The sequence below is a fragment of the Diabrotica undecimpunctata genome, chromosome 4 (assembly GCF_040954645.1).
Source record: "Diabrotica undecimpunctata isolate CICGRU chromosome 4, icDiaUnde3, whole genome shotgun sequence".
NCBI lineage: Eukaryota > Metazoa > Arthropoda > Insecta > Coleoptera > Chrysomelidae > Diabrotica > Diabrotica undecimpunctata.
This window is the reverse complement of record NC_092806.1, coordinates 142,025,612-142,169,790: the sequence shown is the minus strand read 5'-3', so window position 1 is coordinate 142,169,790 and position 144,179 is coordinate 142,025,612. Positions and strand designations below refer to the sequence as shown.

Below are 144,179 nucleotides of genomic sequence, written 5' to 3'. Positions count from 1 at the left end.
TACTACTTTAAATATTCTGTAATTTCTTATGAGGAAACGCAAATTGCAATCGAGAAAACAGACAGTTTTCGAGGGCCGCTGTGTACATTTAAATTTGAGGATATTCGGCGTTTAAACTATGATATCACTCTTCTGAATTGAGGGTTTCTACTATAAATAGCGAAATAGTTGATATTAATTGATAAGAATCACAGTGGAGTAAAGTTATTGTGTTGTGCACCTGCCAGTAATATTTTGGTGAGTAAAATTTAATTTTACTTGCATTTACTGGCATAAAAACATTCACAACACTTTATTTAGTAAACGACTTTTTGCTCCTGTTATCAATAATTAGTACGGTACAATAAACATAAACCTATTATTGGAACAACTACCTGTCGAATAGGCAGCCAGAATTACGATGAGTAATTACTGGTTGCTAAACGTAATATCCATCAATGGAAGACAAAACTAAAACAATTTTCAGGGTTGCTTTTAACTACGAGGGCATCCCAAATAATAATATGAGTTCACCGACTGAAAATAATCCCACAACGTCAAACATGTCACAGCAATCTACTTCAACAAACATCTCACATCCTTCCATCTCTTACACAGCTGCAGTTAAATCAGCGCCGAAATGCTCCTTTCCAAAGAAGGAGCAAGCCATAGTGATCCATTCAGAAGAAGACTTACAGTTATATGACTACGTTAAATCCATAGGAGATATTATCGGACCAAGGAATATATGCTTCGCCTCAAGGATCTCAAACAACAGAATATGCATTTATTTAACCAAAACAGATCTAGTTGAGCAGCTCATTTCCACAAACCCTACTATTACCATCGGAAACCATATCCTCTCAGTCAGAAGATTAATCACTCCAGCAAAACGATTGATCATGTCTAATATATGTCCTTCAATACCCAATGAAATAATAGAGGCCTCCCTGAAAAACATAGGACTTCAGCTAGTCTCTCCAATATCATTCCTACGAGCTGGCATCCCAGGAGATGAATACAACCATATCTTGTCCTTCCGCAGGCAAGTATATTTTATGCCATCCCATGATAATTCCGAGATTCAAACATCCCTGATTATTCCATTTGACAATAATGATCATAGAATATTTTTATCCACAGATAAAATGACTTGTTTCTACTGTAAAAAATCGGTCACATAGCATCAAATTGCACCTCCCCTGAATCCAATCAATCACAAAATTCGAACAAAACATCTTCATTTCCCTCTGATATTTCCCAAGCTGCAAGTCGAAATACACTACCGGTAGTTCCACAAGACGACAATTCGGAAACACCTAATGACACGCGCAAAATTAATATAACTTCAAAAGGTGAAAAGATACCAAAGTCAACTGACTCATCAAAAATAGAACACCCAACTGATTCAGAGTTTATCGTACCAGAGAAAGTCCCAAAAAAAGTGAATCAAGCCAAAAAGAAACTCAAAAGGGACTCTTCTATTCAAGATGACAGCAGAATATCGCTTGAATCTAAGAATACAATCATAAAAAACTATCAAAAAGACTCCTTTACGTTACCGGTCGATAACTTCATAGCTTTCTCAGAGAATTGCTACGGTAAAACCAGCCCACTGAGCGAAGCACTTCTGTTTACAAAAAATATAGAAGATCTTCTCTCCGAAATTTCCAGGATTTACAAATCAATAACTGAGAGATCTCTCAAAAATCGACTAACTAGAATTAGTAAGAAAATTAAAACCGAACTAGGCTCTAATAATTCTGACGCAGAAAGCATAATCTCGGTATCCTCACAAGACAATTTCGAAGAAGACCATCTCTCTGAAGGGGCAACCACTTCAGAAACATAACATACTCATTTTTAATTTAACCCAGTGGAACTGCGACGGGTTTTACCCCCGTCTAAAACGTATTCAACAACTAATCATGGACACGAATGCTGACATTATTTGCCTACAAGAAACAAACTTCAAGGAAACGGACAAGAAATATCTCAATGGTTTTCAAGCACATCACTTTTTAAGAACAAATTATATCAGAGCTAGTGGAGGCACATCTATATATACTTCTTAAGACTACTATTGTAAAGAAGTACACTTAACTACCACACTAGAAGCTATTGCTGTTACTATTTGGTGTCCAAATAAAATTACTATCTGCAGCATTTACATACCACCTTCCCACAGCCTTACTGAATTTGAGCTAATAAACTTAATTAATCAACTTCCAGCCCCCTTTATTTTAGTAGGCGATTTTAATGCCCATAATTCACTTTGGGGATCGGAAAAAACATTTGGTAGAGGAAAGGTCGTTGAAAATGTTTTAAACATCTGTATATTGAATACCGGATCCAAAACATACTTCAACATTTCTAGTGGCACTTTCTCCTCAATTCATCTTAGCTTATGTGACCCAAGGTTAACACCACTTGTTACCTGGACTACAATGGATTGCCTTTATGACAGTAATCACTTTCCTATCTTGATTTCAAATTCTATCAGCAAACCCAGAGCAAAAATTTCAAAATGGAAATTATCTCACGCTAACTGGAAGAACTTTTCAGACTTCATTGAAAACAAGATCAACCAGCTACAACTACCAGAAGATCCTGATATAGCACTAGACTCCCTAGTGAGTTTAATCACCATGGCTGCTCAAACGCACATTAGAACATGCACAATATCGTCTTCTCGTAAAACTGTACCCTGGTGGAATACTGAATGTAAGAAAGCTATCCGAGAAAGCAAAACAGCATTAAATAAATATCGTAAAATCAGAACTGAGTCAAACCTGATTAAATTCAAACAACTAAAAGCTATAGCGCGAAGAGTGATCAAACAAAGCAAATAAGACTGTTCAAATAAATACATATCTTCCATATCTATTGACGCCCCTTCCAGTCAAGTTTGGAAGAAAATTAAACAAATGCACAGAAAAACAACCCACTTGTCAAATTCGACGCTCAGTTATCATAATTCAATAGTAACTGAAGATGATCAAATTGCTAAAATTATGGCAACTCAATTTCATAATAAAAGCAAAAACGACAACTACACAAATACTCTGACTCAACATAAAGATCTTCCTTCTACTACAGATCTCTCACATGACCTTCTCGCTTTAAACGCACCTTTTACTTTTCAAGAGCTTTCCTTTGCTATATCTACCTTAAAAAATTCTGCAGCAGGAATTGACAATATACCCTCCATATTCCTCAAAAATTTAGCCCTCAATGGACTTACAAAATTACTTTCATTTTATAATCTTCTTTGGATCAATGAAAAGTTTCCCAACCTGTGGAGACAATCCATCATTCTTCAAATTAAAAAACCCGACAAACCTTCAATAGAACCATCCTCTTATAGACCGATTTCATTAACATGTTGCATGTGCAAATTAATGGAAAAACCAATCAATAATAGACTTAACTGGTTTTCTGAAAAGCACAATATAATTAGTTCCGTTCAATCGGGATTCAGACCACATCGAAGCGCTATGGACAATTTAGTATTGTTACAAAACCATATAACCGAGAATTTCAATAAGCAACATGATACAGTTGTGGCGACCTTCGATATTGAAAACGCCTTCGATACTATTCCAAAGAATGTAATATTACAGAAACTTATCGATAATACTATTACAGGCAATATTTACACGTTCATAAATAACTTCTTAAATCACCGTAAATTTAAAGTTGCAATAAACGGTAATGAGTCAAATGTTTTTGAACAGCTCAATGGTGTACCTCAAGGCTAGGTTTTATTTTTAATTCTGTTTAACATAGCAATTAATGATATCTCAAAAGAAGTTCGCCAAACGTTAAAAGCTCTGCTGTACGCTGATGATCTACTTATTAACTGTAGTGGAGCAAGCATATCCAGTACATCAAATCTTATTCAAAATGCTGTAAACAACGTATATTCTTGGTCCACACAACACGTCATCAAACTTTCCAGCTCAAAATCTAGGATACTAAGATTTACCAAAAAGCAAAGCGTTCAAAACCCGGAAATATATTTAAACGATGTTGAAAAGTTATCAGTGTGTCATTTTGTACTCTGGCAGTTGCTGTTGACGAGTCCATTGTTTTTGCGAGACTAGCTTTTGCTAGTCCAATGTATATCTGGGGGATGTTAAAGCTATGCAATATTTGATATATTTTTTGTCTATTAATAGACTCGTAGGCAGGGCCGCCGCTAAGGTATTGGCCGCCCGTGTGCAATTTAATATTTGCCGCCCCCTTCCAACACTTTAGATATACATACTATTATTTAAAGAAATGTGCAGAAGATGCATAATATAACAATATTAATTTGTAAATAGATAAATACCTACTTGAACATTTAGACTAATCTCCATGATCCAACGTCCATATATTATCCTAATGTATATCCTAATATCCTAATATCCCATCCTAATATCCTAATTTAAACGTCCATTATCCTAATTTAATAACCATGATCCAACGTCCAGAATATGTATATCCTAATATCCTAATGTAAACGTCCATTTAATTAAAATAAACCGTGAATAGAAACGTAAACACATAAAAAAAACTAAAAACGTACTTTTCGGGCTTTCGTCTCGGAAAACTTTTTGACAATATCTTTAATGTCCAATTTGCACACACTTCATGTTCTATAGATAACATTGCAGAAAGCAGAAACACATCTTACTACAATTGTTATTTGTTCTACGTGCGCCCCAATGTTTTTTCTCCATTTCATATAATTTTTGATGAGCAGAGTCAACTGTTAATCCTTTTTTTAATGTTGTAGATAGTTTGAACAGTTTTCATATTCTTCACTTCACTTGGATTCATATTGCAGGCCATTTTCCGGGATCATCTGAAACCAAGTATATGCTGGAGCTTCCTACACTACAATCCAGATTAACTGGAACATTAATTGTTCTGTCTTGGTTGGTGGTTTCAGGTTCAGGCGTTTCAGCATCATCACTAGCACTATCGCTATTATTGTCATCAAATCATCCGTCTCTATCCGCAGGAATATTCAATTGTTTGGTACTTTTTTCTATGGTTTGGACTTTGCTTGAAGTTGAAGGTCCTAAATTTATATCAGAGTCTTTTATATTTTCATGTATGTTTTTCATCAAAAATGATTCCAGTACACCGCTTTTTGTTTTTTTTTTTTCTCCTCAGTTTTTGCCTCTTTTATTTTTCTATATTAAAAACCTGAAAGTCGTTTTCTTTTTCTTTCGGACATTTTGAAATTATCACTTAAGAACGATGCCGGGCGAATTTAACAAAATAAATCCAAAAACACTGCAAATAAGTTGTCCAAATAATGTTTCTCCAAATAATATGTAGCCGTAACGCGTATACGAATAAAATTGCTCTGATCTCGACGTTACTTCGAAATACAGTACCTACTGTGCAAAAGAAACGGGTACACTACTATATTTTACAAACAAAATCGTTTATCAAAAGCGTGTCTAAATTCATCGAATTCTCAACTAAGACTGAACATAAGACATAATAACCCATCTATAAACATAACCATAGGAACAATATAATAACAGAAACTTTACAACCTCTTGCCTAAATTCTTGTAAAGTATCTACGTGTGAAATCTCAAATAACTGAAGTCCGAAAGCCGCCAGCCGCTTTGAATTACAAAGTATTCCCGAAACTGCTTACAATACAACTGCATACAATAAATAATATTTTCTGACATTTTTTTTTAGATAAGGATGAAAAAAAGAAGTATACATGATAAATGAAACGCATTTAAGTATTATCACGTACTGAATAATTATTATTGTTTGGGATATTAGAGTTCACCGAATTATCTGAATCATTACTATTTAATTATTTGAATTTATTTTCATTTTAAAAAAGTATTCCCACGATTTGTTTAGAATGTGTTTCACTGTGAATAGCTGGTCAGTTGTAGATCTTTCTTGTCGGAAACCGGTTTGATATTCCCCGACAATAATTTCAGTTAGGTGTTAAAGTCGTTTATTTAGTATATATTTCAGTTTATTCAATTTTTTATATATTGGACATATAATCCCGGTTTTCCAGTCTCTTGGGATCTTTTCCTCATTGCAAATCTTGTTCATAAGCATATGCATTTGTCTTACTAGATCTTCGCCACCTAGTATATATAGCTCAGAGGGGACGTTGTCAATATCTGGAGTCTTGTGATTCATTTGTGCTCGTATTGCTTGTTTTACCTCTTCCATCATCGTGGGTTCTATATTTTCTGTGTGTTCCTCAATCTGATGCATGTCAATATGCTCTTCATTTTCTTGCGTTCCTAGAAGAGTTTGAAAATAGGCTTTCCAGACTGATTTTATTTCTTTTGGATCACTGGTTATTTGCCCTTCTAAGTGTTCTCTCATAGTGTTCTATTTATTGTTGTTATTTATCGACTTCTAAGGGGCAGAATCTTTTTTTGTGCCATTCGATTATTTAATAACTTTACAAGCAAAATTTTGTATTTCATGTAAATCATTTTAAATTTGACTTATAAACTTTTACCATGATTGCTTCGGTATTTACCTTGAAATTTTTGACATGCGTAAAATTGTAATAAAATGTTTTTAAACACACACATGCGTCAAGGTCATTTCTGAAGATTATATTTATGGATTCTGATTATGTTAAAAAAATTAATTTGACATTTATTTGTATAGAATTAAAATATTTTAAAAATTTACGCATATTCGTCAAATATAGTAATATAGTTTTATTAATATTTGATTACTAACAAATAGTTATAAAACATAAAAAAACAGACCATTAAAAGGTTATTGATTTTTGTTTACCATCCTGAATTTCCACTTAGCAGGTATCGCTTAAAGCAGGTAGCAAGTATTACAGATAAATGAAAGATTTGTAAATTTTTTTGAGCTTTTCAGTTTCATCTTAACTACGGATTAATAACGAGCGTATTTTTTATATACATAAAATGTATTCTGTAGCAGGAGTTTGTGTAGCAACTATTTTAATTATTATAATATTATATGTGTTAGTGGAATTAATATTAGTTCCTCATTTTTGCAATAAAAGATGTAGAAGCAAAGTATGTCTTGTTGGGAAGACTGCTTTAGTCACGGGAGGAAGTTCTGGTAAGATATCCTTTTCTAATCTAGTTATATTATACAACGCTCCTGTTATCTTATTGTTATAACTAGAAGCTGGAAAAAATGTACTAAAAAATGTCTAAAATGTGCATGCAATATGCATTTTAAAACATTTTAATATGAATTTATAACAAATTGTAATATTATTTCTTGATATATTTTCTAAATTTCAGGATTTGTTACAAATAAAGCAGTAAAATATACAATACCTTAAAGTATTTTATTGTGACCACACAACACATACATAAAACAAATTTACGAATATTTATTGTTACAATAAATAATCATATCTTCATTCATATTTCTAATAAGTAATATTATATCTCCTATCTCTTATTATTTATTTATTCAAAGAAAGAGATCTCTCAAAGTTTCCAATATTGAATATATTATTTATTGAACGCAATAAAGTTAAACCCTCATTTTTGTTTAAAAACGCACATTAAAGTTTATCTTTAATTTTTTCTCCAATTTCCACATTCGCATTTGATATTTTCTGTAGAACTAAATCAACATTAGAAATACTATCGTAAAGACATACATTTTGAGCCTCTAATTTTGTAATTAAATTTAATAACATTGAACTATGATATCGAAATTTGATTTGATATATACTCCAGTTACTGAGGCTTAAAATATGGTAATACCTCCGAATTTTTTATAACTGCATCGATTTCTTTGAAACTTTCAAATTAAGCTTAAAGTTATATACGCTCTAGGTGCGCTTTTTGTTTTTAGGGGGTGAAAACTACCCCTTATTGAAGAAACTGGGAAAAACACATATTTAATTATTTTATGCACTTAAATCTTCTTTATTCGAATAAGGTAAATATTGTACTGTGTTCTCTAATATGAAAATTAATTATTCACAATTTTCAACCCTTAAAACCCTTTAAAAACCCTTAAAAGCTAATACTTTTTATAAAAATAATATGTGAAAACAGTCGTAGCAGCTTAAGACATTTCAATTATGTATTTAAAGTCAAATAAAAATTAATACCCTAGCTATACAATAATATTTTATTTATTGGAAATTTTCAACCCTTACAACCACCCTTATGACAAAAATGAATTAAAAATGAATTAAAAAATATTTTTATCGGTTTGAAATATTTCTTGAGTGGATTTTATTTAACGAAAATTAATTTTTCGCATTTAAAATAATATTTTATTATAATTTTAACATTTCAACCCTCACAACCAACCCCTTCTTTAAAAAATTAATTTAGTATATTTTTATTGGTCTGAAACATTTCTTGAGTGCATTTTATTAAACACAAATTAATTTCTTGCTTATAAAATAACATTTTATTATAATTTCAACTCTCACAACCACCCCATTTGTCAAAAATGAATAAAAAAATATTTTTAACGATTTGAAACATTTTTAGAGTGCATTGTTTGTAGACAAAAATTAATTTTTTACAAAAACTGGGTATTTTAAAGTGGCTAAACTTTTGGATCATATAAAAAACACTAAAATAAAGTGAATTCTATAAGGAAAACAATTTATTTCAATCCTAGTGAACATGACATTAGTTTTATTGCGTTTTTTTTACAAAAATTAGAGAAACCCATCGTTTTTTTGATCGTATCTCACGTACAGTTGGTGCAAAGGACTTTTACCACCACTCATTTTAAAGGTCTTTTTAAGCTCTTTTAAAAATATTATATGAGTTTTTGTCGAAGAATCTACCCGTTTTCCGTTATTTAACGTTAAATACTCGTATTGAAAGACAAAAACAAAAACAAACCTTCTTTGAACAGCCATAACTCAGTTACTATTGAACTGAAAATATTCGTTAAAAAGCCAATCTTTTTGCTTTTTTATGAGCTTTAATTTTAGTCGTTACACTTTTTTTGATAAAACTCTTAGTTTCAGAGCTATTCTTAAAAAACCTTTGAAAAACATGTTTTTTTTAACGAAAAATGACACTTTTTAACAGCAAATAACTCAAAAAGTATTGATCTAGCGAAAAAAATTTTCACTACATTTTTTGTTTAAAATTTGTCTTTCTATCGAATAGCGTGGTTATTTTGAGTGAAAAAATTTCCACCCTCGAAAAGGGGTGGCAAACACCCCCAGGGTGGAAGCGCACATCGGCACTATATAACTTTTGTTTCTTGAGTAATTATTTATCAACACACAAAATTTCAAATGAATCGATTTAGTTATAAAGAATTCGGAGGTAAAAACCCCCAGTAACTGATCTAATAACGCAATTGTTTTTTAAAAGACTTTTCTTTAAAAATATTTACATTTATTAATAGCTTTACAAATCGGATCAAAACTTCAAATAACCCCTTTGATGCCGTGGTAGTGTTCAGCTAAAAATATAGCACTTTTAATCCAAGTTCCGCATCTGGTTAATACTGGTTCTGGTGACACAGGAATATCGGGGAGCATCTTCCTATATACCTGTACACGTCGTGGGTTTTTTATACACTATTTAATAAGGTGTTTCTTCTTCTTCTAGTTCCACGACTGTTATTCATCGTCGGATATGATGTTGACTACTATATTCGCTATCGTCACTTTATTGACAGCAACTCTAAATATTCATTATCATTCTAGCTTTACAACCCTGCGTAGGTCCTAGCCTCTAAGAATTTCTCTCCAGTCTATCCGCCCTATCCACGGCATTTCTCCGCCAAGCACGTATTCCCATATTTCTCATGTCTTCATCGATGATATCAAGGAACCTTGTTCTGGCTCTTCCTCTCTGACCAATGGGTCTATCAAGGAGCGTTTTTCTAGCTGGGTCATTTTGTTTCATCCGCATTACATGTTCTTTCGAAACATCCTAACATGTTTTCATTATTTTGTTTAGAGTCCAGGTCTCTGAACTATATTATGGACGTATTATTGTTTTGTAGAGATATAATTTTGTATTTCTCGATATAATTGTGGATTTAAGGAGGAGATTGAGCCCAAAATAGCATCTATTGGCCGTGCAAATTCTGCGGTAGTATTATTTACAGGTTAAGAAGAGTTCCAAGATATACATATTCGTTTACTACTTCGATGACTTCGTTTTTTATAACGAGTAGTCGTAGGATTTGTGGTTGCGTGCTTATTTTCATATACTTCGTTTTGTTGGTGTTTATTATTAAACCCAGTTTTGTAGCTGATTTTTTAAATGCTCTTATACAGCGTTTTCCGTTCTCCCAACAATATTGATACCATCAGCATAGGCCAGGATTTGCACTGATTTATTATATATTGAACCAGTGATTGTGATTTGTGATATACGTATTACTTTTTTCAGAGCCAGATTGAACAATATACAGGAGAGAGGGTCTCCCTGGCGCATCCCATTATTTGTTTTAAAAGGTTCAGACAGTTCCCCCTGATTTCGTACTTTACACTAAACTTTTTGACGAGTTAGTTTTGTTAAATTTACCAATTGATTTGGTATTCCTAGATCTTTTATTGCTTTAAACATTTCTCTTTTATACACAGACTCGTAGGCTGCTTTGTAGTCTACAAAAATTTGTGATAAGTATTAATGCCATATTCCAGTGTTTTTTCCAAAATTTGTTTCAGGGTTGCAATCTGATGAATTGTAGATTTACTACCTCGGAAACCAGCCTGATATTTCTTACTATCCGTTCTGCATATGGTGCCATACGTTGACATAGTAGTGTATGGTGCACACATTTCAATATTGCAATCATTGGGGAGGGATTTCTGTATCCATATTTCTTTTATTCTTCTTCTTCTTCAGTGCCTTATCCGGTCCGGATGTTGGCGATCATCATGGCTATCATGGTTTTGTTGACTCCTCTGCGAAACAGTTCCGCGGAGATCATCCCAAACCATTGTCGGATGTTTTTAACCAAACGAGATACGACGGCGTCACGGTTCTCTCCTGCCAAATACATACTTTTATCAGCTGCTGTAATACCATAATGGTATCATGGCCACCTTCTTTATATAGTTCAGCTGTGGGATCATATATTCCAGGTGATTTGTTTCTGGCTAGTTTTTTAACTGCATCTTTAACTTCAAGAATCGTTGGTGGTTCCTCTTCCGTCTCGTCTGCTCCACTTACCTTATCTTTTCCGTCTTCCAGGTTTTCTTCTTCTTCGTTCATATTAAGTACCTGGTTACAGTATTCCACCCATCTACCCAATACATCTTTCCTTGTTGTTAATAGGTCACCATTCAGACTTCTGCATTATCTTGTGGTTGCCTTAAATTCTTTTTTGTTGATGTTTACTTTCTTATAGAATGCTCTGAATTCCTTCTTTCTGTTAAGGTTTTCTATATATTTAAGTTCCGTATATAGGTGGTTTGGTATTTTTTGTGTATCCTCTTTTCTTCATTTCTCTTTGCCTGGAAATTCTCTACAGTTCTTCTAGTTCGTCGGGTAAGCATCTTTCTGTAGGCTTCATTTTTTTCTTATGTTGCATTCTTGCATTTATCGTCAAACCAATGATTTTTACGGGCACAAATTTCTAGTCCTATTTCATCTTTCGCTGCTGCTTCAATGTCTTCCTTTATTCTGGTCCAGTAGAAGTCTATATCTGTCTGGCTTTCTTCATTTACATTTTGATTCCTTAGCCTATTGGTGATGTTTTTTGAGTATCGTTCTGCAATTGTCGCATCTCTCAGCTTGTGCACATTCCATTTTTTTGTATCCATTTTATTTTCTTTACTGGTGTTTCTCTAAATATTGATGTAGTCAATTTTCTTACCATTGTCTTATATTTTTTAGCCATGATGTTCTTCTTCTATCAGGACCACGTTTACCTTGGATCTTGCCCAGATGATCAGATGTAAAAGTTCATATTTTTCAGGGTGTCTCATAATGTGACCGAAAAATTCCAGCTGTCGTCTTTTTGTTGTATTGGCCAATTGTGTTGTTTGGCTCGGACATCTGAGGACATCTTAAGCATCGCCTTACTTAGGGTCTATGCTTCCATTCCATACAATAGCACTGGAAAAATATATCAGTATGCAATTCGAACTGCAGTGGCTGCAAAGTATGTTTCTTACTTTTACCAAACTGGCTCGGGCTTGTTTTATCATCATCATGACAACTGCACTACTAGCGGATGATTACCGCCCTCTTTGGGCTGTTCCAATTTATTTATCGCGGGGAATCAGTCCACATTAAGATTTTGGTTGTACCGTTGGTTATGTGGCTTGACATCTTCTACAATATTTCTGCATTCTTTTCTTTATGGTTTTCCAATATCTAACTCCGATCTTCTTAAAGTCCGCAATTATCTGGTTTTCCTATCTTGTCTTCGATCTTCCTCGTAGTCTGCTTGATTTTAGTCTCTATTTGGCGATTTTCTTGATAACTGTTTCTAGATGTCCCATTCATCTAAATCTGACGATGTCTTCTCTTTCAAGAGTTCCCTGACTTAGTAGTTTATCAGTTTTTTAAATTGATTAAAACCTAAGTTTAGTGAACCTGCTATTCTCCGAATGATTTTTCTCCTTAAGATCCTCAATTTTTCTTCATCTTTCTATGTCAGGTCCATTACTTCAGCACCATATATCGCACCCTCAGTGCAAGACTGCAGTAAGTCAGAATAAGTAAGTTTCGAGATAAAGACAATTTTGTTTATTTTCGTGATAATATCGGTAAAATAAGACATAATTTTTAAGAAAAATTAACATTTAATTATGATTTTGCATGCTTTTCAGCCTATATCACATTAACCAAAAATAGAAATTTAAATAAAATAATATTTATGCTAAAAAAAATAGGAATTTCAAAGTTACAACACTTTTGCACGGAGAAAATTGTTAATCACTACACATTTAGCATTAGAATTTTAAAGTTACAACACTTTTGCACGGAAAAAATTGTAAAAAGTGTAGACACATTTTATGTTAGTTGTTGTCCTTTTCTCGTATATAAGATACGTATATATACTTTAAGATAACTGTTTTCCTTTCATAAGAAAAAATACTTTTTGGCTGTAAATAATTAGTCTTAATGTATGTGTTTTTAATCCAATCTAATAAATAAATGGTCAAACGACATTGCACACATTTTATGGAAAATATACTGTCACACAAAGGACATAAAACTTACATGAATAGATTGGTCTCGTAAATCTTTGTTTATTGTCTCGGCCGTTAATGGATTACGTAGACACGCTGTATATTAAAATTAAACATCACAGATATAGATATTAAAATAACAAATATCTTACTTTTTTTGTGCCTTTCATTGCTTGTTATCAAAACCATTGCAATGTTCCGTGTAAAACTGTTATAACTCTGTTACATTAGAATTACAACAGTTTTGCACGGAACTTATGTACAAAAACGTAAAATAGTTAAACTGCTGTTGTTGTAATATTTAGCCGGTTAAGCATTTGAAAGTTACTAAAGTTTTACAGGGTATAAATATGCATGTTTACAATCGAATTCCATGATTACTTCATTTTCATAAAATTTTGAGTTACTACAGTCTTGCACTGAGGGTGCGAATGATTACTGGTCTAATTGTTGCTATGTAAATTTTCAGTTTAGTATTCTGAGTAAGCTTCTTGTCTTCTAAAAGTTGTTGGATTTCCAATAAGTTCTGTTTTCTGCCATAATTCTTTCATTGATTACTATTAGTTTTAATAACGGATACCGTAAGATATTTAAAGTGTTCTACTTTTCAAACTCATATTCGCCAATATTTACCTTGTCACATTAACTGTACTTTATCTTGAGCATATTAGGAATTTTGTTTTATTTTGATTTATTGCCAAACCCCTCTGGGATGCTTCCTTTTACAAGTTCTCAAATTCTTCCTTTAAACTCTTTAGGTTTCTGCTAATCAATACTATGTTGTCAGCGTATGCCACAAGTTACGATGTCGATGTTATATCTGTACCTTTCATTTCAGTAGCTCTTATTGCTCCTTCTATAGTGACGTTAAATTGTGTTGATAGAGAGTCGCTCTGTCGTACTCCGGGTACTATTTATATATTTTTGAAGATGTTGTCATCTGTTTTTTTTTCATGGTCTAGGTCTTTCATCTTCTTTTTGATGTCTTCTATTGGGTCGGGTCTTATTAGGCTGTCGATATGTAAGTCTGCTGTCGGGTGTGTAAGTCTATATTATATTCGTAACACTTCTCAATTGACCGTGTAATTATATGTATTGCGTCCATTGTTGACCTCCTCTATCAAAATCGGAGGATTTTGAGTCGGATGTGTAAGTTTAAGGTTAAATTGCAGAGAACTTTCTTCATCTGTTGGAAGGCACTCCTTGCTTTTTCGATCCTACATTTAATCTTGTATAAGTGATCCCAGCTGTATGTGATGTTGCATCCTAGGTATGTTATTTTTTCTGTTATATCCAGTTCCTCATTGTCAGCCATAAACTTTGCATCTGTATCTTGGTTTTTGCTTATGATCATAATTTTCGTCTTCTTATTATTAAGTTTCATTCCATATTTTCTACCGATGTTAACTACTTGATCTATCAGTCTTTGTAATCCTTCATCACTATCCGCAACATGGACAGTGTCGTCTGCATATCTTAGATTATTTATTACTTCACCGTTAACAATCACGCTATCAGTCGTTTCTCCCAAAGCTTCTCGAAATAGATGTTCAGAGTACGCATTAAACAGCAAAGTACTCCTCTTTGTATTGGAACTTCATCGGATAATTGATTGTCTACTCGAATCTTGGCTACTTGTTTCCTATAGAGATTGGCTATTATTCGTATATCCTTGTCATCGATGTTTGCGATTAAAATTTCAATAAGCCTCTCATGCTGTACTTTGTCAAATGTCTTTTTGAAATCAATGAAACAGGCAAAGACATCTGTATTAACATCTCTTGCTCGTTGTATTAATACTTGTATGCTAAAAAGTGCTTCTCTTGTGCCAAGACCGCTGCGAAATCCAAATTGTACATCAGCAATACCCTCCTCCAATTTCTTGTATATGCGAGCATGGATAATGGTTAAGAATATTTTGAGTGAGTGGTTCATGAGGCTAATGATTCGGACATTTAATATACGGCATCAGAATCTCAACAAACACAGATATGGTATCGGAATTATATTTAAACACGTTTTTCAAAGTTCCTCACGAATTTTTAAGATTTAAATAGTACTAAACACACTTTCAGACTAATTCATTCACGTGTAAGTGTTTATTATGTTCAGATCGTTAGGTTAATAGCGGATTGTTAGGAGCTTTAATTATATTTAAAATGTGGTATTAAAAAATACGATGAATTGACTGCTGACTGCAAATTAGGTGAATATCATTTTTTATTTTCTTTATTTGTTTTTAGAATTTAATAGGACTGTTACAGGCCTTTCGTTTTTTAATAAGTGATGGATTCGACCGTTATTAGATGGAAATTCATTTTATTATTTGCATAACAATAACACTCATTTATTATTAATATAAAATACTGAAAACTTTGTTTTCAAAACTTCCACAAAATTTATTATAATATCTTATCACTACAGCTGTTTCGGCAGAGTGCCTTTCTCAAGTAATCTATTTTTGGATGTGTTTACAATTTTAGTCTGTAACAAAATAGATTGAGGAGGGGAGAACTGTTTGTCTCAATTTGGTAATATAGAATTATGTCTGTTTTTTAATTTGTTAATTTCCATAGATTATAATAAAGATAGCTCAAAGCGTTTATTTTGGATGTGAAGAATTTGAAATTCGTCATTAAAAGAATGATTATGATCTAGCAGCTGAAGTGCGTATGCAGAATCTGTTTTCCTATTACTGAAAGCCCTTTTATGTACTGCTATACGTGTGTTAAAAGTTCTACCAGTTTGACCGATGTAAGTTTTTGGGCAGTCGCCACATTTAAGTTTGTATACACCACTGTGTAAGTGCTTTTTATTTTGGCTCTTGTTGTTTTAAATATATTTAAATTATTGCCTACGTTATTCGTTTCGTTTTTTTTTAACGAAATGTATGTGTTCGCGATTTAATTACGTCATATACAACAATATAACAATACAACAAAACTGCTCTTCTAGTTTATTACATTATTGCAGAAAAATATGATGTGATTTTTCATTTTTTTTTTTTTTTAGGAATGGGTTACGAAATTGTATTAGAACTTGCTCAAAGAGGATGTAGAGTGATTGTAGCCGACAAAATAGTGTCCAATAACCTTAGGAACAAGTTTATCGAAAAAACTAACAATTTTGACATTTCCCTCGATTATGTAGATTTGGGAAGCTTTCAATCGGTTAGGGCGTTGGCGGAGAAACTAAGTAATCGAGAGAAGAAAATTGATATTTTAATTCATAATGCTGGTATAGGTCCAATTATCAATGGACTTAGCACAGATGGTTTAAATCTAACCATGCAAGTTAATTTTTATAGTCCATTTTTATTGACACATTTGCTTTTGGGTAAGTAAACCATTCAAACATTAATTGTTTTATTCCTCTCATCAGTTATCTAATTAACTTAAAATTAAGCTCAGGTACATGTTATATCAATATGGAGACACACATGATATTTATTGTACATGATATTATTTTTTCATAAAAAAAGAGCCGATGAAAATGGACAAATAGAAAAAATGGCAAAAAATTTCAAAAACAAAAACAACGAAATTAGAGGGGCTTACGAATACCTAAAAAAGATAAAAAAAAGAGTATAAATCTCAAACAAGTCTATATAAAGATGAAAGTGGGCAAATAAGCAGTGACCAACAGATATATATATATATATATATATATATATATATATATATATATATATATATATATATATGTATATATATATATATATATATATATATATGTATATATATATATATATATATATATATATATATATATATATATATATATATATGTTCGGAAACATTTCCGCGGTTAGTACAATTAAACTTAGAGCTAAGATTAATATTATTATAAAAATTAATATTAAACTCACCAGTCTTCCGGGTTGAACCGCGTCGATATCCATTTTGCCGAGCTTTCGACATCCTCTCTGATATCTTCTTCAGGGCTTCCGAGGTCTCAGTCTCCCGAGCCCCCAGACACTACTACACTCACTAGGCACTTCTAGTTCACTCACTAGTAGTGCCTAGAACTTTGTATCATATAACGTCACTTACTATGAGGCAGATTGGTACACACATAGAAATCATTGCAAATACGATCGTGGAGAAACCACAGCTATAGGACTACGACTTTTCACTGTGGCTTGATAGATACAAAACGGTCGCAGATAAAACTACATTGTGTGTAGAGATTGCAATTGCTGGATACAGCATCTGCTCATTGCACCTTATTTTACAGACTTTTTTTCGTTCCAGATTTAATGCTGCTCCAATATTAATTAAAATGTCTCTTGAAGATGATAAAAAAAAAAGTGGGACTTTTTCACAAAACTGGATGAGGGGCGAAGTGCAAGCTGCTCTTTATGCTCAAAAAAATTGTTTATTAGCAACCGCTCAAGAACAGGCTTAAAAGGACATCTGAAAAAGATACACAACGTCTCTGCTTTAAGTTCCAGCACCAGCACCATTATACCAGCTCCCAATGCCCCCAAAGCAACCTCGTCAAAAAATAAAGATAATAAGGAAGTAGTTCCGAGCAAAAAGTCGAAGAAGACTATTGATTCCTACTTTGAAAGAGAAAATTCTATGGAAGATATGGTTACTAGGATGGTTTGCAAAGACGGTTTTAGCTTGAGTTCATTTTGTACTTCACCCGAGGCGGTTATTCTCAAAAAGTGGATTCCAATTACCAACTTCTCCGTACACTATAAGAGCGATAATTTACAGGTATGCAGAGAAAGTCCAAGCAAATCTTATAAAAGAATTTACTAATTTAAAACAAAAAGGACAAAGATTTTCGTTGAGCTTCGACGAGTGGATCTCCCAAAAAAATCACAGATACATAAATCTCAATTTGCACAATGCAGAACATTTTAATCTAGGTTTGATCAGAATTCACGGCTCGTGCACTGCCGAACACTGCATTGAATTAGTGGCAGAACGGTTGAAAATTTTTGGTTTATTGATTGAATCCGACACCATTGGTATCACAACCGACAGCGTATCCGTTATGGTGAAAGTCGGCAAGCTCATGCCTTGCTATCAACAGCTGTGCTATGCACATGGAATTCATTTGGCTGTAGTGGACGTGCTGTATAAAAAGAAACCTCAAAGAGAAGTAGAACAACCAGCAATAGACGACACTGATCAATATGAAGACGAAAATGAAGATATGGAGACAGAGATGAATGAAGGATTGGCAGTAACAATCGAACCAACATCGGCGAGTCTTGTTGAATTGATTCTCCGTTACAGCGATCTACTCATGAAAATACGAAAAGTTGTTAAAACGTTCAAAAAATCACCTACCAAGACGACATATTCTTGCAAAAATATGAAAAAAAAGGCAAGGAATTAATTCCTTGATGTCCCCATGTCTCCATTAACATCTTTATCAACGTCTGGCTATGCCTTGCAATTTATAGAAGGCTCAGATTAAAGCAGTAATCTGAATTGTGTTTCGAAACTATTTTACGGATTTAATATCAGATGTCGCTATTGCGTCCGTTTCGAAGCCATTTTATTGTTGCTTCTTAAGACAGGAAAGATCTATTTTTCACGTTGAGAACTCCTATGAATAACTGTTCTGATGAGCTTTATTAAAGCGAAATACGTATAAACAGATACATAGACGATTTTTACGTGAAAAGGAATCTTTACTGTCTTTTTCATTTTATTCGGATCTACTCTGTATAAGTACAATAAACCAATTCACTAACGATTTCTGCTTAGTTGAGGAGACATGTCGTGGAATGCAAATTTTAGATTCCCCATGTCTCTATTAACATCTTTATCAACGTCTGGCTATGCCTTGCAATTTATAGAAGGCTCAGATTAAGGCAGTTATCTGAATTGTGTCTCGAAACTATTTTACGAATTTAATATCAGATGTCGCTATTGCGTCCGTTTCGAAGCCATTTTATTGTTGCTTCTTAAGACAGGAAAGATCTATTTTTCACGTTGAGAACGCCTATGAATAACTGTTCTGATGAGCTTTATTAAAGCGAAATACGTATAAACAGATACATAGACGATTTGTACGTGAAAAGGAATCTTTACTGTCTTTTTCATTTTGCAAGGAATTAAGTTTGATTCTTGACTTCTGCACCAGGTGGAACAGTTTGCTCAGTATGCTGGAACGTTTCTACAGCCTAAAAGTTTGCATCGATAAAGCGTTGATAGACATTGATTCTGCGATAAAATTCTCTGCTAGCGAGTGGTCAATAATAAGTGAGTTGATCGCCACTCTTCAACCGGTGAAACTGGCTGTAGAAGCTCTTTGCACAAGAGAGTCCACTTTGATAACGGCCGACACAACCTTAAAATTTGTCTTAGACAAACTAAATAGCCAGGACTCTAGCCTTAGTGCCGAGCTATCGGAAGCACTACGCAACAAAATCGTGGAACGGCGCCTCTCTGAAATTACAGGTACATTAGTATACTTACAAAATCCAAAAAAGTATGACGAAGGACTAAACAATCCTGGTTATTTCCCCATGCCGAAAAAGAACACAATACGAGAAGAGATGAAAAATTTGTTAAGTCGTATAAATAAACAAGTGATTGTGGAAACAGTGCAAGAGGATATAATGGAAGTAGAAGATATGCCGAGAAAGGCGACAGAAAAGATTGTAAGAACTACCGAGGGCTTAGTGTAACTAACTCAATCTGTAGAGTCTATGGGAAGATAATTAAAAGCCGAATTGAAGATTGCTGGGAAGACGCTGAAGATCAGAGTGGCTTTCGTACTGGTCATTCTTGTATAGACAATGTGTTCTTTTTAAAACAAACAATAGAAAAGCGTTTGGAACATAATATGGAGACACACATGGTATTTATTGATCTTCAAAAAGCGTATGACAGTCTCCCATTAGCCAAGCTATGGCAGGTGCTAGAAGACAAGAATATTCCACCGATTTACATTAATGCTGTAAGGGAGTTGTACGATGATATGACGAATGTAATAAAGATTGGACAAAAAGTGACAAAAAAGATAAAAGTGACCAAAGGACTTCGCCAAGGCTGCTGTATTGCACCTACACCCTTTAAGATTTATTTGGAGGGGGATTTGGATATTTGGAAAAGAAAATGTGAACCTATGGGTGTTAAAATTGGAGACCATACACTGTACAGCTTGCATTTTGCTGATGACCAAGTAATACTTGCAGAAGATCAAGATGATATCCACTACATGTTACGAAAAATAGATGAAAAATATACTAAGTGGGGCTTATCAATTAATCCATCAAAAACAGAGTACGTAGTAGTGGGAGGTGAAGGAAAGCACTTAGAACTAGGAAGCAAACAAATTCAAAATACTGATAGCTATAAATATCTCGGTGTAAACATTACAAACAATGGTCGGAATACAAAAGAAATAGCTACTAGAATTGGTCAAGCAAATTCAGCAATACGTCAACTGAATAGTATACTTTGGAATATTCACATCACCCGAAACACAAAAATTATAATATACAAAAGTATCATAGAAAGCATTGCTACATATGGTTCAGAGCTTTGGGTAATAAATAAAAATGACGCATCCAAAATAAAAGCAATGGAAATGAATTATTGGAGAAGATGTTGCCAACTCACTAGAAGAGATAGAGTAAGGAATACTAAAATCAGAGAGCGTATGGGCATAGACATTGACGTCCTGGAAACTATAGAATGCAAAAGGCTGAAATGGTATGGCCATGTAGAAAGGATGAATGATCAACGATGGCCAAAGAGAATGTTACAGTGTATCCCCACCAACCGCAGGAAAAAGGAAAGACCAAGAAGATCGTGGAGACAAGAAGTAAAAGGTGCAATGGAAGATAGGGGTCTACAAGTAGATGACTGGAACGATCGCAAGCGTTGGAAGCTAGGTTGCGAGAAACGGCGGCAGCTGTAATAAACTCGTTATATATAGAAGATATGCCAGCTAATCCGGAGCCCGTGAATTTTACTTTAGAACAAGAATTTGAGATTAAACTGTACTGAAAGAGAGAAAACTTTTATAACCAAAAAAAAACTTGTTCTCAAAAAGATAACGAAAAGATTTTGAAAAAGGAAATGACCATTTATGAGACCGAAGGAGTGAAAGGCGAATTTGTCCATGGTTTATGACTATTTGATGAGTCTAAAAAAACTAAATAATTCATGTTTCTCTTATTTAGAAATTTAGAATACAGACTGATTTTTATCATGATATCCAAAAAAAACTCGTCCTCAGTGAGCCATGGAAAAAAAACATATTACTTAACTTGTGTCAGCTTAAAATTGCCATCAATGAAATTTGCTTCAAATGAACTACTCTTACAACAGATAAGTTCATTTTGGATAAAATTTCATTTGTGACAATTCTCAGCCGACACAAGCAAAGCCTTATGTTTCACATCCACGGCTTACTGAGTACGAGTTTTTTTTAATCTCATGATAATTGTGGTATTTGCTCTAGCCATAGAGAGGCAAGATTGATTACGAATTGCGACTGATTATACGTCCTTATTTGATTGGATATACCTAAGATAATTTTTATTTTGAGTTTTTATTTTATTAGTTTGTATTAAAAAGCTTAAGTAAGCTAGCTGGATTCAGGCCAATCTTGCAAAAATCCAACTGGACTGAAAATCCTGCTGGATTGCAATCCCTAATTGTGTGCCTCCGTGTAGTATGCACGCATATATACTTTTTGATTTAAATTATGTAAATCATCATCTATCTTTAAACTTATTTAAAATACGGCTGTTATTTTTAGATTTACTCAAAAATTCGCAATCAGCCCGATTAATCTTTTGTAGTTCTTCTATAATAAAGCAGTTACATAGCCTGATTTTATTGGAAAAATGTGTAATAAGAAAATTAGAACAATACAAGTTCTCTAAATTTTGTCTAGCTGCGACAGCTGATATTTTTGCTAAAAAACTAAGAAGATTCAACATTTCTTCAAACTGTTATGATCCAGGAGTAGTAAATACAAATATACATGCCCAGTTTATTACAAACAAATTCATCTATTCTTTGTGGTTTACAGCTTTCCGATCGTTGCTTAAGGTAAGTTTTATCATTATAATCGTTATCTATTTTTAATATTAAAACTTAATTGTAAGACGTGAACATAATCAAAATGCAGCATCTAAGTGAAGCAGAAGAATTTTTGATCGCACCTCTTCTGTTATTCAGCTTTTATGGAATCACTAATAATTTTCCCGTCGGATGCGACAAGCCGGGAGGTCCAATTAATTGCCTAACTCCTTAAATTTTTAAGAATAAACTTCCTCTAATTATTTTTTTTACTTTACTATATCTTGTGTATATATATATATATATATATATATATATATATATATATATATTAGGAAGGCCTATAGAAGGAACTAAAGGATCTTCTTCAAGTTTTATAGGCCTTCTTCAGATCAATAAAGCAAAAGATAACTTGTATATCGCTATACATTCATTAATAACAGATATGCTGTATAATGCCCTTTTGGTAGTCGCCTTGTTATATCCTCTCCTTTCATTTGCTTTGTCGCATGTTAGGATACGGTCAATTGTTTATTTTGTACTCAGCCAGATTTCTTTTTTAAGTCAATAAATCAAAATTTGTCTTATAGTAAATCTATTTTTATCCATAGTGGCCTATGACATCTCGTATGTCGCTATACGTTCATGAATAATGAAGATACCGTGTAGTGCCTTTTTGGTCATTGCTTGGTTTATTTTTTTATCTTAATAAATTCGATATTTCCTCCCCTTTCATTTAACACATTATACGCTCGAATCGGATCAATAATAACGGAGATATAACCCCGTTGTCAATGTCGCCATGTGTGTTTTTTCTATCTCAGCATATTTGCTGCCCACTCTCCTTTTTAATGATGTATCATGCATCACGATCCGACGAACTATTCTACACCTACCACAAAATACGAAAAAAATATTTAGTGGTGACATTTTTACAAACAGAACTTTTCAGATATAACTGAGAAAGTATTACTCAACCTTTTGTCACTCCAAACAAGGAAAAACTAAAACAAAGTGACCAAAAAATGTAGTGAGATTATAAGAAAAATTATTAAAACCAACAAAAACTGTATTTAAAGAAGAAACACTAAAATTAAGCTACCACCAAACTAGGTAGAGCACCTGGGCAACTAAAAGATCCCCCGGGTTTTCCCAGGTAAAAAATTTTTACTCATACACGTATGTGAGTTCTTTTAACTCTTACTGAAGTTAGTAATTAGTATGCTCAGATGAGGCACGGGAAATGGCCTTTGGACGTGTTGCCAGCTTCACATATATTGGCTCTCTAGTAACTAATATCAACAAAACAAGTAAAGAAATCAAAAAGCGAATAAACTTTACAAATGGGACATATTATGGACTCCAAAACCAATTCCACTTAAGGATCATCCAAAGAAAAACTTGAATTATTATATACACAACACTGCTAAGGCAGATCCTTACACATAAGGCAGAAAGATGGAATTAAATGCAGAAGGATAAAAGAATTTTGGGAAAGTTCGAGCGTAAAATACTCCACAGAATATTTGGAGCTATAAACGACCAAGTGCAGTGACAAAAAAGATATTACTTCGACTTGATACCAACTCTTTGATGAACTAGACGTCGTAAAGTATGTTAAAACACAGCAGCTTAGATGGGCTGAACACATAATACGAATGCCAAACAACACGATCTCTAATAAGCTGGCCACGGGAGCAGCTGTATGATGAAGAACCAAAGGCGGACTGAAAATTAGGTGGTTACATGGTCTTACAACTGACTTTAGGTTACTAAAAATCATCGACGGTAACAGAATGAATCTTGGAGTAGGCCAGAATCCACTAAGGATTGCTATGCTAACAAGCAAAATTTGAGTGGAATATTTTGTCATATCTTGGCAAAAATATTTTCGACAGAGTGCTCTTGGACTTAATTTAGCTTCTTTTAACTTATTTCTAACTATTTGATCCGAAATACTCCGAAATCGAATCAACTATTGAATGATACTAGGTATTCTACATAACAAGTATATAGTGCAGCGGTCGGGGAACCGGGGTAAATTACCCAAAATAGGGTAAAAATGCAATTTTTGGGGGTAAAAATGACACTTTTGTGAGTAAAAAGTATATATTTTTAATTTTCGGCTTTCGTAAAAAAAATAATCCAAATATTGAACTTACTCACTGTATGATCCATCGCCAGGCCCTTATGGTCAAATATTTAGAACCTACACTGGAATCCGTCATGCATAATGTCATCAAGATTGTAAATTTTATCAAGGAACATGCACTAAACACGCGGCTATTTCGTGAATTATGTCAGGACGGTGAAGCTGAAGCTGAATATAATGGACCTAGTTTATTATACAGGAGTAAGGTGGTTCTCTCACGGAAATGTACTAAATCGAGTATGGAATCTTAAAACTGAAGTCGAAATTTTTATGGTTGATCAAAAAAATATTCTCGCAGATAGGTTTAAAAACTCTTCCTGGGTTGCATAATTCGCATATTAAGCGAACATTTTTGAGAGTATAAATAAGTTTCAGATAGTTTCTTTTTCTTAGAACTTAGCGGGTCAACACAATTCGGTTTTAAGGGAGGACTAGGAACAAGAGAGGCAATTTTATGTTTGAACACCTTAATACAAAACTGTTTAGATCAACGAAAAGATGTCTACCTCACCTTCATCGACTACGAGAAGGCATTTGACAATGTTAAACATGATATCATGATGGAACTACTACATAGGGCCAACATGGACCAGAAGGAGATCAGAATTATTCAGAATCTATACTGGAACCAAATGGCAAAGGTGAGGATTGATCAAGACCAATATACGGATGAATTTGAAATCCGGAAAGGTGTCCGCCAAGGCTGCATACTCTCTCCGATGCTTTTTAATTTATATGTTGCAAATATATTTGCGGAAGCATTAGAAGACACGGAATTAGGCATTAAGGTGAACGGCATACCAATTAGCAACCTACGCTATGCGGACGACACAGTGATTATAACTGATAATTTGGAAGATCAGCAGTTAATACTTGATAGGGTGAATAGCATAGGTAAAAAATATGGCCTCAAAATCAACATTTTGAAAACGAAATATATGGTCATTAGCAGAAACCCTCCAGAAAACCCGATAATATGCATAGGTGACGATCGCATAAAACCCGTGAAAACTTTTAAATACCTTGGCACCACAATCAATGACCAATCGGATCCACAACAAGAGATAAAAACCCGAATACAAATGGCAAGACAAGCTTTTGTGAAATTCAGACCGCTCCTATGTAATCAAAACCTAAATTTCGAAATACGCTACAGAATGGTCAAGTGCTACATATGGTCCATCTTGCTTTATGGCATGGAAACGTGGACTTTGAAAAAAACATCTATCAACAAACTTGAAGCATTTGAAATGTGGTCATTGAGAAGAATGATGCGCATACCTTGGGTGGATAGAGTTCGAAACGATGACGTTCTTAAGAGAGCCGGCGTGGAAAGAGAACTCTTTGAATTAATTAAAAAACGCAAGATTGGTTACCTTGGGCACATATTGAGAGGAGCAAAATATGAAATACCACAGTTAATCCTACAAGGGAAGATCGAAGGTAGGAGAGGAGCCGGCCGCAAACAATTATCCTGGTTAAGGAATATTAAAGAATGGACAGGAATACACAATACAGGCGAGCTGTGTCACGCCGCCAAGAACAGAATTCTAGTAATGAGATAGTCGCCTACGCACTTTGGTGTATGGCATGTTAAGAAGAAGAGTTTCTTTTTCAAAGTTAGCTTTGTTTTTGGAAGATTGTGAAAATATTACTTTTGCTGACATCAAGCATACAATTGTAAGACATCTTATCAAACTCAGAAAGCGGTTTTCAGATTACTTTCCAGATCTTGATACACGTACTGTCAGTTGGATTGCAGATCCTTTTAAATGCCAAATTGCTATGACATCAGAATAACCTTCGGGTTTGGCAGAAGCAATTCTTGAACTTTGATCCAATTCTGAAGCACATATTCAATTTGACTAAACCAAATCTGTCGTCTTTTTGGATGTTAAAAGCTGCAAAGGCTTTCAAAATTGCACATGAAGAGGCGGTTAAAAAAATGTTGCCATTTGGAACAACATATTTGTGCGAACAAGGCTTTTTCACTCTAATAAACATAAAAAGGAAGAACAGAAATCGATTAAACGCCGAAGAATGTATTCAAATCGCCCTTACATCAAAAAGTCTCAATTTTGAAGCAATTGTATCGAACATGAAACAACATCATTTTTCCAAAACGTGAAGGAAGAATGTTAGCATCTATTCCAAATAACAGAGATAGAGCTAGAAACGCCGAAGAAAACTTCAGTATAGACCAATATAATTTTGAGGTAGTAAATAAGTTTACATATTTGGGTTCTCTCATAACAAACGATAATGACACATCTGAAGAAGTAAAACGGAGGGTACTGCTAGCAAACAAATGTTATTTTGGACTAAGCAAGCAGCTAAAAAACAGAAATTTAAGCCAGAAAACCAAACTAATAATATATAGAACACTCATCCTACCAGTACTGACATATGGGTCAGAAACATGGACCATCTCCAAAACAGACGCAAATCTTCTGCTCGTCTTCGAAAGGAAGATACTAAGAAGAATAATGGGCGCATTCTGTGAGAATGGTATTTGGAGAAGGCGATATAATTTCGAATTGTACGAGAAGTATAAAAAAATAGTAAATGGTAGAGATGTAATATCCTTCATAAAAATAGGTAGGCTTAGATGGGCTGGACATGTGTCAAGAGCAAATGAAAATTACCCACCCAGACGAACTCTATTATCGGTCCCAGTGGGAAATAGGAGTAGAGGCAGACCACGACTGAGATGGAGGGACGGTGTGGACGAGGACGCAAGGAAAATCGGCGCGGCAAATTGGCAACGGTTGGCGATGAACAGAAACGACTGGCGAAATAGACTGGGGAAGGTCAAGGCTCAACTAGAGCTGTAGCACCACTGATGATGATGATGAAGGAAGAATGTTTTCAATTATTTTTTTTTTTTTAATTTTTGTTTGTATCACCATTATTATTATTATAATTTGTTACAGTAACGCAAATTGTCAACCCTCAATTGTACCCCAATGGGTTTCAATTTGTTATATACAGTTGAGGAAAAAAAATTGTCCCCACAGAAAATATAAGTAAATGATAATTTCTTGTTATTTTTTAAATCATATGATATTTTTCTGGTATTATTAGACTCTAATATACATAAATATATTACTATTATTACCGTTATGTATTACTAGGTATTACATTGTTAAATTGAATAAATAATGTTTAACTTAAATTTTTATTTATTGTTTTCTTTTCAAAACTATCATGAGGGCTATAATACGAAATATGCTAAAAAGAGGCGATTTCGTTTTTTTTTTCTTCGCCATGGGGTAATAAAACGTAAACAAAAATATTTTGGGGTAATGATTAAAAAAGTTCCACGACCGCTGATATAGTGTATGTGAAAAGGCTAGGTTTTAATTAGACTACAAATAATGAGGTAGTTAAAAGTACGACAATAATTATTTATTATTATAAGTAGACAATTTATTTTTTAACCTGATAATATATTAGTTCAATCACTGTAAAATAAAAATTTGTTGTTGAGGATTACTTTGACCTCTGAAAAGTTGATTGGGGCCAGGTTCTTTTCGCGGTCTCTGTACCGATGTCACAACAAGAAACTCGAATCCACAATTAATTAAATTAAGGTCCAATATGACGCATATTGATGATTACATCTCGAAGGATTGTACAAGCCAAAAATAATGTTGAACAAACTAAAATATTCGGTAGAAGTAAAAAAATATATTATTTTGTATACCAGGCAAGAATGTGACACCAGATACTAGTAATTCATTGGGGTTTCGGAGATATGAGTTTGTAGAGTCTCAAAAAACGGTGTTTTTTATTCTCAAACATAAATAACAGCATGTAGCGGTATTAAAATTCAACGATGAATCGAAGTGTAAACACGCTATCAGTTATAGCAATTAGTGATAATTGAATTTTTAATTTTACCAAGTTTAAAATAATTATTCATAATTTTTATCTACTTATAGTTAATTTTCCTAATCAAATAAGTATGTAGTGATAAGTAGTAGTGAGTGCAGTCTCTTTGCATCTTTAAAACTAAAGTAAGCTGCACAATTATTATTTTATTTTGAAGTAAATAAACAATCTACTAAAGTAAGAAATAAAAACAAAGACAGGTTTCTTATTAATTAGTTTTCGTGCCTCTTATCAGTCTGATTTGCTTCAAGGCAGGTCCGGCCTGAGGGGGTACAAATAGTTATTTGGAAATAATGGAACTTCAAAATAATGCTGCAATTATTACTGTCAACAATACTAACAATCAACAACAAAGTTACTCAAGAGCTCTTACCCAACCGAAATTCCCTTTAAAAAATCAAGCTATAGTTTTCAACTCCCTTAATGGAATAAAACTAGAAGAATATCTTATATCCATCGGAACGAAAATTAGTCCGAAAAATATACTTTTCTCGTCTAGGATATCTAACAATAGAATATGTGTTTATCTATCCAGTGTGGCAAAGGTCGATGAATTCATGAACACTGACAATGGAATAATTACAGTAAATTCAGAACAAATTCAAACTCGCAGATTCATTACTCCAAGCCAACGCCTATTATTATCTAATGTGTGTCCATCTATCCCACATGATTGTATAGAACAAGAACTCCGAGAACAAGGCTATAACTTAGTATCTCCTTTAAATTTTCTCAGAATTGGGACAACCAACCCTGAGTATAAACACATTCTTAGTTTTCGTCGTTACATCTATATATCACCTCCCAACAATACGGTCCCAGACTCGATTTTATTATCTCATGATAACATATCATATCGTATTTTTTTGTCTCATGAAAGCCAGCTGTGTTCAAAGTGTAATCAAACAGGTCATTTCTCAAACAATTGCTTAACTGCAGTAAGTCAAGAGCCTACAAACAATACCAACATCCCTACCTCACCAAATGAAATCCCTATCATGACAACTGTACAAGTAAATGAAAAATCTTCACCTTCCCAACCTCTAACCCATAACATAGCACCAAATACACAAAATAATAATAACGATATAGATAAACAACCAACCACAGACATATCTACGCCTTCCCCAAAAATAAAGGAATCAGAAAATGTACAACAAACAGGTTCCAAACGCAGTATTACAGACGTAATAACACCTCCTCCGTCCTCACAAACTGAAGTTACATTTTTAGTACCAACTACGCAGAGAAAGAAGAAATCCAAAACTGATACTGAAGAAGAATCATGCTTGCCCAAAACACATGAACCAAAATCTAATGAAATACTGCCGTTACTGGAACCAACTAGGAAAATATTCGAAGAAGAATCGCTTAAACTCAGTTTTGATGAAATCGTCGATTTCTTTGTAAATGTGAAAGGAAACACCGATCCGTTAAGCTTAGTTAAAACATATACCGAGAATGTTCATGATTTTTTGAACCTATTAGCTAAAATTCATCCTTATTACAAAGACCGAAGAATGAAAAACAGAAGCACGAGAATAAGACGTAAGATTATGAAGCAACTAAAAATGGACCCAATAGCAATGAAGATATATCTAGAAGAAGAATCCGACACCTCTGTCGATTCAGCGTAAAGTACATAGTAAATAGAAGCAATGGCGTCCATAATACAATGGAACGTAAACGGTTTCTTCAGCCGTTACGAAATGCTAAAGCATATTATCTCTGAAATCAACCCAATGATACTTTGTTTACAAGAAACCAACTTTAAGGATTCCAGCCATGCATTCAAGTTTCAAAAATACTCAAACTTTTTCAAACACAGACAAAACGCTGATATAGCCAGTGGAGGGGTTGCTATTTACGTCGATAAACAATATGAAGCCCAGCAATTACAAATCAACACACATAGCTTTGAAGCAGTAGCGATTACAGTAAACATGGAACAAACAATCAATATTTGCAACATATATTTACCTCCTGATCAAATTATAGTCCAAGAAGATTTTGATAATCTACTGCAACAAATCCCCAGCCCCCGCATTATTTTAGGCGATTTTAATTCACACAATCCTATGTGGGGTTCAACAAAAACTAACGCTAGAGGCAAGATTGTGGAATTTTGTATGACCTCACAAAATCTTAATTTGTTAAACGATGGTAGACCCACCAGATTTAGCATTCAAACGGGTAGTCAGTCGGCCATCGACATATCTTTATGTGATCCAATGTTATCCCCAACACTAGAATGGGACGTTATCCCGTACCTATACGGAAGTGACCACTATCCCATTAAAATTACGTTTCCACAACAAAAAAATAACAATATCACCACAACCCCATCGAAATGGAATACAAAAAATGCAGACTGGGAGAACTTTACAAAATACATACAAAATGAAATAAACAACATAAAAGATATTACTCTTAATGACATAGATAAAGACCTAGATACCTTCATATCAATAATTAAAAAAGCAGCAGAAAATCATATTGGAAAAACAAAAACACTAAAATATCATAAACCTTTACCATGGTGGACCACAGAATGCAAAGAAGCAGTAAAAACGTATAAAAGAGCCTTCAATAGGTATAATCATCACAAAACTAGTGAAAATATGGTAGAATACAAAAAACGTCGAGCAGAAGCTAGATATATTCTCAAAAAATGCAGGAAAACATCATGGCAAAAATTCGTTGCAAGTATAAATAGTTCTACCCCAGCAAGTAAAGTGTGGCAAAATATAAGGAAAATATCTGGAAAAAAATGTTCAAATAAAATACCTTTCCTGGCAAAAGATAACAAAATTATAAGCGACAGAAAAGAAATTGCGGAGCTATTCGCCGGTGAATTTGAGTCAAATTCAAGTAACGATAACTATTCACCGGAATTTAAGCTCAAGAAACAAAGCATAGAAAAAACGAAGTTGGAATACTACTCTCAAGATGATAATATACTAAATGTGCCAATTACAATGCAAGAACTAAGGGATGCCCTATTGTCAACTAAAAACTCCGCTCCAGGTCCAGACGGCATACCATTAATTTTTTTGTTAAACCTACCAGAAAGTGGAATGTCTTGGCTACTAAAATTATACAATTTTATATGGACAAATCAGGTCTTTCCATCTGTATGGTCGGACAGCATTATAATTCCTCTGCTCAAGCCCAACAAAGACAGAACAAAGGTAGACTCGTACCGTCCTATATCACTCACTAATGTATCCTGCAAAGTTCTAGAAAAAATTATAAACAAAAGACTATTGTGGTACTTAGAACAAGAAAAACATTTAATTCCACAGCAAAGTGGCTTCCGTCAAAATAGATCATCTATTAGATAGATAATCGTAGATAATCTATTAGATTTAGAATCAGAGATACACGAGGGTTTTGCAACTAATCAGGAAACCATCGCAGTGTTTTTCGATATTACCAAGGCGTACGATACAGTTTGGAGGTTTAACATTATATCAAAATTACACAAATGGGGAATCAGGGGTAATATGCTAAGATTCATAGAAAACTTTCTTCAGTCAAGAGCTTTCTCTGTGCGCGCCGATAATTCCACTTCAACAAAAAGAATTCAGGAAAACGGAACACCTCAGGGATCAGTTATGAGCCCAACTCTCTTTCTTGTCGCTATCAACGATATACTGGATCATTGCTCCCCGCTAGTTAAGGGAAGACTATATGCCGATGATCTGGTTCTATTTGCAAAGGGCAAGAATATAAAAATGGTTCAAAAACACAAGAATCCATTTATAAACTAGAGATATGGTCTACATCAGTAGGTGTACAATTCTCCACACTAAAAACAAGATGCATGATTTTCTCAAGAAGGCACCGGATGCAAAGAACTACACTAAAGCTGTGTGGCAAGCCGCTGGCATTCTCAGACAAAATTAATTTTCTCGGAATGGTATTCGACCAAAAACTAACATGGAAACATCATATTTCAGAAATAAAAAAGTCTTGCCAAAGTGGATTAAACGTAATGAAAACATTATCAAATAAAAAATGGGGAACCGACGAAACCACATTATTAAATATTTATAAGTCACTTGTTAGATCAAAAATAGATTATGGGGCTATTGTATATGACTCGGCTAAAAAACACGTTACCAATCAACTTGAAATCATTCAAAACACAGCACTTCGGATCGCCACAGGTGCATTTAGAACCACACCCGTTAAGAATCTCCAATGTCTTACAGGAGAACCACCTCTTACCCTACGAAGGAAGTATCTAAGCCTTTCGTATGCATCTTCAGTTGCCAGTAACAAATTCCACCCAGTGTTTCGAAATACATTTACGGACCGGTATCTAGAAGCTTATAAAAAAAGTAAGTTCGATCCACCTTTCTATGAAAGAGTCCGAAGAAATTTAAAAGATCTGCAACTGCAAATTCCTGACCTCTATCCTTCAAATCTAAAAACTCCCCCTCCCTGGTTAATCATGATCCCCGAGATTAATACGACACTACTCCAATATCACAAATCAGAGACATCACCAAATGTAATCAGACAGTCATTTTTAAAAGAACTCGAGACTTGCGGGGAAAGTTTTTGCATTTATACAGATGCCTCCAAATCTGCAAACGACGTAGGAGCAGCATTTGTCACTCCACATGCATCCTTCCAATTTAAATTAAGGTCGGCCACCTCTATATACTCAGCAGAGTTATATGCAATATTACAAGCCCTCATTCATATCAAAAGTACAAAACAGTCTTCCTCCGTCATTATCTCAGATTCTCTAAACTCGTTAACAACAATTGATCAACTATTCACTAAGAACCCTATAGCCTTACTTATCAAGAAAGAACTTGCAGCCTTACAAGAAACTGGTTCCGAAGTCAAATTTATATGGGTTCCATCTCACATGGGAATACAAGGTAATGAAAAAGCAGACCTCCAAGCAAGGGAAGCTTACAAAAACGATCATGCTACAATAGTGTCAAAGACTATTTCCAGTGATATAAAACAGTTCGTCAAAGAAAAAGTGATAAGTGCGTGGCAAAATGAGTGGAATTTATCGAAATCTAAACTAAAAGAAATTAAATCGACAGTGAGTCCGTGGCGCCTAGTGAACTTAAAAAGAGCTGATCAAGTCAAAATCTCTCGACTTCGATTAGGTCATACCAACATTACACATAAGTACCTAATGAATAAGGAAGACATTCCAGTGTGTGATTACTGTCAAATCAACATTACTGTTAAACACCTCCTAACAGAATGTGGAAAATATACAGTCAACAGACAAAATAACAATATTTCCAACAATTTAAAAACAGTATTAGGTGAACATTTAAACATCAAAGACTTAATTAATTTTCTTAAAGATACATCTTTATATAATTTAATCTAATGTAAAAACTAATGTCGCTAATGACCCAAGTGGTTGAAGCGACTATTTTCTTTGTAAATAAAAAAAAAAAAAAAAAAAATTCAACGATGTGCTCGCTAAAATACCTTTAATTTTAGACTGTTTGAGTTCAATTTGGTTAATTTGCTTATGAGAAATTATCTAAAAACCATCTAAAATGAGCTTATTTTAAATATCATTATTTAGAACAAGAACAGTTTATTATATTTTATTTTACCTTAAAAGCAAGCTTTTTCAATGACTAATCGAATGTGGCTTTACAGAACTAGATTGGTTAATTTGTTTATGAGTAAACTATATTAAGTTTGTTAAACTGTTTGTTCGGGCTGTTAGGCCGTTGTCTTCTGAGATTAGTCTCGACGTTTCGCTAACACTAGGGATTGGCATCTTCTGGAGGTGTTACTGCTTCGCTTGTAAGCTGAAACTCACCAGTTGACCATCTCACCGTACCAGCTCACCATCATTGGAAGTGTGCGAATCCCATGATATTTGTAGGATCCGTCGATAGCACCACAATTCGAATGCTTCTAATTTGCTAATCCATGTTAATGTTTGGTTTTTAATGTCCATGTCTCACAAACATATAATAGGACAGGCCACACATAACATTTCAGGACCTTCTTGCGAATATGTGTCGACAGGTTTCTGTTATATAAAACTGGTTTCCAGCTCATAAAAGACTTGCATAATATTTAGCTCCTAGTTAAAGGGTAAAGGGGAAAAGGCAACCAAATCAAAAAACTATATTTTTCAGGAGAAAGAAAGTTAGTTCGTAGTTAAATATTTTTTATTTAAACAAAATGTGGACTGAGTTGGTTCTTCCCCTGAACAGATCACTTCTACATCACATTAAAAAAACAAACCAAGCTATAAACTACCGACTAAAGTTAATCTGATTTCTAAAAATCGCTTTGATCGTCGGGAACATCATCGGACTCAGATGGTAACTTAAGCTGATTGGCAGCAAGAACTTGGCTGTAGTACTCTTTAGATCCTTCTTCTTCACATAATTTCATTAGAACTTTAAATCAGCTCACTTTCTTTAAGCAAATGTATAAGCGTTTGGTAGAGCTGATTGGATTTTTGAAGGTTCTCTGTGATCCACGGTTTTGCATTATTTCAAAAAACAACTCTTTTAGTTGTCGAATGGGAAAAGAATTTTTTTTGCAGAGGAGGACAAAAATGTACAACACTCTTTAAACTAATATGTTCACATGATGCAACAACAAACGGATGTGGCTTGATTGAGCCGTTTTTATAATCTTTCTCCAGCCATTTGGGGTTTCATCCTTTGTACTTTTAGGGATCAATCCCATGTTTTTTTTTTCGGTTCCATGAAGGAATGGCCGCGCACTGGATAAGTAATTATCACAGTGTCAAATCGTTTTAGTATAGCAGTTACGTAGTGGAAGAACTAGATGAAAGTGTGATTCTTGTTTTGTCCTCCGCAAGAATCGGCAAATATATAAAGTTTTTTAACAGCAGGATCCAGGTAGGTGTTAAAAAATAATAGAGCATTGGGACAACGTCATTTGGCCCTTTTTTTTATAATGGTTTAGTCGTGTGTGTACATAAATATTGAAACATTATTATACAAAATATGAATATTAAAAATATAGAATGACAGCTGTCTTCTAAAATACACATATTCGGAATAGGAAAATTTTTTACGAAGTCTATAGGGATAGCCTTTATAGTTGACGACTTTCTAGCTTCAGTTCTTCAGGCCTTTTTAATTCATAAAACCTATCGGCCTTCTTCAAATGGAGTGTCTTTTCAAATTCTAGCTTCCTGATATCGTTCTGTAACTTTACTTTTTCGTCATCACCTTTTGAAACGGAAATTTTCCTATCAAGCTCAATAAGTTTGACTTTCTGCTCGTCACATCAACAACACGTGCTAGTTTGTGGGTAACCGAATTAGTTATTTGCCTGAATGTTTTATATCATATCTCAATATGGGAATGTTTAGTCAAAAATAATTCAAGAAGCTTTTCAACATTCATATCTTTCGGGAGGTAAACTCCTGTTAGAGTCCTTAAAACTGTAGTGTGCTTTCGTCACTTTAATGAGCCAAAAAACTGCAATAACAATTCACGAGTTGGCTGATCTACCTTATGAGATCTATTGGTATGCTTTCCCCTTCTATCGATCGGCGCCTTGCCAGTTATTCAAAGATGTTTTTATTGTATGTAATCGGAAGGCTTTAATTTCAAATAGTAATTGAAATGCTTTAAAACATTTTGGTACCTCTACTGCACTGCTATTTCTACTAATCAATCTTACTTTCTAGCTTGTAGGAGCTTTCATTCAATCTAGCATCTTCTTGGATTTTCTTTGGCCTTCGTTGAAACACAGGTCGTAATTAGATATATTAGATAGAATAACAATGTTATTAAACTGTCCTATTAAATCAGTTTGTTCGGAAATAGAAATATTCTGAAAGCACTTGTACCACTTGCACTGACAGTCTTCTCTGGTTTCAAAGGTCGAGGCTCGTAGCTTCTTATCAACATCTCTAAGATGGCTATGTGTTACGCTTTTTCGTTGACTTTCTTAATTAACTGACTTTTAAACACTATAACTTTTAACAAAGACTCTGAAAACTAAAGAATACTGAATATTTTTTAACAACTTAATGAACAAGCTTGAATAAACGTGTCGAAACAACAACTAATAAAGACAGCTGCGATGAGCTGCGTGAGATTGATAAAGAATTTTATGTACTGTTTAGGTTATTCTCATGTTTCATGTTAACTATGTTGGTTTTTTCCCTGCAATAGATATTTAAAACCTTGAATATCTCAGGACTTCGTTTGTTGTTCCCCTTGACGATTTGTCAAAATAAAGTACACGGCAAACAGAAAGTGTGGAAAGGTAAACCGGATTTTTTTTTCATTTTGTCTCTGTACCCTTCAGTTATTATCTCTTTAACAGGGTCACAATTAATATTTAATGTGCTGCCGAGGTATTTAAAATGGTTTACGCGTTCTATTTCCTCTCCATTAAGCGAAAGCAAACCTTGATCTATATTAATCTTTCCAACTGCCATCCACTTTGTCTTTGAAATATTAATTTTAAAACCTCTTCGATAACTTGCTGCACTGACTACATAGATTTACTAATGTTTGGAGATCTCATAAATTTTCTGCAAGAACGGCTGTATCATCAGCGTATCTGATGTTGTTTATTACTTTCCGCCTAGTCTTACTTCCTCTTGTCTATCATCCAAAGCCTCTCTAATGATTTCTTTAGAGTACCGGTTAAAAAGACTGGGTGACAAAACACAACCCTGTCTTACCCCACGTTTGATAGGTAGTCTTTCAGTACGACTATCTCTAATTTAGATAGAGGCTACTTGATTGTAATATAAGTATTTTACCAGTTTTATATCGTAGTGGTCAAGCCCTGTCGCCCGCAGGCAATTGATAAGTGTATCGTGTTGTACTTGGTCGAATGCATTCTCGAAGTCGTTGAAACAAACATAAACTTTATTTCGAAACCTACAGCTTTTTTGTAAGAAAGCGCACATACGTGCCTCCCTAGTTCCTTGAGAATTTCTAAATCCGATTTGCGTATTACCCATTCTCCGCATAGAAGGAAAACTTCCTTTTTGTATGATCGTAAAAGTATGTTAACTGTGTGTGGCTGATTAAACTGATTATTCCAAAATCACTGCATTTGTTGGGCCTGCTTTTTTTTGGTAATGTTATAAACGATGACTCTGAATCATCTGGTAATATTCCTTCGTTGTAAATTGTGTTAAAGAATGTAGTTAAGTATGTAATTAATGTTTTTCTTGTCCATAATTTTAAGTAACTCACCAGGGATCTGATCTGGTCCAGGTGCTTTATTAATTTTGGCTTGCTGTCCTCATTGTCTAACTGGTTGTGACACGTAGTATGTGTGTGTATCATTTTCTCGAGAAGCATCGTCAAAAAAGTCACTGATGTATCTCTCTTATTATTTGCACTCTTGTTGGTGATAACTACTTTGAAAAGACCTGTATAAAGAGTGTTGTAATCTTCTGTCATAAAATCTGTGCCAACATGCACTTCCAAATCGAAAATCGTAAAGAAGACCTTCAAATATTAAATTACCGTCAACCAATTAAATTGAACATACATTATTCATTTAGTATAACATGTTATTAAACAATGTAAATGTATTTAAACGTGTACAATAATGCATTGAATTAATAGACTAATTTTACAAAATACAGGAAACCACACGAAACAAATATTCAGCTATAAATACAAAATTGTTTATAGTTTACAACTGTAATCTAATTAATTAGGTAATTACTGGTTAGTGTTAATTGCGTATATTTTCAAAATCGTTATTTTAGTCCGTTAGATTATATTTGATTTCACATTTAGAGAGGAGCTTGTAGTCTATTTTCTCAAAATTGTGCACTTTTAAAACCACTGTTTTATAATGCAATTAGTTTGAAATAATTTAAAAAGAATTTTAAAAAAATGTAAAAAATAACTTTTGGAACAAGCAGTTTATTGTGTAGTGATGGGTTATTTCTGTTTTAAGCTCACGCGCACACAGGCAGCGGTCAGGCGTTCTGAGTTGTGCGTTCTTTATAAAAATAAAAATAAAAATAAAAACCATGAATGTGTTGCTTGTGTTAGTCCATTTCAAAAGGTAAAAGAAATAATAAGTTAGACTTACTCACAATCAATTTAATTTAACTAATCGGACGACCGGTTTCGCTTTCTATAATATGCAAAGCATCTTCAGGTCACGATACAAAGTTATAATGCTGAAAATAATAATCCCATATTAGGGTGTTGTCTAATAAAGATAAAACAAAGGTAGGTGATATAAATTATATAAATTACAGTAATTATGCCAATATTACATGTCTGTGGTTTTATAAATGAATAAAATGTTTAAGCAGACAAGGTAAGACCCACAAATTGGTAACATGGTCTATTAAACTGTAATGAATTAATAAATAAACAAATAAATAAAGATTACTTACATGCCGGTACTCTATTAATTGATGGTTGAAAGAACATGGTTCAAACTATCTTGTATTGTTGATTGGAGAACTCAGGTCAACTATTGTAATTGTTTAACAGTAAACGGGGAAGTTCTTGAGGAGACAGATTTTATCCAATGAAGTAGAGATAGGTGAAATGTATTGTTTGTTTGATGAAAGTAATGTTCTATGCCATTAAGTTCTTTAAAGTTATTTATATTTATTCTGGAGATATATTTATGAAATGTGTGTTATTTATTGAGATTTTTATGTTTTGTTTTGGAAGGTGACAGTTGTAAGACAATGAATAAGAATGGATGTACAAATTGTGTGGGTGTACAATTATATAAGCTTGTAGTTATCAAATTTCTTTGATAAAGTTGTTGCAATATCTGGCAAATTTTTGTAAAGTCCAAAAAATTTTTATGTTAAAATTAAATTAAGACACTTTTACACACACAGAAACACACAGAAAACACTTAAAAAACGGGGGACGAAACAGACATTTAATTTAAAACGGGGAGGATTTTAAAAAGAACTACATTTCTTACTAGGAGACAATGAGTTTTTTTATGCTATATATATATATATATATATATATATATATATATATATATCAGATTTTAGAGGTAAACTTGACAAATGTAGGTTAAAGTGTGACAGTTCTTCTTCTATTTTAAATGCTGTAAGTTAAGTTATCTAGTTTATGAAATAAGCTGATATTAATAAATGTCTAAAATTTTTAATTTTAGATATCAAAAATTAAAAATTTTAGACATTTATTAATATCAGCTTATTTCATAAACTAGATAACTTAACTTACAGCATTTAAAATAGAAGAAGAACTGTCACACTTTAACCTACATTTGTCAAGTTTACCTCTAAAATCTGATATATATAGCATAAAAAAACTCATTGTCTCCTAGTAAGAAATGTAGTTCTTTTTAAAAATCCTCCCCGTTTTAAATTAAATGTCTGTTTCGTCCCCCGTTTTTTAAGTGTTTTCTGTGTATTTCTGTGTGTGTAAAAGTGTCTTAATTTAATTTTAACATAAAAATTTTTTGGACTTTACAAAAATTTGCCAGATATTGCAACAACTTTATCAAAGAAATTTGATAACTACAAGCTTATATAATTGCACACCCACACAATTTGTACATCCATTCTTATTCATTGTCTTACAACTGTCACCTTCCAAAACAAAACATAAAAATCTCAATAAATAACACACATTTCATAAATATATCTCCAGAATAAATATAAATAACTTTAAAGAACTTAATGGTATAGAACATTACTTTCATCAAACAAACAATACATTTCACCTATCTCTACTTCATTGGATAAAATCTGTCTCCTCAAGAACTTCCCCGTTTACTGTTAAACAATTACAGTAGTTGACCTGAGTTCTCCAATCAACAATACAAGATAGTTTGAACCATGTTCTTTCAACCATCAATTAATAGAGTACCGGCATGTAAGTAATGTTTATTTATTTGTTTATTTATTAATTCATTACAGTTTAATAGACTGTGTTACCAATTTGTGGGTCTTACCTTGTCTGCTTAAACATTTTATTCATTTATAAAACCACAGACATGGAATATTGGCATAATTACTGTAATTTATATAATTTATATCACCTACCTTTGTTTTATCTTTATTAGACAACACCCTAATATGGGATTATTATTTTCAGCATTTTAACTTTGTATCGTGACCTGAAGATGCTTTGCATATAATAGAAAGCGAAACCGGTCGTCCGATTAGTTAAATTAAATTGATTGTGAGTAAGTCTAACTTATTATTTCTTTTACCTTTTTTAAAAATAAAAACGTTTATTGCCTTAAAAATATATGTACATGTCAAACTTAAATAAAATTTCAACCTTCTTTCTTCGGCGTACCGCTTTTGCACCGCCAGCGTTTGTTGCTTCTTCCTCTCGGCTCCTGGATTTTCCTTGGTGGTGTCCTCGTCTGCTTCTGTAGGTACTTGTATCGGCAAACGTACCTACTTCCCTGCATGCCTGGTTTTCTAGACCCTGATCAGGTGGTCGATCAGTCTATGGGTGGATCTAAATACCCTCTGGATCCTATTCTTCTCGAGGATATCCCTGGTCTTACGTAGTCTTCGTGTGGCCTGGTTGAAGAACCACTGGTTCTATTCTCGGCCACCTCCCTCAGTGGCGTGTATCCTAGTCTGTTCTTGATTGTCGCGTTGGTAACTCTATCCTCCCATGATGCTCCGTCGATGATTCGGTAGCATGATGTTTCAGTTGATTCTAACTTTTTCCAGTGTGATTCCGCAATGGAGCTCCACACTGGTATAGCATACAAAATCACCCACCTAACATATGCTTGGTAGAGTTGAATTTTCTTTGCCTTCGAAAGTGGACTGGACCTAAAAATGAAAGGAAGTATTAGTTTTTTAGCTGCATTAGCTTTTACCTTTGTTTTTTGTGTATGCACCCGGAAGTTGAGTCTTCTGTCGAGGTGGACTCCTAAGCATTTGACCGTCTCTAATTCCTGAATTCATTGCCTCCTGCGTTCTTTGTAGTACTTTCGTCCTAATCTAATAACACACACTGTCAGCGGTCGGAACTCGGCGGTAAGCGAGATCTGCCTAGTATATAAATGACTGGTAAGTATAAAAATGTAGCAATGCATTTATACGTAGTCCAAAGAAATAAGATATTCCCGTAATTTTTTATGCAGGCAGGTATCTGAAAATTTTTTTTAATTTTATGGACATCGATAACCAAAACCTTATGATGCCTGCGGTGGATTCGGTGGACTTTTTAAATCATTAGCAATTTAAAACCGCCAATGCATCATTCTAAGATCTTTTGTCTACCAGTAAAAAATAAAGCTTCTTCTTCTTCTTCTTCGTCTAGCCATTCACGTCCACATCTGAACATAAGCCTCTTCAAGTCTTTCTTTCCATTGTTTTTTATTGTACGCTACTTGTAGCCAATTTTTCCCGGCAGTCCTTTTCAGATCATCTGTCCATATCATAGGAGGTCTGCCTCTGGGTCTTTTGTGTTGGTATGGTCTTCAGGTTAAAATTGATCTGTGCCATTTGTTTAGATCGCTCCTAGCTACATGTCCAGCGTATTCCCATTTCAACTTTAATGATTTTTGCACCACATCGGTGACTTTGGTTTTCTGTCTTATCCATGTGTTTGTTTTCTTGTCCTTAAGTGATATACCTAGCATTGCTCTTTCCATCGCGTGTTGAGTGACTCTAAGTATATTCATATTCTTTTTTGTGATTGTCCATGTTTGTGCCGCATAAGTTAATATCGGAATAATGCATGCATCAAAAACTTTAGATCTAAGATGTAATTGAATTTGTTGATTTCTGAGTATATAGTTCAGTTTACCAAATGCTGTCCAAGCTAACTTTCTTCTTCTTTTTATTTCTTCAGTTTGAATTTCCCTATTTAGTATTATTTTTTGTCCCAAGTATATATATTCTTCAACTTTTTTATAACTTTATCGTTTATTATTGTCACGGTGTCTTCGGAGTGCATGACTTTTGTTTTGTTTAAATTCATTTTCAGTCCTATTTTAGAAGATTCGGTATGTAGTTCTAAAAGCATGGTTTGCATTTCTTGTAGGTCAGTAGCTATCAGGATTATGTCATCTGCAAATCGTAGATTACTGAGGTAGCGGCCATTGATGTTTATTCCCTTATATTTCCAATTTAGGTTTTTAAAAACGTCCTCCAAAACTAAGGTGAACAAGTATTTGTATATACCAAGTATATACTTTGGGTGATAAAGTATCTCCCTGTTTGACTCCCCTGTTTAATGGTACAGGGTTCGTGTGTTCATTTTCATTTAGGTAGTATGTAGCTGTAGCTTGGTTCATAGTTTCTTTTATTAAGTTAATATATCTGCTGTCTATTCTACAATTTTTCATTGCGTTTATTACGGCCGTGTGTTCTATGGTATCGAAAGCTTTTTCGTAGTCTACAAATGCTAGGAAAACTGGAAACTTGTATTCGTTACATTTTTCTATTAATATTTTTGTGGTTAACAGGTGATCGGAAGTGGAATAGCCTTTTTTAAAACCTGCCTGTTCATATGGTTGGTATTCGTCTAATTTCCTTGTTAGTCGAGTAGTTAAGACTTTGGTGAGTATTTTAAACAGGTGTGACAGTAGGCTGATGGGTCTGTAGTTTTCCAATTTTCGACTATCACCTTTCTTGTGTAATAAGATTACTTTAGAGTTGTCCCAGCTCTTAGGGACTTTGCCCTGATGTAAACAACTGTCCACAAGCTTAGTTACAATTGCAATTAGTTCCTTACCTCCTTCTAATATCATATCTGTGGTAATATTATCTTCTCCTTCAGCTTTATTTCTCTTCATATTTTCTAATGCTGTAGTTACCTCTGAAATTGTTGCTTTTGGCATTATTTCTGATCCAACATTTTTTATTAATTTCCGTGCTGGTCTCATCTCATCATCTCGTTGATGTGTTCTGTAAAGTTCTGTGTAAAATTCTTCTATTCGTGTCAGTATGTTTTCTCTAGTTGTGATTTCATTTTCGTCTTTTCTCATTAATGATATCATCTGACGTCGTCCTAGTGTCGATCTGAGGCATTTCATACTCTTATTTTTTTCAATAGTTGTTGTTATTAATTTTTCGTTTTCTTTTCTTTTTTGTTGTCTGATTCCTTTTCTAATCTGCCTATTAAGTTCTCTATATTCGTCGGTTCCCCTTTTTTTAGATTTATTTAAGATCTTCCTTCTTTTTATTTGATGTAATATTTCTTTGTCTAATTCATTGTATGTTGTTTTTGGTTTTTTCAGTTGCAGAAGGCTTTTATTCACTGTTTCGGTAATAAGGTTATTCAAATCATCAATATCATTGGAGCTTATCTGCTGCATGCTAACTTGATTTAATGCATGCGCTATCTTATTATTAAATTCACTATTTTTGATTTCTACAGATGTCCATTTGTATCTTTTTTCATGTATTCTTTTTCTTTCTAGTTTTTTGTTAATTATTAGTTTTGTTCTTATTAGTCTATGATCGCTTCCTAGGTCAAACTGATTTAATACTGATACGTCTTCTACTAGGTTTCTATTCTTCGTTAGGATATAATCTATTTCATTCTTTGTCTTTTTATCGGGGCTCATCCATGTCCATTTTCTGCTTGGTTTTTTATTTTATTTATTATTAAAAAATAAAGCATTTTGAAGGAATTTGGAGGTAATCTATATTAACCCTTTCACCACTGGATTTAGTTTTACATGTAAGAGACTGAAACTATTCAGTTTTATAATCAGAATAATTAATTTAAACAAATTATGTATATAATTAGTGATAAAATTCATATTAGTCCGTTTAAAGGAGGTGGGAACTTTTGGCGCCAATAGTAGTTTTGACTGGGATTTTAAGGTCCCATCAGGAATAAAAAGAGCAGTTAGAAAAAACTTTTCATTAAAAAATAAGATATAACTGAAACCTACTTATAAGTGGAATGTTAAAAAACACTTTTTGCACAATGGGACATTGCATCCAATACATAAAGTTTTTGTACAGCTTTCCTTCTTCTTTTGAGAATAACTGAAGCATCTTCTTTTACTGTTATTTTGTTTTGGAACGCGATCTCCAATATTTGTCATAATTTTTTTGGATTTTTGTGTGCCTACCTGGACGACCAGATATTTTTCTTTTAATTTTGGCGTTGGATCTCCCCAAACTTATTAACTGCTCAGCTACAAATAGTCCAAGATCCCAGAGCGATCAGACATAACTTATTTTCACACAGATGAAACCTTAGAGTCTGAGTAGCGTCTCGTGTGCTTTGAATACCTGCATATTTATGAAACTTGCTGAGTGTCACCTGGGCAGGTACCAGGTGAGAAAGGTAACTAAAAATAGGAGCTATTTAACTTAAATTTACATAACTGATTTTTATACATATTTTGTAGAATATTATTTTGAAAATACTGTAATAAGTGTCAGACACTTGTCATAGACCAGAACTTTTGTCAGACGCTTTAAAGCTCCACTAAAATTAAATGAACTTTACTTACTTTTACATGTGATTTTTAAATATGTTATTAATGGAACTATAATAAAGTTATATTTAATCAGTCAGACTAATTAATGACCAAACATCCCTCAAACACAAAAATTAGTTAACCAGAAGTATGAGGGCGAGAGTGCTGTGCGTATGAGCCTCAGCGTAAAAAATTCAAATACATTAAGAATACTTACTGTTTTCGATCCGATTAAATTTTTGCATCTCTATGTAAAAATCAGACATGTAAAAGTAAGTAAAGTTCATTTAATTTTAGTGGAGCTTTAAAGCGTCTGACAAAAGTTCTGGTCCATGACAAGTGTCTGACACTTATTACAGTATTTTCAAAACAATATTCTACAAAATATGTATAAAAATCAGTTATGTAAATTTAAGTTAAATAGCTCTTATTTTTAGTTACCTTTCTCACCTGGTACCTGCCCAGGTGTCACTCAGCAAGTTTCATAAATACGCAGGTATTCAAAGCAGGAGATAAATTTCGAGAAAACCAAAATGATGACCAATATGGTTCCCAGCGAAGAGATACAGATCAATAACAACAAGGTAGAATTAATCGATAAATACACATACTTGGGTCATGAAATCAGAATAACCAGAGACAACCAAACCTGCGAGCTAAATAGACGAATCACGTTGGGATGGGCGGCATATGGAAGGATGAGAGACATTTTTAGAGCAAGTACTCCAATTCACCTGAAAAGGAAGGCATTTAACCAATGCATCCTACCAGTCTTGACCTACGGAGCAGAGACCCTAACTTTGACGAAAGCTACTGCCGAGAAACTGAGGGTAACACAAAGGCGAATGGAGAGATCAATGCTGGGTCTGACCTTGAAAGATCGCGTGAGAAATGAGGAGATACGCCGACGAACTGGCGTTGACGATATTATACTGCGAATCAATAAACAAAAGTGGAGGTGGGCTGGACATGTTGCTAGAATGGAAGACGGAAGATGGACGAAGAGATTATTGGAGTGGAGACCAAGAGCCGACAAGCGAAGTCGAAGCAGACCACCCACCCGATGGACCGACGACCTAAGGAGAATAGAAACAAACTGGATTGCAGCAGCTAGAGATAGAGAGAACTGGAGACGTTTGGAGGAGGCCTATATCCAACAATGGATGTGAAAACGGGGCTGGATGATGATGATGATGATTCAAAGCACACGAGACGCTACTCAGACTCTAAGGTTTCATCTGTGTGAAAATAAGTTATGTCTGATCGCTCTGGGATCTTACTCTAAAAATATTATCCATGCATTGATTACAAATGCAACTAACAATTTGTAGAAAACTTTACGCCACCATTTAGTAGATTTTCTGTCTAAATCATAGGTGGCAATCTTATAATCAGCCTAATCAACCCCTCCCATATATTTATTGTAAAAAACTATAGCTTTAGGGCAATCAAAAGTGCATTTTTCGCCTGTTTTTAGTTTTCTTTCAATCTGCTATAAAAATGGCGAGTGGTAGTTTAATAAAAGTAAAACTTCTTTAGTGTCTTGCGGTCTAACTGCCATTACGCCTTTATCATTTTTCAATCAATCAGATTCACCTCTAGATAGCTTTTTATCAATAAATTGAGGAGTATTCTTTCTGCGCTTCATGTATGTACCAAACATGGAAACTCAAGATTATTCATGTAATCTACAGTGGTAAAAAAACGATCAATATGTCAACGTATTTGACATAGTGTCGCTACCACCTTCTTTCCAAGTGTCCTCTCTAGTGCTGTGATTTCCTCACCGGAGTAGATGTTAAAGTTGTATATGTAACCAGTCATAAAATCGCATCGTTGCCATAATTTGATACCTCTCTTGATTGGTTTGTTAGGTATGTATTGTTTGAGAGATGATCGCCGTTTAAATTTCACCATCGGCTCATCAGTGGATTGGTAAGAAGATTCAGATCTTGCCTTTTGAAATCGTATTTTTAAACAGTTTACGACGTTTTCTAAATAGTACGTTTTAGAACAATTTTGAGGTTTTGTTGGGTCAGTATGATACATTTTTGAAAGTAGCAAAGTACATTGATCTATACCGATAGCATTTTTTATTATACTATTTGACAATGGTTCATTGTGGGACTAGTAATGTTAAAAACTCGGCACCCTGTTATAGGACATCACAAGAGTATAGCCAAGTACTATCATAATTTTATACACGTCGGTCTCCTTGCAGTTAAGTTTCAAATTTTTTTCTTTTTAATGGCTTTATACATTTATTAGTACTATCAGCAATATGTGTAAACAAGCTTATAGGAAATAATTTTAGAAACACATCTAGCTCAGAATATTGTCCGTTGAATTCCAAACAATTGACGCCCTTCGTTTCCTTAGACAATCTTCTTCAACGTATAAAATTTTTCGAAGGTATTTTCCAAGTTACAACATGCGTGTTTGCATTGGGACTCACGTCAGTAGCTTCACCACTCCCATTATTACCGTTTTCTTCGTTCATTGAATGGCATTCACCATCGCTGCTTATATCTGCTTCTTCTTCAGTACTGCTGTTACCTTCCTCCTCTTTGTCGCTCATTTGAATTCCTCCTTCACTTCCATCTTCGCTATCTCCAGGAATATAGTCAGACTCATCAAATGCTGAAAATGAATTTTCTTCTAAGTCACTTATATTATTTATAGCTTCTTCTAACTCTTTTTACTAAGAGGCCGGTTTCGTCTCATATCTGAAATAGAAAAAGTTTATTACTCATGGGTAATTTTGAGAGTTTGTAGTCATCTATTGGCCGTTAAGTGAAACTCTTTAAAGTTTGCTGACCTTTCGAGTTCATTTAACTCTTTGTCATAATATACATTGTGAGGATGCTACCATAAAATTAACAGAATAACTAACATGACGCCATTTCATTTAATTTGGTTTTCTTTTTCCTCGGTAATTTGTTTTGTGTGTCTATGAATTCATTATTATTTATAGTTAATCATTTAAACTGATTTAAATTCTCTAAATATATTTATAAAATATCATTGTTAATGTTACTGGGTTATTATACCGAAATATTTAAATTTTAATAAGCGTCAATAATTTTAGCTATATATTTTAACAACATGAAAAGTAATCCACAAAATTGTTAACCACCCACGTTTCCCAATGGCACGCAGTTTGGTTAAAACTTGTCTCATTTGCCGCTGGAAAATATTTACGTCGACTTCCTCAACACTTCTAAAAATGCGATCCAAAAGTTAAGCATTCCATTCGTTTTCATAAGCCATTTGAAACATTGAGAATCAAAATGTTTCGTTTTAATTTTTTCACGTCATATCGCGTAAGTTATAAAATCACTTGTGATATAATTATTCACTACATAGTAAATGCAGAAAGTAATTATATTATTATTAATTGTTGTGTGGAAAATTGTTAAAAATATTTACATGGTTAATTTAACATTAAATTGGTTAACAAAAGGCACATTCGTGACGTATAAAAAAAGCACTTACAAATTAAAAAAAAAGCATCAAAATCCAGCAGCAAGCACCGGAGATGTAGTTTATAGCGCGAATTAGTATATATTTATATATATATATATATATATATATATATATATATATATATATATATATATATATATATATACATATATATATATATACATATATATATATATATATATATATATATATATATATATATATATTTATATATATATATATATATATATATATATATATATTTATATATATATATATTATATATATATATATATACATATATATATATATACATATATATATATATATATATATATATATATAGTGATTAAAAAATATATAAATTACGTTACTATATATATATATATATATATATATATATATATATATATATATAGATATATATATATATATATATATATATATATATATATATTGTTATGATATGTAAAATCGAGAAAAATATTGGTTTGTTTAAAAATATTTCAAAGTTCAAAAACATTAAAATAATTCAGATAAGTAGGATAATATCCAACAAACATTTCGGAGAAGGAAAGTTATTAAATCCTTGAATTACCTGTACCAAACAAAATGTAAGCTTTACATCAATCATTTCTTTGTTAAACTTGAGTGACCCGCATAAGTTTAAGTGAAACAAAAGACAAATTGAAACGGGTTTTTACAAATGCATTAGTGCAGTGATTAAAGACAATAGAAGATATTTTAGAAAGAGGTTTTTGTTAGTTTTAAGATTTATAGAAAAATATTATTTGTAAATAAGTTTTAGGAAATTTATAATTATAGGTAAAAATTTGTTTGTTATCGAAATGAAGAAATGGGGGAATTGTGACGAGTTGTGATTGGCGGAGATTGAAAAAGGTGGGATAAGTGTGTGGGAGAAAGTTTAGCGAGATTGAGGAGAGAGAAAAGATAGCAGTCAGTTGGTTTTCCAAATCTGTGAGAGGAACAAGGATTGTTCTCTGGCGGTTCCTGAGAGGTAGCAAGCAGTAGTGTTGAATGTTAGTGAGTTTTTGTGGAGTTAGTGTATCTGACAGAAGCTGGAGCAGCAAAATATTGTAAGTCATATTTTCCTACTTATATTCCAAGAGTCACTGTTCAGGCCAACGAGAGATTCAGTTTATCGTAAAGAGAAGATATTCCAAGAGTCATTTTTCACTCGGGCCAACGAGAGATTCAGTTTATCGAGAGGAGAAAGGCTATCATAATTTGAATGATTTGTGCTTTTGAAGGAGATCATTAAAGACAATATACTTGCAACAATCTGTTGTACGATTGCTGATTACATAGGGAGCGGTTGAGAGGAGATAATATAGTCTACAAGGAACAAGGATTTGGACCACTCATCATCAGAGAGAGATATTTTGTTTCTGCAGTTTTTTTTTTCTTTTATTGATAACACAATTTTTACACGTAATTTAGAAAGGATATAAATATTTTGATTAGGAGAGTTAGAATAGTTTGGATTTTGAGTTTTCAATTAATATTGTTTGTACCATTAATTTTGATTGTTCACGTACGGAGAACAAAATTTTGAGAATCCTTATATGAGATTTGTTTATTGAAAACTTTTGAGTGTGAATTATTTCATTAATTTTTTTTCAATATATAGTGTTAGATCATATGTGTTTTTTATTATTCCGGTATTCTCTGGACCTTACCTTTCACATGTAATAGCATAGATATTGAAGCACGAATTTTAACCCTGAGATAAAAGAATTATAAATTGTGATAGAGTCATAATCACATCATTGAAATAATTTTAATTAATCAAAAATTAATTAGCTAATTATTCCTTGGCGCACCAAGACTTTAAATATCACAATAATATATATATATATATATATATATATATATATATATATATATATATATATATATATATATTTATATATATATATATATTATATATATATATATATATATATATATATACCTAAATATGAATTAAGACGACGACGCAAAATGTATAAAAAAAAAGCGGCGAAAGGAACACAATTCGTCAAACTTTTCGTGCATGAATTGGTATCAATGGACTGTTATAACGTTATTTCTGTATGTCCTACGTCTTCAGACAGTAGGGTAGATACAAACTCAAACACTAAAAACCAGCGAATGTGTCCTGCTATTTCCATTATTCTAGTATAAGCGGCACCTATTTTGTTAGCCTTAAACGAAAACGACTGTCGTTTTCTGTCTTTTTGAGCTGTACGAAAAGCAAATTAATTTTACATATTACATTAATTTTGCAAATTAATCTTTCATAAACATGGACTATATACTTCTAAAATTTAAAATTTGTGTGATATAAATGGAGGGTTTTATTTTCGTACAGTGTCGCGCCACCTAGTTTAAAAATCTCGTATTTGCTGCGCCATTACTATAGATTTTTATTTCCTAGGGTTGGACGTAAATATCAATTCCTTCAATATTTCGCTGTTAGATGTCTCTTTAAGTACCATTTACTTTATTGACATCAGTTTCATTGTTTGTATTATAAAATATTTTATTATATCGAAGTTTGCGAAGTATAATTTAAAATTTTTGAAGGTGATATCATATTTACATAAATAGTTTTTATCAATACAAAATTTGTTTAATTTTTACTTTTATCTCTTTCCATCCACCTATTTGTACGAAAACAGTTGTTGTTATTGGTCTCGATTATTGTAGTTATCGTGTCATCGAGATTATATTTCTATTATCCACTTCAATAATATAGCTTATGCTATTATTATTTTTTTTTTCTTAATACCTATGCCGTTTCGTTTTGACGATATATTGGCCGAATATTAAGCAAATTTTTAATTGCAAAATAATAATTCTAAATAAGTTTTTTATTTAAAAACGTTTTATAAAAAATGGACAAATAAACACGCAACAAACAAATAAAAGTCAATAATCAAGAAATTGTTTAAGGTGACCCATTTGTTCTAAAATATAATTGTGTTTTTGTGAAAAAAGTCGTTTCGTCGTTAGTGTTTTAAAAACAGCTCTTATTGTAGTTCTCATATTTTTTGAAGCAATTGCTGGGGTGTTATACATTATATTTTGTAGGTATCCCTAGAAAAAAGTCCATCGGCGTCAAGCCTGGAGAACTTGGAGGCCATTTATGTGGACCACCTTTTCTGATCCGTTTATTACCAAAACGCTGATTTAAGTATTTTCGTATCCGATGTTGAAAATATGCGAGGGTTCCATCTAATTGCATCCACATTTTCTGACTAATATTTAGACGTACATCATCAAGAAGGGCATACAATGCCCTGCTCAAAAATTTGTGAAATTTTATTCCATTAAGATAAAAAAAGTAATGGTGTTCTTGCTTGGGTAAACTTCAGATGTACATAGTGTCGGGATAAAAGAGTATTCCTATCCTTGCAGTTATTTTGCAGTAATTTATTACTCATTTGGTAGCCTTCAGTTTTTTTCTTTTTTTTTTTATGGCTTTGGCCTAGCCAATTGACCAGACTATTTTGTAATTTGTATTTACAGAACAACAATCAGAGTTCGAGTTAGTACTAAATGTAAGTTTTAATTTTCATTTTTATTTTTTTTTTTATTTTAATTTTTATTTTTTTTTTATTTTTTTTATTTCCTTATATAACTTTTTGATATTGTATGTAATATGTATATATATTTTTTATTTTGTTTTGGTCATCTTTTATAATAATTTTGTTTTACATTTTTTTTTTATTTTTTTATATTTTTTTTAATTTTTTTTTGTATTAAAAGGTTTATTACATGTCATGAATGTGTTGCTTGTGTGAGTCCATTTCAAAAGGTGAAAGAAATAATAAGTTAGACTTACTCACAATCAATTTAATTTAACTAATCGGACGACCGGTTTCGCTTTCTACAATATGCAAAGCATCTTCAGGTCACGATACAAAGTTAAAATGCTGAAAACAATAATCCCATATTAGGGTGTTGTCTAATAAAGATAAAAACATAGGTAGGTGATACAAATTATATAAATTACAGTAATTATGCCAATATTACATGTCTGTGGTTTTATAAATGAATAAAATAATAATAATAAAATGTTTAAGCAGACAAGGTAAGACCCACAAATTGGTAACATCGTCTATTAAACTGTAATGAATCAATAAATAAATGAACAACTAAATAAACATTACTTACATGCCGGTACTCTATTAATTGATGGTTGAAAGAACATGGTTCAAACTATCTTGGATTGTTGATTGGAGAACTCAGGTTAACTATTGTAATAGTTTAACAGTAAACTGGGAAGTTCTTGAGGAGACAGATTTTATCCAATGAAGTAGAGATAAGTGGAATGTATTGTTTGTTTTATGAAAGTAATGTTCTATACCATTAATTTATTTAAAGTTATTTAAGTTTATTCTGGAGATATATTTATGAAATATGTGTTATTTATTGAGATTTTATTGAGATTTTATGTTTTGTTCTGTAAGGTGACAGTTGTACTGTCACCTTACAGAACATATGTACTGAAATATGTGTTGTTTATTGACATAAAATCTCAATAAATAACACATATTTCATAAATATATCTCCAGAATAAACTTAAATAACTTTAAATAAATTAATGGTATAGAACATTACTTTCATAAAACAAACAATACATTCCACTTATCTCTACTTCATTGGATAAAATCTGTCTCCTCAAGAACTTCCCAGTTTACTGTTAAACTATTACAATAGTTAACCTGAGTTCTCCAATCAACAATCCAAGATAGTTTGAACCATGTTCTTTCAACCATCAATTAATAGAGTACCGGCATGTAAGTAATGTTTATTTAGTTGTTCATTTATTTATTGATTCATTACAGTTTAATAGACGATGTTACCAATTTGTGGGTCTTACCTTGTCTGCTTAAACATTTTATTATTATTATTTTATTCATTTATAAAACCACAGACATGTAATATTGGCATAATTACTGTAATTTATATAATTTGTATCACCTACCTATGTTTTTATCTTTATTAGACAACACCCTAATATGGGATTATTGTTTTCAGCATTTTAACTTTGTATCGTGACCTGAAGATGCTTTGCATATTGTAGAAAGCGAAACCGGTCGTCCGATTAGTTAAATTAAATTGATTGTGAGTAAGTCTAACTTATTATTTCTTTCACCGTTTATTACATGATTGGTATGTTTGCAAATTGCTTACAAGTTTCATCTTAATTCTATGGTTAGTATAGCCTTCAGTTGACGTCCTTTTTATTTCACTACTCCAATGACAGCAAATGGATAATATCATGTATGAAAAATATTGATGATATTTTCCATTCATTTCCATTAGAATCGGCTCGTTTCTTCGAGTTCTCTAGTTATTTTTACTTGAACTATATAATAATTTAATTATTTAAAATTAGACCATATAATATATGACCATTACTTATTTGTTTAAATATATTTCCTGAATTTTCAGAGTCCTGAAGATGGATGTCAGACAGCAATCTATTTAGCTTGTGCTAAAGAAGCCGAAGGAGTTACTGGGCAATTTTTCGCAGACCTGAAACCTCTAAATAAGCCTAAAGTCATGTTTGATGAAAAAGTGTGTCAGAGTATTTGGAATAAGGCAGAAAAACTAGTACAACTACAAACAGACCAGATATTATAACTTTTATATCTAAGAATTTGTAAGAAAATGAAATATAATAAAAATTTTAAAACAATGTATTGTAGCATATATTATTTTTAAGTTCTATATATCGTTGCCTCATGAGCTACAATAGATAAAGACAAACATTTTACGTTGTCATTTTTTATTTTCGAATATCTTTCCACTATGCAGACCAGCTTTTTTCGCTTGATGGTAAAAAGGCTGCAACTCACATCTAACATGTATATCCCCTAACGACGAATGCCATAACCATGCTACCAGAAAAGTTTTTGATAATTTGCCAAAATCGTAGCATATATCGGTAAAAAGAACTATTGGTATTACTATTCCCATTATAAACTTAATTAATCTTTCTAGATGGAACTTTCGTAAGACAAACTGGGATAAGTATAAAGCTCAATTGAAGACATCAAGTCTAAAGTAGAAAACTATGAAAGATTGGCCAAACTTATAATCAGCTGTGCTAAGAAACACATTTCACGTGGTCTAAATAAATCCTACATTCCATGTTAGGCCAAAGAATGTAAATACCTATATAATCACTACAAGCAAACCAGAGACCCAGTCGTAGGTGAACAGTAACTAGAATGAACTAGAACTATGAATTCTGCAAGAACCACTAGGTGAACAGAAGGTCAAGAAAACTTTAACTTTAACATTGAAACCTACTCAAAAAAACTAAAAACAGTTGCTAAAATTTCAACAGCTAATTCTTCAACACCAAATCTAGAAGATTAATAAAATATTTTCCGGGTTCATAAAACATACTGGTTCAAAAACTCGAAAGGGGCTCCTAGATTGCTTCAACCAGATCATGACGACGCAGAAGCTCCCTAAACTATTCAAACAAAGCAAAGACATTTCAATCTGCAAACTGGACCAAGACCCTTCTCTACCAGAGAGCTACAGATAAATCGCTCTTTTATGTGTCTGCTATAGGATTTTTAAAAGCATAATCTACGCGAGGCTTTTGCAATCTGTCAGCGGAAAGATTCTCGTAGACCAATTCGGATTTACTTCAGGAAGGCTTCCAACAATCAAAACGGCATTATCTTTTATTAATATAACGTCTACTTACAATCCGGTATGGAAAAAAGATCTACTGCTTAAATTGTAGCAGATGATACCATGCCGATCATTTAATCACCTAGTATCAAATGCAGTGCGACAGATGATTTAAAATTTACCTTAATGGGAAAACTAATAAATCCAAAGGTTTACAGAACGGCCTACCTCAAGGGTCGGTACTATCATCGCTCCCACTACAACCTCATGCAAATTTAATTATGCGGATGACATGACTTTAGGTATGCAAGAAAAAACATCGACAACGTAACAGCTATTCTCGAAGGCCACCTAAATAACACATATTTTAAAAATAAAGCCTTTAAACAAATCGTGAAAAAAACAGGAGTAATGGCTTTTTATCTAAATAGCTGCGAAGCAAACCATAGACTGAACATAGAAAGCGAAGGAATTATACTAAAACATAACCCAAACGAAACATATCTCGGTGTAACAAAACACAGGTACAGAAAACTGCTGCTAAAGTAAAAACCTGCAACAACATCATTCACAAGATTACAAACACTTTTTGGTGAGCCACTGCAGACACAATTACGACAAGCGCTCTGAGTATATATATGTCTGAGCCTGTCTATCTATCGAACAGCCAAATACTGAAACCCAATACCAGAAATATCAAAAGAATCCATTACTGCTAAAAAATATCAACATCGATCGGCTAAACAACTTCGGCTGAAATCCCGAAACCTACCAGCAAGAACAACTAACAATCTTCCAATCAAACACAACAATTCCTCTCTTCCACAACGAGAATGGTTTAATCTGAACCAAATCAGAGTAGGTCACGAAGTATGCAATAAGTTACTTAATCAATGGAGCATTGCAGATAACTCGCTATGTCACAAATGCAATACTGCTGAACAAACAGTCCACCACATCACCCATGAATGTCCAGCTACACAATTCGAAGGTATTGTAGTTTAAACGAAATATACGAACTTACTCCTGAGGCAATGGAATGGCTCCACGGTAGCAATATCCGACTTTAATGTTTTCAGCTATTTTATTATATTGTATTGTAATTTTTTTCCCACTTTTAATATATCAACAAATATATTCCAAACGTTTTTTGTAAACCTATCAGGAATCGATATTCGGATAATAATAATAGTATTATTATTCGGTAAGTTATGACACTTTGGGTACACACTGTATAAAATAAAAAAACGTACGATATTGTTGGTTGTAAAAGATTTTAAAAGTGTTATGTAATGTCATGATTTAAAAGTGTTGTGTAATGTCATATTTAACATTTTTAATCTGTACTCAAAAACTGTACTACAACTTAGGATTATTGATAAGTAGGTTAAATGGCACCTTGCCGAGCATACCAGCAGGTTTCTGCATTTAATACAGAATGTCGCTCATTGTATTTATTTAAATCTATTGTGTAAGAACTAGTTAGTGATTTATCAGAATAACGATTACATGAGCGTGTGTATACATGGCTGATCAACTTGGTATAAATAAAGAAAAATACTTTCCTTTAATAATAAAAATAGATTTAACATTACTATATTCATGTTATCATCTCATTCTGGATTTAAAACCCTATACGGGTCCTAGCCTCTTCAAGAATATTCCTCCAATAATGTGAGACTTATTTTTCTTCTCGGTCCACTTGGTCTATCAATGTATCCGTACCCTGCACTTAACTGACTTATTTGATACTCCTAGGTCTCCCATTGCGCTAAGCATATCTCCTTTCATTATGAGTCCTACTCTGCCTTGTAAAAGATGATTATTTGATTAGTATATATAAGCCATACTCCACTGATTTTTTTAAATGTGTCTAAGGATAAAGAACTGATGAATTGTTGATTTACCACCTGTAAACCCATCGTGATATTTTCCAATTACTTTTTTAGTATATGATGCCATACGACGGCATATTATCTAGGGGAATATGTTATACACTCCATAAGCGTACTTCCTCTGTATTTAAATCATTCGAAGATCACTTTTTGTATATTTTATAGAATATTCCTATATTCCAATCACTAGGGAACAACGTATGTGACCATATTTCTTTTATAAGTTGTTGTAGCTCTATTATTGCATCTTGGCTGACAGCTATAGTCATCCGGGAGATTATGTATTCCCGGTAATTTGTTTCTGGCTTAATTTTTAACTATCATTTCAACTTCGAAAATTCCTGGGTGGCTTCTCGTCCCTTTCATCTATTTCGTATGTTTTGTTTACTTGATATCTTTCCTCTTCAAGGTTTTCTTCTTCATCCTCTATATTAAGTTGACTAAAATGTTTCACCCATCGATTAAATACTTTTGTGCTTGACGTTAAAACGTTGTGCTTCGTTTCTTTTTATATGTTCTCATTTAAAAAATAAAAAAGGGTAAAAATTTTTCTTCTATTTTGGTCTAGTATGTGTCTATTTTTTTTTATTTATATGTTTATTCTTTGGTCTATTGCTAACGCTTTTATTCCAAGTACCATTCAGTAGCTGTTGCATTTCTTAGCTTTTGAACATTCTATTTTCTGACATTGAATCTTTTTTACCTTACAGGCGTTAGATGTTCTACGGTAAGGTATATTTTTGTTTCCAAAATAGGTGTTGTGTTTAGTGCTCCTGCTAAGTTTATCAAGCTAGTCCATAATGGAATCTTTTTCCATTTTTTTTGCATAAACGTATGAAATAAATAGCAATAAATAGCAAAACAGCAAAATTGTTTTTAAAATTAAATACTAATGATGAATACAAGTTCTGAAACTACTTTCTTGTGGCATATCTAAGTTAAATATTAAGTTTTTATGGGATTAAGCCACACCTATTGGTTGTGGTTGTAATGACAATCACATTTTTAAATAACTGTTTCACGTTCTGATTTCCACTCTGGAGGAGTGGCCCTGCATCTTTTTCTAATTTGACAGGTTTGCTTAGAGGCTTAGTTTTTAGGTTATTTTTACTCAACGTAAGGGTATATAAAAAATATACAAGTTTTGTAAAAGCCTTAACTATGCGTGTGAGTTAAAATGTGTTACATTTTTAAAATGATTTCAGGCCACTGAAAAAAATGAAAATTAAGTTTTTGGAGAAAAGGGAGGGGACAGCGGGCTAAAATTGGGCTAAGCCTTATTTTTTGATCACATAAAACGTAAAAGAATAAAAAAATAAATTTTAGTTGTATCAATTTCAGAAAATATGATTGACTACGCAAAAACTCCTAAAAACCTTTAAAAAAACTTGGTTTTATGGGTGTGTAAAGGTGTTTCGCGCAATTTTTTAATATCCTAAAAAACTCAATTACTTCAAATTATATATAATTTATAAAAAACCTTGATTTGATCTATTCTGAAGTCTAAAAAATTGGTTTTTTGGATTTTTGAAAGTGGCGCACCTGGCGGAAAAATCTGAAAAAAATCAGAAATATAATTTTTGATTAAATACACAAAATATTTTTTAGGTCATGTACACTCAAGCTATCTTCTTCTTCTTCTTTAGATGCAAATCCACTAATGGATGTTAGCGATCACATTTTCCATTAATTCTCTATTTCTTGCAATATGTATCAGAGATTGTATGTCTTATGTTGCCTTATGTTTCGGAGCCAGGACATTTTCTTGCGTCCCATTCCTCTCTTGCCTTCAATTTTACCCTCGATTATAAGTTGGAGGAACTGGTATTTTTCATTTCGCATGATGTGACCTAGATACGCCGTTTTCCTTTTCTTGATGGTTTCGAAAAGTTGGCGTTCTTGGTTTATTCTTTTAAGGACATCTATATTTGTGATTTTCGCTGTCCATGGTATTTTTAGGATACGGCGATAGAGCCACATTTCGAAAGCTTCTAATCTGTTTATATCCCTCGTTTTGAGTGTCCAGCCCTCTACGCCATATAGCAGCACTGACCACACGTAGCACTTAGTAAACCTTAGTCTCAGTTGAAGATCGAACTCTGAACAAGTCAGTACCTTCTTGAATTTTACGAAAGCTTGTCGAGCTTGCTCAATGCGACATTTTACTTCCCTGTCCGATGCCCAGTCTTCAAAAGCCACGATCCCAGGTATTTAAATTTACTCACTCTTTCAATGGACTTAGTATTCAGTGTTATGGTGGAATTTTCAAGTGCATCCAAGTTTCTGGAGATGATCATAAATTTGGTTTTTTTGGTATTAATCTCTAATCCCATTCGCTTACTGTGTTCTCCGACTATAGTGACAAGTTGTTGAAGATCGACTATGTTGTCACAAATTAAGACACCATCATCAGCATATCGTATGTTGTTGATCAGTACTCCATTCACTTTGATTCCCATCTTTGCATCCTCCAGAGACTCTTGAAATATGGCTTTTGAATAAATGTTAAATAAAAGAGGGGAAAGTACACATCCCTGTCGAACGCCCCTTCTTATATGTATGGGTTTGGATATAGAATTGTCTATTTTTAACTGTGCCGTTTGATGCCAGTACAAGTTTTCAATGCATCTTATGTCTTTTTGGTCTATATCAACTTTCTTGAGGATCTGCATTAACTTGTGGTGTTGGACACGATCAAACGCTTTTTGGTAATCTAAAAAGCATAGGAACACATCCTTCTTCTGATCGTAACAATTTTGGACCAGCACCTGTGTTGCTACTATTGCTTCTCGTGTTTCTAAACCTTGCCTAAACCCGAACTGGGAGTCACTGATGTCCCACTCAAGCTATGGGTCTATAAAATATACAGTTTTGCAAAAGCCTCAACTATTCCTGTGAATTTTTTGAAATTTTTAACTTGATTGCAGCTCGCCGGGAAAAAAATAAAAACGAAAAAATTAAGCCTTTGTGGGTGGGAATGGGGGCGGGGGAAGACAGTAGAGGCTTAAAATTGCGTTGAGTCTTACTTTTTAATAGGATAAAACCTAAAAAAAAATTAAAAAAATTGAATTCTTGGTGTTAGATTGGTGATTTTAGAATTGAAAATAAAAAATTCAAAAAGTGTTATTTTAAATAACGGTTTATTGCTGTAAATTATAATTCTGAAAGTCAAAAGTCACAATAGAATAGTTTCACACTCTAAAACAGACTCACCCTATAGAAAACAACTTATAGAAGGTAAGCAGCTGGTATTCAGATTTTGTCTGTGAGGATTACTATACTAAATCACGTGTATAATAAAGTTAGATAAAATTTAATGTTCTCTAAGTATTTGCAACAAAGTGTATGTATTTAAAATTACCGGCATCTGTAAGTATAAGCATATTTTACTATAATTAATAATAAATTCGGGTCACTGATTATTTCAAAGTAAAATTCAATTAAACACAGATCTATGACGTTAAAAAAATATTTTAGTTGTCATATTTACATTAGTTTATATTTTTATACATTTCTTCTTTCTAAACACAAAAAAATCTTCTTAACCCGTAACTGCTACCGACAAAAAGTTATCTCGCAGCTGCTATTGACGGGTCACTGTGACCCAGTTTTAAAATTCTGAAATAAAGAAAAAACATTAGCTAATACATTTATTTTAAGTCATAAACACTTTTTTATATAACGGTAAACTAATTTAATGTAAAATAAATTCCTATTTACAATTTGGGCATATTTTTAGAGCACATTGTAAACAAATAGGTAATTTGCACACAAAACAGTATGTATTTGTTTTCCGGTCTTTTTTTCCGGGACAAATTGCGCATCTCTTCCTTTTAGATATATTCTGTATTGGCAATGGTGCAGGTGTGTCATCTATATCTACTCCAAGGATATTCGCTGCGAGACATCGAAGTTTCCGGGGTACATTTACGTTGTAAAGTCTTTTCTTCATATGTGGCGTGTACAGTGCAATGCCTAGTTCTTTTAAAAAATTGTAACGGGATATTTCTTTTCCTCGGGAAAACTGATATATTATTCGGCTGTTTACACCAGACACGTTTAAAATACAGTGAAAAATTGCCATAGACCATCGACGGGTTCTTCGAGAAGTGGAATATGTTGCACATTTTTCGTCCAAAGCATCTACACCTGCTTTGGTTTGGTTATAAAACATAATTATTTCGGGTTTCCCAGTGCTCTGATCAACAGTACTGTCGTGATGCATTGATGATATTAAAACAACAGATTTTCCTTTTTTGGGACATATGATACCAGAGTATTGTCTGATGTAAATCCGAACTCTGAAGAACTAGCAGGTCTCTTTCTGTCGGCAATAAATTCTGGAGGAATCATTCTTTTATTTTTCTTCACTATACCTACATATGTAATTCCTCGTTTTCTTAACTCGTTGGTTAATTCCATTGATGTGTACCAGTTATCTCCAGTGATATTACGGTTGGAATTTTCAATACATTTTATCATTCGAAGAACAACCTCAGTTGGATGTGAAAATAGCGATTTTTGTTTCTGTTGGAGAATTTTTCCTGTATAGACCTCCGCGTTATACATGTAGTGTGTTTGGGAATCGGCTAAGATCTGCACTTTTATACCATATTTCGCAGGTTTATTAAGATTCGACAATCATCTTACAAGGTCTGAAAGGGTGAAAACTAATAAATTGGCAGCTATATCCAACCTATTTGAAACTTTTGTAAAAAACTCCCAACAGAACTATGTTCCAGGTCCTCACGTAACAGTAGATGAAATGCTGGTACCATTCAGGGGAAGGTGTGCATTTAGAATGTACATACTTAAACAGCTTAGCAAAAATAAGAATCATGCAAGTGACATCGAACATCTAAACAAATCGCTCCCTGTACCATCTGTTGCCCATAATAATTTTAAATCCTTATGGTTAGACTTAAATATACCTTGCATAAATAAAAGTCCAATAAAAGCTTCTATCTCAATTTTATCTGTTCTTTCAATGAAAGTTGGGGCAAATTTTGAGAGAGAGTTTTTATGTCGTTTGAATGTAGCGTAATTTGAAGATACTAAGTCAATTCTTGTGTTGGTATGTTCAACAATAATTTCCAACATGTCATCAGTTATTAATAATTTCCAGGCTTCTTTAGGACACAGTGGTGGATTCTGACGGGTAGAACCTTTCAGTCCTGGTAAAACTTTTATAATGTTATGAGATTTTACTTTGGACCTTTTTGACGATTGTTTTGCCCATTTTGTAGAATCTTTTCCATACCAAGCTAATTTTGAAATGTTCAAAGTAGCTGTTTTGTTACTTGAAGCGTTATTCGTGGCATCATCTCTGTCTAAGGTGTTTTCATGCAATAGTTCAACCTCAAATTCACTATCAGAGTCGTGTTCACTGTAAATTTCATTGTCTATTTCATCGCTGTCACTTTCACCTGAATAGTTAAATAATTTGTGTGCAGCTTGCTCCTTATTTTCTACTTCTTGGAGAGTATCTGTCGTTTCATCGGCATCTTCCAAATCTTTCCAAAACTCTTCACTGTTTAGAATGTCTTCCATCTCAGACAAAGTTAAATGCTTACTTGAAGAAGCCATTTTATCTAAAACAAAAAATGTGTATAAAGCAAATGATATAAATATTTAAATTATTCAAGCCGTTAACATAATAAAATATATATATATATATATATATATATATATATATATATATATAATAATAATAAAAATAGGTACATACCTTTATAACCAAAAAATATTATGTTACTTAAATACTATAGACGGGTCACCGTGACCCAACTACGTAATTATTTCGAATTTGACACGATCAACAAAACTGCTCACTTTGCCTTTTTATAAAATACTAACTGGCCAGAGAATAGGTGGACAGACAGCTCCCCCACTATCAAACTTAAATAGGTAGGGCGGTTTAAAACTATTGATGGGTCACGCTGACCCTGTCGGTAGCAGTTACGGGTTAAAATCTTCCTTGTTATCTTCGATATTATGGTATTAAGTTTGTGTATGTTTGGGAATTATTGGCTTAGGAGTCAACGTCCATTCGCCATCTTTCCTTTATTGGATTATGTTTTTATTTTTTACGCGGAAGCTCTGAAAGAGTGCGTCTTGGTTACATCTTTTCGTTGGATAGGTAGGTATACAAGCATATTCCTTATTTTATTTTACAGATGCATGCATTTTAAGTGGCATAATTAGTTGTTTTCTTTTTTTCATTTCTATTATTTCATTTTTCATACTTTGAACTGTTTTTTTGGTTATTGTCTTAATCTTCCTTTTTATTTATATGTTTTACTTTCTTATCCTTTCATAAGTCATCATTTCTTTAATATAATTTTGGGGAACAGCCTGTAATACAATTAACACACTTACGGTTGATCGGAATATATAAACGAGACAGGTGGACCTTGGGTAGACTTGGGACTTTAAATATAAGAAAAAAAACTTATGATTTAGGGCCGATTGTTCGAACGCTAATCAAAACTTGATTGTAATCAAATATTTAATTAAAATCAAATACGTCACATTTTGAGGTTATGTTGACTGATTTATTTTATTCAATTTTATTATTTTGCTTTTTAATTTAAAATAAACCATAATTAAACTCTTTGTGATGTTAATTTCATGTTTTTATTTACAAATCAATATTAATAATAAGCAACTTCTAATAATTTTGACAGCTGCTGTGACGTTATTGATTGTAATTAAATATTTGATCACAATCAAGTTTTGATTAGCGTTCGAACAATCGGCCCTTAAACTAGTACGTAGAATATGCATTGCATAAAATTTGATACGTAATATAATATTTGGATCTTAATAATTGGATAAGGTTATATGGTTTGGTGATTTTGGATATTTTCAATTTTGAATTTTTTAACTGAATAATTTTACTATCAAAAAAAAACAAGACCACAATATAGTTTTCACCAAGGAATGTAATCCAGGTTTTGGGTTAGTCGATTATGATAAATATATGAGGAAAAGGTTAAAAAGGAAATAACCTTGTTAAAAATGGTTGTGCTCCTGGTCCTGAATGAATATCTACTGAGCTCTTTAAAAATGGATCCACAAAGGATTAATAAATTAATCTCCGGACCAGTTTTTTAAAAAGGCACTTGAGGGACAGCGACATGGAATCAAAATCAACGAGGAATTGCCTAATGTAATTAGATACACGAAGAATATAAATTACGGAAAATACAATATAGTAATTCTGTCAAAGAATATTGGAAAAAATTGAGAAAAAATAGTAGTTTAGGCGCAGAATTGCATTAAATATAAAGGTTTTTAGTTTTATGCACTTATCCGAGACTTCTTTTAGAATCGTGCAAAAGATTCGGTTAAATCCAGGGGCTTTTTTGATGTTGACTTAATTTATTGTTTGTTTTACTTGGTTGACTGTAAATTTCGTGTGGGGCAGTTCCATTTGAAACGGTGCTTTTTCGTTGTCGTTCCTAGCACAGGTGTTTGCCTCATCTTTGATTGGTGGGTTCTGCTGTTGTGGCAGTTTGAGTTTTTTCGTGGCTTTCCAGAGTGAGTAATCCATGGATTGAAGAAGATTAAGTATAAGAAGAAAACGATGTAAAATTCAGATTTAAATGTTTTTAGTGTGTGTTTTATCAACTTTATTTCATTGTCGATTAGTCACTTCGCTTCTCAAATAAGTCTTTTCCATATCAAATGAATTATTTTTAATTTTTGTTTTACTTTTCATAGATAATTACTTAAAGGTAACTTTTTAAAATTGTTATAGATATTTCTTAGAGGACATCTGAAATCAGTAGGAGAGAAATGGCAGAAAAATAATTTTGTAATTATTAAAGGACTAGTTTAATGAAGTTAAAGAAAAATGTATGGAACACAAAAAGTAAGTAATTTGTTTTTAGTAGTGTACCTTGTACCTTTTAATATCAATCAGTCTTCCCATACAACTATTTGTACCAATACACATAAAATCAAAAAAAGGAATCTAAGTACCTTCTATTAAATCTATTCTACTCGTTTCTTTTCTGTCTGTTCTAAGGTTTTTGACAGTTTTCCGTGATTCTCTTGATCTTGTTGACGCTCTATATTTATTGAGCTTTTCGCATTTACTTTCCTATTCGGTATTTTACTTCCGTTTAATCTTGCATATAGAGGTGCTGCTCCATTTATTAGATACCATAAAAATTTCAGTTTTGTGATTTCAATCGCACTGAAAGTGTGTTCGCTTTGATACTAAGGTGTTGAATGGGTTGCATAACTATTGGGTACACAGTTACGTAGAAATTGGTAGAAATTTTTCTTAGAATTGTCAAAAATTTACAAATGACAGAAGAATGTGCTTAAAGTGTGGAGTAACTAATTGTTTTACATTTTGAGTTTTTTTACTTAAAACATAGATTTGTGGTCAATTTATTTAAAATTTGCACTAGTAAATATTGACATTATTACACAATAGTGTTACTAAATTCACTTAATTGTTAATCATAAAACAAGACGATGAATCTTGGATTGGAATTTTTAGATGGGTAAATGTAAAGATCTTTTTGTTAAGAAAATATCGTCCGTTACTGCTCTATTATAGAATACAGCACTTAGTCATAGAGAGATAGCACGAAAATGTGGTGTATCCCCTTCGTCAGTTAGAAGATTGAGTCAAAAACTCAAAGAAAAGCGACCTGTGTTGACATAGTTACCCCCAGGGCGCAACGAATTTTAAAAAATTTAGCTGTAACACACACAAGGGCCACCCATAGAGATTTCTTAAATAAGCTGAAAGAAGCAGGATACTCAGTATCGCTGGCCACCGTACGCCGAAATTTGTATGGCATGGGCTTCACATGTCGCAGGCCTGTTAAGAAGTCAAAAATAACACCAAAAATGCTTAAAAAAATGCTTAGATTGGACCAAAATCCATAAAGACTGATCTATTGACGATTGGCGTAAGGTAAATTATTACAAAACATTTTATTTTCGCACTTTATAATTGTTATTCACATTCACAGGTTTGCTTCAGCAATGAAGCCACATTTCAAATTATGGATGACAAGGCCCAGTTTGTCCGAAGACGTCCAGGGGAAAAATATGAAAAGGGGTGTGTAATTAATAGAATTAAATATCCCACCTTAGTTATGATGTGGTTGGTGATTAATGGCAAATGTATGGGACGTTTATATATTGTGTCGCGACAAGACCAATATAAAAGGGTTTTGCAGACAAGATTGGATCGACAAGTGAACGAATGGTTTGGTAACAACCATAAGATATTTATGCATAATAGAGCACCTTGCCATACGGCTAAAAGTAATAAAACAATTTTGTTAGAACAAGAAATTCTGCTCTTACCATGGCCCGGCAACTCACCAGACATGAACCCCATTGAAAATATCTGGGAGTGCCTAAAAAGAGAGTTAGCCAAGAAAATATTTACCAACAAGGTTTAGTTGATAGAAAGAATCATTTTTCATTGGAATCACACCGAAAATTTAAAACAAATCGCAGGAAAATCCATAAACAGCATGCCTAGGAGAGTGGCAGCACTACTTAAAATCAAGGGTGGCTTAACAGAATATTAATGTTATAGTAAAATATTGTAATAATTTACGTTGTTTTTGTTCAATAAATATGCAAAAAGGTTACTATAGTCCGTCTAGAAAGTATCCGGAAAAAAGAAAACAGAATTATAATTTTACGGTATTTATTTCTATCACTTGAAATATAAAATTTCAACAAATATATCGTCTCATTTACTTATACAACCTCCATTTAAATTTAAACTCTTTATTAAACATCCAGGTACACCCGAAACTAGGTCAAGGCCATAATTTTCGGTAATGGTGTTCTTCGCCTGTAAAACTGACCGAATCAAACCTTTTATCTCATGGCGCTGCTCGTTCCACTTCAATCTTCACCAGTCTCCATATGTTTTCAATGGGGCTAAGTCTGGAGATACTGCTGGCTACGGGATTGTTGCCAATTCGTGTTCTTGCACCCAAGCTTGAGTATTAGCAGAAGTATGGCATCTTGCATTATCTTGCAGAAAACGCCACCCTTCTGGATATAAAACTTGAGCCGTTTTAAGAAGAAAACCATTTAGAATGCCACAATATTTCGCACTATCAACAATACCAATACCTATACAGAGAGGTGTAGCACCACGTTGAGATATTACTCCCCAAACCATTATTTTAGTGGGAAATTTGGAAATTTGAACAGTAACATTTTCTCTTGATAGGACTTTTAGATGATTTGCACCAAGTTGGAAACAACTTTCATCAGATATGAAGACATTATTAAAATTATCTTCTCGAATACGTTGACAAAAATCTATTCTTCGTTGCCTTTGCAGAGGTGTCATTGTAGGGATTTTTTTTTTTGAATCCTTAATTATGTAGCCTTGCTTTTTCAGTGACATGCAAACAGTTTCTGGGCACACTTTTATTCTTCGTTGATTTCCAAATCTGTTCGCTAATTTTCGAAATCCTAGGCGCGGATTTTGTCGTCCTAACGCCACTGAAGCATTTAAATTGTTTCCGCGAATCTTACGCGGTCTACACGAAACTGGTCTGTGTCTCATATCTATGCCATTTTTTATCCTGTTTATTGTCTCATTCACTGCACTTTTTTCTAATTCAGTCAATTGCACTAATTTTTTAATGTTTAGGACACCCTTTCTATGCAAATATTCCACCACTTTTCTTTTTTCTACTTGCGACATTATTTCAGAAATTTCACAAAGTCTGTTTACAAACAACAATATTGGACAGATGGTGTTGTCATGCGATTTTGTCCATAACCTATTATCGGCACAACCTACTTGATGCATTTCTTTTGTCTTAAAATGTTACAAAAAGGAAATCTATTAAAATTAGGAAAAATATAAAATTCCGGATACTTTCTAGACGGACTATACTATCATTTGTTTTATGTTTTTACTTATAGCTAACATAGTTATAATTATAATTGATTATAAAACACAGAAAACTAGAATTTGCTAAGTGAGTCTAATAAATTGAGCAGGGATTGTATAAGGTTATCATCTAATTAGACTTTTAGTTCTTTTCCAAAGTTTTCCATCTCTACAATTTCGTTTTGAATCCAGATTTTCCTTATCTTATTAATGTTTTGCGTGGAATTTGCCAACAATTGTGGCCAATTAGGTCGTAGCAGTATGCATTTTAATATGTTTAACAATACATTTTAGTTAGGAATAAAATTTTAGAAATTGATATATTGTCTAATAAACATAATAAAATCTTTTGTAAAAAGTTTAAATATAAATTTCTCATTTTTATACATACCTTTATTATAAGATTTTCTTTATGCTGCTCAAAAATACATTTCCTTTTCCAGAAAATTATAATTCGCCTTTTATTCTGGAAGACGCTATTAAACGTCTGTTCCGCAGAAATCGTAAAAAGATCGCCTCTTGAACTTGGCTTTGTGACGTTTCCTGAAGTTGAGAAGTCGAGATTTGTTTTATTTAATATGACTAAAGTAGAGGAAGTAAAGTCGCCAGAAAAAGAATTTCACGGTCTATCCACAAAATCGCCGATTATCACTCACAGCACTGAATGGATACAGGGTATGTACATGAATATACAGCCGAATTTTTGTTCAGTGTGAAGCCAAAGATTTTAATAAATTTAGTATCTAGCAATGTAAATATTTAACTAATTTGTTGCATGTGATTCTCTTACTTCCATTAATAATTAGTTGATTTTGCATAATGTTAATACTTATGTACTCTCATGATTAGAATGGCATTAAGGCAGGATATGGCTTTTTTCGCTGTTGTCATTTTGATTTCTATATATTTTTTTGTTATCCGTTCAGGTTGTGTCAAAATTTCGTCTGTATACAGGGTGATCCTTAAGTAATTGTACAAAAAGAAACAGTAGATTCTACACTTTAAAATATTACGATTTACGCCAAATTGCCTTAATAAAATGTTGATATTAAGAAAGATACAGGGTGTTAAAGTGCAAATTTAAAATTTTATTTTTCGCTATAACTTTCATGTTTGTAAACATTTATGTATAAAAATTTACAACTGAGTACTTTTAAATATAAGAAATTATAATTTGATGCACACTTTGATGTAACTTATAGAGGGCGCCACATACGCCACATATGTGCCATAAATTTGCATTTAACTTTTTTGCTCCTGAAGTTACCTATATTTGGGATAAAAAATATTAAAGATACATTATTTTAACAAAAAAAGGTATACCTGTTAATAACTTCAAAACTCAACAGTTTTCGAGATAATCGCATTTTACAAATCAGCTGCATAATTCTGATTTAAAGCAATTACTCCAGGCAACGAAGGAAAAATAGACAAAAACATTATTACTTCTGAATTTTGGTATAAAATATCTTAAACTAAAGTTAATAATTAACGTAATATTAAATAAAATAAATATATCAGCAGGATAATTAATAATAGGTTTTGACAAAATAAAAGAATAATAAAATTTTACATCAAACATTTTACGTTTTATGTTAAATTAAAGTCATAATCAAAACATTTTGTTTACAAACCAAATTAAGAAATAGTTAAACTAAATTACATAACTTTTTGTCAAAGTAAGTGTTTGATATGTCCACCATTTTATTTAATTCATTTGTCGATATATTCCATAAAAGATCCTCTCATATTAAATAGCATCATTGGTTCTAAAGAAACTGCTGCAGTATTTAGTTCTTCCCATAGTTGGCTGCGAATATTTATGGGATTCTTATAGACACGTTGTTTTAATGCGCCCCATACACCCAAATCAAGCGGATTAAATTCTGCGCTACTTTGTGGCTATAATGTATAATGTATGAATATATGCTTTTGGATACATATCCAAATCTATATACACACGGAATAACCTATCGATGACATTACTTATTTATATAATTATGTTACAACTTACGAGTAACTATAATTACATCTCGAACAAATGGACTATTATTATTTACTAACGAACTAATATTATGCTAAACTAAATTGCCCGTGTGTTTACTATATTTATAAAAATATCGGTTATTAGGCCAGCGATGATGTTTTTGACTCTTTAAGGCTAGATTTGTAGCAAAAGTATTATGAAACAAGACACATATGTGTTTATTCAATACCTGTGCTCTAGTTTCTATTGTTTGTCCTAATAAAAATGGGTAAACAATTTACGAAATGAATACTAAATATTCTTTTCGGATTTTTTATGAATTAAATAATTATATCAATATCTCACATTGCCAAGGAATATCACCACCACGACCAATCCAACGTTCATAAAAGTTGTATTTAGGTATGTTCTAACTGCCTTCTCTCTAGAATGTGGTGGTGTACCATTTTCCATAAACCACATATTTTGGGTTTTCAGCATTTTACAGTAGAGAAAAACTAATACAACGTCAGTATAGAAACTTGAGAACCGATAGAAAAGGGAAATTGTAAACATGATGACGGCCAACGTCTGAATACGGACACGGCATCTAAAGAAGAAGATGTATAACAAAGCATTTTGTGATGTTACATTATTATCTTTAAGTTGTTTTAATAAGAATAAACTATAAATTATGCTTATCTAGAGGTATTCAGTGCTTTACCGCACAAATATCAAACTAAGAATTATTATGCAGCTTACTTATAAAATGCGATTATAGCGAAAACGGTTGAATTTTGAGGTTACTAACAAGTATACCTTTTCTTTGTAAAAATAATGTATCTTTAATATTTTTTAACACAAATAGAGCTATCTCAAAGAACAAAAAAGTTAAGGGCAAATTTATGCCACACATGTGGCATATGTGGCGCGCTCTATCAGTTAATTAAAGTATGTATAAAATTTTAATTTATCCTACTCAAAAGCATCCAATCGTAAATTTTTGTCCAAAAATATTTACAAACGTAAAAGTTGTAGTGAAAAATTAAATTTTAAATTTCCGCTTTAACACCCTGTATCTTTCTTAATATCAACATTCTATCAGAGCAAGTTGGCTTAAATCGTAATATTTTAAAGTGTAGAATCTACGGTTTCTGTTTGTACAATTACTTAAGGACCACCCTGTATATAAATCTCAAAGGCATCTATTCTTTTTTGACCATCTATCCATTAGACCTTCTAAAATTATATTTGTATGTTTTAATAAAATAAACAGAAACGCAGGTTATGGTTACTTTATATTCACTGAGTCACAGCGTAGACGAATGTCTACGTTTTAACAAGTCCGAGATATCAATAAAAATTACTCAAAATCTATTTTTTTACTTCACCACAAAAACAGATTAGTTTTGTCTCAAAAATGAAGCACTACCGTTGTACCGTTCGTTGGTTTCGTAGTTCCGATAAAGCTTGCCTTTCTGATACCCGCCTAGCGTTAGTGTGCTTCGTTTCGAGCGTCAACTTACCTCCAGCCTGATTCGATTCGAGGACACTGCCAGGCGGGGAGTTTGACTGAGGCGATACATCTGTCAAAGAATAACGCAGATGTCCTAAGGCCAGCTCAGTGAGGACAGAAACCTCGCGTAGAACTAAAGAGCAAAAGCTGGCTTGATCCTGATGTTCAGTATGTATATGGACTATGAGAGCACAGCCTAGTGATCCTTTTAGCTTAAAGAGTTTTCAGCAAAAGGTGTCAGAAAAGTTACCAAAGGGATAACTGTCATAGCGACGTCGCTTTTTGATCCTTCAATGTCGGCTCTTCCTACCATTGTGAAGCAGAATTTGTCAAGCGTTGGCTTGTTCACCCATAGACAGGGAACGTGAGCTGAGTTTAGACAATCGTGAGACAGGTTACGTTTACATTACTGATGACGTTATCCTGCTCAGTACGGAAGGAACCGCAGGTTCGGACATTTGGTTACTTACTCGACCGGGTAATGGTGCGAAGCTACCATCCGTGGGATTATGCGTCAACGCCTCTAAGGCCGTATCTTTCTAGTCAAAGATGACAACGATATTTCTTGGTGTTCCGAGAGTCGAAAGGCTCAAAACAATGTGACTACGCTATGATTGTCGCACGAGCCCTTATTTCCGTTGAGATTATCGGTTTACGATGGGATCGATTCTTGCCAGTAGACCAGATCTTTAGACGGACGAACATGAGTGTTATAATCTTTTCGATATTGGAACTAGGAATTGTCTATAGAGGACTTACGTAAGTAGCAGGGTGTTGTACCTGGTAGAGCAGTTTCCACGCTGCGATTTATGGAGACTCAGCCCTCAACTTGGGGATTCGTTTTGTTGGTTAGACGGGACCCCTGATATCAAAATAGGTCTATGTTTTTTGCTTCAATTACAAATTTTATATAATTTTACTACTATCGGTAAAGGGTAGCACGTATTTTATAAATAACCTGTAGAATGTAAACAACTAACAGTGACAGTCAAAACTGGTGTTATTTTTCTAGTTTCTAACTATATAAAAACTAATTTGGGAGTTGATGTAAACGTTAAGGCATGTTTGTGGTAATTCATTAATTATGGAACATCCTGTATGTTGAAATGAAAAGTTTTAAAAGGATTGCTGAATTTTCAAACTTATACAATTTTAACAACAAAATAGGTTAGGAACGATGAAATCGATGTTTAAATTAAAATTTAATGGAATTTTAAAAAATAAGGTCAAGTAGCTATACAAAATATTTTCCTCCCCTATTGGAAGCACATTTTACGGAATTCATGTTGTTATATTCAAAAAGATCTGGATTCTCTTCCAAAGGCCGGAAATATAATTTTGTTTTTCAACGGTTTTCTGATACATAATAACTTGTAAACTCGGCATAAATTGGTATGAAGTTTAAAAACGTTTATATGCAAGAATTTTTTTTTTTTTTTGATTTTACAAAAAAGTTGCATGAACCCTCACAGTTATTAGCGATATACATCTTCTTTTTTTAGCCTATTTACTCTAGCTATAATTATTTTATTGACTGATGCTTTTAATATATACTGATGACCAAAAAAAATGCAACCTAGAGAACGACAAAGATTTTTTTAGAAATATATTTATGGAAGTATACATTATAATATTCTTAGTATTTGAAAACATTATAAACAAATTTGCAATGTCATTTTCGTCAAAAAATCAATAATGAATGTCTCCTCCTTGATTTTCTATACACAATTATTCTATGGGGCATTTATTGAATTAAGTGGTTTATATCGCGGAATACTGGTCCAGATTCTTCTTATAATATGACACAGGTCTTCTAAGTTTGCTGGAGGACGTGGCAATAGATTTAGGTTTCGACCTAACATATCCCACACATGTTCGATGGGTGATAAATCAGCTGATATTAATGGCCACTTTAAAGTGTCTATACCAGATTCTTGTATGAACTCCATGGTTTCACAGGCAGTATGAGGTCTTGCTTTATCCTGTTGAAAGATCGCATTTGGAATGGTTTGTAGGTAGGAATGTAAAACCGTTTGAAGAATTTTTTGTATATATCGTAGAGCTGTAAGAGTGCTGTTAATAAGAACTAGAGGTGAACTGCTTCCCAAACATATAGCACCCTATACCATAAGGCTTGGTTGTCTTGCTATATGACGTTCAAGAGCCAAGTCTATACACAACACCTATATTTATCACTGAAGCAGACAAAATTCCATTGGACATTCCAGTTTTGCCAAGCACTGCCCCATTATTCCGTAAATATTTCCTCTAAACTTAGATTAAATAATAGACGTGAAGTATACATCCTTCTATTTATTATTATATTTATCTGGGTCAAACTATAAAACGTAACAAATAAAACCAAACGGCAGAGATAAAAAGACGAGTTAGACTGGCATGGGCGGCATTTGGCAAACTAAGCTACATTCTTAAAAACAAAAGATATCCACAGCATCTTAAGACCAAAGTATACAATCAATGCGTACTCCCTGTTCTCACTTATGGTTCCCAAACGTGGACATTTACAAAAGCAAACATGGACAAAATCATAAAAACCCAAAGAGCAATGGAAAGACAAATGTTGCACATAAGACTAATGGATAAAAAGAGAAACGAGTGGATAAGAGAGAAAACAAAAGTGAGGGATGTTAGACAAGAAGTTGCAAAATTGAAATGCAGATTTGCCGGACACAATATAAGTCAAAAAGAAGATCGATGGAACAAAATTCTTATAAGTTGAAGACCGTGGGAATATAAACGAAGCAGAGGAAGGCCCCAAATGAGATGGTCAGATGATATCAAGAAGCAAGTGGGCTCTAGGTGGATGACTATAGCGACAGACAGAGAAGAACGGAAAAGGATTGGGGAGGCCTATGTCCAAAGGTGGACCAAAGAAGGCTAATTAGATAGATAGATTATTGGACTTATTAGCCATATTCTCTGCAATTTTTCGCTCCCATTTCTTTGGTCTTCTTCTTCTTCCTATGCCGTCCCCATTAACGGAGGTTGGCGACCACATTTTTAAAAGCTTCTCTGTCTTTTGCAACGTGGAATAATTCGTCTACAGTCATGTTTGTCCAGTCTCGAATATTTCGCAGCCATGACTTCCTCTTTCTACCTATTCCCTTTTTGCCATCGACTCTACCCTGCATGATGACCTGCAGAAGACTATATTTATCATTTCTTAGTATGTGTCCAAGGTATGCAGTCTTGCATACCTTGGACACATACTAAGGACACAGTCTTCTTTGGTAATGTAATAAATTCTAGCCAATCTTTTAAAATAATCCTTTTGTCATAGATATTATTGAAGGTTTTACATAGTATTATGAATTCATCATCAAGAAGTTTAAAAAATTTAGGCTGTATTCCGTCTGGTCCTGGTGCTTTCCTATTTTTTTTTTTGTGAAATTATAAAGTTAATATGAGCGAGAGTTTGATAGACGGCGTATAGTTAGTTCACCAGTGTGTATACTGCTTAAAGTTGGCATTTATACAAAAGTGTAATGTTTGTAGTAAAGTGTGTTTAGCAGTAAATGGTTGACTTCAATTAGTATCGACTATAAACATCCTGGGTTAACTGATAATAGTATAAAACGCCCGGTGTCAGGTAACAATGGTTTACCTGAGGTACAAAGTCTTAACAATGGGCCAAGTCAGATAAATTTAATAATATTTATGACCGCACTAATTGATGTCAACCATTTTCTGCTAAACAAACTTTAACTACAGCTGTCCCAACTCAATCGTTGTTTTGAAGAAGTCTGTGCATATGTGGTAGAAGTTAAAAAATTTAGTACGTTTGTGGTAAAAGTATTTTTATTGGGGAGTAAGGAGTATCGTATTTTCCAAAATAATTAAGATTGAGTGGAACGATTATTGTCCGCTAAAAACATCTTCTAATGAATCGGAAATATGTATTTAATATCGACATTTGTAAGGTCGTAAGAGTTTGCCTAATGTTTTCATAGAATAATAGTTTCAGGTTTCTATTCTCAGTATATACTTAAAACGATCTGAGTTTTTAAGAAACTATGTATAATAGAAGCCGAGTACGACCACCGACTAGATGGGTCGACGACTTAAAAATGATGATAAAGTTTTTTAAGTGATCAGTAAATATATTTCTTTGCGGTGCCTTTATTTTGCCATTCCATGGACTTGGAAGCGTGTGCGTGAATAACTTTGGTGAAAAAGTGTTCCCCTGCCGAGCACCTGTTCTGATCGATATTTTGTTGGTAGGGCAGTACAGGTTTAAAATTATTGTATCATTTATAAAAATACTACGCATAAGAATAAAACTAATAGTAGAGTAGATATAAAAGGTTTTAGTTTTAGTTTCTTTATATATTCTTACTTCACATGTCCTTAAAATTTTATTTTTAGGTTATATTAAAAACCATGCTTTTATACCAGCCCATATTCACCATATATTTATACCCTTCGTGATATCGGTGAAACACCATGCATCCTATAATGAACACATTTATCCAGAGATCATAGGAGGATATGGAATAGGTCAACAATCCGGTGGGCAAGGAGCTGGACATGGCTTTCAAATATTATTTCATTGAAATTTCTATAGAATATAGAGAATTATTGGACTTATTGTATTTTCCTCCTTTTTTGTTTCCCTAAAAACACCTCTAGGATCTTATGACTAGAATATATAAAAAATTAAAAATGGAATTGACAGAAATTAAGTAATTATTAAATATAAAGCATAACTGTACCAGAATAATTTCGATAAATTGAAATAGAGTAAAAAAGTACATTATTACTAAAACAGTGCAAATACATTTCAAAGAAAAGCAACTTTTTAAAATTAATTTTAAGTCGGATGCTGCCATCTACCGGTTAAAAGCCAAATCATACACTAATAGAGAAATTCAAATCTTGCAGAAATATTTGGATTAGGTTGTAGAATTTTTAAGATTAAAATTTTAATTTACGTATAATATTACTATAGATGGATTCGCAGTAAAAGTTCTGTACCCTTGATTAAATGCAATAAATCAAATATTAAACTGAATACATTATAATAAAATCTGTTTAATGTAATATTTCCTTCGCTTCGATTATTTTGCTTTCGATTAATCGCACCAGTTTCGAAATATGAGGACATCTTACTTATTAGTTAATAATTTTAACATTTGAGAAAATATTCTATTTGGTGATTTTAATTGAATTAAAAAATTAAGTGCATAGAAAATTATAATATATTACAAGTAATTTAAGTTGACATAATTAAATTTAAGAACTTTGATTCTGATTATATCGATAAAGGATTCGATAACACAGTCTCGATGTTATGAATACACTAAGGTTCAAACAGTAACCTCACTTTTCACTATATTTTAAAACCAATATTTTTATTAAAGAATTAGTTGATTAACTTGGTTGTGAAGTGATATTATACAATGAACTTTTTAAAATCATTTATTTCTAAAGTGCCAGTACACCCAACACTTGTTTCAATCGCGAAAACTGTTGTTGAAAAGAAAAGTCTAACAGATATTTCCACACTGCTTTCGACTCAATTTTCCGCTCTTCAAATTCAAGGTAAGATATTTAATATTTATGTTCTTATACGTATTGTTTTTTTAATGTTTGCTCATTGATTGATCCCTTCTATTCACGAATATAGACACTTTTGCCTCTATATTCTGTGCTTTTATGTTTGAGTTTCTGTGCTACATTATTATTTACTATATGTGATTTCTATTAATTCTTTCATTTCATTTACTTACGTTTTACAATATGCCTGTGTTTATTCCTTGAAAACTAAACCGCTAATGTCAATAAATTTACTTATAGCTACTTAGATAGAAATTAAATAGTGACATTGAGAGATATTCCAGATAATCCCTTTCAAATCATATTTTTAACCACTGTACACTACTTATGCCTACATTCAGGTAACAAGTAACTAGACTGTATCATTAAAATAATTCTAGGAAATATAAAAATACATTGATTTAACAATTGGGTACTAGTGTAGTAAGACGGAACAAGGTTTACAGAGATGAAATTGCTTTTTGAAGATAAGAGACAACATGTCAACTGGAAGAATGATCTGACCCAGAAATTCTGGAATCTGAGGTTAGATCAGTGAAGACTCAAAAGAGGTCATGACAGCCTGCATGTAGAAGTTATTAAAATATTCTATTCGAAGGATCTCAATTTGTTCAATTTAATATGATTCAGGTAAAATTCCAACTGATTGGTTAAAATCAACCTTTTTCACCACTCTGAAAAAGTTATATGTAAAGATTGTAGTGACTATCGATTTATAGTTTATATGAACTATGCTTTGACAGTTATTCTTCTAGTCCTACACACTCGAATATATTTGAAATGTGTAGAAAATAGTGGAGAAACACAAATGGAAATAAAATTCAACAGAGATCTATCCACAGAAACCTTTCTGTGTATAGAAATACTATATAAATGAGTATGTCAAGGCTTCATATTGTCACCAGTACTTTTTACTATTTATGTGGAAAAGATATTCCAAGTGGCTCTGAAAGAAGAAATTAGAGGAATTAAAATTAACATAATTTTAATAGACAATAAGTGTATAATATGCAGATGATAAGCAAATATAGCACCAATTGTAGAGGATTTTCAGCACATATTAGATGGGATTGATGTCTTGGGTCAATGGGCCTTGGAACATTTTGACTTTGGACTAGATCAACACAAGAACAAATTTACATTATTAGGTTGACAGATCATAATAGATATCATCTTGAAAATCAATGAAAATACCATAGACCTGAAAAAATGGGACTGCAATGATCATTACTATGATCAGTTTAGCTGATCAACTTAGCTTGATCATTAACTACGAATTATTAACAAGAATGATTTACAAGAACAAAATGTCAGACTTAAAAATTTCTGCATGTTACAGCATAAGGCCCATTTTACTTTATTGCACGGAGACATGGTCTCTTAAGGTTAGAACACTGAACCACATTGAAACATCACAATGTTGATTCTATGGAGACTTTTATGAATGCCATGGACTGCACATCTCACAAATGAAGGAATTTTAAGAATTGATGGCTATGAGCGAGATCCACCTCCTCCTCTATCCTTTATCCTTCATAAGGATGTGTGACGTTATGGTATTTGACGAATGGTTGCTATCCATTCTTCTCTCTCCTGGGTGCGGTATGCTGGCTCAGACAGAGAGTAACCTGTAGCTCACTTTATTTGGTCTGATCATCGGAGTAACAATCTTCCTCAAGTTCTTTTACCATCTACCTTGCCTTCAACCACCAACCTCTCCATGCCATCCATTCTGTAATGTCTGGTAATGTGTCCAAAGTACCTCAATATATTTTGGTTGATGATTGGAACGAGATCCACTCAACATAATTAAGGAGAGAAAAATTTTCTACTTTGGCCATATCCTTAGTGAAAGTATATACCACATTCTCAAACTAATGTTCAAGCAAAGGTACAGAGATGCTGAGACCCAGGAATGAAACAACCTTCCTGGCTGGCTAAGAAACATAAAGATCTGATGGAACATCAAAGATGTAACCACCCTGTTTAGAAGAGCTGTAAATGGCATTCTACAGATATTTGAAGAATACAGACTTATGGCTAAGGATAAGGCACAAGAAGATTTGCCAGTTCAATTTTATTTCTTCAATTTTTAATACATTTTGTGGCACAATAAACTAAAGCTTATTTCTTCATTAAAGATAATAGGTTCTTCAAAGATTATCCCATTTAAAAATTTGTTAAGACAAAATGGTTCAACTTTGGTAACCTATAAAGAAGCTCTGCTGCAAAGCAAATGGAATTTTGTTACAATAAGTTTTTTGTCAAGCTCTACAAGGTGGGGGGTGTAAATGATATATTTTGAGAATAAACCAAACAATGTTTGAAATTAAAATTACATGTTTTTTGTTTTGACATATCAATTTCCAAGGAGAAAATTATAAAAATTGAGATAAACTGTAAAATACTGTTTTTGTCAACTGATAGTAAATCAATTCTTGACAGTTTAGACTTACTTTGCCCGTTAAGTGTACCTTCTTAACAATTAAACAAGGTCTGCAGTTTCCTTGTATTATTGTCTGCAGCAGTAACGGTTAAAACATTATTTTTAACACTTTTGTGTTTGAGAAGAACTAGAAGAAGACTAGAAAAGGTTTGTCTATTTTTACTGTTTTTTTGTTCGTGAGTTATTTGCCACTAAGTTCCAACACAGACCATGCGTGTCAGCTAAGTATTGTATTAGAAAAACATGGCTGAACCAATTATCAGCTGTAATATTACGCTTTGATTTACTTATGAGCTCTATGAGGCGTTTTGATAATATGCAACATTTTTGTTAGATAATTCGTAAGGTGCCTTAGGCTGTTTACCTGCTTAAATCTCTAGAAATTAATAATATAAAACATTCTTAAATTTATAAGTGCAAAAATTTTTAAAGCAAAAACGAGCATCTTCTCCTAAAGGGTTCAAGCTTTTCGTCCAGTATTACGTTTTCTACAACGTAGTAGCAGTAGTCTGTCTATTAATCTACTATAATATGTGCTACAAATACACCAACTTGATTAAAAATTAATTTTCTATAATATTAAGATAGGTATATGAAACACAAAACTTATTTAACATGAAACACAAAACTTATTTATAATTTGTTGAGAATATGACGGTCATTTAGATAGTTAAGTACAAAATTGCAATTAGGTTCTAAAACTTCTAATATATTGTAAAGTATTGAGCGTTTGTGTCTTTCGTTAATATATTTAGGACAATCCACCATAATATATGCTACAGATATACCACAGTTACAATATTCACATAGAGGGAGATTTGATTTAGAGTTAAAGTAACCATAAATTATTCTGCTGTGCCCTATATACCGGGTGGTCCAATAAGCCGATCTCTCGGCTATATATCAGAAACTATTCATGTTAAAATTTTAGGAGAAAAAAATCCTTAGTAAAAGCGGCCAAGAGAAATCGCTGGAAATAACTTTCAAGTTTCTAGGTTAACCGCTAGGGGGCGTAACCTGTGAAGAAAACTTTGAAAATCAATTTTTTGGGAAATATGCCCAAATATACCAAGTGTTAAATAAGTCAACTAGAAAGAGGCCCCAATTCTGCACAAAGTTGTTCAAGTAATTTTATTTTATTTTTTCAAATAAAGGGTGGGGGAGAGTGGGAAAGTATTTGTGGATAAATACTTATAACTTTGGTTTGGATCAACCGACTTTAACGAAATTAGTAGCATTAGAAAGAGTGTGGATGAATTAATTTACATCTACTATAAAATAATTGCATTTAGTTTTAATTGTCATAAGTAGAGGGTACTTTCGAATGGAAAAAATAAAAATTTGTTTTTCTTCAAAATGTTTAATGGAAACACCTATTTATTGTAAATTATAATGGAACTGGATTAAATTCGTAACAAAATGGCGCAAACCGCATAATAGTAGCTTTTATCGAACTCGAGATATGAATAAAAACGCATAAACGTAAGTAAGTATAGTATTGACTCACCCTGTATTACAAATTAAATTAAAAAATAAGTCAGTAGGTAGTTTCAAATTTTTTTATAGCAGAAGAATCTTAATGTTGATACCTATTTTGACCATTGTTGTTTCATATGATTAAAAATAGTTTTTTCGAAACTAAGTAGGCTACGACAATGAATTTGACGGGGAGTTCATATTGTTTATTTATTGACAGCAGTCAAAACATTGTTAAGAAGTGTTATATTATAATTCGAATTGAAGATTGCACCTTTTTTAATAGATATTAATATTGGTAATATTAGTAATTAATTATCGAGTTTGGAGTGATTGGAGTTTATTTCGAATGTCACCAAAATGCCGCTATTGCCTCACGTATATATTCTGTAAGATATCCTGACAGGAGACATTATGGCAAAGAAGAATTTGAAAGAAAGGTAAGAAGATTAAGAGAAACTGGTAGTTTTCATCGTCCTTGTTTTAAACGACGTAGTAGAGGTATGACCGAAGATAATTCAATCAATGTTCTTGCTTTAATTTAACAGAATCCACATATAAGTAGTCGGCAAATCTCTATAGAATTAAACATACCTAAAACTACTGTTCTAAGGATTTTAAAACATCACAGGTTGGTTTTTCATATTATAAAGTGAACGTTTAGGTCAGAAATTTGGAATTCCCTTTAAACTTTAGATTCAACTGTTATTTTAATATTCCAATAAAAACGGCAACACGGCGCTTTTATCCTTTTATCCGTTTCTTAAAAATTAAAAATACTTATGCACGATTTATCTTATGAAACAATTGTGGATTTTTCAAGATTTTTTGAGTTTTAGTAAATATAGTGGTTTCTTTTTCACCAATATTTGTTGTTCTGTTTTTTAGACTGCATACTTATCATGTAGTTCTCCAGCAAGCTTTACATGAGAGAGATTTTGATGCAAGGCTGGATTACTGCAATTGGATGTTAGGTCTGCTAGACTTTGATAGAAATTTAAATGGCGAAACATATTTGGATTTTCTGGAAAATCAGTTGCCTGTTTTATTTATTGGCCTGTAAGATATTTGCTTACAAACAAGAAGAGATATTATATTACAACATGACGGGTGTCCTGCGTACTTTTCCAGACGAGTTCGAGATTATTTGTATGCAAGTTATCCAAATAAATGGATTGGAAGGGGAAGTATATTTTCATGGCCAGCTAGATCTCCAGACTTAACATATCTGGACTTTTATCTGTGGGGAAGATTAAAGGACTTAGTGTACCAAACTCGACCAACCACGCGAGACGACATGAAACAGCGCATTATAAACGCAATAAATAGTATATCAACAGCTGAGATTGAAACATCTGTTATGTCTACGCGCGAAAGATTACCTCTTTGTGTGGACAAATATGGAAAACAATTTAAACATTTAATTGGACATTAAGTTTTAATGATCGAAATATTTGTATGATCTTTCACATATTTCATTTTAAGTTATAATAAAGGGAGAGTCAATACTATACTTATTTATGTTTCTGCGTTTTTATTCATATCTTGAGTTCGACAAAAGCTATCAACATGCGGTTTGCGCCATTTTGTTACGAATTTAATCCAGTTCCATTATAATTTACAATAAATAGGTGTTTCCATTAAACATTTTGAAGAAAAACAAATTTTAATTTTTTCTATTCGAAAGTACCCTCTACCCATGACAATTAAAACTATATGCAATTGTTTTATAGTAGATGTAAATTAAATCATCCACACTCTTTCTAATGACACCAATTCCGTTAAAATCGGTTGATCCAAACCAAAGTTATAGGTATTTATCCACAAATATTTTCCCACTCTCCCCCATCCTTTATTTGAAAAAATAGAAAAAAAGTACTTGAACAACTTTGTGTGGAATTTAGGCCTCTTTCTAGTTTACTTATTTAACACTTGGTATAATGGGGAATATTTCACAAAAAACTGGTTTTCAAATTTTTCTTCACAGGTTACGCCCTCTAGCGGTTAACGCAGAAACTTGAAATTTTTTTGAAATGAAAGGAATTTTTTCTCCTAAAGTTATAACATGAATAGTTTCTGATATATAGCCGAGAGATCGGCTTATTGGACCACCCGGTACAAACAAGCGACTTGAACATAACTGATAGTCAATGCTTGTTTAACACTTTGCATTTTTACTGTAGTCTTAATAGTGTTTAGAAACAATTGTGGCATATGCCATTCATTTTCCCATATACTTAGCACTTTTCATTCAACGAAACACTTAAAATCGGATTTGTATTGGTTCACAGGTAACATGATCAGCTTTTTCGTTGCCTTGCAAAAGAGTATGAGATGGGTTCCAAATGAAACGAAATTGCTGTTTTGCTTCGTTCAGAGGATATAACTGTTGTTGAATTAGGTAGCCTATGGGATTATATGCTATGTAATTATTTTATTCATGGCCTCAGCACATATGTTGCTCTTGGTCAGTGTCAGGTTGATTTCAGTTTCTTCCTTACATATCTGATCAATAAGGATACCTTAGCAAGTACATATCCACCTTCTCGAATTCTACAATTGATCCATCCTCCGCCTCTGATTTAAAGGAGCCCATGGTGTATTAATGAATGGGTTTAAGTCCCATTTTAGAGCTTTTCCGAATCAGTCTTTTTGCTATACTTGCCAATTCTTTTCCATTTTTTGCAATAAGAAACACATCATCAGCGTACGCTAAGCATAGATGCTCTTTCTATAAAAGAGCGGAACTATTTATCCCACTAACCCTTACAGTTTTTTCTAGAACTATATTGCATAGCAAGGTAGACAGCGGGTCTGCTTGGCGAACACATTTTTTAACTTCGAATTCTTCTGAGACTGTACAGTTGCATTTCATAGCACAAATGGTTTTTTTTAATTGTTATTTATACCAATGTTACTATTTTTTCTGGCACTTGGAATTCTTTTATCGTTTCTATTAATTTGTTTCTGTCTATTGTAGCTTAGGCGGCATTGTAATCAATGAAAAGTACTTCTGCTGAAATGTTGTATTCATAGCAATTGATCAGGATTTGTTTTAGCATGAGATCATTTAGCATTTGATCAGTTGTTGATCTTTCTTTCCGAAATCCTTCCTGGTATTCTTCTAGATTCTTCTCTACATATATTTCTAATCGTTTTTTAATTAGTATGGCGAGCACTTTATATATTACCTCTAATAAGGATATTCCTCTATAGTTTGCACATTCAGTTCTATCTCCCTTTTTGTGTATAGGAATTATGTATAATCGACTTATTCCATTCTTGAGGTATTTCTTCGGCATCCCGCACTTCTAGTATTAGCTCACTAAGTTGCTTTATTAAATCCTCTCCTCCATATTTTAAGCTCTCTGCCACAATGCCGCTCTCCCCGGGTCTTTTTTGATTTTTCATATCTTTTATTATTTCTTCAATTTCTTCTCTTGTGGGCTTTGGTATTTCTTCTATTACTCTTTGAGGTTTAGGAACATTATAATTTTCTTCAGTAGTCACTCCACCATTTAACAGTTCTTCGAAATATTCTTTCCATCTTGCATATATTTGGTCCACTATCAGGTTGCATTGTTTATCTTTTATATTCATCGTTCTTCCTCGTTACCCAGTTTTAATGTATTTTAATTCTTTGTATAAATTTTTTATTTCGCTTTTCTTGTAATTTTCTTCAATACGCGTTACTTTTTCATGCATATACTTTCTGTTCCGCTCCCTTAGGATTTTCGTTACTTTTTTCGTTGTTTGGCATACCTTTATAGGTTGTTTAATTTTTGCCATCGAACAGCAGCCCCTCTACACGTTTTCACATTTGTTATTAAGTTAGCGAACTTCTCTTGTATTAAGATGTGGTCTATTTGATTAGTTTCATTTGATCCCGGGATTTGCTACGTTCCTTTTAATGTATTCTTTCTTCTGAAATTCGTACTCATTATTTTTATCCTGCTTTCAATTGAGGAGTTTGCTGTAAGAAGGATGCAGCTCCATATTTAGACTGTTTTGGGTGGAAACATATGCTATAATTTAAAAAAATTGGCGGATTGACTGGTATAAGAACGATGCAGATCCGATAATAAATAAAGGAATTATACGCCTTTATGGATCTGCCTCCTCACTCATTTGATGCAAGAAGGGTGCAGCTCCGTACCTGCATCCTTTTTGCATCAAACGATTGTGAATGTTCGGTGATTTTCGTGGAATGCAAGATTATCTTCTGTTGGCGCTGGCCGGCAGGGCAGCTGATTTGTTTTGACTTGTTATAATTACTGTCGCTATAATTACTGCGTGGCTTGCGTTTTCATGCGGTTTAATTGTTCGTGTAAAAATTTAATGTCGTGTAAAAATGGGTGAAACCGAGTCAGATCCGTTTAGCGCTAGTGAGTCAGACTATTAACCTACAAGCTCTGATGAAAGTTGTTTTAATAGTGATGTCGCAGAACCTTCAGCTAGGAGGATGCATGCAAAGAAGAAACGTACCTCTGTAAAAAACAACACATTGAACCTGTTGTCAACATGGAGCCCACGGAAGAGCCCCCAGTTGTTCCTGTAACCAAAAATAGAAAAAGTGTCAACCCCACTCTCTGGAAAAGAAATATGAAAAAAAAACTATTGCAGAAGGGAAAATGTATACGAACTAGAAAGGAATACAGAAGGGACCGAGATTAACTGGATCAAACTGCAACTGCAGGTACAAGTGTTTTCAGAATGTGGACGAAGAAACAAGAAAAGTTGTCTTACAAAAGTTTAACAAAATAGGCGACAAAGATTTGCAAAATACCTATTTGGAAGGGTTGATTCAAACTACTACTATTCAAAGAACTCGAAAAAAGATTAATGAAAGGCAATACCGCACTTGTTCCCACAAATACTTTATAAAGCTGGGTAAACTATCCAAACGAGTTTGTAGACATGTTTTTGGTTCAATCCACGGCATATCAAGGAAACATGTAGATCTCATTGCTCAAACTTTTCGTGACAGAAATATTGCAGCGCCACCTAGTAACAAAAGAAAGCATACAAATAGACCCAACTGAAAATCTAACGAAACACACTTTCCAAGGCGTGAATCGCATTATAGTGTAAACAAATCCCGTCGATTCTATTTATCTCCAGATCTAAATGTAAAGAAGATGCATCAACTCTATTTGGAACGTTACCAACCAGAGTGTTAGCAATCCTAAATATAAACCCAAAGTTCCCTATGACTTCTACTATCTATACTTCAAAGAAAACTTCAACTACAGACTTCAACAAACTTAAAGATGTGATCCTCGACGAAAATGAACGAAAAGTTTTAGCACCTTTGACCTTTGACTTCAAACAAAACCTTCCACTTCCAAAAATTCCTGCTGTAGAAGCTTTCTACAAACGCCAGTTGTGGACATACATCTTCTGCGTCCATTCTGGTAAGACAAATCAAGCACACTTTTATATGTATGATGAAACTACGGCTTGAAAGTCACCAAACGAGGTAGTGTCATTTTTGTACCACTATATAAAAAATATACTCCCTAAAAATGTTAAAGTTTTATACCTTTTCTCCGATAACGCTGCTGCGCAAAACAAAAACTCAGTAATGATTCAGTTTCTGTATTTGCTGGTGAGAACTAGGTCTATTGACAAGATAGAGCACCGCTTTCCTGAGCCAGGACATAGCTTTCTTCCCTGTGATCGCTGCTTTGGAGTTATTGAGAAGTTTTTAAGGAAGAAGGACTACGTTTTTAGCCCTCAACAATATGGTGATTTTGTTAAACAATCGTCCGAACAGTTTATTTCCATTCTGGTAAAACAAAATATGATCCTGAACTGTAGTGGTCACTATGAAGGACATTTTAAAAAAGTTATCTCAGATGCAGAAAAGCAAAGATTCCAGATATCCAAATACCGAATTTTCCAGTACAGCAATAAACATTTAGATGGTATTAAAGTCAGTATATCTACTGGCCTTCCGAGTTTTCACTTATTCCAAATCTTGAGAAACCTTGACAGCGACCTCTCAGTTTTTTCTGATATTCCTGTCTATTGCAATCCTATACCTGTCAAAAAAGCTAACTATGTAGATGTAATGCAGTTGGCAACACGATTCGTTACTATGGACCAAATGGTTTTTTACACCCGTCTCACAAGTGATGCAGCCATGGCAGAGAACCAGAAAACCGAATCATCTTGAACGGATGATGACGACCAGGTAGATGAATGAAGGATGTGTTTGCCCGTGTGTTTAATGTTTTATTTTTTTTTCTGAATGCTATTTTTTGACACCAACCTGTTTTTATTTTACAGATTTTTTTGTATTTTTGTGTAGTAGACAAACCATAATCGTTTGATTGTTGTAACCGAATAAAAGAGTTTTTGTTGGAAATTTGTTTTTTTTTTCAAAAATGATGGTAAAGAAGCATTATTTCACGTGTTTGGTGCAAGAAAAATGCAGGTTCAATCTTTTCAATTTTTTCCAAAATTATCTATTTGTATATCATCATCATCCAGCCTCAAGAGTCCACTGCTGAACATAGGCCTCTTCCTCATGTTTCCAACCCCGTCTATCTTGCGCCGCTCTCATCCAGTTTTTATCGAGTCTTCTTAAATCGTCCGTCCATCTTGTAGGTGGTCGACCGACGCTTCTCTTGTCTTCCCTTGGCCTCCATTCCAATAACCTCTTTGTCCATCGCCCATCTGTCATTCTGGCTATGTGTCCTGCCCATCTCCATTTTAGTCTGGCTATCTTCTCGATGATGTCAGTCACTCCTTGTATATAGTCTCAAGTATTGACTAAATCTGTTTGTCATCGATTGATATTATCTCTTTCAGGTTCAAATAAAAACTTTTATTAAAAAACAGTTTTTTTCCCAACATTTACCAAAGATGGAGCTGCATCCTTCTTAAAGCAAACTAATCAAATTTTGAATGTAATCAATATTTGGCCATTATCATTTGTATTCATGTTATGATTCAAATGACAAAAATGTGTAAAAATAATCAAAATTTCAGAATCCACTCACTTTAGCTCGATGTGGCCACCTTTTGCCTTGACTATGGCCTTCAAACGATCAAAAAACGAGTTGCATGCTGCACGAATGTGATCTTCCGGTATTTTGGCCCATTCACGTATAATTGCTTTCTTCAGCGCATCCATACTGGCATATTTTTTAGTCCTCACCTTGCTCTCCAAAATGGACCAGATAGAATAGTCCATCGGATTTGCGTCTGGCGAATTCGAAAGCCATTGTGTGGATGAAATGAAGCGTGGAACATGCTTTTTAACCATCCTTAGTTCACACTAGTTTTATGAGACGGTGCCGAGTCTTGATGGAACGTCCATGGTCTACAACCGAAATGTTTGCGTGCCCACGGCTCTAAACCAGCTTCTAAAACATTTTCCCGATAATAAGTTGCATTGACTTTGACACCAGATTCAATAAAACCGATTGGAGAGCGTCCATCGGCGGTTACAGCTGCCCATACCATTACTTGAGATGGGAAATTACTTCGGGTGGCCGTTCGTAAGATCAAACTTTCATAGGTGCGTTCGGTCAAGTAAACACGATCATTTTGAGAGTTTATGAACTGCTCAATCGGGAAATTTTTCTCATCGGAGAACACTATGTTCGGAAATTCGCCACGTTCGGGCTAGCGTAACAACTCCTTTGCTCTTTCAAGCCGAACTTTTTTTTGCTTCGGTGTAAGATTGTGTGCTTTTTGGAACTTGTAAGACTTGACCTTGAGCTCCTTTTTCTATATTCGTTGCATGCTTCGCTGGGAATATTTTCAGTTCTTTGGCCATTTGATTACCACTACGACGTGGATTTCGCTCAAGTCTAGCCTTCACTTTCCGAAGCGATACACAAACATTTTATTCACTGTGAGGTGTTTGAGCTGACGAACAATAGCTGGTTGTGATTTTCCAGTTAAATATAGCGCAATCACACTATTACATTTAAATTCCATTGCGAATAACTTTTGTTGTATGTATAAAACTTAGATGCAAATGCTTTTGACGGCTTATAAACATACTGAAGTGTTATCAGGCCAACTTTGACGTAGCTGTCATTATCGATTTGCCAGATATATCGATGTGAAGTTGGTAACAGTTCAATTGCGTAACCCTGTATATCTTCTCTTCCAACTATAATTTCTGAATATCTTTGTTTGACCTATTTTCTTGCCTCTGTTTATATAATTCTCTCTTCTCTTTTATTTTTTCTAAAACTTCCTTTCACCACCACCAGGTCTCTTAATTTTCAAACATTTTTCCTGACGTCTTTCCAAGTATTTCAGTAGCAGTTTCTCTTTAGCCACTCCGGTGGTATTTCACCCATATTAGTAAGATATATTTTTAACTAATGTATGTAAAACATGTCATATTCTCGCTAAGTGACTTCGTTTTTATAAAAACCATTTAAAATTAATATTGTATTAACCAAATAAAAAAAGTAATATAGTATTTTGTGAACCATATTAGGAAAATAAGAGCCGTCTACAAGTATACAACCAAGAAACTTTATTTAAATTTTATCTTCCAACAAGATTTTACAAAAGCCTGCTCTAAAAATACCAAAATAAAAGGTATGAAAGCCTTTTACCATAACTCTAAGAGAAACTACATATTCCATTCTATCCCGTAATTGCGGTAGATAACAGTGACCGTCGGAAATATTCCCTTCTCGCGTTATACCCCGTTATGCCTTGAATTCACGTAAGCAAGCATGCAACTAAGCGACCGAGTAAAAATGCGTCTCATGCTCCTGTCTCCTGTTTGTTGTTGTGTGTGGTCGACATCACCGCATTTCCAACATAATCCCCGCATATTCCCGTTCGACTTAAAACTGCGTGAATGCCTGTGGATAGTCGACATTGGACATTGCGGTTGCCGGTGACATGTCACAGGACCGCTAAAGACACAGCGGCGTGCAGTTTATTTAGAACTGTATTACACATGGCATTACTAGTTACACTATTAATTCATTTTAAATTTCGTAGTAAGTAGTGGATTAAGAAATTATTTTACTTCTTCTTCTTGTGCCACTTCTATCGGAGATTGGAAATCACCACGGCTATCCTGACCTTGTTTTCAGCTGACCTAAAGAGTTCATTAGTGGTACAGCTAAACCACTCTCTCAAATTACGCAGCCATGACATTCTTCTACGGCCTGGATTCCGTTTTCCTTCTATTTTTCCTTGCATTATATTTTGAAGTAATGCGTATTTATGTCCTCTCATCAGGTGACCCAGATATTCGAGTTTTCTTCTTTTGATCGTTGACAAAATTTCTGCGTCTTTTCCTATCCTTCGCATTACTTTCAATATTTTTTATATTGTTCTGCTTGAGAGTCCAGGCCTCTACACCGTATAATAGCGTGTTAAATACGTAGCCCCTTAGCATTCTTAATCGGAGAGAGATGCTTATATCTCTGTTGCAGAAGAATTTCCTCATCTTTATGAAAGTGGCCCTGGCAATTTCGATACGTCTTTTTATTTCATTGTTTTGGTCTCCAGTTTCGTTTATTGAAGGACCCAAGTATTTGTAACTTGATACTTTTTCAATTTGAATGCTGTTTATACTAATATGTGCTGGTTGTGTCATGTTCTTACTGAAGACCATATCTTTTTTTGATATTGATACTTATGCCATAATTGTTGCAGGCAATATTTATATTTGTAAGTAATCGTTGTAATTCTTCTACTGTTCTTGCAACTAGTACAGTGTCGTCTGCGTATCGAATAGTATTTAAAACCTCTCCATTGATTACGATTCCTTCGTTTGCTTGCAAAAGGGTTTCCTGGCAGATGCTTTCACTATAAACATTAAATAGCAGCGGTGACAAAATACATCCCTGTCGTACTCCTCTACGTATTTCTATTGCTTGTGATATCTCATTTTCTATTTTGATGTTAGCTTTCTGATTCCAATATAGATTAAGGATTATTCACAGATCTTTATTATCTATGTCCTTTCTTTCAAGAATGTCTTTTAGCTTATCATGGCGTACTCTGTCAAACGCTTTTTCAAAATCGATAAAACATGCATGTACTTCCATATTTACTAATGAAGAGCAAATAGATACTGTAGATGCAATAAGTCACTTATCAACAGATATCCAACTTAATTTTTCTAAAAATAAATATTTCTCATGTTTTTTTTTGGACCTTAAAGACGTTGATACACTGTGTTAATTTAACAGTAATGCGTTCAAAGTTATGCGAACTACGGTAATCAGAGCATGTATTTTCTAGACCTTAAAGGCGCTTATAGAACAAACCAGATTCTTGAAACCATAGAGAACAATAAGAACATGAAAGTATTAAAAACATGTAAATCCACTGGCAGGAATAAAATCATAAAGATAAAAGACGACCATGTCTTAAATGTGGGCTCAGAGGATCTCCCTGAAGTAATAACATCAGAAATTAGAGCCGCCCTAAAACAAATGAAAAATGGGAAAACACCAGGACAAGATAAAATTACTTCAGAGATGCTAAAAATGGGAGGCACTGCATTAGAAGAGGCACTGAGAGCATTACTGAATAAATGCCTATTGGAAGGACAAAGACCAAAAGCATGGAAAAATGCGGAAGTCATTCTACTTCATAAAAAAGGGGACGCCGCAAATATAGAAAACAGATGGTCTCATAAAGTGGCATTACCTCGAGAAACAATAAGAAGCGTGGGAAGACCCAAAAAGAGATGGATTGGCGATATAACAGCTGTAGCTGGATGAGAATTGCAAAAGATAGAAAAGTGTGGAAGCAATTGGAGAAGGCCTATGTCCAAAAAGGATAAATAAAGTCTGAAGAAGAAGAAGAAAGGCGCTTACAAGACTGTGTTAACCTAACAGTTATGCATTCAAAGTTATGCGAACTGGAGTTGTTCACAAATTTATTCGCTAATATAGTAAATATTTTTAGCAACCGAACTTTATATATCAGTGACCATAGTAATGAGTTACATGGTCCAATAATGGTATAGCACGACATTTGGTGACTTCGTCCATTTGGTGACGAAGTCTACTTATTGGAAAATCGAAGAATCCAAGAGCTTTTAAAAATATTCAAGTCAACTGTCTACCCACCTAAAGGTTTGTTGTTTAACTAGTTCGTTTGCGTTGTTAAGGCCTACTTAAAAAAGAAAAACCTACCAAGAAAAGCGATTCTTCTTTTGGACAACATGCCATCTCATTCAGATGGAAGTTCGTTGGCTAGCGGTGACGTGTCAGCTGTTTTCTTGTCACCAAACGTCACATCTCTCATTCAACCTCTGAACCAAGGAGTTTTAGAGGCTATGAAATGGAACTATCGTCGAAGGCTTCCCTAAGTGTTGTTGACCTGAATGACTGTGACAGCAGCCTTTAAAAAGATTGCCGTTAACAATATGTCTTACGGGATAGCTTCAGCGTAGGATGATGTGAGAGTAACAATTTTGCAAAAGTTATGGCGAAAGCTTTTTCAAATTGAAGCGAGAAGTGACTTAAAAGATAACAATAACTGTATTGCTGAAATAGTAGACCTCCCTAATCAGTTACCAACGGAACTGCCGATAAATGATGAACGTCAACGGGTGGATTATGCAAGATCAGCAAATGGAACTGACTGATGATACACTCGCCGACATGGTTATCAACTCACACAATGTCATGGAGGATGACACAGATGAGATGAGACAGATGAGATTGAAGGCGATTGGAGCTGCCGTCCCCCACTTTGAGCAACAAGAAGAGTCAACCCACACAGATGTGCTTCATCTTCAGCGTTGGCGCAACATCGCAGAATCAAAACGAGGCCAGAAGTTGACGCAGAAATCTATCAAAGACTTTTTTAAAACCTGAAGATGATCCAGTACGTAAATGTTTTCCTCTCTATATATTTTAAGTGTGTACTCTGTATACAAGTTTACATACCTGCTTTAATTGTGCATAGTAAACTAATTACATGCGTCATAACTTTTAAATCTTTCGTTTATTTTAAGCAACTACCCAATTTCCGCGTTATCCGAGTTTTTCGGTATCCTAGGTATGCGTGGTCTCAATTAGCTTGGATAATGGCCAGTCTATTGTACCTATATTTCTTAATACTTCATTTTAATAACAATGAGTTTTGTTTTCTTCTAATGTTGCTAAATTTTTGCCTGGAGCTCTTTTAAGACATATATTTGATCTACCGCTCCTATATTCTTTCTGAAGTCACTTTAACTATACTGTCTATACTCTCATTCAGCCTATTTTGATCATTATTGCCAGTACTTTGTACTGTACCCTGTATTGAAGGAAGATATATTATTTTTTCAATTCATTCTATCTCCTTTTTTAAATTTAGGACAGCGTACTACTTCTGACCATTCTTTCGCAGTTTTCTTTCCTTAATATTATTTTTTTTTTACAAATTCGTGCATTTTGTCTGTGAATAGTTTTTCTACATATTTATGATATGATAGGAATAGTCCTTCTGAAATACAATCACTTTCTGGGCTTTTCTTTAGCTTCAGCTCTGCAATTATTTTGTTGCAATAAATTTTTTGGTTTTTATTAAAATGAATTAAAAGTGTACGACATTGGAAAAAGGATAATGACCGTTGGTCGGCTTTTCATATATCCGAGATGCGTCACCTGCTTGCTAGTGCCATTGCTATGCCGATGATTGTTTTGGTGTTCGCTGAAGCAAAGGGTGCTTGATGATGAGGCGGGGGCGCAAATGCTCTCTAAAGAATGGACCACTGTTTGAAGTGTCAGGGTTGGAGTTATAACCTTATATGGTAAATATTGGCGTATTTATTAACAATACATATATATTGAACCGTATTAGACAAAAACAACTAAAAAAAATGAATGTTTTGTTTTTGATGAAATCCATTTATGTTTAGAATGTAAATATGATATATATATATATATATATATATATATATATATATATATATATATATATAAGGTTCTTGAACTCTTAAGTGGAGCATAGAGCTTCAGTGAAAACGCGCCATCGGGTTCTATTTTGCGCTAAGGCCTTCACCTCATTCCAAGACTTTCCTTGGCCTCTTATCTCGTCCATGATGGATCTTCTCCAAGTTTGTACTGGGCGACCTCTTTTTCTTTTCCCTTGGGGATTCCACTCTAGGGCAGTCTTTGCGATACTGCAACTATTTTTTCGGAGTGTGTGACCGATCCAACCCCACTTTCTGGACTTAATTTCATTTTGTACCCTCTTTTGTTCGGTCAGGTGTAGCAGATCGTCGTTTCTGATGGTGTTAGGCCAGAATATACGAACAATTCTTCGTAGACATTTGTTAACAACGACCTGCAGTTTGTCTGTGAGGGTGTTTGTCACTTTCCAAGTTTCACATCCGTAGAGTAGAACAGACATGACATTTGATCGGAATATTCGGATCTTTGTCCTTGTAGTATACTCGCCAGATCTCCAAACAGGGTTGAGCGTGCTGAAAGCTTGTTGAGCTTTTCGTATCCTCATACGAATATCGTCTTCTGTACCTCCGTTTTCTGTTATGACACTTCCAAGATACGTAAAGTTTTCCACATTTTCAATCTGCATATTGTCGATAGTAAATAGCGTGTTGTTCCTTGCATTTATTCTCATGGACTTGGTTTTACTAATATTGATTTTCAAACCTATTTTATTGGCTTCAGTGGAAAGTGTTTCCAATTGGTAAGCCAGATCTTGGAACCTTTGACCTAATAGACAGATATCGTCCGCGTATTCTAGATCGCTTAGGCGTGTGGTTAACGTCCATTGTATCCCTCTTGTGTCGGAGTCTAGTTTGGAGAGAACATAGTCTATAGCTATGTTAAAAAGAAACAGAGAAAGCACGCATCCCTGTCTAACTCCAGTAAGTACGTTGAATTCGTAACTGTTGATCCCATTGTGTGTCATGCTGCATTTCGCATCAGTATATAGTGACTTTATAATAGAAATTATTTTTTGCGGGATGTTTCTTAGCTCTAAAATTTTCCATAGAGCAGCGTGAGACAAGCTATCAAAGGCACGTTCAAAATCAACAAAAACCATGTATAGGGGTGTGTTCCATTCAACCGATTGTTCCATTATTACCCTCACAGTATTAATGTGGTCTATGCAGGAGGATTCTGGCCTAAAGCCTGATTGATTAGCTCGAAACTCAACCTTGTTTGTTATTCTTTTCAGTATGATGGTCGCAAAAATTTTATTTATGACAGTAAACAAGGGTATTCCTCTCCAATTTTTGCACAGTGTGAGGTTGCCTTTTTTTGGAAGCTTGATAATGTTACCATTTTTCCAGCCCGCTGGAATGTGGTTTGTTTCCCACACCTCTCGGATTATGGGGAGCAAAAGTTCAGCAGTTAGATGCGGATCAGCTTTAAGCATTTCAGCAGCAATGTTATCGATTCCCGGTGACTTGTTGTTTCTCAGAGATTTGATAGCTGCTATTATCTCCGTTTTGGAAGGCGCCTCGCAAGAAATATGCAAGTCTATATTCTGCGGGTTTTCGACTATTTCGTCTGCGTTATCTCTGGGAATACCTAGCATTTCCTGAAAATGCTCTTTCCATCTCTCTACTTGGTCATCTGTTGTAGTAAGCAATTCGCCTGTTTTGGATCTTACAATGTTCGAACAGTTGGACCCTTTTTGTGTTAGTCGTCTAGTAATTTGGTAAAGCTCCCTAGTTCTGTTGTGTTGTGCAGCTGTTTCTGCTTGTTTTGCAAGTTCTTCAGCCCACCTTCTTTTGTCTCTTCTTGCTTTTCTTTTAACTGATTTATTTATTGTTTAATATTCCTGTTGTCGGTGTGCTCTTCTTTCTTCTATCATTTAAATATGATATTGTTATTTTATTGTCTTTATTTATTTTTTCATTTGACGTTAAAAACGGTCAGAAATATTAAAGTACAAATCTGTATTGTTAACGCTTTCCAGATACGTTTACGTGAAAACTATTCAAGCCATGTATCATTTGCAACTTTTTTTACAAAATGCCTTTAACCGAAAGTGATGGGACTGAAATATTAATGATGATTGGTATTGGCGATAGAGACACCCAGATGTGAACCTACTTCATAATCTACGGTAAGCAGAATAGAGCGAAAATACAAAGAATTTCCATGTGAGGGATGCAGAAAAGCAAGGTAGACCAAAAATTAATGAAAATATTCAACAAGACACAATTTTGGCGGCAGTTGAAAATCCACACTGCACAGTGCGAGAATTACCTACGGATTTTGGTGTTGAAAAGTCTTCAGTATCAAACGTTTTTAAAAAGGTAAAATACCATCCTTATAAAGTACGTCTTATTCATGAATTGGCTGAAGACGACTTTGACCGAAGAACTTAATTCTGCGAGTATGTTATGAATCAACCTATCAATTTTATTGATAACGTTTTATTTTCGGACAAGGCAACGTTTTATTTGAACGGTCATGTTAACTCGCAAAACATCCATGATTGGTCTTAGGAAAGTCCACACTGGATTCAAGTGTCCTATACGCAAAGACCACAAAAAACAAACGTATAGGCTGGTATTGTGAGGAATACAGTCCACATTTTTTTGATGAAAATTTAACAGGAGCTTAATATCTGGATTTCCTACAAAATACATTAATTCCTGATCTGATCCAGCTTTTCACTGATATTCAAAGACCCACTAATTAAGACCGCAGAATTTGGTTTCAACAAGATGGTGCACTGCCACATTTCGCAGTAACTGTGTACGATTTTTTAAACAGAACTTTTTCACAACGGTGGATAGGAAGGAGACCAGTGGAATGGCCCCTATGTTAAAAACGAAAGTAATGGCCGGTTTACGATTTTTTAAACAGAACTTTTCCACAACGGTGGATAGGAAGAAGGGGACCAGTGGAATGGCCCCTAGATTACCTGATTTGAACATATTAGATTTCTTTTTATTTATTTAATTTAATTAGACAAGAAATACGTACAGAACATAACACCCGCTATGCTACAAAATGTTAAAAACGAAAGTAATGGCCGGTTCAGTCATTGTCTCACGATCAATAGAGAACAATTTGAACATTTACTGTAAATTTTCGTTTGTTTGTTTTTTTTAATGTATCACACTAATTGCATAATAGTAAAGTAGTTGTATAACAATATGTAATTTTATATAATGTGTTTATTACGTTTATTCCTTCATTTAAAGTAAATGTGGGTATAGTTGACAGTGTACTAGTAGTTGACATCATTCGTTTTGCTTTTATTTTAAAACAAGTTGGTGGAAGTTACAAAGCTTAGTCATCAGGTAGTTGTAGTCTGTGGTTTCAATTTACTTAGATGTAAAGTTGGCAATATTGGTGTTAGCCGTTTTGTAATGGTGTCACTGACGTTAAAGCATGTTACACAGACTACTATTTTGTTGAGGATTTAGAGTAAAAAATATTAATTTTTTACTCTAAAAAATGTAAGTAATTTTTTTATGTGAACAAACTTATTTTAATTTTATGGTTATTAAATTCTATTATTATTATTTCTATTTTTTTTTGTAATAATTTTATTAGAGCCGGAAGTTGTTATTTAACGTGTTTGGCCTTTTGAATATGTTAGGAAAGAAACCTTAAAATTATTTGTGGTGTGTCAACTACTAAAGCAAAGAAATTCCGATCGAGAAAACAACGTACCTGTTCTTAGTTTTGATTTGGAAAATGTCATTACATGTCCGAGGTCAGAAGTTTGATTTTTTTTTATATGCATAAATTAAATATTTATAATTTGACAGGTTATTACTCCTTCCGGAAAACAAAACTCCGGGTCTATAAAACTGGGCCCAATAAATAAAAACAACAACTGGTAAATTAGGTATAATAGAGAAATATACGAGCAGTATAGCGAACCAACTCTAGCACAACACACTAAACTGCAGAGATTACGGTGGGCAGGGCACGTGGTCCGCATGCATGAGAATAGAATCCCCAGAAAATTATTAAATGCAAGAATGCAGGGAAAAAGACCTGTTGGAAGACCTAAAAAGAGATGGGAAGACGAAGTCGATGAGGATGCCAGGAACTGCCTGTGAACGTGTTCATGGAAAAGAACAGCGGTAAATCGAGATGACTGGAGAAGCCTGTTGAAGGCGGCCAAGGCCCGATTTGGGCTGTATGCCATTGGTTGGATGGATGGAGGTTATTACTCCTTAACAAAAACAGTCTTCTGTGCGATATGGACCGAAGCCAGTGCTTTCCGAAAAATTTTAGACAGTTTTGGAGACAAACAATATCTCTGATCTAGTTACATGGAGCGATTTATGTGTATCCCAGAACAAAAATTCACTTATATCCTTTTGTGTGGTGGATGCATTGAAAGAATATCCCGAGGTAAGCAGTATCACAATGAAGTACTCAGTACCAGGTCATGGGGCTATCCAAGAAGTAGAGAACGTTCATAGTAATATTGAGAGATATGTGGAGAAAACAGAATTTTATTCACCTTTTACATTTATAAGAAATTTAAAATCTGTATTTTAAATATATCCATATCTCATTTTGCAGATGAAGGATGAAGATTTTAAAAACTATGAAACCAAACAACTAGATTTTAAAAAAATTCCGTTTGCCAAAGTAGCATCACTTAAATTTAGTCAGCATGCCACCGAAGTCGAATACAAGATTAGTCATTCTGAAGATATTTTTACAAAGATTTAATTGTTACCTCAGATTTCAAGAGTACTAAGATACACTGGTGGCCCTAAGACACGAGGTGGTCCAAAATTGCGTGGGGATTCAACACGCGGCAGGGGTAGTACTCGAATTGCTACAAACAGAAATAGACCATCCAGGATTCTAAACCTAAAACCAAAAATTTTACCAATTCGGAAAAAACTTTCTAAAGAAAAAATTGCTGCAATACAGAAAATTATGTCTCCATGCATGCCTGATATTGACAAACATTATTTTAGTCGCTTGTTAAACTCAATAACAACTATTTAAGTTAAATATTTTATAATTATTTGCATTATATTCTTATTGATGATTTTGATATATTTTCCAAATACTTTTATTTGTTTGTAAGCACTGTGCAAGACAACTACTAATTTGTAAACATTTCTGAAAATATAATAAATATTTAGGTGTATGTGGTAGATAAGACTTTATTAAATAATACCCTAAAGTTGTTTTATTATTTACTAATTTTTAAACAAGGGTGTATGTTGTTCTGAAGCTATTTTCTTGTGGCATTTTAAATTAATTTATATTTAAATGGGAATAAGCCACAATTAAAGGTTAAAATACGTTTATTGACGTTTCAATTTCCACTTCGGAAATCGTTCTCAAAATACAAACATTACTAATGTTTGTATTTTGAGAACGATTTCCGAAGTCGAAATTGAAACGTCAATAAACGTATTTTAACCTTTAATTGTGGCTTATTCCCATTTAAATATGTTTATGTTTGTATTTTGAGAACGATTTCCGAAGTCGAAATTGAAACGTCAATAAACGTATTTTAACCTTTAATTGTGGCTTATTCCCATTTAAATATAAATTAAGGGTGTATGTGGTAGATAGATTTAAATCATTTCTCAAGTCAGAACACCTTTGTATTAACTATTGAAGTAACTTTTTGCGGTTAATAAGAATATACACTAATGCCCAAAATTAACGCACCACCTTAAATGTACCAAAAGGTTGAAGCTATTTTTCTTCTGAACAAATGATTAGATTTTGATGATGTTTTTTTCATATTATAGGTCTATTCCTAGTAAATCAATGTATTAATGTTTTCTGAAAAATATCAACGTTTTACCCGTATACGGGGTGTAAAAATAAAGTTGTGTTTTTTCATCGTTTTTTGCAACACCCTGTGGAGTTTATTAGAAATAAACGCTACATCTTATTATTATTTTGAGATAAATTTGTTCTTTTTTAAGATTTTCGTGAAAAAATTATTTCGATATCTCTATTATCAAAAATTATACAGAACTGTAAATGTAACAAGTTTTTATCAACATTTAAAGCAAAGAAAACATTACTTACATAAACTTTATTGACATTTAATACAAATAAAGCCTGAGAAAATATAACCTAAATATTCTTTAACAATGGCCCTTTCCCAAAAACACTTAATAACGAGTATTTCCACCTCTACATCTAATTACTTCTTCACAGCGGCGAGGCATACTTAAAAAAATCAAGCAGCGTATTTGGTCTTGATCAATTGCATACCAAACTTCTCTCACAATAACTTCTATGTCGTCAAGAGAGACAAGAGACACAAATTCTCATTAAAAGAAAATTATTTCCTATGAAAGGAGCAAATGGAACTACATGGTTAGACAAAATGTCTAATATACCTTTCACCTGTTAAGAAATCTCTTCGTAAAGCAACAAGGTCCGTTTGCGCTGTAAGAGATATTCCTCCCCAAACCATTACAGATCCGCCATTGAATAAAGTAATAGGTCATATATTACACTGTGCATAGCGTTCTCTTGGCCGTCGATTAACTCTCACACTGAGCTGTATAAGCAATACCACGATTCATCAGTGAACAACACGTACTTCCAGTCATCAACATTTCAGTCAAGGTGCTCTCTGGCAAATTGTAATCTACTTCTACAATGATTTACATTTAAAGCTCTGACTGGTATCCTTATTTGCAGATCTTGTTCAGCGAGACGCCTTTATATAGTGTTTCTACTAATTTGAATATTATGAACATTTGTCATTTGTATTTGTGAATGTCTCATTGTGAGAAAACGTTCTCTTATAGCACGAAGCCTGATAAACTGATCTTGTCGTGGTGTTGTAAGTTTTTCTCTTCCTTATCCACGCCGTTTCGTATGGTCGTTTGTTTCTCGAAAACGTTGAATAACTCGTGATATAGTAATATGAAATACCCCTAACCTCAAGCCTATTTCACGATAACTTAAGCCCACATCAGCTAAAGTAATTGCCTGAACATATTCATCTTGGCTCAGATTTCTTGAAATTGATTGTTGAATTTTTACAATTCAATAAAGTCACGTTACACTATGAACGTACTTTTATTTTTTGATAATAAAGATATCGATGATTTTTTTACGAAAATGTTGAAAAAAAAAATGAAACTTTTTTAAAGTATTAAGATTAAGATGTAGCATTTGCTTTAAGTAAATTCTTAGGAAATAATACCGTAATTACTTAGGAATAGGTCTGCAATGACCAAAAAAATTTATTGAAATCCAATCAAGGATACACAAGAAAAATAGCTTAATAATTATGGTAGAGTTGAGGTCGGGCGTTAATTTTGGAGAGTAAAAAATCACGCAATGCTTTGAACATACTTTTCTTTCTTGATAATAAACGGATCGTAATGATTTTTTTACCAAAATGTGAAGAAAGAATGAAGCGATCTTAAAATATTCATAACATGTAGCGTTTGTTTCTAATACATTCCACCGGGTGTTGCAAAATTAGATGAAAAAACACAACTTTATTTTTACACCCTGTATATAAGTAAAACGTTGACATTTCTTAAAAAACATTAATATAGTCATTAACTAGAAATATACCTACAATGTGAAAAATAAATCATGGAAATCCAATTAAGGGTTCAGAAGAAATATAGTTTTAAAATCATGGTCCATTTTAGGTGGTGCGTTAATTTTGGAGAGTAGTATATTAATTTAAACTCTAATTTCACTATTTGGGAGAGTGAGTCATCGTTTGAAGGCGTAGAAGTGGGGAAAGACGTATGAAAATCCAGTGGCGTACACTCACTTTTATTTCAACGTTAATTATATTATATTGTTTAAATATTATTGTTCAAAATAGGCCACAATATATTTATCTGCAGGTTTTTACTGAAGTTTCCATCTCTATATCCAAAGACCGTTTTCAAAGATATAAATTATAGTTATATTTATTTTATTTGTTTATTATTATATATTTATATATTCTTATATTATTTTCTTTTTTTTTTAACTTTAAAAACGGTCTCTGTACTAGAGATCGAAACGTCAGTAAAATAAACATGTAAATAGATGTATTGTGGCTTATTTCCAACATTCTCCCTAAAAATACGGAATGCCACAAGCAAAAAGCCACAGAAAAATAAATATTGCTATCATTTGTATATTTGAAAACGATCTCTTTATATAGACATCGAAACGTCAGTAAATTAAACATTTCAATTAAATATATTGTTACTTATTCCCACCATTATTTCTAAATATACAGAACGGCAAGCAAAAAGCCATAGAAAAATAAATATTACTATCACTTGTATATTTGAAAACGATGTCTTTATATAGAGATCGAAAAATCAGTAAATTAAACCTATAAATAAATATTTTGAGGCTTATTCCATACAGTCTCCTAAAAATACAGAATGACACAAACAAAAAGCTATAAAAAACAAGTAATTTTGCAGAAAGCTTACTGATGCCACCAGGCTGTCGCGGAAGTTACGCTAAAACGTCTTTTGACGTGACCCGTCCTTAAAGAGTTACACAATGAAATTTTTTTAAAACAAATTTTAAGACACTTTCCCCACCACCCGAGAGGTATGTCTTGTGGCGCGTCACTTTTTAAATGGGTGTTCGCCAAGAGCCATACTGTCCCATTAAATAAAATAAACAAAACACTTAAACAGTATAAAACAAAACAAAATAAAATCCTATAAAATAAAATAAAATTCTATAAAAACAAAATAAAAATAATTTTGGATGTAACAAAACATTGTACTATTCTATTTAAACACAAACACTATACACACTTACTATGTTCTTCTCGTTTTTTTTTTTGTTTTTGGTTTTTTTATGCCGATGCTTACTAAACTATTAGAAAATATTATTCGCTGTCTAAATCTGAAGATGCAGTGCTGCTATCGCTGTCATTATCTTCACCTGGTGTAATTATAATTGGCTCTAGTAAAACTTTGACATGAGTGTCAAGTTCCCACATACGATATTCTTCTTTAATTATGTGGCCTATATATTTAGCCCATTTCTCTGGAGTTACATGGAGGACTGCTTGAATCAAAAGTTCCTTAACTTCGTTTAATTTGAGCGTTTTGTTATTGCGTGCTACTTTTCCTTTCACTTGCGCCGAGATAAGTTCAATGGGATTAAGTTCGCAATGATAAGGTGGTAGACGTAGAACTTTGACACCATAATCTTTTGCAGTTTCATCCACAACATATTTAAGATATTCACTTTTCCTTAACCGTACAATGTCAAGTAGTTGAATTTTGAGCATTGATTCTTCGTATGCAATCCCCTTTTCTGTAAGCCATTCTTGAATTCTCCCTTTCCGCCATGCCGTCGTCGGTAATTGTTCTAGTCTGCGGCTATGATATGGCGCATTGTCCATAACAACCACAGACCCAGATTCCAATTTTGGTAAGATTCTCTTAAACCAGCGCTCAAATACTTCGGAAGTCATTTGTTTATGATAATCACCTGTTTTTTTTTTGACTTAAATTGAAGCAAACCATCATCAAACAACCCTGTATCACTTCCTATATGGGTGATAATTAAACGCCGTCCCTTTCCTGATGGAGCTTTTAATCCTGTAGACCAGCCTTCTATAAATGCTTCGCGTTTACTTTTGACATTTAAATGTTACCAAACTTTTCCAACTGTATGACCTTCGTTAATCCAGGTTTCATCCAAATAATATATTTTGCATTCAGTGCTGCGAATTTTTCGTATTTCTTCTAAATATTTTCTTCTCCACAGAATAATTTCATTTTTTTGTAATAGCATACTTTTTCTGTTGCGTTTTACATATCGAAAGTTCATTTCGCGCATGGTTCTGATTAAGACCCTATGAGATATCTTGGGTAAAGAGTCATCGTTTTTGAGCTCTTGAGAAATTTTTTTCAGTGTTGGAATTTCACTTCGAAAATAAAATGAATGAATTTTTCGACGTATAATATTCCTTGTCTCGTCATCGAAAACAATGCTTTTCCTACCTCTAGTTTTACCTTTTTCTTGCTTTTTATTTTCCTATGTATTTTTAAGTACACGATAAATACAGCTAACGGATACTTTTGTTAAACTGCTACAAATGTCGATCGCTTGGCTAACATTTAATGCCATTTTTCTGCCGACAATTCCTTCATAAACGTTTCGTATCATTACCTTCCCTCGGACGTTAACATTTTCCGTCTCTTTTGCGGCTTTTCATTTTTGGAATCAACATCAGAATTTTGCTGTCTTCTCTTGGAATAATTTCAACAATTCTGTATAAGAATATAACTAAAAATTTACTATAAAACGACAAACTATAACACTCTTATTATTATCAATAACACGTTTTATCAATACTACAATACATTATTGTTAAAACAGTATTGACAACAATAAGTTTACCAACTTATCACATAAAATATACTTACAAAATACATTACCCATAGAAACGCCCATGTAAAAGAACCATTCCTCCGGCGAAAAAATAATAAAAACTAGTTTTTTATGGCATATCTGCGTCCGAATTGTAAAACGGAATTTCCTCGCTAATTTCAACATTGCCAAACGATTGAAAAATAATGTTTTAAAATATCGATTTTTATTTTATAATTTTAAATATGTAACGAAACGAAACATATAAATAAAATTTATTTAATTACAATTTTGTACTTAATTTTTACTATTGAAAAAATCATGTTTTTTTGTATTTTTATGACGGTAATAATCGCTGCGTGGAAGAATACAGGTTTTGTATGACCATAATTACTACTTGTGAACAAGATTTGGCTACACTGTACGACAACTCCTGGTCAGTTTTTCTATAGAGAAGCACAAATAAATATACTACTTTATATATTCTGTAATTTCTTATGACGAAACGCAAATTGCAATCGAGAAAACAGGCAGTTTTCGAGGGCCGCTGTGTACATTTAAATTTGAGGATATTCCGCGTTTAAACTATGATATCACTCTTCTGAATTGAGGGTTTCTACTATAGTTATATTTTTTTTTTCTAAATTTACATTGTTAAAACATACAAGTGGCGATAATAGTAAAATAAATACATACATAACTATGTTATTCCAATGCAACGAAATGATGTTAGTTTTTAGTTAATAACAAGTGGTAGTGTAATTAAACAACATAATCAATATTTCCGATGACGTGGAAAATTCAGATAATGCCAATTATGAGATCTCCTTCCTCAAACATAAAGAGAACGGATAATTTAAGTGGCCTGTAGTAAAATACAAATCACATATTTCGATAAATGACATAATATTAAAGTTACCGCAATCTTCGATAGAAGAGAACGAATATATTGTAACTTTGAGTTGTGTTTTGTATTATATTATTCTTCATATTTTTATATTAGTTTAAGTATTCATTGTTAGGAAATCTAATAAAACATGATAATTTACTCTTCAAAAATGTATTGGAAATTTAATAACCATTTTTGTTTATATGTGTAAATGAATAACGTTAACGTACTAACTTTGAAAAGTATAATTCGTACAAAGTGATTTCAATTACTACAACTTTATATGTCATTTATAAGAACATCTGTTATCAACTACGGAACCCCATGCACTTATTTTCTAAACACCTAATAAAAATAAAATTCAAATATAACTATCGATATCTGTGGGCTCTAGAAGAAAGTACTTTGTCTAAAGAAATTCGTGGTCAAAAATTAACAAGCATATTGGAATTTTCTTTAAATTATATGTATTTTATGTTGTGTAAATTATTAAAGTGTCAATTACTCCCACATTTACCTTATTATTTTTTTAGATAACTTGTAATTTTTGCATTTTTGCATCTTGTACCAATTTGAAGCAACATATACATTTTTTTGGAATGAGTTAGCAAGGGAAATGTATAAATTGAAAAAAACAATGGTTTCATTAAAAAAAATAAACACATAAATATTTTGTTTTTTTTTAATACATACTCTACGTAATATCCTTCTGAGTACGGATCTGATTCCTACTGGACAGTAGTTATAATAGGGCGTTGGCGTTAGTGTGGTCAGATCGTAATCTTGCAGATTTTTACTTATTGGATTTAAGTTCTGTCGTATTGAACTGTCACAATTGTTCGAATGTGCCATCTCATCGAATGTATTCATTCAGCTGGTCTGTACATATTGACGCCTCAATCATTTTTCATTTTTAGCCATTGGTCACTCTTCTCTCCATAGATTCATTCTAAGAATTATTGTGTAAAGGACTAATCATTACAAATTGAATTCTTAGTGGTACTTACTGTATTGCACCCTCCATCTTTTCATTGCGTTCTGTTTTCAATACATACACTCTGGACCAAAATTAAACGGCCACCTTAAAAATGGGTATTTTTTGATTTCTTGTATCTCCTAAACCTGTTGTCCGATTTAAGTGATTTATTTAATATGTTATAGCCCTATTCCTTAACAATATCCTTATAATAATATTGTTGCTAAACAGGTAAATTTTCATTGTATACCGGGTGTAGGAATCAAACTATGTTTTTTTCTTAAAGTTTGCATCGCCCTGTGGAATATTGTAGCATTTGTGGAATACTGAAATTAAATCGTAACTATAGCCTCATGCTTTCTGAACATTTTGTTTTTTGATTGATTCGCTTATGTTAGATAATACAAAAGTTAGGTGCTTTAACAACTAGACATGTTTTTTATTAATTTTTATTTCCGCGGAAGAGAAAAAAATAATATTTTTAAAAAAAAGTCATTAAACAGTAAAAATCCAATGAATAAAATCTTCGAAAAAAGTTCAAATTAACAATATTTTGGAAATCAAAGTCTAATTGAAAAAAAATTGGGTATCAATAATGGGTTTTGCCGCCTCTAGCCCTTAGGACTTCTTGGAGCGGGTTTGGCAATCCATTCATGATATCCTGGATATCAGATTGGAGGATATTGCGCCACTCCTCTACCGCAGCTGTCTTCAGCTCTTCAAAGATTGCAGGAGCTGGTACTCTAGCTCTTACCCATTTTCTAAGGTTGTCCCAGATATGCTCAATTGGGTTAAGATCGGGACTGTGTGCTGGCCATGGTAGAACTTGAATCCCGACCTCATTAAGGTACTCACGGGTAAATCTTGCTGTATGGCAACGTGCATTGTCATGCATTAGTCTGAAGTTATCATCAATGAATGGTGCAAAAGGCATGACATGGTCTTGGAGAACTTCTTGCACGTATACTTGGGCATTCACACTGCCTCTACCGAACACAACAAGATCAGTACGCGCTTCGTAAGAAATACCTCCCTAAATCATAATTGACCCTCCTCGGTAAGCCACTGTTTCGGTTATAGCGCATGCAGCAAACCTTTCATTTTGACGCCTATAGACACGTTGGCGTCTATCTGGACTTTTTAGGGCTATTCTGTTCTCATCTGAGAACAGTATATTCTTCCATTCCGCCATAGTCCAGTTAGCATATTCTCGCGCAAAATGAAGTCTAGCCCTACGGTGTTATAGGAGCAGTTGTGCTGCGCAAGCTGACGAAAAGCCCTCAAGTTTATATCTGACATTCTTCTTGTAATCGTTTGTCTACTCACACTAACGTTTCTCACCTCAAGAAGAGACCTAAGAGCTTCAGGGGCGATGCAAAAGCGATTTCTCAATACTTTAGTGACAATGAAGCGGTCATCTCGAACTGAAGTGCATCGTTTTCGGCCTTGACCTGGCCTGCGGTTGTACGATCCTGTCTCCCGAAATCGTCTGATGGCATCTTGTATCGTATTTCTGGGTACATCGAGTATACCAGCGATATGACGTTGAATGTAACCAGCATCAACTTAAGCCACTGCCCTAACAGCATCAGTTGGAACGAGTGGCATTTTTAAAATCACAAACAATAAATAAGCACCAAAATTTCAACTTAAACAATATTCGCTCACAATGACATAAAATTACAATTTTAATTTGCAACAATGTCGTTCAACGACTATATGTCAAAAATCCTTCGATGACACAAATTTAGGAAACAAACTGTCACAGGTAATGTAAACAAAACAATAATAAAGGTAGTGGGGTTAATTTTGCTGGTAAGTTAAATCGTCTATATTGATGAAAAACATGGCTAGTTGTTAAACTACCTAACTTCGGTATTATCCAACATAAGCGAATAAATCAAAATACAAAATGTTGAGAAAACATGAAGCTATAGTTAGGTTTTAATTTCAATATTTTATAAATGCTAGAATATTCCACAGGGTGATGCAAACTTTCAGAAAAAGACACAGTTTAATTCATACACCCGGTATACAATGAAAATTTACATGTTTAGCAACCATATTATTATAACGATATTGTCAAGAAATAAGGCTATAACATATTAAAAAAATCACTTAAATCGGACAACAGGTTTAAGAGATATAAGACATCAAAAATTACCCATTTTTAAGGTGGCCGGTTAATTTTGGCCCAGAGTGTATATAGTTTCAATCGACTAATTTTTAGCTTGCAATAATAACTATTTCTGTATTATTTTTTGACGTAAGTAAAACGAGAAAAAATAAAATATTCAAGTAATACAATTAAGAAATGACATGAAATCAAATATCAGACAGAAAAATGTGTATGTAGAAGTTGCGAAAGGTAGCAGGTAAAAAAGTAATCGACGAAGAAAAGGTTCCACAAGAATAAACCACAATCCTTTTTATCACATCTGTATAAATCATCATCACTAATCAAAATCATATCTAACTACCTAACAAATAAGCTCGACTTATTCAGGAAGTGAATTAAAAAGACACCATTTCTCCCAAACTATTAACCCTTGCTCTCTAAGACATTTCTAAGAAGTTACAGTGGAACAATAAGGGTATGAACATCAACGGATCATACTTAAAGCATTTGATATTATTAATTAACAATTAAATGAAGTTTCCGGAGCGGTAGGCTTGAAAATGAATTACAATTAATAAAATATTGAGCCAGGAGCAGACAAATATAACAATAGAAAACCATACCATAAAAAATGTTGAACATAAGTATACTTAGCCCCACCGCCCGATGGCGCCACATCTCAAGAGAAATCTACTATGGTGCAATACGTTCTCGTAGACGGCTAATGTCAAAATTTCAGCCGAATCGGACTCATAGTTTTGTTTCGACCGCGTGTGAAACCGGGCTTATCCGCGGATTTTAGAAAAATGGAAAAAGAGCAATATCGGTCGGTGATCCGATTCTTGTGATCCTGTGCTCCGATGTGAGCGCTTGGATGTTGTGTACGGTGACTCTTTTCCTTCGATGGCAATCCTCAAAATTTGGTTTAACGAGGTTCAACGTGGTCACACGTCGGTTTTTGATGAGCCCCGTCCAGGTGCCCTGAAATCGGCTACCACGGAGGATAACGTGGCAAAAGTCTAGGATCTCATATTGGCAGACCCCCGACTGAAGGTACGCGAGATAGCTGAGACAGTAGATATCACAGAAGTCCGAGTATGTCATACGTGAAATTTTGGGCATTACAAAGCTGTCGGCGTGATGATTTCCGCGTTTGCTCACTCCAGACACCAAGTTTAACCGTAAGACCACTTCAGAGCAGTGTTTGACGCTATTTAAGCGTAATCCGAAGGAGTTTCTACGTCGTTTCGTAACCGTTGGCGAAACATAAATCCATTGGTACACACCAGGAACCAAGAAACAGTCTAAACAGTGTCGGCAACCGGCGAACGTACTCCGAAGGAGGCGAAGACTGTTCTATCGGCCGAAATAGCGATGGCCACCATTTTCTGGGATTAGTAAGTGGTGATCTACGTTGACTACCTGGAGAATGGCCAAACAGTCACAGGGCTCTATTACGGCGAATTATTGGGCCGATTCGACGCCGAATTGTAGAAAATATGACCCAATTTAGCGAAGAAAAAAGTGCTTTTCCACCATGACAACGGACACGCTCATACCTCCGCCGTCGCCATGGCGAAATTGGTGGAATTGGGCTACTAACTGTTGCCCCATCCACCATTTTCTTCTTTGTGTTTCCAAACTTAAAAAATGCACTCGCCGGGCAGAAATTTAAGTCGAAACAGGAGGTCGTCGCCCCACGGAAGCCTACATTGCAGACCTCGAGAGCGTATTTTTCAGACGGATTAAAAAAGTTGGAGCATAGCTGGGTCAAGTGAATCGAGTTAAAAGTAGACTATGTTGAGAAATAAATCGCCACTTTTTTAAAATTTTCGTTTTTCTCTTGTAGGCTAAGTACTTATCGCCCTAGTATATTATGAAAAACACCCCCATTCCCATAAACTTAAAGAAAACGGTATATAACACATGCATACTACCAGTTTGTATGTATGTGTTTGTGTCACATGGCCAGACATAACGATAACAGGAGGTCACGGAGAATCTTAGAATGGAGACCGAGGGGTATGTAGTTAGCCTTTTAACTAGCTACTTACATAAGTGCGTTAAAATTCTTTCGATTTCAAGCCTTACTTCAAAGGACTTCTTGAGGGATGTATCTCCATAGGTAGGGTTCTTACAGTGACCGTTGAATGATGAGGATACGTTTGGTGAGCAAATACAGCAGAGAAATAGAGCACTTGTAATTTAACAGTTTATAATGAAAACTTTAAAGAAGAAAGGCCCAACGCGGCCGTATGGTATTGTACAATCTCAACTACACTTTTTGCTTTATATAAAATATATGAAAATACCGGTTTGAGAAATACCCGAATTTGAGAAAATGTGAATATAAATTGAGTCTAAAGATTTATACAATACATAACTTTAAGTATAATTATATTTTTATTATTTAATATTTAAAAAACTATTATGTTCGTTTCTGGAACAGGGTATAAGTAATATAATATAAAAACAAATTCTAGGAAATTATGGGACAATGATGGTTCGGCACTTTTGCTTAAACCTTGATTTTCCTGTTTATTTACGTGTAAAATAAGCACTATATGACAATTTTCCGAAAATATGCAAAAATTATTCTATTTGCATAAACGTTTTTCTCTCATTAACACTATCTTAATATCCACCATCAGTCATGATTGGCTGAATGGCAAGTAACAGTGCCAAAAAAACCCAAAGAGTAGTAAACAATTCGACATAAATCATTCAAAGAAGTGCTAGTAATCGCATAAAAAAGTTTGAATACCGTGATTATTTACTTAATTCTTCTTTATCCATGGGATAACCAAACTCGGCTCTCGCTAAAAATTAGCTGTTCTAGTTTACTCTTAACTTCTTTTGAAAGGGCATTATGCCGACCGGCGCCGAGAGATTCCAGTGAAGTTTTTCTTCCATTTATTCGGTTAAATATAACGCTTCTTGGAACTCCATAATATTCCGCAGAAGAGCGATAAGAACGGTTGTGGTTTTTGACGTCGTTTACGGCAGCTTTTACGTTTTCTGTAGTGTAGGTTTTCTCTGGAGTTTTTTTAATATATTTTCTTACCATATTGCAATTTATTTTAACCTGTAACGAAAAAATGAGTATCAACTAGAAACCAAGTCTCTGTATAATAGTAATTAGGGGTAATTGGGGACGCGTCCGCAATTGCCCCAAACTTCTGTCTTCATTTACCTCTTGTACATATTATTTTGAGGTAATTGTGGACTCACAAAATAAACATCTTACAAAGGTTAACAGTTAAATCAAGTATTAAAAAAATGTTCTACTTAATCAATTAAAGAGAAACATTCAATATTTTAAATATTTTTAAGGTAACTGTTCAATTTTTTCACATGCGAAAAATCATATCATTTTTTCGCTGTATTACTAGCTACCATTCTACCACAATTTTACAATTATTTCCCGTTCTCCAACCCTTCCTACTCACATTTTAACCCCACTTCATTAGAAATACAGACAGTTGTAAGATAGTAAACAAGAAAGACTCTCTCTTCCCTGTTGTCTATCGATGATAACGGACACTCTCTCTCCCCTGTTGACTATCGTTTGGTGACAAGGTCTCTCTTGACTGCTGACTGTTGCTAGAAACAGTCGTCCTCTCTTTCGTCTGCTGAGTCCTACTAGGCAGACGTATAATCTCTCTATCGCTATCTATCGCTTGGTACAGACTTACCGCGCTTTTTCTCCACTCTAACTCTCTCGCATGTAGTTACGCGAAAAATACCGAAAATACTATTTAAATCGTGTACAGACGAAAAATGTGCTCTATATCGTGGTCTAAGTGTTAGTACCGCGAAACACGTGTTCAGAAACCGGTAACCGGACAGTTTCCCCGTATGAAGAACAACCGCGACTGAAAGCCCCTAAATACCGCGAGTGTGTGTATGTGCAGCAGAAGAATCGGTAAGACTTTTTATAAACTTAATGTGCTATAATCTGTATAACCTTTTACCACATATCCTAATTTATTTGAACCAGCCCTATGTAATACAGTCCTCATTAACTGAAATTATATTCATAATTTCACATATGTACACCCTTTTTGTACAGTAACAGTACTTACCGTAACAACCGACCAAACCGATACACCAAATATTTTATAGGTTAAGTTTCAGTGTCAGGTGCGTTCAAATAACAGATTTTTATTGTAAGTTCGTAGATTGCTGTTAGATGTCACCTAAGTATAGAAGGGAGATACAAAGACAAATTCAACATAGCGCTTTAATTAACGATTTTATTTTCGATGTCCTCATTTGTCCCTGTCCACATTTACCCTGATTGACCTTATGTTTTATTTTAATAACTATGTCTGGAGATACGTTTTTCTCAACGAGACAAATTTAAAATGATTTAAAGTAAAGATATGATTATATTTTTTGCCCTTCAAAAAGTTAACGATTGCCCTATTTGTATAACAAAGCTTATTTAAATGTACTATGTAAGTACTTAAATATACGTACGATATGTAACATTTTTCTAAACGAGGACTATTAGCCCCGAACAGCTTTTAAAAAAATCTTCTCCACACAACTGATTCTTATACAAATGATGATGTGACTTTCTTACTAAATTGAACGTCATTTTCCCGAAAATGGGACAGAAATAATATTTAGGCCTCGTCTTTTTTATGTCTCTTGGCTCGAGTGGATAAACTGGGGGAAACTAGGAAGGTTTTAAAGAGTGCGATAAAAGTGTCATCAAAAACTTCGTTTATTTCTCATAGAAATTTTACAATATGATAACATTATCTTATACACTTAATCTCTTTTATTCAATCTCTCGCTAACTAATCTAGATAGCCTCTAAAATCGAGTGACTAAAAACCTAAGAAAAAATAACAGGATTGCAACCCAAGTCTAGATTGCTTTGTATATATATATATATATATATATATATATATATATATATATATATATATATATATATATATATATATATATACAAACAACACAGTTTATTAGGGTTGCAGTCAGAAAATTGGCCGGGATGTTAATAAAACACTCTTATGACTTTTTGTCTAGCTTTCGGAATGGTTTTATTCCTTTTTCAAGACACTGTAATAAGAAAAAGTGTAAATATTTATAAAATATCACAAATCTTCAGTGCAACTTACTAGTCGTTGAGATTAATTATAAAAGCATAGACACTCAACATTAATAACACACACAAAATATAAAATAGTGGACAAAATACATTTTAAAATTCTTTAAAATTTAGGTAAAAATAGTAAAAATTTTGTTGTCATCTTTTACTGGTGTGTTTTAACTCTGGCACATAGAGAACAAAAAGAAAAAATCCTATGATTAAAAAGTAATTAGGTGTACTTAATATCATATTTCTTTTTAAAAAATACTAGAGGCCCATCTTAGGTGATTTTAATTTTTAAACCTGTCTTAATGGTATGCAACATGTTATGCATATAACTGTAATTTGTGTGGGTACGGGTGCAGGTAGATATTAATTTTATTTTAGATGTTTTTCCAGTAAGTAACAATAAATATTGCTCAGTTTATCTATGTCTGACTTTTTATTGATGCAAGATGTACTCGATTTTATGGAACACATTTCCAAGAAAACACGTTTTGAATGGTTCTTTTCCTTTGCCAAAATACAGGAATCCTCGAAATTAAATTCATGTTTCAACGTTAATGCATGTTCTGTCAATGCACATGCATTTATTTTTTTGGTTTTTATATCGCTACGATGTGAGATCACCCTACTGTGAAAATTACGAGATGATTCTCCTATATATATTTTGTTACAATTATTACACGGTATAGAATAAACAACATTCGATGACTCCTGTATTGTGAAAGGATCTTTTGTTTTTGTGTATAACTTCGATACCGTTTTCACATTTTTGGTTGTAATTTTTAAATCACTAACATTTTTGAAGATGTTCATTAGCTTCGGTGTCAAAACTGGAATGTAGGGTAGGCAACCATAAGTTATTTTAGATGGTATCACTGATGTGTTCTGTGTCAATGTCAATTGTCGGACCTCATTGTTATGAAAATTTTGGTTGTCAGAAAAATTCGAAGGAAAAGGAGAACCGAAAATGAGTTTATTTAACAGCCCTATAGGATAGAAGTTCTCTTGTAATATAGATCTCAGCTTTTTTAGTCCTTTGTCTTTGAACTCGATGTGTGACAAGTTGATAACCCTAGTTTTCAGGGCCAAAACCAAATTTGTTTTCATCTTGGATGGATGTTGAGAATGAAAGTTTATAAAACTAAAACAAGGTTTACGATACCACTCCGTCCTTAGCATGCCATCATTGCCACGTACCCACACAAATTACAGTTATATGCATAACATGTTGCATACCATTAAGACAGGTTTAAAAATTAAAATCACCTAAGATGGGCCTCTAGTATTTCTTAAAAAGAAATATGATATTAAGTACACCTAATTACTTTTTAATCATAGGATTTTTTCTTTTTGTTCTCTATGTGCCAGAGTTAAAACACACCAGTAAAAGATGACAACAAAATTTTTACTATTTTTACCTAAATTTTAAAGAATTTTAAAATGTATTTTGTCCACTATTTTATATTTTATGTGTGTTATTAATGTTGAGTGTCTATGCTTTTATAATTAATCTTAACGACTAGTAAGTTGCACTGAAGATTTGTGATATTTTATAAATATTTACACTTTTTCTTATTACAGTGTCTTGAAAAAGGAATAAAACCATTCCGAAAGCTAGACAAAAAGTCATAAGAGTGTTTCATTAACATCCCGGCCAATTTTCTGACTGCAACCCTAATAAACTGTGTTGTTTGTTTATATTGACAGTCACTAATATCCAGTAATTCTTATATATATATATATATATATATATATATATATATATATATATAATATATATATATATATATATAATATATATATATATATATATATATATATATATATATATATATATAATATATATATATATATAATATATATATATATATATATATATATATATATATATATATATATACACTTCTCCAAGAAATTAACGCACCACTTTGAAATATTAAAATATTTTATTAGCGTTAATAAAAATTTCCATTGTAGTGTTTTATTTTACAAGCCTTTTGTATATGCTATTCGTACACTCTATATTTATTGACTGTGTTTTTTCGCTATAGTTTTTTTTGCAGCAAAACAAAAAGAAGCAAAAAATGTACTAATTCTATAAATATACTAATTTCCAAGTGTTCACGAATTTTATTCGGCTACTGTTTAATTGTTGATTATTGTTAATTGTGTTTATTATGGAGCGTCAATCACGTAATTTAACCCGAGATGTATGTCTCCAAGCAGTGATACGGTCTAAATAAGGTTGGAGGTACCGAAGAATTGGTCGTCAGTTTAATGTGTGCCACACATCCGTATCACGGGTGTAAGAAAGATTTCTCGAAATAGTTGATCATACTCGCAGACCAGGGTAAGGACGAAACCGGGTAACTACCCCTATTCAAGATCGATTTTTAAGAATTTCTGCTCTTCGACAACGTTTTGTAACACATCGAAGTCTACAATTTAGCTTCGAAACGTGCATGCTATACAAATTAGTACTGAAACTGTTCGCCAGCGACTTAGGGAATACAACTTAACACCTAGGATTGCCTCTCGAGGTCCTCTATTAACTGCAAAGCATCGAAGGGGGAGACTACATTTTGCCAACGTTAATTGGTTAGAGGCTGACTGGGAACGAGTACTATTTACTAATAAATCCCGATTTTGTTTGTACAATAATGACAGACGTGTTCGTGTGTTGCGACGACCTAACGAACGATATGCTCAGTAACTTCACACACCCCATTTTTTGGTGGAGGATCCGTTATGGTGTGGGGTGGTATTTCTTTGACCGCATGTACGGACCTAGTGGTCATACAAAATGGAACTGTTACAGCTTGGAGTATATATTGGAGATCCTGGAGCAACATGTAGTACCATTCGCTCCTTATATCGGTGAAAATTTCTTACTAATGCAAGATAATGCCAGACCTCACGCTGCACAGATCGTCAGAAATTATCTAGAAGAGGTAGAAATTAACACTATGGAATGGCCAGCACATAGTCCGGATATAAATCCGATTAAAAATCTCTGCGATATCGTTGGTAGGCGATTAAGAGCGACACCGATCCAACCAAACAACTTACAGTAAGTGGGAGAGAGGCTAATCTAGATTTGGAGAGGACTAGACCAAAATGAAATACGGCAATTAATTTTAAGTATGGGCCAACGATGTAAGGCTGTTATACGTAATAGAGGTGGAAACACTCGTTATTAAGACTTTTTTCATTTTAGTTTACTTTTCTTTTCATTATATTTTTAGAATTTTCCGTTTAATTTTTTTTCTCCTGTACTCCAACATTTTCTGATGATTAGACAAATTGTTATAATTACTAATAACTTGCAGAATAAATCTGGTGAAGATTTATTTTTTATTCTTTGCCTGTTTACAAATAAAATTGATTTATTGAAGTGGTCCGTTAATTTCTTGGAGAAGTGTATATATAGATACATAGATGCAAAATCCGCCAAGGTCACATTTTTGTGAAATTTGCGTTTGATGTGGGAATTTCTTTGAAGTATTTTAAGAAGAAAATACGCTTAACCTGAAAACCCCGCCTTCTCCAAAAAAATTTAGTTGCAAAGACCGTCAAGTCCGACCTGACCAATGGCGAAGCGTTTGGAATGACACGTGATTTAAGCATCCTTAAGCTAGCGGGGACACATGAGTGGAATCCAATTTAACCTACGTAATATTTTTTCACCCATTTTTCACTAATTTATTACCACCCTAATAATTTTTCACCACCAAATCACCCTTAATGGGAGCGATTCTGCTATCTTAAGGTTCAAGCTAGCAGAATTCAAAAAAAAAAATTTTGTTGGTGGCATATTTTTTCAGCCATTTTTCTCTAATTTATGACCACCCTCATATTTTTTCGCCATCAAACCACCCTTAAGGGGAGCGATTTTGCTGGCTTACGGTTCAAGCTATAGGAATTAAAAAAAATATATATATATATATTTATGTTATACCACAGTGTTCTGCTAGGTTTTTACGAATTTATTAGCACTTTAGTAATTTTGACCCCAAGACTAACCCTAGTGGGAAGTCAATAATTCTGGTAGGTTAAAATTAAAGTGGTAGAAATTTTTTTGTAATTATACTGTACTTTATTCAAAATAAGAAACTGATCTGTTTTTAGTAAATGTTTAACCAACTACACGTTTTTACTAAATGTTAACCAACTACACCAATTCTATCAGCCACACATTTAGTATATTTTGAGATTTTTACTATATTTTTAACAGACTAGTTATTTTTTCTCGACTACCCAAATTAAAAAGCATTCTGAAATGTAACTTTGTGGTAAATAGTATATAAGTACTTTTTAAATGTTTAAATATATTGAATATTTTAAATAGAGAATAGTTTAAATATTGAAAATATGAAAATACTTTGTTACAAAAATTATAAATTTTAACTGTTCTATTAAAAAAGTTACTCGGATTCGCGTCGTGAGTACCCTTTTATGAATAGAAAATAACTTCAGAGACTTCGATAGGCCGGTCATGTTTTGAGAATGGAGACCGAAATATTGCGGAAAACAGTCCTAGATAGTAAAATGCAGGGCGCAAGACCAAAAGAAAGGCAACGGAAAAGGTGGGAGGATGAAGTGGCAGCGTACGCCCAAAATGTGCTAGACGTAGGTACCTGGAGAAGATCGGCGCGAGACCGGCAAGGTTGGAGGCATAGTTTGGAAGAGGCCAAGGCTCGATTTGGGCTGTAAGAACTTTTAAGATAATATTATCAAGTTACTACCTATTATGCATAAGGTATTTGAAAGATTACTTCTGAATATAATTTAAGATCTGATTAAAGTTGATAAATTTGGCTCCATAGCATAAATTTGGTTTCCGTCAACCTCACTTCACCATTCAGCAATGCCATCCTGCTCGGAAGATAGGTGTGTTTTGGATTTTCTTGATGTAAAATAAGCGTTTCACAAGGTCTGGCACGACCGCCTTTCATATCAATTAAAAACATGTCAGTTAAGTCTTGGACTCAAACGGAAAGGTACTCTTATGTGAGAAAGTACCACCTACCTGCTTGGAATTATAATTGTCTTTTTTATTTTTTTCTCTGCTTTCGGTACGAATATTTTTTTATGAAATTAGGTCGCAGCTCATTATTTTTGTATTATCTACCTAAGTTATAAATGCCGCACAAATACATATGTTTGGCATTCCCCACCCCTTGAGTACCAGTACTCAACCGTACCGATAATAATACAGCATATTTCTAAAGTTAATATTACATATTGTAGTATTGTTCTATATGTGGTTCAAATGACCTCTTAAACATCTCCCATGTAGCCTATAATTCTCCTTTTGAACATACACTAAATACTAATGAATCTATCGTGCTGCCAGACAATAAATGCGCTCTAATTACAAATTGATTTTATTTTATCAATCTACAACTTTTCTTAAAGTCGTTCCCAAGACCTACTAACCTGTTGTAATAAAATTATTTTCACTTCAAACCAGGCTCTTTCTAGAATTTTTACAGCAAACTTTTCTCTGAACTCACTACAGAAAATTTTATTCTTAGTCGCACCTCCTTTGCCGCCGCTTCCCCTATATTCGTGGAAAACCGGGAAATAGTCCATGATCACTCATCTGCGACAGTTTCCACTGCATTGAACAATTTTCAAATTTACTTTTACAACGAAATTCATGTAGCTGTGGAAAATATCCACAATATTTCATATCTATTGCGTTAAATAGAACAGCCAGGAGGATGTGTTTGTCTGTGAATACCCGTATGTACGTTTGATGTAAAAGGGCTCTAATTTTTTTTTTGTTTTTATATGATAGCTTGACAAATTGTCGGGTATATTTTTATAATTCATAAAAATTTATTATGGTAATGTATTTTTATGTTGTCCTTCTTTGAATTATTATCAAATGATATTTGACAAGGTGTTTTGTCAATAGATAGTCACAGGTAATGCAAGTTAAAGCATATAAATTAAAAAAACGATGGAATATGTTCCTTTTACCGAGGAGTAGGAGGGCGGTCCGATAAGTACTTAGCCTACAAATGATAAACAAAAGTCCCACTGTGCCAATTTCCGCCGTAGGACAATTGTACCAATTTTTCTGTATCGATGGCGGGGGTGTGAGCAGAGACGTTGTGTTCTTTGGAGCACGTTCTCCGGGTAAAGTTATCTGTTTCTACTGTTACTTGGTCTCTAGTATGTAGAGATATATTTAAAGTCACTATTTGTCTTTAAACTGCAGACCATCTTCCTTACTGCAGCTACGACACTGCTTATTTACACTTTTGTAGGTTTTATCAAAGAATTCTTCCTGAGTTCTTGTTTTCAAATGTTCAATATCACGTAATCGGTTAGCGAACACTTTGTTTTTTGAATACTCCCCAAAACGAAAAATCGCATGGTGTTAGGTCGGGTGACTGTGCTGACCACTCGATTCTTTCTAGCTGTATAATAAGCTGTTCAAGTTAATTTTCTGTATTTACGCTGCCCGCAAAAAAATAAAGCCCTTTAGTTTGAACTGTGGCTCATCACTCCATAGAATTTACTTATAAAATTGTTCGTCGTCTTCTGCGCAAGCAGCATACCACTCGCAAAGTTCCAGTCTATAGTCAGGGTCGTCTTCCGTTAGGGCATGTATCAAATGTGGACGGTACCAGTGATAATTTAATTTAATTAAAATGCGACGTATATAAACTGCGGCGAGATATACCTAATTGAAGCGATGTACGTATTCAAGAAATGTTTGAACAACGAGTTCCATATTTTCTTCTGTCACCACCACAGAGGGGCGATCACTAAGCTGGACTTCTAATACCGACCCACTTCTTATGCAACTTGTAAATCATCTGCCTTGTAGGAACAGACTTATTTGGATACTTCGTGGCAAATTCATTGAATATAGTCTGGTAATCTGCATGATAACGCAGGTGTGAAGTCAACAGACAGAGTCGTTCTTCTGTAGTGTACTTTACACGGGCTTGGGTTGCCATGGCGACATGAACACGATCACCGACAATCGTAAACTGACAACATGTGCCACACTCCCCATCTCTCATCGCACCAATTCAAGGCAAGCTCCGTTGCTGCGTCCCCACTATTTTGGAACCACTTTAACTGACTTATGCCCACCCCGTATATGTCACGAAAGTTAAAAACCGAGATGTTTAGCTGTTACCAGCACCAACGAAGCTATAGCTACCTACGTTCTTCCATCTTACTGAAACCGATTTATATAGATGCTCTCTGGGTTATCATGAAAATAAGATGTACAACGCATGGAAATAGAAATGTATACCAATTCACTATTGTTTATTTAATGCATTAAGAATGTCTATTGCATAATCTTTTAAATGAAAAGATCTTCAACGCATTTCTGTAATTAAAAAATGAAGATATCTGGATTAGAATCATTTAGACACCATCATAAGTAATTATAACAAAACAAAGACGAGCGACTGAAGGGCGTTCTGTTTTGATCTCTAATTAAAAACAATCCAACTTATAAATAAAAATATAAAACAAGTGGCGCAGTCGTTCGCGTGAAAAGTAAAAAAAGTAAATATACGTAAAGGTAGTCACGGTTTTAGTGACGTCAATCGAAAGGAGTATATATAATAACTGTTTGTATGTGAAAATAAAATTGTTGTTTCTACTATTCTCCCTACAATGATATCTTATTTTCTCACCTTTTAAACCTTCCTGGGACTTCTACAATTATTTCAAAATGAAAATTACCCAAATCGATCCAGTTGTTCTCAAATAAAATAAAATGACGTTTGTTAAACATCATTTTATTTTTATAATTGTATATGTACGTATATTATGGATTTTACTGTATACCGCAAGGTTACTACACGCGTCTCGATCTTTTGCGTCACACAAAATATTAACAGAGAAATTGAAGAATGCGATAATATTATTTTTGTAAGCTTTGTCCATAAAATTGTACAATTTTCAGTGACAGTAAAGCATACTTCTATTCTGTTCTATACATTTTTTAATTCTAGGGTTCACTTTGCGAAACTTTTAATTCGTAGTCCAATTTGATTTTATTAATCAAAAATTAAGTAATTGTGTTGGAAAAAAAAAATATTTTATTTTAATTGAATATTTTTTAATTTGTAAATTTTTTAATTTAACCGTATACAGGGTGAAATTTCTTCTAGTTTGAGTAAATCACTTCATTAGATAGTAGTAGTATAACTTTTTACCAAAACTGAACTTACCGTTCAAAAGTTATGACAAATAGAATTTTAGAAATGGGAGCAGACACTTTTTAATGATCTTTCACACTACCCACTAGTACCCACATATTCACTTCCTCGTGATTCACCCTATGTATAAATATTATAGCGTTATATCGGCAATAGTTTATTTGATGATTCTATTTTGTGTTTTAGAAAGATACGCATCTTCTTTATACCAGATGCACAGGAAAGGACCTCACAAAAAACAAAGGAAATCTCGTAATCCCTTTGATGGGAATCCCTTTATGAAAGGCGTCGTTTTAAAAACTTTAATAAGAAAACCAAAGAAACCAAATTCAGCCAACAGAAAATGTGTACTGGTTAGGTTATCTAATGGTAAAGAAATGATATCTTATATACCAGGAATTGGACACAATTTGCAGGTAAATTAAAGAACGTTTATTATAATTTAAATATAAATATTGATCGTTTGTAATTTTTGTCATCATTTAGTGTTAGTTAGTTAGTTTTCATGACTATAATCTTCTAGATGTTCCATTTAAAGCTCTTCTAGTCTTTATCTTTAGATAGATTTTAACATATCTAACGACCAGACGTGTAACGTGACAAGTAATAAGCATAATAGAAAGATATACACTCAGTACTTGGTACAAAACACAAACCAATGCTAAGTTTAGGCTTTTACTTAATGTTGCCTTTATTTGATATTTAACTTGTCCAGTTTCGTTTTTTTTTTTTGACAAACAAAACAAAATTGAAAAAGATGACAGATGTTGAAGAACAGAATGGCTTTGGTGCAGGCAGATCCTGTATGGACAGTATATTCTTTCTAAAGTAAGTTATCGAGAAAAGATTAGCCCACAACCTTTCAACTCATATAGTCTTTATAGATCTGACAAAGGCATACGATAGTGTACCACTTTCAATGCTTTGGGTAGCAATGGAAAAACAAGGAATAAGCAAAAAAAATATACAAGCAGTACAACAACTCTACAAAAATATGACGGCAAACATTAAAACTGGAAATAGATTAACTAGAGAAATTCCTATTAGTAAGGGCCTAAAGCAAAGCTGCTGCATAGCACCTACACTCTTCAAAATATATCTAAATGAGGCACTCTCAGTGTGGAGAAGAAAGTGCTGCAATATGGGCATCGCAATCGGAGATGATAGATTGTACACGATACACTTCGCTGACGACCAAGCCATTCTAGCTGAAGACGAGAGTGATGTAGGCTACGTGCTTAGAAAACTGGAAGATGAGTATACCAAATGGGGCCTCACAATTAATATACAAAAAACTGAGTACTTAGTTGTAGGAGAAAAACCAGAAAGCCTACAAATCGAAATGGGAACTATAAAACCAACAGACAATTTCAAATACTTGGGAGTCCAAATAACATCAAAAGCAGGAAGTAGCGAAGAAATACACTCCAGGATTGGCCAAGCAAGATCAGCCACCAGACAGCTACACGGACTATTATGGAATAAAAAAATAACAAAAGAAAATAAAAGAAGAATCTATAAAACAATAATAGAAAGTATTGGGCTGTACGGCGCCGAACTCTGGGAAATAAACCAAAGAAACAAATCAAAAATTAAGGCCATGGAAATGAACTACTGGAGACGATGTTGCCAGCTCACTAGACTTGATAGGGTGAGAAACGAAGATATTCGGAGAGAAATGGAAATCGATCTAGACATAATAGACACAATCGAAGCCAAAAGACTTAACTGGTATGGACACCTGCAGAGAATGCCTGAAAATAGATGGCCAAAAAAAAAAATAGAAGAATGGACTCCGCCAACTAGAAGATAGAAGGTAGACCAAGACGATCCTGGAGAGACGATGTAGACGATGCAATGACCGCCAGAGATTTAACAACTGAAGATTGCTTCGACAGAAAACGCTGGAAATTAGGATGCGAGAAGCGGCGCCAGCTGTAGAAGACTCGCTTGTTATATATATACTTGTCCAGTTCATTCTCTAGATTTAATGTTCCTACATTAATTATTACCTACAATGTTTCCATACATTCTTTTATTTTTGGTGTTTGTCTTATTTTGTTGGAAATAACTGTTTAATGATGGCCACATATTTCACAGACTTACTACTTTACAAACTTAACTATATTGCATATTATATATCCCTCTAATAATTAATATTTTTGTAATTTGGTAACATCTTTTTCGTTTTCTTTTAGGAACACAACATAGTACTTTGCAGAGTAGGAAGACTACAGGATTGTCCCGGTGTGAAAATCAAATGTGTCCGAGGAAAATACGATTTATCTCATGTCGTTATTAATAGAAAATAATTTTTGTTAAAGCCACTAGTGTAAATATATTTTAATGTTGTACATTTGTTTATTACTCCTAATAATAATAATACCATTTTAGCAGGGCATTTTCCTGAGAACTGATAGTTCCATTTAGTTTGAGTACCTAAAGAGGTACACGTTAATTGGGAGCTAACGATGTTTATTGTTTATGATTCCTAGTTTCTACTAACAATATTTAGTAACAAGTGGAAAAACGAATGGCAATCTTCTCAAACATCACTGAAGCAAATTAAAAATGACGTTACAGCTTGGGAACCCTCAAGCAGGAACAGAAGAGAACTGTGATAACGAGATTACGAATTGGACACACGAGACTTTTTACTCACTCATATTTACTGTCCAAAAGTGATCCACCTATTTGTGAAACATGTAATGTACAAGTAACCGTTAACCATTTATTAATTGAATGCCATAGATTTGCCAATTTTCGTCTTACATTTAACGTACCTAACAGTTTAAGTAATTTATTAGGCACTAATTTTTCATGGCATATCCTGCTGATTACACATAGCTGTGTAATTTGCTGGCTTGGCCTACCCAAAATTTTACCACACCAGCCGCCACTGGTCGAGAGTGATTATGTATTCCATCCCTAGCTTCTTGTGAAACAAGAATGGTCCAGAAACAAACAAACCCAGCGTTCTGTCATTAGGAAAATATGGAACTGGATGCCGTTATAGGTCATATTTCGCAAGATGAAGATTAACTGAGGTTGTAATTTTCATGACCCCATATGTCCAAAAACATTTTTTTAATAAGAGACGTTTCTAATTCGTCATTTTAAAATGCATAGTCTGTCATATTTATTGTGGATCAAAACCCCACAGTTCCAGTTCTAATATTAATTCAAAAGTAGGGGTTTGAGGCTCCACCCCACATTTGATTTGTGATGGTTATAGCAAAACCCCACATTTTCTATTCATCCAATGAGGAGAAGGTATTCCAGTCGGGTGACTTAGACACATGGTTTTGATTGTTATTGTTGGCAGTACACAATTTTAACAGGCTAGTTTCAGAGGAAGGTTATAGTTTAATGTATGTGCTTAATTGAGTTAAATAATTAGTTTAAATGAAGATAATGTAGATAGTGAGTTCGTTATAGTACCCGATCACGAAAAAGACAGTTGAAAAGCAACAACTTCTTAAGGTAAAGAGGTACGCTGATCCTGCTGGTGGTTGTGTAATCATAGGATACTCACACAAAAAGCGTTCATCGTCGGAGGTCTCGAAAATCTTGCTTAGGCCTAGGTATACAACAAGCAAAATCCAAACCAAAATCGACTTCCGTTATCTACCGATTTCCTCTTGCTTCTGGGGGTAGCGTAACTGTGTGTAAATCTTTCGTTTTTGCGTCTTACTTAGTTTACCCCAGAAAGAGTTCGACGACTTGTATTAAATCTAAAAACTAACCAAGGACTTGAAGACAACAGAGGAGGTGATAGAATAAGTCGTGATTTTTCAATTCGGAAACTGCACATGATTTAGAATGCCCTAGTTGGTTTCAATTTCTGACATTTTTGGGTACTACGCCATGATGAAATATAAAATTAAAAATGCTACAGGAACTCAAAGGAAGATACTTTTTACCGAAAAAGAAAAACAAAGGAAAAGGACAAAGTGTTTCTATGACCCAATGAAAGAAACCAAATAAAAAGAGAAAACTTTGTGCTTTTACATGTAGCAGGTGCCACCACTTACTTGAACGCCTATCCAACAGGCTTTTTATGCTGGACAACTAGGTTTTTAAAATGTTTGTGTATTAAGAATGACTACCCCGTACTTTTATATCTGGACTGAAGAGCAAACAGGGCGAGGTTCGATTGAAGTAGCTTCTGCTCTTCTTAATTACCTTCAATCAGATAACCTGACGTACCTGAGATTGTTTTGTGATGGATATACATATCAGAACAAATACATATCATAATGTACTTGTTAGCCTCCCATGAAGGCAGCTTGACATATATTACCTACTATTAATTTCCACGTCAGGGACCATTCTTTTTTACCAGCTGATAGGGTTTTTGGAAGAGCAGAAAAATTATTACGGAAGAAACCTACTCTTATTAATAAAGAAGAGTAACTCGAAGAATATAAAAAAGTTGTAACTGTAAAGGTACTTGTAACTGATTGTTCTCTGAAGGATGATTATTTGAAACACCTAAAATCAGTGACAAAAAGAATTTTCAATGAGAAAGTTGTGACAAAGAATAAAGTACAGTTGATATGGGCTAAAGGCAATGAGTTCCTTCGATTTCAACCAGAGCTACATAAATACAGCCTTCTAAAGCAACACAAGACTTGAAAAAAAAATAATGGAAAATTCTCTTTGGAAATTTCTTTAGTTCATCCAATTAACTCAGCAAAAAAGAAGGATGTGAATGAACTGTTAACTATTCTTTTTGATGCAAATTGGCAAGACATTGAAAGCCTTCTTTTGTACAAAAATATTATTGTTGCTCCATATGTAGATGGACCTGAAGAATAGAAGGAAGTTGTCTGTAACTGTTTAGAATAAGACTGTACCTATCACTTGTAATAGGCTATTAAAATATTAGTAGGCCTATTATAATTATACTTAGGACTATATAAGGTTTTACTGTAATATTGTGAAGAAGGGTAACTATTTTATTATAATAAATAAAATTTCATTCTTCATATTAAAAAGGAAATATTTTTCACTTTGCACAGAAACACCACATATCCAAGTATGTTATGGTCATAACCCACATGTAACAGCTTTTATATTATATTCTAACCAAGTATGTAGTTTTCTTAGTTCAGAAACTAATACAGATTTATAACTATATTTTTGGTGAAACAACATAGATGAATCGGTTTCGGTTTTTCTACTTTCTTGAAAAAATAGCCAACATGGACATGTGGGGTTATGAAAATTACCTCGTCAACTACTGATAATGATGAGTCGCGAAAGAACCGCGAAATCACGAAAGAACCGGAAAAGGTCTAACTAGCGAGCATAAACGAAATAGTGCGGAAAAGGTTAAGTACCTGTTAAAGCAACGTCTCAAGTAGTAAGAGGCTGGATATCGGGCTCAGAAAGCCACAAAAATAGAACACACACAATATCTTTCAGTTCGCAAAGTGGAAAGGTCTACAAAGCCAAATGACCCAGAACATTAAGAGGCATTAATGGTACTATCTAGTACTACTCCACCTATTGAAAATGTTTGGATCTTTATAAGGGTAGCTGTGGAATGTTGCAAATAAATAAAAAAATATTGCTGTAATATGGTATTATCGTTTCAGCCTAACGTTACTTAAAAAATATTCTTAAGACGCTTCCATACCACGTGTCTCAAAAGCAATTTTTTTTTATCTAAATGCTACAGTTAAGTGGAGCCTCGAAATATAAGAAGAATTAAAAATACACATGAACTTTTTTGCAATATATGTTGTTTTTATAATAATCAATCCATCGTACAATTTATACGTATTTCCAAAAAACTCACAATATCTGTAAAAAAAATTTAATATAGCACCGTCTACATAATAAATACATAATTTAAGGAGGCCATGGAATCGGTTTTTTCTACGTAAACGAAAAGTTGGAAAAGAATTTATTATTATAATGTTCATAAATATTTTATAGTGTGAGTTTATTAAAAAATATCCCACATTTCCAAACTTTCTAAATGTTGAGTAATTAATATCGATGGACTACCTGGACATCAGAAAATGCTTTAGTGAATTGCATGTTAATTCTCTTTTAATGCTAAATATTTTTTAGATGCAATGTGATACAATCATAATCTTACATGAAAAGAAAAATTTGCAAATTTTTGCTATTTCTAAACAGTCAATCTTAAAAGATCACATTTGCTATGATATTCTTGTTATTGTATGAATAAAAAAACTACTTAATAATTACCTAATCGACTTATTATATTCAACTTAATACAAAAATAAAACCAATGTTCCTAACCGTTCAATATCTTTTAGTAGATTTATATTTAAAAGATTAGATTCATATTTCAACATTAAAAACCTCCACAAACAAAGAGATACAGACACACTTTCTGTAAACTCAACTGCACCCCGTGGACATATTTCTTCACACTTTGTGTTGAATAACAAACTCGACACAAACTTTCAGTGAATGGAAACAATTGCTCTTTTTACACCGTGGTGTTAATCCTTTTCATTAAAAGTTTGAAGAATTGCAAAGTCCAACTTTTCTACACCAGTTATTTCGCAAATCGGATTTACGTCAGATTTTTGAGATGGTCTTTTAGATACAAAAAAGGCTTATGTATTACTATTCTTAGATAGAACGGAAGTTGTCGAATTGTGTGTATTCAAAGAGTACATAACTGACGTTTGTCTAGATTTTGAGATATCTTTATTGAAGTGACAAGGATTTTAGATTCATACAGAAAATTATAGATTTATCATTATTTACAGTTTAGGTAAACTTAGTTAACTAGAACTAAGATTTTTTAAATCGATTCATTTATAATAATTTGTTTTTTTTTTAATTTTCTTTAATCTTTTTTATGTAAGTAATAATTTTATTGAAATGTTTAGACAATTTATAAAAACTATTAATAAATTACCTTTTGTATAAGTTACTGTCGAAGAATGGCCACTATCGACCTTTATTCAGCTACCAAAAACCAAGAATGCCAAACACTGTAATGGCTATAGATTAATTAGATTAATGTCACAACTATTTAGGCACCTATCCACTAGTAAGTAACTTGCGACAGTTTTTGCGAGAGCGACTTCTGCAAGTGTGTACACATAAATCAAAAATTGAAGTAAGTTACTCTCTGCAATTATTGTCGAGAGAGGTTTGTAAAGTTTTTGCGGAATAAATGTCGGAGGTGTATACACTGAATCTTGGAAAATTTTCGCAAGTAGTTCAAGATCAGAAGTAGAAATGACGGCTGTAAAACTTAGATGTGCTGGTGCGTGTGTAGTAATTCTATTAAAAACAAAGAGAAGAATAAAAGAAATGTTTGGGTGAGAGATTGGATTTTAAGAAGATTTACACATGGTTTTTGTTAAACGTTATTAACTGAATTGAGAAACGAGGATCTTACAGAACTTAATAATTTCCTGCGTATGAGTATTAATGATTTCAATTATATCTTTAAACTTGTTAGCCCAATTATATCAAACACTGACACAAAAATGCGTCCATCTATTTCAGCAAAAGAACGTTTATGTGTAACTCTGAGATTTTTGGCAACAGGTAGGTGAGAATGTTAATAAAATATCAGTCCAACGTATACTTATAGAAAATTTTACTTATAGAAAGGTACGTAATTATTGTTATTAATAATTTCAGGAGACTCGTACCACTCTCTGATGTACTCGTTCAGGATTCCTGTGTGTACGATTGACAGCCTAATTCTGAAAAATGAATACCTTAAAGTAAATGACATGTTTTACATACAAATATACAATATATTAGTTTCTTGGAAAAGCTAGATCCACCTTCAATCAGATGGGGGCCTTCTTCAAGAGTCACAACCTCTCTCTTGATATAAAAGTAAGAATGCTGCGATGCTACGTCTTCTCTGTCCTTTTTTATGGTGTTGAATCGTGGACCTTGAACGAAGATATGTGCAGAAAACTGGAAGCATTTGAGATGTGGCTATATCGGAGAATGCTTAAGATCCCGTGGACTGACCGAGTCACAAATGAGGAGGTCTTCAGAAGAATGAATAAGAACCGAGAGGTACTGACCACCATCAAATCTCGAAAGTTACAGTTCTTCGGACATATTATGCGAAATGAATCCAGATATGCTCTCTTTCAAGCCATTCTGCAAGGAAAAATATTTGGAAAACGAGGTCCAGGAAGAAGAAGAACATCTTGGTTAAAGAACCTCAGAATCTGGTTCAATACAATATCTGTGCAGCTTTTTCGCGCTGCTGCAGATAAGATAAAGTTTGCCATAATGATCGCCAACATTCGTAACGGATAGGCACATCAAGAAGAAGAAGACCTTCTTGTGGTGAGCAAACATTAAAATTGGAAAAAAATGAGGCTGTTGATGAAGGTCTTGATGAACCTGATATAACAGGACTTGTAGTATTAACATCATAAATTTCTGATATTTCTAGAATTGCTCTCTGAATAATTCTTTTTAGTTTTGTTTGGTTTGATGCGGACTGCAGATTTCTTAACTCACATGCTACGAAGTCACCAAAAATTTGAAATTCGTCAGTTGGTTTATAGATAATTTTCATTGCTTTCTGTAACATAGAAGAATGCTCTGTTTGTTTAGACATGGTTTTCTTTCTTTTTTGCTTTCCCGGTTAGAGTCATCCAATTCTACTTTTTCATCGATTTCTCTTGCAAACTGACTACATTTACCTCTATTTTCAGAATCTAACTTTTCTGTTTCTACTTGCTGAAATACATAAAAAAATATAATAATAATATGTTACTTGAAATTATCATTCATTATTTTTTTCAGGTTCCACAAACACATGAAGAATGGGACAAGCACTCCAAGTTATTTGAAAAGTATTGGAACTTCCCACACTGCGTAGGTGCGTTCGATGGAAAACACATAGCTATGAAATAACCTGCAAATAGCGGCAGGGTGTATTACAATTACAAAGGATTTAATAGCATAGTGTTAATAGCATTGGTTGTTGCAACATATAAGTTTATATACGTTGATATTGTCTTTAATGGAAGAATTTCAGATGGAGGCGTATTTAATAATTGCTCACTATCGCTTGCTCTATCAACCAACTCAATCAATCTACCATCTGCTCAACCTTTACCATCTTTTTTGACGTACCAAAAATGTACCTTATGTTGTTATATCTGATGACGCCTTTGCATTAAAAACGTATTTATTGAAGCCTTATCCGTTTTGTGGACAACCAATACCTAATCGCATATTTAATTATCATTTGTTAGGAGCTAGACGCATTGTTGAAAATGCATTTGGTAATATAGCCAATAAATTTCGCATTTTAAGAAAACCAGTGGAACTATCTCCATAAAAAACAACAATCATAGTATCCGCAATATGTGTATTACACAATTTTCTTATGATATGTCGCGCTGGATCTTATGCACCACCAGGTTCTTTTGATACTGATGAACAATCTGGAGAATGGAGGCATATTGGAATGCCAAATTCTAATCTATTGTACTTACCAAGAGGACAAGCTCATAATTACACTGAATCTGCCAAAGACGTTCGTGATGAATTTAAAGAATATTTTGTTTCCCCACAAGGAGAAATACCTTAGTAATATTAACATATTTAACAATAATAATTAAACAAATAAATCAAAAGTAACACGTGTATTTGATTTTTACTTACCAGGTTATTAATAGTCTTTGCTTCGATGTGACCACCTCGAATAAACATCAATGCACGGAAAAATTCCCAATTACTGCTATATATATCTTTAGTTCCAGAACCACTGGGTATTAGTTCAGATTTTCGCAGTTCTTGATGAAATTGTGTTCGTAAATTGTCTAGTTTACGAGAAATCTCACTTTCACTTATTTTGTATGTCACTGATAAACTTTTTAAAGCATTTTGTTTTTTTATTCTATTGCGGTAATCTTTACTTTTTATGTCCCAGAGCTCCGGAAATAATTCCCATTGCGATATTAAGTCTACGGTTTCCTGTTTCAACCAACACTTTTTATCCGTCATCTTAATTTTATAAAACTCTCGCAAATTATTTCGGATGCGTACCGAAAGTTAAAATAACTATTCAGACACTATCGTAAAAGTGTTAACACATAACTGGCCAGCTAAGTAACTTGCGCTTGCGGGTGATCTCTCAAGAAGTGTCTGAGAGTCTCTCTTGCAAGAAATGTCGCAAGTTAACTTGCTAGTGGACCGGTGCCTTTAAAAACATTTTTCAAAGTTATACATACAAAAATATTCAGAAAGTGTGAAGCGGATATGAGAAATAGATAGTTTGGCTTTCTTAATGGCTTTGGAACGTAGAAGCGGAACCACCAAAGGTCCATTAGATGGAAATAGCACGGATACGCAACAGATAAGTAGAGGTATAATACAAGGCTATGTACTTTCACCATTACTATTTAATACTCTGAAGAGTTATTTACAGAAGCACTTGAAAACTGTGCAGAAGGGATTAAGATTATTGGTGAAAATATTATATATTCATTATACCGACCATAAAGTCAATATCGCTGTAAGAGAAACCGGCAGACGCTACCAAACACAATTTGTGATACTAGGGGACAGTTTGGTTTAACAAGAAGCATAAATAAAACAAAAACGATAGTTATCAGTAAGAGGGGTAAAGACATAACAAGAATCGAACATAAACAAATGAAGATAATGAACAAGTGGACAAAAAATCAGCAATTTGATCAAGAATAGAGCAATCAAGAGCAGCCTTTTTGAACATAAGGAACTTTCTGAGTAACAAAAGACTCCATCTGCATATCCGATATCGGATGGTAAAATGTTATATCCACTCTATTCTTCTTTATGCCAAAACTTGGACTGTTAATGTTGACTTAATGGGACAGCTGAAAGCTTTTTAGATGTGGCTGTTTAGAAGAATTTTGAGAATACCGTGGGCCGATAATATTACGAACGAAATACTGTTGCACAGAATGGGAAGGGACAGAGAACTTTTGACTACCATTAAAAGGAGATTACTACCAAACGAGTGGTTGCAGATGATTAGGAGAAGGGGATTCCGGTAGACGACAAACAATATCCTGTCTGAAAAACAATCGCGACTGAACCGGGTTAAACACACAGACGCTTTTAACAAAAGTCAAAGATAGAGACGAATTTTCAATAGTTGTAGCCAACCATCATTTATTAGTGGAATCGGCACTAGAAGAAGATAAGTTACTGTAATTCGCTTTTTTAAAATTACATTTTTTGGCAACATTATTAAAACCAAAATTATTCTCAGGCTGTTCAATAAATAAAACAAAAGCTAGTACTGTGTGATAATCAGTCTCGATTAGGGGTGAGAAGAAAGAAAAATCAGATCTGAAATATATCTTTTAAATTTCTTATTTCATCACAATTCCTTATATTTAATATAGAACAAATCTAAAGAGTATCTATCATCTTTATGAGATCCAATAGATGATAAACTGAAATCTCCTGTTACAAGAACTTCACAATTAATAAACTTAATAAGAATTTTAAGATCCTCAAAAAATAATTCAAATTCTGTTATAGAAAACGAAACATAAATTATGCCATGAATGTCTTATCCCATAATTTTCTTTCATATTTCTGCAATTTTAGATGACCGTGCACCTTGAGAAGAACCATACATAAAGGATTGCCGTGTTACCGAACAATAACTCTTACAAATTGTGTTCTCAACTACCATCACCCATTCAAAAGCCATATTTTATCACGCTTGATAAATGAAGAAAATTTCCTCCATTTGTCATCTAATACGGCGTACTACCTACCCAATGGCCGTGCTTTTACCCATAACATGATCTGATGTCCCGTTCGGTCACATTTCAAATTACGGGAACTGAATTTTGACAAAATCACACAAACCCCTTTGGGTGGCAGATGTTTGAGATGTATATAGGTCAAAAGCATTAAACGTATTTGCAATAGGGATTAAAGAATGGTCAAATATGTATACAGTTATCAGTGCTACAGACATATCCATCATAACTCTTTCAATAGAAACGCTAGGATTGCAGGTCCGTATTCTGTAAGTTCAATATCCCGTTATTTCGTTACAAGAGTTTTACAGACACTGATATTAGCCAACTTATTAGAAACTGCTTTTTTAACTTTTGTTACTATTTATCTATCTTTGTGTTTGTATTTTATTATTTACTTATATTATTTCTTTCCGCCAATATTGCATATAATCATTGTCCTCTACGCCATCTCCTGTTTTTCTAGGTCTTCACTTAACGATTACATAATTTCACCTCTCATCTTCACATCTGATGCTGTTCTCGTAGTTCCCGTGAATTTGCGCCATCGTGCCATTGATTTTTCCACATCACAATAATTAGTTCTGAAACAAGCAAGTATTATATCTATGTTCATGCAAGTCGATATTCTTATAAGTAGTTAGTGTGTTTGGTATTAATAATATTTGTATACCTTGTATGATTTACTTAAATTTGATTAAATATGATTTACCGAAAATGATAATGACTTGAAAAACAAGGTCAATATGGAATTGCATTTATAACTACGGGAAAAATACAAAATAATATTATGCAATTTAAACCAATAAATGAGCGCATGGCATACCTAAGAATTAACGCCAAACCATTTAATATATCCATCATAAACGTATATGCACCAACTGAAAGTGCTGTGGCAGAGGAAAAAGATAACATTTTAAGGAAACTGGAACAAGAAATTGAGTCTTTACCCAAAGAAGACACAATTCTGGTAATGGGAGATTTTAACGCCCAGATAGGCAAGGAAGACTACATTAACCAAGTTGCAGGTAAATACACATTACATGAAAAAACAAATGATAATGGTCAAAGATTATGCAAGTTAGCAACTAGCACCAATATGATTGTCAGCAGTACAAAATGTGTACACCCTGTATACCACAAAGTAACATGGATCTCACCAGACCAAAAAACATGGTCCCAAATACACCATATACTGATCACAAAGAGAAAGCAAACATCGATAACAGACGTGAGAACATACAAAGGTAGACATGCAGACACAGACCATTTCATAGTTACCGCAATGTTAAGAAAAAAAGTCAAAAGAACGCTAAAAAACAAGACAACAAAGGACAAATGGTATATAGAAAAACTGAATGCTATAGATAGAAGAATTAAATATGCAGAAGATATAAACAAAAAACTGAAGGAATACAGACAACAGAATGGAGAAATATAAAAAAATGTATAAATCAAACAGCTTCTGAACATGTAGGGATAGAGAGAAAGAACAAAAAAGAAGAATGGTATAATCAAGATTTTATGAAAATTTATACTGGAACCAATTAGCCACAATAAGAACAAATCTTGGAGATCCAGATTCTGCGAGGCGTTAGACAAGGATGTATACTTTCACCTATATTATTCAAGATATATTTAGGCTTGAGGAAATATTTAGTGAAGCCTTGGAAAATTGCGAACATGGAATTCTTTTAAATGGAAAACGCCTCAACAACATCCGCTATGTAAATGACACCGTTATTTTTGCAGATAATAAAAACAGTTTACAGCAACGAATAAACAAAGTAAATGAAGTAAGTGAAAGATTTGGACTACAAGTAAACGTATCAAAAACTAAATTTATGGTCATCAGCAAAAATAAAATTAGAGACGTGCAACTTCTTATCAAGAATACAACAGTGGACCGAGTAAAACAGTTTACCTATCTTGGAATAATAGTAAACGAACAATGAGATTACTCACAAGAAGTAAAACGTCGAATAGAGAAGGCTAGTAGTGCATTCAACAACATGGCCAAACCCTTTAAAAGCTCCTACTACAACTAAAAAGTAAGGCTCCTACGATGTTATGTCTTCTCGATATTATACTACGGAGTTAAATCCTGGACACTCACTGGAGTAATGGAGAAAAAACTTGACGCCTTCGAGATGTGGCTATATAGAAGAACCCTGAGGATATCATGGACGGACAAGATAACCAACGAGACTGTACTACGAAGAATTGGGAAATAAAGAGAAGTGATGTATACGACTAAAAGGAGAAAGTTAGTATATCTCGGACACATAATGAGAAACGACACCAAATACAGATTACTGAAAATAATTCTTGAAGGCAAAGTTTACCATAATTATTTATTTCAAAAATGACTAAAACGAATAAAAAGCATACATAAATGTTGGTCGGCTGTAACCAAGCTAGAGGCTGTAGAGGCAGTAAAAAGAAATGAAATGGTCTATTTAAAAGCGTCCCACATGTTTAAAGTTCCTAAATTAACATTAGAGAACTCTATAAAAAAGGCAGTTCACCAGTTTCTCCTTGCTGGAGACCTAAATCTGACCATTTAGGAGAAGATTCAAGGTAAACGTGGTCATGGTAGAAGAAAATCATCATGGCTAAAAAATCCAAGACAATGGTACGGAAATTCAACTACATCATGATTTAGAGCTGCTGTCAATAAAGTCTAACTCTGGTAAGTGCTGGATGGATTGAGTACCTCAGTAACTACCAAAGCTGGTCCCAAGCTAGTAACTTATCTTCATTATTCTGGCTTTACAAGCCTGCGTAGGTCCTAGCTCCCTCCAGAATTTCTCTCCAGTCGTCACTATCTATCGCCTTTCTCCGCCAAGCACGTATTCCTATATTTCTTATGTCTTCATCGATGTTTCAAGGAACCTTGTTCTGGATCTTCCTCTTCTTCTCTGACCAATGGGTCTATCAAGGAGCGTTTTTCTAGCTGGGTCATTTTTGTTCCATCCGTATTACATGTCCTATCCACCTCAGACGGTCTATCTTAATATGTTTTACGATATCAGGTTCCTGGTATATTCTATCAAGTTCGAAGTTGTATCGTCTTCTCCACACTCCATTGTCATTCACTGCTCCATAGATTCGCCTTAGTACTTTTCTTTCCAAACATCCCAACATGTTTTCATTACTTTTTGTTAGATTCCAGGTGTCTGAACCATACGTTAGGACTGGGCACATTATTGTTTTGTAGATTTTTATTTTTGTATTTTTCGATATAATTGTGGATTTAAGGAGGAGATTGAGCCCAAAATAGCATCTGTTGGCTGTGCAAATTCTGCAGTTTATCTCTGCTGTAGTATTATTTTCAGTGTTAAGGAGCGCTCCCAGTTATACAAATTCGTTCACTGCTTCGATGACGTCGTTGTTTATTATTAAACTCATTTTTGTAGCTGATTCTTTTAATGCTACATACGCCCCTCGTACAGCGTTTTCCGTTCTCCCAATAATATTGATATCATCAGCATAGGCCAGTATTTGCACTGATTTATTATATATTGAACCAGTGGTTGTGATTTGTGACATACGTATTACTTTTTCCAGAGTCAGTTTGAACAGTATACAGGAGAGAGGGACTCCTTGGCACAGCCCGTTATTTGTTTTGAAAGGTTTAGACAGTTCCCCCTAAATTCGTACTCTAGATTCAACTTTTTCATGAGATAGTTTTGTTAAATTGACCAACTGATTTTGTATTCCTAGCTCTCTCATTGCTTTGAACATTGCTCTTCTACTCACAGAGTCATAGGCTGCTTTGTAATCTATAAATATGTGATTAGTATCAATGCCATATTCCAGTGTTTTTTCCAAAATTTGTTTCAGGGTTGCAATCTGATGAATTGTCGATTTACCACCTCTAAAACCAGCCTGGTATTTTCCTACTATCCGTTCTGCATATAGTACCATACGGTGCCATCCATAGTACTGTGGAAAATATTTTATACGCTGCATTTAGAAGCGTAATTCCTCTGTGGTTAGAGCATTCAAAGATGTCTTCTTTCTTGTATATGGTGCAAAGTATTCCAATATTCCAATCATTGGGGAGGGATTTCTGTATCCATATTTCTTTTATAAGCTGCTGTAATGCCATCTTCTTGCTGTATGGTATCATGGCCATCTTCTTTATATAGTTTATTATGGGTGATTTGTTTGGTAAAGAATCGTTGGTGGTTCCTCTTCCCTCTTGTCTGATCCCCTTACCTCATCTCTTTCATCTTCCAGGTTTTCTTCTTCTTCCCCTATATTAAGTGCCTGGTTAAAGTATTCCACCCATCTATTCAATAAATATTTCCTTGTTGTTAATAGGTCGCCATTTTGACTTTAAAAATCATTACTACGAAACCCGAAAACAAGCCTCGATATGGACGGATATTAAGGCAACGATATTGGCCACGGAATATGGATTGGATGGAAGAAAACATGCTTAAAAAAACTGTTGAATTCAAGAATGCAGGAAAAGATACCTATTGAAAGACCGAAAAAGCGGTAGGAGGATGATGTTAATGAGGACGCCAGAAATCTCCTTGGCAGTCGATCTTAGAGGAGGATGGCTACAGACCGTAACGGATGGAGAGGTTTGATAAGGGAGGTCAGAGCTCAAACTGACCTGTAGAGCCATAGGATGGATGTATGGTCAATAAATTCGCTATGGTAACCAACATGATATCCAACGACCGATAACTGTCATGGAACTAGAAGAACAAAGCCAATTTATGTCAAACTTCAAGCTGTCGAGCTTCGATCGGTCATTAAACAATCGACTTCTTTTCCCTAAAGAGACATCGTACCCTTTTTCGTATTAACTTGCATGCAAAGTCTCACATAGACAGTGATAAAACGCAATATTGAAAAGTTATACTTATCCTTAATTACACAACCCTTTAGCTTTATGAATTCTCAAAGTTTTATTTATTTTGTTGATTTAATAGCACAAAAAATTAAAGAAATGTATAAAAATATATAGAATTTTATATATTTATTTAAAATATATAATTATGCATATATATTATATATATATATATACGTCAAGCCGAACCTGCACTATGTATCCATCACCCTTTTACAATAGATATGCAAGGAACGGGTCTATTCTGTGGCATTTTGTGTCCGAAAATCCTTCTATAATGCGGATATTTGCAGAGGCAGGCCACCGTGACAAGTGACAAGTAGGCAGGTAAAGAATGGTAAGGTAATGTACAAACACCGTTGGAGAATACACTGCGACCGACCACGACCACACCGTCACATAAGAAGTTGTGCGGTTTGAAGAGGATTTAATACGCTCATCGATCATTTTATAACGGGATTAGGGGGTTTATATTTCAAGATGTTGTAACTTACTAAAAATTTCCTTTGATGGATTATTATATACTGCACATCATTATTATGGAGTTTTTTATATACTGCTTTTTGTCCGAACTGCAATAAGGATATAATTACTCTTGTAGTTGATATTTTAAACACACTCTGAGGCTAATGTTTGGGTACCATTATTTTAACAAAAGAAGACAATTTGGCAGCTATGGGAAGTCAACATTTGGTTATATACAGGGTGTTTCAAAAAAAGGTAACCCCGTCTCTAGGGTAGGTAAAAAACTGAAAAATAATTGGGGTTTGCTTAGTTAAAAAATTTTTATAACGCCATCCGTTTTCAATATACAGGGCGTTGAAAAAAAATTTACGCATTTTTTATGATTTTGCCGAAACTACTGGCAACATTGTAATGAAATTTTATACGAATATGTTTTGGAAGCTGATACATCCCATGAATTTGTTTTTATATCTGATTCTCATAGAGGGCGCTAGTTACACGGATCGTACTAAGTATTAGTCAATATAATTTTTTTAAGAGTATAATTATTAATCAAAATTTCAAGTAAACTTAAACATCATTCAATTTTACACGAAAAAGGTACTCTTGGTAAAACTCGATACTGTGTACCGTTTTCGGAATATTTTGATTTGAAAATTATGATGTAATAATTGATGCTGGTATAAAATAGTTAGTAATTAAACAAAACTCACAAGAAGAAAATTAAATGAATGACTAAGAACATAAAATAAAATTCAATTACAGTAAGTGTTCAAAATGCCCTCTGTTTTCGCGAATACACAAATCTATTCTTTTTTCGAAAGATTCCATTAACCTTCTAAACGGTAGGGGATCAGCTATGATGTCATTAAATTGACGTTGAATTCGTTCTTCCAATTCTTGGCGTGAATTTACCTCTGTAGCATAGACTTTTTCCTTAATATACGACCAAACTGCGTAGTCCAAAGAGTTAAAATCGCATGACCGAGGAGGCCAATGAATCGGAGCTTCTGCACCTCTACCAATCCATCGATTCGGAAAATGATTACTCAACCAATTACGACACCTTCTATCAAAGTGTGGTGGAACTCCATCGTGCATAAAAAATAAAGATCTTCGCTCGTTTAGCTTTAAATCTTCTAATATCTCGAATAAGGAATTGTTTAAAAAATCAAGATACATATCACCATATAAATTTCCAGGTAGAATATGATAACCTATTAATTTGTTACCTAAAGTTGCTGCCCAAACATTAACTTTAAATGAGTGTTGGTAATGTGATACCCTTTTGACTCGTGGATTCTCATCACACCAGTAGTGTGCATTATGGGAGTTAAACATACCTTGTTGCGTAAAGGTGGCACCGTCCGTAAAACGAATGCATTTTAAAAAATTTGGATTGTGGGCTGTCCTTTGTTGCAATGTTTCACAAAAATCCACTCTAACCGGTAGATCATCTGGCAAGAGCTCTTGGACTTGTCTGTAATGATAAGGATGTAATTGCTGTTCTTTCAGTATCCGCCAAGTACTTGAAGAAGAAGTATTTGTTTGTCTTGCTATATTCCTTACGCTAACTGTTGGATCTTGATCAAGTAAATTTAAAATATTATTTTCTTTATTAATTGTTCTTGTTGTTCTTGGTCTACCAGAATTTATTTTATTTGGTCTCACATTCCCAGTTTCTCGACAACGTCGTTCAACGGCTCTAAATGTTTTTTTACTTGGTAAGTTTCTTCTAGGAAACTTTTCTGCATAACGTGTCACAACTGCACTAGAACATCCTAAACATTCGCCTAAGGTTAATAACATGTCAGTGTATTCAACATTTGAGTACATTTTGATTTGATTTTACAAATAACAAGGTTTTAAAACTCTAATTATTGTTGATTTATCGTCATAACAATCAATAAATGTCAGATTTCCATGGCACACTTGGAGAAAATAGAGGTATACCTATTAGAACTTTATCATTACCACCAGCATCAATTATTACTTCATAATTTTCAAATCAAAATATTTCGAAAACGGTACACAGTATCGAGTTTTACCAAGAGTACCTTTTTCGTGTAAAATTGAATGATGTTTAAGTTTACTTGAAATATTCGTATATAATTTCATTACAATGTTGCCAGTAGTTTCGGCAAAATCGTAAAAAATGCGTAAAATTTTTTTTCTTCAACTCCCTGTATCTTGAAATCGCATGGCGTTACAAAATTTTTTTACTAAGCAAACCCCAATTATTTTTCAGTTTTTTACCTACCCTAGAGACAGGTTACCTTTTTTGAAATACCCTGTATAAGGATTAATCAGAAACTGATATTTTTAAATAAAACTGTAGGTTATTGGCCACTTGTTTTAAGAGTTAAAAATTTGTATTTAAAGAATAAGTTTACGATTTTGAGTTTTTATTTTATTTTGACAAATAGCTAAAACTGCCCTACCGGAGGGGTAGTTTCAGCTATATAGAGGGGAACATTCGACTATCCATTAAAATACTCTGTAATAGTAAAAGAAAAACAAAAAACATCTTAAACGTGTCTATTTTAGTTATACATAGCACCCTATCTTAAATTTAAGCCAGAAAAATAACATTAAATTGAAAAATACTTGCAGTTCTTGTAGTCCCCTGAGTAAAAGAGAAAGGCAAAATAGCCGCAATGGCTTTAATTGCGTCAAAACGGCCTTAATTTTCATGAGTTTCATGTTATTTTCATTATGTTGCAGCGATCGGTCTTTCTTATGTAATTCTTGGGCATCGAGAATAAATTATTTTATCATAATCTTTACTTTCTTTCAGCCAAAGAAAATAAATGTTTTAAAAATTAACATGCGGAAAATCCGGTACCAATCGAATCTTCACCGTAAAAGTCAGCCGTAACTTTACCAATGGCTATGAAAATAATATTAAATTAAATTCAAATACCTACTCGTTACCATTAATTTGGGGGTTACGTTATTCCGACAGGATAAAAATTGGGATTGAAATTTCTATTACAAAATATTCCTTTAAAACTAAGCAATAAATTTAACATAAAAAGCTTAAAAAAATTAATGGGAAAATCCCAGTAGTTGGCTGTATACCATCGTTTAAAAAACTTATACAGAAGTAAAACACTTCACGTTTGGTTGATAGGATCTAGATCGAAAACGTCACGTTATGCTCCTGTATAAATTTTGACGACACTTTTTAAAAAAGTTTTAATTATATGTTTTATACCTAAATACAAAAAATGTGAAGTGTTTTACTTCTGTAGGTACATCCTCTTATACGAAAATACAACAAGAATAAGTCAATAGTCACAAAATTTTAAATACCTTGGATAATTTATTAAGCCTGATGTTTCAGAGGATGCTTTCATTGAAAGTAGATGTTCAAAATTAGAAGGTGCATTCGTTTGTCACTATAATATAGTGATCAGGCCGTTAGCCTTATGTGCGTTCGAATTTTTAAATATGGTAAACAACGGGCCATTACGAAAACTTGAAGTAAACGAGAGAATTTTGAAAAAGGTTTTAGGAATCAAAGAATCTAAAGAATTCCGTCAAAGACAGAATCATGAGTTATCTGAACACTTGGAAGACATTATTACCAACATAAAAAAAGAGATAATGATGTTTTATTGTTAACTATATTGACTGTATGTATGTTAAATGTATGAATCTTCAAAGACACCCCCATTGCATTCACTCAAAATCATCATCTTATTCTAAATTGGAAAGACAGGTTAAAAAGATTTGCAACAAGCGGAAATTCCACCTTGTGACCTTCCAGTCTCAGAATAAGGTGAAATCTACTTAGAACCTTATTCCTCTCACTATCCCAGCCCCTTACCCTGCTAGAAAGTGGACACAAAAAAGAAAAGACCATTCGATTAAAATGAAAACCTACTGGCATACGAGGAAAACTCTGTTACGAGAAAGATGAAAGAAAATCTTCGTTGTCTTTAGTAGTCCAAAACAGATAAGACAAAAATAAATGGAATCGAACCCGGGCCGCCCGCGTGGCAGGCGAGCATTCTACCACTGAACCACCGATGCGATGAAGAAATATGATAATTCTGATGGGACGGCTCAAGCCGAGATGAAGTATGTAGGTTAAGGCTGTTTTATCGGTGCATCAAAACCTAGGGACAGTGTTTTCTCTGTTATTTACTGACAAAATGTCTCGAAATTTGGACACGTTATTCGAAATTATGTTGCCTTTAAACTGATGGTTTTACTTTTTTTATTTTTTTGAAACTTCTGTTGAAAAATTGGAATATACTGTTTAACGTTCTATTATAACCAAACTTTTTACGCCCATCACTCGAAAGAGTTTTTTTTTCTGTAATCGTTAATTTTTGTTTCACCTTTCTGCGTCCAGTAATAATCGAGAAAAGCGTGTTCCAACTTTAAAGAAAATTGCTAAAAAATACTGAAATCTAATAGTGAAACGTGTTACTCATCATTGGGCTTAGTTTCATCGTTATCGCCTTCGTGACGTCAAATCTCATGAACGTACGGTCAGTTAGTTCGTGTTAAAACTAATTTGAATGGAGAATAATGTATTTGTTGTCATTAAACTACCCGTCGGCCGGCGGCACTGAGTAAAGATGGTCTCGCGTAAGCAGTGTAGAAAAGTAAGTGATACGCCCATTTCAAATCGCAGTTGGCTTGAACTGCTAAAACAGCCTTAATGTTTCGAAAAGTTTTCGTAATAAGAATTATTCAATTGACTAATCTACTGTAACATCGTTATAAAAAATATAGAGAATAAGAATTTGAAAACAACTAATACTGTAAACAAACATATATTAGCTTAAAATCGGATAATTCCCGGAAGTTGGCTGTATACCTTATACGTTAAAAAACTCTAACACAAAAGTAAAAAACTTCTGTTGTAAGTGGTATATATATTTAAAAAATTAAATTAAAAAATCCATATGTATTATAATAAAGTTCAGAACGTTTTCGGACTAATTAGTCCATCTAAGTGAACCCAGAAAGAAAGTAACCTCACTCAGTTAAGACTAAATAAAGATAAAATTTTGACTGTTAAATGTAAAAATGTGGTTTAGATTACTTACTTTTGAAGTACTTGCGTAACTTACCGCAAAACCAACCAGTGGTTGGGTTTACATTGAAGAAAACGTTCTTTAAAGTATTAAATTATATGGCAATCTGCCGTTGTAATTGGATCACTAACTAGGAACCATAAGTTCCTACTCAAAATAAAATTTCTACATCCGAACTTTCGTATGGGTGTTTCCCAACTAACTTGAGATGCCGGAAAGATTATTTCCTTCGCAATGGTGATAGTCAACATTGAACAATTCGGATATGGCACATAAAGAAAAATAAAGCTAACGTTTTTTAAATGTGGTATGTAATTAGATCTTTAGTCTTTATGTGAGCTTTTATGCATTTCAGAAATGGCTACCTGTATATCTATACAGTTTAGGCTGTAGCTCATTAAAACACATTCATAACATTAACTATAACACCAAAATTGGCCACCAATAAATAATATACAACTTAAACTAAAATAGCGAAATATAAGACGAATTAAAATTTAAGTCAACTTAGTACAAATTTTTTTTCTTATTCATTACTTATGGTAATGTGCTTTGTACAAAAAAACACATTTCACATAAGTTAATCACGAATTAACATATGAAAATTCCGCCCAATGATCAAATTCCAAAATTAACGAAAATATCAAAATATAATATTTAACATCAGTTCTGGTGGGTATGATGGTATTGTTTATACTCACAGAAGGTACACTTCCCCTTCATAACATAAACGTTCTATGGAACAGGTTAGTTGCCGCTTACTTTAAATCATCACAGGTTTAACCATATATGTCAAATAAATCACAAAAAGTAATGCATCGGCCGGGAATCGAACCCGGGCCGCCCGCGTGGCAGGCGAGCATTCTACCACTGAACCACCGATGCGATAAAGCTGGGATAAAATTCTGATGGAGCGGCTTAAGCCCGGAAAAATTATATAGATGAATGTTGTTTGGAAAAGACAGTGAAGATACGTATTTTGTCCTTGCAGGACTTATCAGAGGGACTGAGCAAG

General features: G+C 33.5%; 2 protein-coding genes, 1 long non-coding RNA gene and 1 other non-coding gene across 6 annotated transcripts; 3 read left to right on the top strand and 1 right to left on the bottom strand.

The window, feature by feature from the left end:
* The first annotated feature begins 6,766 nt into the window (after positions 1-6,766).
* On the top strand, positions 6,767-53,746 carry LOC140440128 (retinol dehydrogenase 14-like). 3 transcript variants are annotated; one of them, XM_072530418.1, is made up of 4 exons: positions 6,767-7,079; positions 16,132-16,455; positions 21,859-22,154; positions 53,500-53,746. In XM_072530418.1, exons 1-4 carry the CDS (start codon positions 6,920-6,922, stop codon positions 53,689-53,691), a joined length of 972 nt encoding a protein of 323 aa, XP_072386519.1. In that variant the 5' UTR covers positions 6,767-6,919; the 3' UTR covers positions 53,692-53,746. The 3 variants fall into 3 exon arrangements, with proteins under 3 accessions (XP_072386519.1, XP_072386520.1, XP_072386521.1); XM_072530419.1 differs by lacking the exon at positions 6,767-7,079 and adding an exon at positions 15,186-15,325; XM_072530420.1 differs by lacking the exon at positions 6,767-7,079 and adding an exon at positions 15,717-15,920.
* A 6,132-nt stretch (positions 53,747-59,878) lies between these two features.
* LOC140438467 (uncharacterized) lies at positions 59,879-75,580 on the top strand. The gene is made up of 4 exons (XR_011950541.1): positions 59,879-59,963; positions 64,357-64,470; positions 67,938-68,169; positions 75,363-75,580. It is a non-coding gene; the product is annotated as an uncharacterized lncRNA (long non-coding RNA).
* Positions 75,581-76,254: 674 nt separating this feature from the next.
* tko (30S ribosomal protein S12 technical knockout) lies at positions 76,255-123,379 on the top strand. The gene is made up of 3 exons (XM_072530421.1): positions 76,255-76,538; positions 121,212-121,441; positions 123,224-123,379. The coding sequence occupies exons 1-3, from the start codon at positions 76,397-76,399 to the stop codon at positions 123,335-123,337; spliced, it is 486 nt and encodes a 161-aa protein (XP_072386522.1). The 5' UTR covers positions 76,255-76,396; the 3' UTR covers positions 123,338-123,379.
* Positions 123,380-143,978: 20,599 nt separating this feature from the next.
* Positions 143,979-144,049, bottom strand: TRNAG-GCC (transfer RNA glycine (anticodon GCC)). The gene has a single exon. It is a non-coding gene; the product is annotated as a tRNA-Gly (tRNA).
* Between the last annotated feature and the right edge of the window lie 130 nt (positions 144,050-144,179).

Coding starts and splice junctions, on each gene's coding strand:
- LOC140440128 (XM_072530418.1), top strand. CDS start 6,920: ATGTATTCTGTAGCAGGAGTTTGTGTAGCAACTATTTTAATTATTATA. Junction 16,456..21,858: donor ATTGACACATTTGCTTTTGG/GTAAGTAAACCA, acceptor TGTTATTTTTAG/ATTTACTCAAAAATTCGCAA. Junction 22,155..53,499: donor CTTTCCGATCGTTGCTTAAG/GTAAGTTTTATC, acceptor CTGAATTTTCAG/AGTCCTGAAGATGGATGTCA.
- tko (XM_072530421.1), top strand. CDS start 76,397: ATGAACTTTTTAAAATCATTTATTTCTAAAGTGCCAGTACACCCAACA. Junction 76,539..121,211: donor TTCCGCTCTTCAAATTCAAG/GTAAGATATTTA, acceptor TTTGTGTTTTAG/AAAGATACGCATCTTCTTTA. Junction 121,442..123,223: donor GAATTGGACACAATTTGCAG/GTAAATTAAAGA, acceptor GTTTTCTTTTAG/GAACACAACATAGTACTTTG.